This window comes from Dicentrarchus labrax, unplaced genomic scaffold (assembly GCF_905237075.1).
Source record: "Dicentrarchus labrax unplaced genomic scaffold, dlabrax2021, whole genome shotgun sequence".
Lineage (NCBI taxonomy): Eukaryota > Metazoa > Chordata > Actinopteri > Moronidae > Dicentrarchus > Dicentrarchus labrax.
This window is the reverse complement of record NW_026136704.1, coordinates 32,984,671-33,094,670: the sequence shown is the minus strand read 5'-3', so window position 1 is coordinate 33,094,670 and position 110,000 is coordinate 32,984,671. Positions and strand designations below refer to the sequence as shown.

Genomic DNA, 110,000 nt, shown 5'->3' with positions numbered 1-110,000 from the left:
AAACATCAACATTGTTTGTCAGAATACAGAAAGTAGCATCATGGATCACGTTAGCTGGAGAATCTAACGTTAGATATAACAACTTGTTATGATTTATTAAAATATTTAATGTCTCTGTTTCTGTTCATTCCTCCTCTGTGTTCAGGAAGAAGCACGTGTCGGCCATTCTGAACATCCGGGGGATGACTCGGCAGGCGGAGCGGCAAGAGATCCTCAACATCGTCAAAGACATCGAGAGCAGCGATGGCGTGGGCGGCGGCGGCGGGTTGGCCCGGCTGTCCCGGGACCGCGCCCTCTTCTCCGAGGTGCCGGTCACCTCCGAGGTCCACTGCCTGAACGTGGGCCTGAGCCGCATCGCCCTCACCGCCTCGTCCTGCTTCAGCACGCTGCGACCACGGCGACGCAAGACCCGAACGCCGGTGCAGGAAAACCCCGATGACGTTCTGTGAGCGGCGGAGGTCGACAGATCTGGAGATTAAAGACAGAAGATGGAGGGACGATGTGTGAAGACGAGAGACTCACATGAGATCAACTTTTAATCATTTTGACGTTTTGATTTCATGAAAAACTGAGTTCAACTTTTACTTTCTGGGATCCTGATGAAATAATCTGAAAGAGAGAAGTCCTGGTGGACGAAGACAAAACTGGACTGGAAGTCGATGGATTGGTGAACAGTTTGTGCCACATTGATCAAGAATTAATAATCAAATTTATCGAAAACAAGACAAGTTGATGTGAAATCAGAAAAACGCTGTTAGATAATAACAAATTATTAGATATAAAAATGCACTTTTCTCAACAACATTCATTTAAAATAAGATTATTGATGGTGAAATCCTGATCGCAGTGATTTCTGGTAGACTTTGGTTGTATTGAGATCATTTAATAACCATATAAAGGTTAAATATGGAAGTGGATGTCGCACTGAAACCGTCTTTAGTCTTTCCAACAATCACCAGATTAACCCTTTACAGCCACTGGGATCAGATTTAAACTCACATTTCAAACCTCACATTGTTGATTTTCTGCACCTGTGAGTTCAGATGAGGTGTGTTTGTTTTGTTTGCGGGTGCGTTCGGCACAGTTTGACATTTTCCTGCAGGATTTCTGGAGGATCAGTAAAAAGGAAACCAGTTCTCTGGACTGAAGTGCATTATGGGACGCAGACAGCATACAGGAGGACTGAACCACACGAAGATCCTTCTTATAAAAGAGGAGTTTTAGTTTATAATCCCAGAGGCTTTGTGGGAGTTGTAGTTTTATTGTTGCACATTATAGAAGACTGTTAATCAAAGGTACTAGACGATGCTCTGTGTATTTAAAGCAGTGATTATAACTCCAGCTCTTTGGTGTGATGATGTTAATAAACAGAAATATTATTTTTTGCTGATTTAAACTGTTTTTCGACGCAGAGAAATAAAAAGGGAGGGCTCACTCTGCTTATATTTGAGGGACAGAACTACAGATTTCAATTCCCTCAGTTCCACATTTAACGTTTTTATGTTTTTCTAAATTCCTGCTGATCATTTTTTCTGAAAACAATCTGAAACATACAGAAAATATAACGGTGTAGTTACACAATCTGCCCACCGGAGGGCAGCGTCCACACATCCTCAGACATTCTTCTTCTACTCAGTTTGCCGCTGTAAATGTGGACATATGAAATGAATCTTTCTGTACAGCGATCAATAAAACCGATATAAGTTCTCTGACTGTTCTTTGGTCGGTTCCAGAAATCAATAACTCCTGTGGTGGTGTTTAGTTCTGATAAACTTGAATATAATTACAGGTTACGACCTAATAAATAATAATTATAATATACAATAATCTTTTGTTGAGGTAATTTACTTGAACTTTGATCAGATTTTTACTCTCTGTATAAACTTTGAGCCTGAAGTGTTAGTTCAAGTTTAAAACATATTTGATTTGAATATAGAAGTAACTCAAGGTTTTATTGTTTTTATTTTATAAGGGTAAATTAAGTTAATTGTTAATAGGATTCAGTTGATTAAAGTCTCATATGCAGCATTTTTCCAAACGTATTTAAAAAGTGTGAATTTATCTGATTAAAGTCACTTAAATTCATCTTTACACAAATGTTACCACTTAAGTTTAAATTTTATTAAATACATATTATTAAATTATTACATTTTCTGTGAAAACAGCGGACGAACGTATTACGTGCCGTATTCATACTTTATTGATTATCAAAATGGCAGCCAATTAGTTATCTGTGGTTTTTATGTGATAAACATCAAATTTTTACACTTTGGGGGAATTATTTGGATGCAGATTTGGACAAATGATGGTTAATAAACTGAAATAAAAACAAACATTTTGAAATCCATAATAATGCTTATATTTTTAATGATATTTTAACATAAAGAAAATTAGTCAGTGAAACAAACTGGAATTATATCACCAATAATTTAAATACTGAACACATTTAAGTTCACTCAAAACAAGTGAGTTACTTCAACAATTTCTTTGTGAGTTGAGTTTAATTAATGTGGAGGGTTAATTTATGTAAACTAATTTATTTTATTAAGATGTTGTCAGGTTTTACACTGTAAAAATAACATAAGAGATAAGATAACATAAGTTCATTAAAGTAAAAAAACTGTTGAAACTAACAATAAATGTTAAAAAAAAACATTGATAAAGCAGCTTTAGTCATTAAGTGAAACTGACTTAATTGTGTAAAATATCCAGTAAAAAGTTATTAATGAGGATCTTTTCTGTAACAAAAGTTAGTGTCACTTAAAATGACTAATAAAAGCTGATTTATTAAGAATCTTTATTTAACCTACAAAATGTAGTTTGTGTTACTTAAAGTTTCGATGTGTAATAATTTAACTAACTTAACTTGTTTATAGTGTAATAATGTTCTTTAATGTATTAGTACGTTTATGTAAAAAAAGACATTTAAATTACTTTATTCAGATACATTTTGTTAACACATTTTTAATTTTACCTTCACAATAAATTAGTTGCTTCTACTCAAATCAAATAATTTTTCAGGAGTTAATAAATTTAAGAAGATCGTTTTCAGTTTGAGTTGAAATAATAAAAATAAATAATTATAATAAAAATAAAATAATAAAAACTCAGAGTGAAACTTTGATGCGATTTATTGAAGATTTGTCCATTCAGGGACTAAAATGTTTCAAGTGTTAGTGAGAAGTTTCCTCCTACAAAGATTAAAATATCACAGACAGATTTAAATACAATAAAAACACAATGATGACACAGTGACCCCCCCAGGTAATAACGAAGCCCCGCCTACTTTTGTACACCTGTTGTTCAGCCTCTTTTTGAATCAGATTAACTGCTGAGCTGAACACATTTTAACAAAACTAAAACTAAAGTTTGGTCTCCAGTATCAGACACAGGCCTCCTCTCAAAGCATCATGGGAGCTGTAGTTTATTTAAAATTGTTTTTATTTTGAAGAGAGGCATTAACATTGTTCAGAAACTTGTTTACCTGAACAGAAAACTGCAGAAACTGGTTTTCACATTTGACTAAATTATGATTGAAGAAACAAACCGTCAAACATTATCACCACTTATGACATCACAGTGTGTTGGTCGAGGGGGCGGGGCTTATTGATTTAACCTAAGAAGAACTATTTTTTTTCCGATAAATGTTTTAAATTTGGTGAAACTTAAAAAAATAAAAAATTAAACAAAGAGCCTACATCAGTAAAACATAAATGTGTTGACGTGAATTTTATTTTGTAGGAGGGATGAAAGGGGCGGGGCTTCACCGTGTCATCATTTACCAAAATAAATTTTTTTAAAAAAGAACAAATAAAACATCAAATAGCACCAACATTAATTTCAAGCTAAATAAATACTCTGATGACATTTACAGTAAAAATATAAAACGCTCGAGTTCAACCATATTTACAAATCACAGAGATAATACAGGACCAGGACCAGGACCAGGACCCGGACCAGAACTACAAACTCAACCTTAAAAGGAACAGAAACCGAACTGAAAGCGGACAAACAAACAAAAAAAGAACAGGTAGTAAGTTGTGTTAACTTTATTAAAACATCTGTTTCGTGACAGTTTTGATATTAAAACTTGAAACTATCAGACAGATAAATATTCAAATGAACTTTGTTTATAAGACAAAGAAAATAGCCACGACTCAAACACATCAGCTTCTGGTTCGGAGCATCCTGGTCCTGGTCCTGGTCCTGGGTCTGTACTGCAGCCCGACCTGTTTCGATGTTCGACTCAGAGTTACAGATTGTCACCACTCGTCAGTTTTTACATTAAAGGAACCGTTTCTGCGTTAAAGTCCGACTGCTGCTCTGAAACTTGGAATAAAGAACATTAAATCAGGCGAGCTGATGGGGAGGAGCTCCGAACACGTTTCAAAGTTTAATGTCAAAATATATTCACAGCTTCTCACGCAATCCTTTCCCTACTTATTAACAAAATACTGACCGACCAATGGCACGTGGCCACTGGCTCTCTGCTGACCAATCACAACGATGTTCAGCCGGCCAATCAGAATGGATCTTCAGTGCAGGCTAGAGGCGAGGCTAAAGTTCACTCAGGTGTTCGCCGTCGATCTCTCAGATGAGGACAGAATGTCACGTCAAACGCCGCCTGCAGGATGTGACGTCACAGGATGTGACATCAGCTCATATAAAATTGCTGTGGTGGGAAAACTTCGTAACGTCCGTTTTTAATGGTTTGTGACGTGAGCTGCGAGTTGTTTTTTCACAATAAAAGCACTGAAATGAATCCAGATAAAATCTGCGCTACAGATATAAAAGGTATATAAAGAGATACAAGGTAGAGATACAAGGAGATACAAGGTTTCCACCTGACAACAGTGATTAAACATAATAAATATGACTTTTAACAAATGTTCTTCTCGAGATGAAAATGCCACATCAGGTCAGTCAGGAAGACAATTTCCACCAATCGCGTAAGTCATAATAATCAAAAACTTTCTTAAAATAATGACGCAAAGTCATTATTTTAAGAAAATGTCCAATACTAAGTTAATATATTGAGACATTTTATCATTATTTTTTGGGATGCTGAGTCATTATTTTGAGAAAGTCTCTCATTATAAAAACTAACAGGAAGGTTTTTTTTATCACAGTGATGGAAACTGGCTTCCAAAGTTCAAACTGGGGCTGAACAATGTGTGCAATAAATGATTATTAGTCAGCGTTATGAATATAATAAGTTAATAATTAACTGGTTCGTTTGATGGTCTTTATATCTCTCACCACAAACACAGTTGAACTTACACACAGCTAATCGAACTTTTGAATTTATACGTTTGGACAAAATGATCACTAAACATGAATATTTCTGCCTGCGTCAGCGTTGTGGTTGTCTGCCAGAAGCTGTCATACACTGACTGTTTACCATCCACTGTTTAGATCTTGGTGCTTTTTAACTCTAGATTTGAACCGGATGAAGGATTTTAGTCATCGGACGTCTGGATCTTAAGTTATCAGAGAAACAAGCTGAGCTAACGTTAGCAGCAGCTCGGCAACTCCCATGATCCCACGCTGTTTCACCACCTCATCAAACCTCCTCTTTTCTTATAGTTTTGATGTGAGAGACCCCCTAGTGGCAGAACTACAGATTGTACATTTAACCCCAGTTCAAACATCTGTCTGCTGTGACATTTAGTGAAAAGACAAAAGAAAGCAGTTTGAGTGTTTGTGCTGCTCAGAGTCACTCCTGCTGATCTGATCATTGACTGATTGATGGATTGGCAGCATTATCTTTAACATGACAGTCTTTCCTCACAGAGACAAACAAACGATTCTGTCCGTCCCCTCGGACTCTGCAGGAGGAGGCAGTGGAGCGTCTCCGCGCTCCCTCGTGCAGGAGGAGGAGGAAGCGGTGCTCCTCCTTAATTCCTCATGCAGACGTTGCACCTCCCGATGTTCTTCCTCTGCTGCTGGCTCTCGGTCAGCGTGGTGGGGGAGCTGTTGAAGGTGGAGGTGCTAGTGTCCACTCGGGTCAGCCAGAAACTGTAGATGTTGGCGAAGTAGTGGCAGGTTCCTCGAGGCCCCTGGCACTCCACAAAGGGCTGGGCTCTGAAGTCAGTCAGGCAGCTGCCTGATGATGTCAGAGACTGACCGCCGCCCTCATCACCTGCACCTGTATGCTGCAATCACACAGGAAATGACATCATCACCAGGTGTTAGACTCCAACCCAGTAGTACTTTTAGGACTGCAATAACAATATTAGCAGTAGTATTATCAGTAGCACTTCATCAGTAGTAGTACCTCTACCACTGCACTACCCACCATGAGGAAGGAGTATCCGGTCCACAGGCTCCTCCAGGTGTGGGGGCATTCTGGCTTGGTGGAGGTCTGGCTGTGCAGTGCGACAGGTGAGGAGGGGGCTTCACACACCACGCAGCGGCTGATGTGGTCTGCGATGGCAGCTCCCGCCACCGGTAAACTGGGGACGGCTGCCGTCGTCGACAGCCAATAGGATTTATCGTTACGGCTGGCATAAGAGCAGGTTCCCATGTTACAGGAGGAGAACGGCATGGTGGAAAAGACCCGCATACACGACCCCGCCTGACCTGGAAATATTATTAGGACACATATTGATTAAAATATAGATTACATTTACATTATTCACAAACATTTTTAACAGCACACTTTGAAAAATCATTCTAAATGAATGTAACAGGGAGAACAGGTATTATATTGTTATTGTATAAATATTGCTGAAGTTTTGCTCTCCTATGAGCCAGAGCGCAGTCATCCATTATTATTAGCAGGGCACTCATTGCCCCCCAGCAACACCTTCCAGCTCCTCCTGGGGATCCCATGGCGTTCCTAGGCCATCCTTCTCAGATACCTGAACCACCTCAGCTGGTTTCTTTCAACACGAAGGAGCAGCAGTTCTACTCCGAGCTCCTTAACCTAATCTCTAAGGCTGAGACCAGACACCTTACGGAGGATCATTTTGGCCTTTTGTATCATGCCGTGCTCATGGACAGCTCCCTCTGATCCACAGTAGGCTGGTACAATGCCCACATCACTGCTGACCACACCAACCCCCCTGTCCATCTCAGGCTCCATTTTACTGTCACTCATGAACAAGATCCCAAGATACTCAAACTCTGGTCATATTGGGGACCACCTGGGTCGGGGAACCATGCAACGTGCTAAATCCAGTGTGAGCAGACACAGGCTGTTATCAAAACCAGAGTCTTAGGTTTTAGTTTAACAGTATGAAAACTTTAGTATGCGTGTGTTTATAAGTGTAATTTTACCCAGATCCTGAGTGTGAGCCTTCTCCTGACCCTCCAGGTACAGCAGACTGTATCCTTTCCACAGGGTATTCATGTCAGGTGGACAGGAGGGCGCCTTGTTTGTTTGGCTGTGCATCACCAACAGGAAGCCGGAGTTCAAGGTTTTGGTTGGTCCGGAGGGACCGCGGTCACCGACTGGACCAGGATCACCTGAGACACAAAGACCACAGGAGGGCACATCAACCAAGGCTCCAGACTAACTTTTTGCATTGGTTGCACTGGTGCGCCTAACTTTTTTTTTTAGGTGCACCAGCACAAAATTTAGGTGCACCCAAATTTTTCATTGCGTCGCCTTTAACGCCATAAGGTCACCTTTTTATCGCTCTCCATAACTTTCATATAATGTGAATGATTTTTAAACAAGAATAAGGTGTAGAGAAATGCTTGTCTTTATTTGAAGCACAATTATATATAAAAATAAAAATAAAGTGTTTAAAGTGCTTCATTGAGCTGAAATTGAACATTTCAAATTAAAACACTAAGCAAAATAAAACATTTCCAAATAAAAGAGGACCTGATTACTACTACCTGCCACTGAAATGCAGCTGGGAGGGGCCACTTTCTCTACACACTTGTCACGACATATCGTGTGTTTTTAAGACATGTTATGTTTTTTTAAAGTTTCGATATGAAACGTTGTTGACCTGCTCACGAATGCACTATTTCCGGCCATATTCTGACCACACTCCTGACAGTACACGCAGTGCATTGCGTTACGTCCTTTGTTGTACCTCAGCCAGGGAAATTGTTTCAGCCAGTCCTGTCTGAAGGAATATATTTTGGACTTTTTGATTTGGGTCTCGGAGCCGGGCTCTATCCCAGACTCGGTTATCTCCTCCACTGGTTCCGAGTCTGATGCTGTTGCCGAAGGACCGGGGCTTGGTATCTCACCAGGGACCGAGGGCTCCGTGTCTTGACGGGATGGACTCTCATTAGTGGGGATGGATGGGATTATAGTAGTAGGGCTGGTTGTAGGCTTGGTTTTCTTAATGAAAAAACTTTCAATATTTCTACCTCTCTTCATTTTCCCTCGTTTTGTCGCGTTTATTTTATTTTTCCGTTTCAGTTAGTCAGCTATTTTTAACACACACAACTTAGCGCGGTGAACAGGACCACAGCCAATCAGAGGGAAAGACCCGCCCGAGCTCTGTCTCTTATTGGTTTAGAACACGATATGATCCTACCATGAGTGTGTGAGTTCGGTCACAGGAGAACACAGAGAGATGACGCGCTTGCGAAATAAATTTATGTTTTCACCCGGGCAGTGTCAGGTGCACCAGTGCGACCTAAAAAAATTATTAGTTGCACTCTTAAAAATCATGTGCAACCAAATTGGTCGCACTCTGGAGCCCTGTCAACATCACAAAGATGTTTATGTGCATCTCAGCAGAAGCTTACAACAGAAAATACTGTTTATCAGTTGAAACTGACAGAAGACAGAAATGAGAGATAAGTAAGAGAAATAAACACAGACAGTCAGAGACACAGACGGACGTCTCACCTTTGTCTCCCACTACTCCTCTCTCACCCAGCAGGCCTGGCTTTCCTCGGTCTCCAGCTGGACCTGGTGGCCCTGTAGAGCCTATTTTACCCTGAAGCCCATTTCCCCCTTTCTCTCCTGAAACACATAATCAACCATCTTAATATTCAGCTGAGACCAACAATGCCTTCTCACAAGCCAAAATCAGATTGTTTCAGTTTCTTTATCAGAAGATTTTATTTTGAGACTGCTGTCCCTCTTTAAAGGTCCAGTGTGTAACATTGAGGAGGATCTAGATAGGGACATTTGCATTTTTCATATGTTTTGCGGCCACCATAGTTTAGAGGAGGGGGAAGCCAGGGAATTGCAATCTGCTACTACACCACTAGATGCCTCTAAATCTGACACATTGGACTTTTAAGTCAGGGGTTCCCAAACTTTTTCATGTCTAGGACCAGAAGAATAGATGAACATTAGACCCACTGAAAACCACTGGTTTAAGTGACTCAATTAACCTGAGCTGGTTCTGTGTTTTATTTTATTGGTGTGACTGTGGTGAAATCTGTTTTTCTAAGCAGAGGGAAATACCAAATAATTAGTATCTTCATATACCAGATACATGCATAGATTATCATCATGACCTGGTCCCCCTCCTAATTCTCACCTTTGGGTCCATTAGGGCCAAATTCTCCATCGAGGCCAGGATCTCCAGGCTTCCCGGGGGGGCCAGGTGGTCCTCGGAAGCCCTTATCTGGGGGAGGTAAAGTGGGACAAGGGGAGACTCGTCCCTTCTCCCCCTTTGGACCCATTGGTCCAAGTAATCCCTTTTGTCCTTGAGGCCCAGGGGGACCGGGACAACCTTTAGGACCTGGATCACCAGGTATTCCCATCAAACCTGGAGACCCCGGCATACCTAAACACACACACAGACATGACTATTTGACAGTTCGTGATAAACTGTTAATTAGCTAATTATTAAACCATTACAAAAGTCAACAACATTGGGCAGGAAGACACTTCTGAAGCACTCTGATGGAGTCATACTGTGAAGAACTGTCAACAGTAACATGTCGGGTATCTTTATATAAAGATATCTGAGATACTTTGAGAGAGTCTGACCGTTCGATCCTGGATTTCCCATAATGCCTGGCGGACCTCTTGGGCCTGTAGATCCCTTTGAGCCCTTTGGCCCCCGACACCCTGGGTCCCCATTGTCCCCATCATCCCCAGGTACCGGAGGGTTTGGACCTGGATCTCCCATGTCACCAGGACAACCTGAAACACCAAACAAACGTCAGAAGACATCCAGTGTAAATAAATAGGTCAGTTCCTTAAACCTGAAGATTAAATTCTGACCTGGATCTCCATCTTGTCCGGGAAGACCAGGATCTCCACAAGGCCCTGGGATTGGATTTTTACAGTCTGGTCCAGGTTTACCTGGAGCTCCACTACCACCTGGAGGACCTACAACAACACATACAGACACATTACTGACAGAGAGTCAAACTAAATGTCCGATCTTTAGACGGATCTGTACATCTGCAAGTCATATCTTGACCCTGATTGGAACCACACTGCTACAGACCTGCGGGTCCTGAGGGGCCTTTGGGTCCTGGGGGACCAGACTGGGATGGGCCTTTGGGTCCTGGAGGACCCGGAGGACCCTTATCTCCTGGTAGACCTTTACAACCCGAAGGACCTGGTAGACCCAAACCTAAAGGGACGGAATTTATCATTGTGACTCTACCAAACATTATTGACGACCCTGAGAACTTGACCCTGGCCCACTTGAAATCTGATCCTCCTTTAGCTAGTTGAAACTTTACATTTTCCTGTGATATTGGGCTACAGTGATAATAAGAGTAATTAGGGAGTGTTAGGTTTTAGTGTTAGTATGTGTTTGTGAGAGAGACTCGTACCTCTGGTCCCCATGTCCCCTTTCACTCCTTTCAGCCCGTCCAGTCCATGAAGTCCCAGTGGTCCAGGAGGACCTGATGCAACAAAATCATTTATAAGAACCAAAGATGACGATTTCTCCTCCGCAAAGGAACTACTCATCATGAGCTTTTATTTTGATAGGCAGCTTCAGACAGCAGGAAGAGGTGGAGTGAGGTAAAAATGTGGGGGTAAATAGTCTGGGGTCTAACCTTAACAGTAAATTCTACTTGACAATCTCTCTGTTACTAGCCATAATAATATAACATGGCTGACATGACAGCAGTTCTGAGTTTGAGTTCTGACCTTGGAGTCCCGGGCAGCCCGGTGGCCCTGGAGGACCATCAGCTCCCGCTATACCAGGAAGACCTGGACGACCCGGGCGACCTCTGGGACCTGAAGGACCTGCCACACCTGAAATAAACGAGACGAACAAACAGGGTTAGGGTTGGGGAAGGAGCCACACCCACTTTATAACTGAAATTACTAGTTCCACTAATAACAATATGCAGACTACATATGACATAACAAAGGTGTAAAGTCAAGTGAGCTTCTTTACCTGGGTCACCAGGGTCTCCCTTGTAACCTGGATCTCCTTTGCATCCTTTCGGTCCTGGACTCCCAATGAAACCGGGTCCACCAGGATACCCTGGCAGTCCAGTAGGTCCTGAGAGAGAAAAACAGTCGGTTCATCTAGAAACTCACCTGATGGTTTATACTTGATAACTTCATCACACTCAATAACAGAGATAAAAACTCCTGTCATGTCAGAACCGGAACCAGATGATCACCTGGGGGCCCAAAGTCTCCTGGAGGCCCCTTGTCTCCAGGTGGACCGGAACAACTGACAGAGTCTCCTTTATCACCTGAAATACAAACACACATGTTATGCAACAACCTGTGCAGTAAAAGATCAGAACCTTTGTATATACAGTAAATGGTCCAATAAATCTGCTGGGCCATGGTAGTGAGTTGGGTTAGGGGTTAGTTCCTACCTTTGGGACCAGTACATCCTCGGCCACCAGGTTGTCCAGATGGCCCTGGACATCCAGAGTCTCCCTGCAACCAAAAACAAGAACAGATCAATATTTTTGAACATTTTCTGAACAACAGACAAAGGTTCTTTGGTTCTAATATTTAGTCTTCTGTTACCCCTGTGTTTTTAATTTACATAATGTACACATACGGTTTGTTTTGTACTGACTCTTGTGTATTTGTTGAGTTTCATGTATTTAATGGCCCATTCAGGGACGGGAGTGGAAAATAAGCTTAGGCTATAAATGTTGTGGTGTGTGGCATTTGTTTATGTTACATACAATACAAATAAACAATAATATAAAATAGATGCGCTTGCTTGGGAAATGTTAGTTGACAAACAGCTAGCTAGCTAGCTAGCCAGCTAGTGTAACGTTTGTAACAATAGCTAACACTGGAGACGTTTATTGTGATGTATTGACGTGACTCTAGCTAATGGCAAAGGAAAGCGTTTTTTAGTAGGAAGCAACTCAGAACTGGCTCTAGGTTTGCGTTGGTGGAAAGGGGGTATGTTTGTGGTTTTGGAGACTCTTTTTGAGACCTCTTTAACAGCTCAAACATACTCAACGTAGTTTTACCAGCTTCACATGACAGGATTTTTCTTAGGATTGGGTTGAGAGGTTAGGGTTGTTGAGGGTCAAAACCTGATTTTGAACTGATGACATGTTTCCAAAATCACAACAGTACTTAAATACAGTGGAAGTTCCTCTGCTTTATATATGTGAATTATTGGTATGCCATTCATTGGCTGGTTAATGAGGAACAAGTCATTAAGAAAGTGGTCAATATGATCAACATGATTGACTGACAGATAATCATAAACTAATCATTACATAATCTTTTATTGAGTAATTTGTCTGTTCTTTAGTAACTCATCATTATCGATTACTACTAGTACTCTGTTACTAGTTACTAATTACTAACAGTACTCTGTTAGGAATTATTTGGGAAGTACTTATTAAAGATGATCAATTATCAGGTTGTTTCTGATTCGTTCTTCACGTGTTTCTAAATTAAATAATCATTAACTAAACATTAGCTACTCGATAAAATGTAATTAGTTATTCATTAACTAATTGTTCACTAGCTGGTAACTACTCATAATTTTGTGTCCCTTTTGTTGTGTAACAGCTTTTTCTGAACTACCGTCTTGTGTCCCACATATAGATCTCTCTCTCACCAAACTAGCATTCTCTTCTAATCACATGCTATCCCATACAAATCCCTGTCACAGGCAGCTGGAGTGACTGAACAGTACACCTGTACAGGTGTGACGAGCGACTCTGCGTCCTGTTGGACTTTCAGGTTAAGTTTCTGTTCTCACACTCTTTGATATCTGAATGAGTAATCTCTGATTATAAAATCAACTTCTATCTTACTGGATCTCCGGTCTCTCCGGGGAAGCCGATGAATCCACGGGATCCTGGAAATCCAGGTGGTCCTGGAGGTCCTGGTTTGTTGCAGGTCCCGGGCGGTCCTGGGAGACCTGGTAGGCCAGGGGGTCCATTGATGCCTGGATAACCCGGCTTACCAGAATCTCCTCGTACACCTTTATTTCCTGTAGGGACAGTGTTTCATGTTGAAAGGTTCACTGGATGATCAGACTGACAAAATCAAGCTTTTCATGTGGTTCGGGAAATAGCCACAGCCTTGCATTCTGACAAAAGGTGTCACCATCTCCCTCCTACTCAAATTTTGTATCTTACCAATCAAAGAACTGTACCTAGCGTAGCTTTGTGGGAGCTTAAACTGTGCAGGAGTACAAACGTCTAAACTAGACTCAAACAGACTTTGACTTCTTGTAGGCATATGTGTTGCCCCATCAGGTCAAGAAGAGTTGCATCCTATAGTTCCTTTCTAGTCTTCTGACCACTCAAAGTGCTTTTTCAATACATGCAACATTCCTACAGTGATGCACAGCATCGGAAGCAATTTGGTGTTTAGTATCTTGCTCAAGGACTTTGACATGCAGCAATAGAAGCCGGAGATCGAACCGTCAACCATAGTGATTAGTGAATGATCCACTCTACAGCCCTAGTCTAAGTACTGTCAAGTTTTCAGAATTTTGGCATCGTACATAATATTGTTGCCAGGTAAACAAGTATTAACCAATTATTTCCAAACTGTCTTGTTAAGAAAAAGTGCTGGAGTCACTGGTAAATCAATAACTGCACACCTTTATCTCCATGAATAACATTCCAACCCTGGTTCAACTGGGTACCACATGGGCCCTTCTAGTGGTCTAGTTCTCTCACACATGATGCTTTTGATACCATGGAAAGGGAACGAAGTCAAGACTTCAAATATGGTCAGAGATCAACAGCTCTGACCTCGTGGTCCAGGAAAGCCATTGAGGCCAACGGGTCCTGGTGGTCCTCTTTGTCCTTTGATGGGGATGCACGTGGTATCTCCTGGAGGCCCCGGGTGCCCTTTACAGCCTGCAGGGGACACAGATGGGAGAGAGAACTGATGTTACTGATATAGTTTTTATTCAGACTCTATGACACTCAGACTCCTTCATTGTATTTACACTGGCAGTTTATCACAGTACTGCAGTAGTATCACTCAGTGTTTACCTTTCTCACATCCTGGAGTATTACTGTAGTAGTGCTACATAAAGTAGTACTATGGTGGTTCTACAGCAGTACTGTAGTGCCGCTCAGTGTTTACCTTTCACTCCTTTCGGGCCTTCACATCCTGGTGTTCCATCTTGTCCGCTCAACCCTCTCTCGCCCCTCGTCCCAGAGGCTCCAGGGGCCCCAGTCTGTCCGGGGATCCCTGGCCTTCCGTACAGACCCTGGGGCCCCATCAGACCTGAGACACACCATGAGTATTTCTGTGAACCTCTGTTGTCAGGAATCATTTAAACACAGATGTGCTGGTGGGAGGAGCTCACCTTTCTGACCGATTGGCCCTGGCAGCCCTGAGTCTCCATTGAGGCCAGAGGGACCCTGTGGCCCCGGGTACCCTGGGAAACCTGGAGAGCCCGGTTTACCTTGAGGGCCTTGAGGGCCAAAGCCTGGAGAACCCTCCTCTCCAATCTCACCTTTCTCCCCCATAAAACCTGAACAGAATGAAGAAATGACATCACATTACTTAAAGTAAAAAAAAAAAGGAAAAGTAACATGGAGTAAAGAAAAAAGTTAAATTAAAAGTAAAGTGATATAAAAACAATGTACCTGGGGGTCCAATGGGTCCCAGAGGGCCATACAGGCCCCTGGGACCAGGTTTTCCTGAATCACAGAAGTCAGGTGTTGGCCCAGTGGGACCAGGTACACCTGGGGCCCCATCCTGTCCTCTCTGGCCCTTCGTTCCTGGGTCCCCAGACAGCCCTGAGACTCCTTCACAAACACAGAAAATAATTATGAATAAATGAAAGAATGATTTCACTGCTTCAGCACAGATCAACACATCCTGAATTCACTTCTCCTCCTTTTTTAGTTTGAATCATCATCTTATTGTTGTTGGAAAGTATCTTTTAATTCAAATTCTGAATTTTACAGTTTTTTAAGCTTATTACATTAAATATATTTATAACATTCACTAAAATGGATGGATCAATATATTGAGTCATTCACCTTGTAGTCCGTCAGTTCCAGGGGGGCCAGGGACTCCTTTAGGTCCCTGAGGGCCCACTGGCCCTGGGAAGCCAATGGGTCCTGAGGGCCCGACTTCCGAGTCTCCTGCTGGGCCCCTCAGTCCAGAAGAGCCCGGGAGCCCCGGAGAGCCTGGTAGACACACATATAGACACACTGTAAACCCAGCTGATAAAGAGGCTACAGGCTTCCATCCATCTGTGAGCTGATCACAGTTAAAGGACTGCAGGATTCAGTGCCACCTAGTGGTGAAGTTACAGATTGCAACCAACTAAATACTGCTTGTATTCCAAGTCATGATTATTCCAAAAGAACAAGGTGACTTTTTTCACTTTTACTCAGAGGAGGAAAATTCTTCTACCTTTTTACATTTTTGAAATTTTTTTATATAATTTTTTTATCATTTTACCTTTTCCTGAGACCAGCATGTGTTCGAGTTTAAGTGAGTTTTAAACATTTAATTGCCATGAAGTAATTGGATAATGGTAGCTATATGTTTGTTGTTGGATTTTGGACATTTAAGTGCATCAAGTGAGTGATGAGTGATATCCTGCTCCACTCACATCAAGTTCCCACCACAAAAACAAAAAGCTCCAAAGTTTGTTTGTACCCGTTGAAAATGTTATACCACGATTATTCAGGCCAAAACAATTGCAATATAATCCCAATAATCATCAAAGTCTCCTTACAAACTCTTAAAATAGCACTAAAACATATTTGAATATTTGCCTTAGAGTTTGTTAAGAAACAAATATTTTTATTGACCCCAACTGTGAACCAATTGTGACGTCACCCGTTGGTTTGTGGAGAACTGTTTTGAAGCCTCCAGTTTGGCATTATGGTCGATAACATGACAGTTTGTCACAGCCAGCAGAGGTGACCTACAGCGGGTTGAGCTGCTCTCATTGGCTGCTCTTGGTTTGGAAACAATGGCGGCTCGCCTGGTCACACAGGATCTGATATTCCAGATAAACAGTAAAATATGTTTGTAAACAGATTTGAGGAGAGAAATAGTCAACAACAGAATCTGGATCCATATCTGATCAGCACTGCCTAGTTTGGCAGTTGATTGAGCAAGCCGAGCCTTCAGCAATGGTGATGAATTTTGTAAAAAGTGGAAAGATGTGGTTCCCCCTTGTGGCAATTCAAAGTAAATCCCTAAATCCACATAGGACTTAGCAAGTTGGGCATCTTTTTCAGGTCAAGCTATGTGAGGATATTCAAGATTATTCCGATAAAAATTATTTTTAATCCCGATAACATCGTACATCATCCCATTCCTAGTGACCGGACCCAGATCACTTCTTCTACAGAGTCTAATTCAATACAATTCAATTCAATTTTATTTGTATAGCACCAATTCATAACAGAAGTTATCTCAGGACTCTTTTCAAATAGAGCAGGTCTAGACCGAACTCCTTAGTCTCTGTGCAGTTGATTTGATCCGATTGCTGTGATCAGATTCATCAAAAAACAAAAACAATCGTAGCAACAGGAAAATCGACCAAAGTCTGATTCAACCGGACTAAACAAGACTTAAAACGGGTCAAAATTGACCATTTTGGTGTCATCTGGAATGACGAAACTATTGAAATAAGATTTAAAGTAACCACTGTAAACAGATGATGACCGTCTGAATCACAGACCGACAAACAGGTGACTGTACCTGGATCTCCACCATAACTGAAGCCTTCAGGTCCTTCTTCTCCGACATCTCCAACAAAACCTGGGGGTCCTGCAGGAGGAGGTTAGGGTTACCGTAGGGCTACTGTATGTAAAGATAATGGTAGCAATAATGCTTTTTGCATATATGGATCGTGTGAAGGACAGGTGTGGTTCAGGTGTGACGGCTGTGCTCTGGTACCTTGCCGTCCAGGTAGTCCACGAGATCCAGAATATCCTTTGTCTCCTTTAGTTCCATCAGGTCCAGTGATGCCACGGAAACCTGGAGGACCTGGGAGTCCTGTGAAACCTGGAGAGATGGGCAGGTGAACCAAAAGGTGGGCAGGAGGTCAGGCAGACAGGTGAACATGAAGTCAGACAGACAGATGTTAAAGATGGTGTTTACCTGTATTTCCAGTGTCTCCCTTCGCTCCGGTGGCGCCAGGGTTTCTGGGTATGCAGGGAAGAGTGTCACCTACAGGAAGAGCCGGAATCAAACAGGAAGTGCGAAGAGTTACAGACAGTTTAAAGAAGGAGTCGGGGAAAGAATCATGGAATTTTGGGAAAAGTGACAAATATCTTAATTTAAAGTTGACTTCCATGTCTACCTCTAGCCCCCTTTGGCCCTGGAGGGCCAGGGAGTCCTGGTGATCCTGGGTTTCCAGGGGCTCCACGCTCTCCTACTGCTCCGACTACACTTGGCCCTGTGGGACCTGAAGGTCCCAGTAACCCCTTTGGCCCTGAGAGTCCTGGGAACCCTCGTTCCCCAGGAAAGCTGGAGAAACTGTCACCCTAAAAAGGTTTATTGATTAATTGATGAGAGGGAGTCAGAACAACAGCACCAGTGACCCCTAGAGGCTGCATTGCTCATTACACCCACAACAAACAAACTTGGGCTGCCTCCGAGTGAAGATGTTTTAAAGATATTTGACTAGCCGTTGCACGTTTAAGATATTAATTGTCAACCAAATTAATTAATGAATTCCCACAGCTTTGGCCTTTAGCTTAACATTGCCAGCAGCTAGTTCAATGCACATAGCTTCCAAGGTCGTGCCATTTCTCTGTGAGGCCTTCAGTTACTCAGCTGTTCTTTGTAAAAGTTAAGAAGAGAATTATCAGGTGTAAAGAGTACAAGTGTGTCTCTTAACGGGAGTTAAACACGTCTACTTCTCAGCCGCCATTTGACAAAAGTCCTTGTCACACCTATTGTGAATAATTTATAGGAAATTAAATGTGTTGGTAGCTATTCTTCAATAAAAACGAGTCTACATACTGCAGTGAGGAAGGTGGCTGTGTTTTTTTGTGCTTGAACCGCCATGAAAATAATGTTCGTCAAACCGAGTCTAACCAAGCCAGCACGTGTGTCTAGAAAAGTGTTACTGGAGAGTGCGACTGACCTGGGGGCCGGGGTTTCCAGGGGGCCCTGGAGGCCCATTGAGTCCTCTCCTCCCTGATAATCCTGGTCTGCCTGCAGGGCCCTGCTGGCCAATGTTTCCTTTTTCACCTGGAGACAAAAGTCCAATCAGACTCATTGATACACTGACATTATTAATTCAAAGGAATTAGTTTTCCTGACTTCTGCCTGAACACAATTACTGTTTTTTATTCAAATGTATTTAGAGAAAAATGTGGGCAATAAATAACATTTATTGAGCCAAAGTGGCTCAGATCCTCACACTGCTAACACATCAACTCTGAGGACCAAATGTTCAATGTCTGCCTGATATACCCCCCCACTGACAGGAGCCCTGAAAACCAGATAATCAGAGTTACTGACAGTGCTCACTGTGTTATGGCTGATAGGTGTAAGTACATAAACACATACAGTAAACATTCAACATTTACATTCAAGGGGAAAATATTTTTAATGTCATTTTAAATTAAATTAATTAATTAAATGACTGTACCGCAAATTGTTTATATATTGATTTGTAGGTGTTCGATGCTTCTCACCTTTAATATCCACCACAGTGAATTCTCCTTTCTGACCTTTGAACCCTTTGACACCTGGAAATCCACCCAGACCCTGCAAACAAATCAATCAACGAATCAAACAAAACAACAGTCTTTGTGCTTCATCTGGCTGCTGATGTGACCTCTGACCCTGTCGTCCGGTGACTCACCTGCTGTCCTCGCTCTCCTGTGTCTCCAGTTAAACCCTGATCTCCTCTCAGCCCCGGGGCCCCCGGGGATCCTGGGAATCCCGGAGACCCCGTTGAACCTGCAGGGCCCTGGATACCCTTTAGGACAATCGGGGGGCCACAAGCACAGTCACCACTACTACCTGAAACACAGGCAGATTAAAAAACAGTTATATAAATGTCAATAAGTTCCTCAGGGAAACATCCTGGAGCCGCTGTTCTTTTTATTATGGTCCATAAAGACATAATTCAATCAGTCAATCAAGATTTCAGTCACTATGTCCAGACACTGACCTTTCAACCCTTCGAAGCCCGGCGTACCCGGGGGCCCTGGTACACCTGCTTCCCCTGGCATTCCTGGGAACCCTGGAAGACAGTAACTACCTGAAAAGGAAACAAAAGGAAGTCAGCGGGACGACAACAGGAAGTAATTATGACATCACCAGGTGTGTCTGAAGGCACAGATGTAAGAGACTATGTTCTCATGTACCTGGAGCCCCCGGTTCTCCTTTAAGTCCTCTGGGTCCAGGTCGTCCTGGTTTTCCAGGTTCTCCAGGTGAGGGTTTGCCTTTAAACATCTGACCTGGATCTCCTGTTTCCCCTTTTAATCCTGGAACTCCCCTCAGTCCCACAACACCCGCCGGACCTGAAGAGGAACAACCGAGAATAATAATAATAATAATAATAATAATAATAATAATAATAATAACAACAAAAATAATAATAATAACACAATAAACATTTATTTGATAAAAGTTTGTTTTTTTCTCTACAGTGACTCACACTCACAGTAAACTTTTTCTGTCACTGCTGTACATTCATTCAAAATATCACTACATGTGATGCTGCCTTGCTCATTGGCTGCAGGGTACTGACCTGGTAAGGATCTGCCGGGGGCTCCTAGGGGCCCGTGCACTCCCATCAGCCCCAGGTCTCCTGGGGGGCCTCTCAGTCCAGAGGGCCCAGGGTTTCCAACTTCACCTGGAAGACACGGGGCAGGTAGCTGACATCATACAGGAGTGATGACATCATACAGGAGTGATGACATCATATCAGACTGATGACATCATACAGGATGGTGACATCACACCAATCCGACAGTATTTGAATATCAGTGTATTGATCCATACCTGTGTGTGTGATGTCTGCGTCCTGAGGGAGACCTTTAGGACCAGGATCTCCCATCGTGCCCTGGGAACAGACAGTGTTACAGGTGAGTTCCTTCATGCTGCAGCTGTTCTTCCTGGTTCCTGTATTTACCTGTATGTGCTAAAACAACTGACCTTAGGGCCTTCTCGTCCAATCAGACCTGGCAGACCTGGACTTCCTTGAATCCCCTGAAAAACACACACACACACACACACACACACACACACACACACACACACACACACACACACACAGACACACACACCATTAAATCCTGGTTTCATCTCAGTCAATAGTCGACTCTTTAGTATTCACGTTTGTTTCTTTCTTTCTTTTAACTCGAGGTTCATCTCCCAACAAACATTTCCAGAAACACACACACACTCATACACACTCCATATACTCGAACACAGCTGTACATTTATAAACTAACGCACACATTCTGCATTAATTCAATGTATGTTTCTCTTTCTGTGCTTATATTTAATTATTTTATCAGATGTAAGTTTGTGTTTTGTTGACCCACCTTGAATCCTGTCTCTCCGAGTGGCCCAGGGTTACCAGTAAATCCCTAAAACACATAAACGCTTTGAGTCAAAAAGTTAAAAATACTGTAAAATCTGTTGGTTGGTTAAAAAGCTAAAATAATGTTTATTGTTGTTTGTTGTTTACTTTATTCTTTATTGTTAACTCTCTGCAGTCTCCACCCACGTACCTGGGGAACTCGCGGCATATTTTCTCACTGCATCATTTTTCTGATTATTTCTCTACATTTTTCAGGTAAACAACACAAACACGTCCAGACCAACACTCGTTTGGAAACTCTCTCTCATAATGAGAAACTATTTCACCAAAATTCTGAAAACGAGGCGAGAAATAATCTGCAGAGTTGAATCCGTCTTCATTTTAGATTGACAATTAGTTGTTTGAAGAGGCGGCGAGCTACCAGACACTTCTGATTTTCATAAAGTAACCTCGACCTCAACGTTATGCAGATGAGAACCGACCAATGTGGCGCCCCCTCTCTCAAATGTACCATCGCTACCAGAATGCATTTCACATCTAAGAACATTTTAGTGGGACACTGCTAATACTGATCAATAATCAAGATGAAGTGAAGATGGAGGGTTACTCACCCTGGGTCCAGGAAATCCCACAATCCCTTTCTCTCCTTTGATCCCTGGCAGAGCGTCCAAACCCTTAGAGCAATAACAGATCCAGTGTTCTCAATAATCAATACGTGTTCTATAATCTGATCAGTTCATGACGAACCAACAGGTTGTGTCTAAATGTAGAACAAAGGTTATGAAGTAGAACCCCGGAGAACCCTGAACTCTGTGTTCCTTCAGGTTTGATCTGATATCTAAACTTACCGGCAGTCCTTGAACTCCACAGACACCTTTAACCCCTCCAAAACCCTGAAGAACCAACAGAACCCGACGTTAGAACCAATTGAACCAGAATTACAGCAGTACAACAGTATTAGAACAGTATAAAGCTGTGATGTGATTGGCTGTAGCAACCTGAAGCCACACCTACCTTCTCTCCTTTGATGTACAGGTCTTCTGGAGGGTCCACATACTCAAACGGCCCTGGAGGACCCTGGAGGCCCTGATCCCCCTGTTGACCAAACACAGCACTGTGATACTACTACTGTACAGAGCTGCACAGTACTAAACAGAACTACACAGAACTACAGGGATGTTGAAAACTTTTTTATTTGTACCTCGTCTCCTTTCTGTCCGGCCAGAGATCGACCTTTTTCTCCCTGAAACACAAAAACACATCAACGCTTGTGAGAAAGTCACCAGTTATTTCATATATTGATCTATAATCAATAGTGAGCAATCAGTAAAGATGGTTGTGTACTAGTACAGTCTACGTGTGTTTCACTGTAATTACTGTGGATTATATAAAGGTCTCCGAGCTTAAGTCTGTCAGTATTTAAAAAGAAATACGTTGTTTCTCAAGTAAACGTTGGTATTTGAAAGATGACCAATAAAAGCTGAATATCATCATTTATACAACAGACGGGGGGAAGTTAGAAATATAAAAGTACTTCCAACCAAGCAATCTCATTGGCCAACAAGACATTAAGAACGTGATGACATATAAATCTGAAGCTTGAACTGCAGAAATAATAAAAAAATCATACATACTATTATACTTTATATGTATACTTACAGGTGGACCCCTGGAACCAGGCAGACCAGGAAAACCCTGTAGAGACAGACAGATAAAATGAGAAAATAATAATCATTTATATTTTCCATACACAAAAAGTGCTTTAATCAAATAGTATACAGTATATAAAAAATAATTTAAACGGTGGAAAACATTTAAATTCGATAAAACAAATAATAATAATAATAATGTTATGTTCATGTTCACATTTACATATTGTGTGCGTGTGTGTGCTGTGATAATAATTTGTGAATTATCTCCAGAGGAACTCTTAACTAAAATTACATTATTAGTAGTAATATTAATAATGATATTAGTGATTATCAGGTGTGTTCCTGTGTTTGTTGTGACTCACATTGGTCCCGTCCAGTCCTGCAGAACCCGGAATTCCCATTGGACCAGGGAGACCCTGTTCTCCCTGCAGACAGACAATTAAAATGTAATTCACCCCTCAGACCCTGAACACCCCTCAACCCTCCTCTGGTCCTGAAACAGAAGTATTATTCCTTCTGCCAACATGTTGCTGCTTCTTTTTGGTTGTTATCTTCAGTCTTTATTTAGCTTATTATTCTTTTTCTTCTTTCATACTTTCTTGGACAGACATTCTTTGGATGCTAGTTATACGTTTTAAACCGTGTTCAGATCGTCATAACGATGCGTCCGCAGTGAAGATGTCTTACACCAGACGAACGATGTGTGATTTTTTTTTCAGAACAACAGCGCCACCATGTGGTTGTTTATGAAGTATTTTATGTTTTAGCTAATAACCCATGAACAGTTAGGAGTAGAGTGCTGTATATACAGGGCATAAGTCAGTGCTGTAGATGCAGGTCAGAGGTCTATACTGTCTATTTGATTGATATAATAGTTACAATAATGATATTATTAATATGAACTTTATTTATTTTATACGTTTTAGTGAAGTTCAATAATTTGACACTACAATCACACAATTATTCATCAGTCTTTATGTTGCTTATTACTCTTTTTCTTCTTCCGTTATCTTGAACACACTATTCAATTCCGACCGATTTTGGGAAATATCCTGAGATGTGAATCACAAACACTTCTTACTGGGACGGTGGCAGCAGCAGATGCAGCCGTCAAACGCATTTTCATCAGGAAATGCAAAAATTGTAGTTGTGTTTGTTCTCACCTTCAGACCAGAAAGTCCACTCAGCCCAATGTCTCCCTGTCACACACAAAGACCTCGATCAGTATTAGTGTATAGAGCTGCAACGATTAGGCAATAAATTGTGGTGTAACAGAACAGGTACCCTTATAGTACACGTGTACTTACAGGTATTCCGGGGTACTGTATAATGTTGACAGCTCGAGCTCCTCTAATTCCCTTCAGTCCTGGAAAACCCTGTAGAATAAACTGTTGTTACCATGGTGATTACATAATAGTACACTACATATTCTGCAGTACACTGTGTACTTTGTATTACTCATATATCGGTTACATCAGCTAAACAACTTTCACAGGTGTTAAATAGGTTTAAAGAGTTTTTGTTCCAAAATCAACAGAAACGTCTCGTCTGGAGTTTACAAACTCAACACTAATTTTAAGAATATAAATATTAACAGACATAGTAACAGACTCTTAGTTAAAGATACATTTCTCAGTATCCATTAATATTATGATCGATTGGTGACTCGGACCGGTTCTCCATCACGCCCGTATTCTCCAGGAAGTCCAGGATCTCCTCTATCTCCTTTGGTTCCGTTACATCCGTCCAGACCTGGAAAACCAGGACCTCCAGCAGGACCTGGGTGACCCTGAACACACAAACACATGCTCACAGGCTGACTTTTGACCTCATTACATCCAATCAGAACAGCTGAGAGGTTGAGGGGGAGGGGCTTCTTACCGGGATGCCTTCCAACCCTGGAAAACCTGGAACGCCGACACTTCCCTGAAACAACAAACAGTGAAGTTACACATTGAGACCACATGGGGACCGCCAAGACCTGTGATTGGTGTCGGCCATCTTGTCTCCAGAATAAGTTAACAACAGAACCATGGTTCTGACAACAGAGCCGTATTTATTCACCAAGTCTCCTTTCAGTCCTGCAGCTCCCGTCGGCCCCTCATATCCTCTCTGACCCTTCTCTCCTGGAGGCCCCTGAGGTCCTGGAAATCCTGGGGGCCCCTGAGGGCCCTGCCGCCCAAGAGGACCTGGAGGACCCTGCAGAGAACAAATAACACAATTAGAACCCGATACTGTAGAACCTGGTAGAATATGATAGAAACTAACAGAACTTAATGAAACCTGATGGACTCTGATACTCTAGAAGCTGGTAGAACCTGATGGATTCCTCATATGTGAAAACGTACATGGCAATAAACCTGATTCTGATAAACCTGATTCTGGTTCAATCTGTTACTCTAGAACCTGGTAGAATGTGATAAAACCTGTTCAAACCTGATAGAAACTAAAATAACTTATGACCTGATAGAACCTGACAGAATCTGATAGACACTAAGAGAACTCAATAAAACTGGAGAGAACTTGGTGGAACCTGTTCAAACCCGACAGAAACTCAAATAACTTGACAGACTCTGACATAATCTAACATAACTTAATAGAACCTGTTAGAAGCTGAAAGGAAACAATGACCAGCCACCTCCTCACGTCAGTTCTTCAGACTGATTTAGGTAAAACAGAAACCAAAAATAAAAGTAAATAAAGATAAAACATCAAACTGGAACAAACTGTGAGGTTCTCAGAGGAACCTCTCTCAACAGTTATAATGGAACACCCTTGCAGTAACTAGTTTTAACAAGTTTTAAGTTTAGTTTGTTTTAGCAGCTCAAATAACTCACTGCCATTGTTCTGCTGTTCTACTACTGGGGAACACAAATATTGATTATATGTATGAGATTATTTGATATGGACTGATTCATTAATAAATAAGTGGTCATATTTTCTGCCATATGACCCAGTGAATTAATGAACATGTGCGCTTTAGATAGACCAATCACAAACACTGCAGCTTCACCTTCTGCACCAACAGAACCGACAACGTTCTGTTTCCTCCATTGACTGCTGAGATGTTATCTGACCACAGGGGGGCAGTGTGACACCACAACAACAACAACAACATACACACACAGACACACAGACACACACACACACACACACACACACACACACACACACACACACACACACACACACACACACACACACACACAGTGTTTGAACAGCAGCTCAGACAGTCGGATGTTAAATCAGATGGAATTTTCCTTTAAATCAGCAGACATCAAATTAGACTGAAACACACACACACACACACACACACACACACACACACAGTATTATAGTAGTACAATCTGCTGCCGATAATCAATAATACATTGATGATTTTATGTAAAAAGTGATTTACTGATTGAAGTTTGGCTTTTAAAACAAGAATAGAACATTTTAGGCTTCATAATAAAGTCTGAAGAGGTGGACGATACTGAACAACACTTAAATGTTTAATAATCTGATCAGCTGATAATCAATATCTTTGTTAAATAATGGTGAGTCAGAAACCGTCAGATCTATGGAAGGCCTTTTAAGTCATATACATTTAAACTGTGAAATAAAGAATGAGGCGATAAATATAGAAATAAATAGTTAAATAAGTCAATATAGTTTATATATTGGATGTTTATCAAAGGACTAGTTTTATTAATTGTACCATGTCCACATGTTGCAGTACACCTGAATTTACAGGTGTGTTAGATTTTAAATTCAATTAAACTTTATTCATCCCTGTGTCCACATAGATCTGCACACAGCAGAGAGGAAAAGAAGGAAAAATATTCTTAATAACAAAATAAAAACATTCAGCGGCTGAATTGGTAATAAATACATTAACAAATAATCATAAACACGATCAATAACAGGACACACGAGCTAATGGAGCCGTCCTGTTTCTCCACAGCCTGTGTTACCTGAGCAGGTGAGGAGGTCAGAGGTCAGACACCTGTAATTGGACTATAATGTAAACAGATATAAGGGCCTTTGAGTCTCTGCTGTTGGAATGTGATGTAATGGCATCATAGATCATTAAGTATGATTGGCCATGTTGTAAATAAGAAACAAATAAAAAACAAACAAACAAACAAACAAAGTTACTGATTGGTTATTAATAAAGTGTTTTAAGTTGTTATCTGCATACAGCTGCATTTCAGTCTGTTTTAAACCTTTTATTACATGTTTATATACAATTATAAATCATAAAAATGGGACCAATCAATGGACAGATACACTGTCACTGACTGGTATTGATAACTCTGAGGTGAGATCAAATCGATATTGATCAATATTGACCTGCTGGTTTTCCTGCCTGTGTGTGTGTATTCAGTGTGTGTGTGTGTGTGTGTGTGTGTGTGTGTGTGTGTTTACTGAGTGTATGTGTGATGAGATGTGACAGCTGTGATCTCTGTTAGTCCTCTCTCTGTCCTTCTTTCTCTGAATCCACTGAACTGTGAAATCACTGAGACAGAAGCCTTCCCACAATCCTCTCTGCCTGTCTGCCGCCCCCAGCTGTACAAACACACACACTAACACACACACTAACACACACACAGATTGGAGGTCAGTGTTTGTCCGACAGTCTGCACAGATTACAGCAGAATGATGTTTGATTGAAACATTTGTTTATTAAATGGTGCCAAACATCTGGACCACACTGTGGACAGAAACATCTGGACCACACTGTGGACAGAAACATCTGGACCAAACTGACTGTGTACAAACATCTGGACCACACTGTGGACAGAAACATCTGGAACAAACTGACTGTGTACAAACATCTGGACCAAACTGACTGTGTACAAACATCTGGACCACACTGTGGACAGAAACATCTGGACCACACTGACTGTGTACAGAAACATCTGGACCACACTGTGGACAGAAACATCTGGACCACACTGACTGTGTACAGAAACATCTGGACCACACTGTGGACAGAAACATCTGGACCACACTGTGGACAGAAACATCTGGACCACACTGACTGTGTACAAACATCTGGACCACACTGTGGACAGAAACATCTGGACCAAACTGACTGTGTACAAACATCTGGACCACACTGTGGACAGAAACATCTGGACCAAACTGACTGTGTACAAACATCTGGACCAAACTGTGGACAGAAACATCTGGACCAAACTGACTGTGTACAAACATCTGGACCACACTGTGGACAGAAACATCTGGACCACACTGACTGTGTACAGAAACATCTGGACCACACTGTGGACAGAAACATCTGGACCACACTGTTGACAGAAACATCTGGACCAAACTGACTGTGTACAAACATCTGGACCACACTGTGGACAGAAACATCTGGACCAAACTGACTGTGTACAAACATCTGGACCAAACTGTGGACAGAAACATCTGGACCACACTGACTGTGTACAGAAACATCTGGACCACACTGTGGACAGAAACATCTGGACCACACTGTGGACAGAAACATCTGGACCACACTGTGAGGAGTAACAGTGTTACCATGACAACCTTCTGTGCGTCACAAGATGATTTTATCTGTAAACATCTAAAAGATGTTTCTGGAAACAGAAGCTCAGAGTTTATAGGAGAAACTGTGACATCACACTTGTGTGTGTGTGTGTGTGTGTGTGTGTGTGAGAGAGAGAGTGTGTGTGTGTGTGTGTGTGTGTGTGTGTGTGGAATCTGCTGACTCTTCAAGGTAAACAGCTGTTAATTTAACACCAACACATTCCTCCCTGACACTCCTCCATCCAGCAGCTCATTATTACACAGTGTGTGTGTGTGTGTGTGTGTGTATGTGTGTGTGTGTTTACGTCTGTGTGTCTGCGCTTTACGAGCCGACAGTGAAGGTGTCACAGGTCTGTTAACAGAGGAAAGTGTAAGCAGCTGTGATGATGTCATGAAGCAGCTGGGCTCTGATTGGCCGCTGTGTGTGCGTAGTCTCACCCTCGCTCCTTTGGCTGGGAAACACTGACAGGTGGAGCAGTCCCGACCAGCGCACGGCTCCGAATGGTCGCCCTGGAAACCAAGATAGAACACAAACATCACCATGACATTGGTATGACATCACACCATAACCATCATTACATTCCTATGATGTCATCGTCATAACAACAGCACTTTGTGACATCATCTCAGCTCTGATCAGCTCTTAATTGTCCCGTTAAAGTTCGTCACTCGACATACATCAAGTCGTCATTATGACATCAACATGACATCGGCGTGACCTCACCACTTTCTGATGGTAATGTTTACAGACCATAATGAGTAGAGCGGCAGTGTTAAGTCTCCAGACTGCCAGAATACGTTGAGAGCCTCCACCTTATTGTGGTAGAGAGGTTTGCCCCGACCCTGGGAACGATGTCCTCATCTCCAGGTTTGGTTCCCTGAATCAAACCGGTCCCAAGAGTCCGGCTAAAAGCAACTCCAGAACCTTTGTGCAGTTGCAACCTCAGAATTTAGTTACCTCGATCAGATTAGATGTTTCCATCTACACCCCCGAGGCTCAATCCAATTGGGAGGCATGCTGACCGCAGGCTCTGAAAGCTGGTTTTAGAGATATGGATCGACCTCTTTCTGGTGGGTAAGGAGTTGTAGAAACAATCTGCACATATTACTGGCTCTGGGAACAAACTCCTATGAAGCAGCTGGACTCTGGTTTTCAGGAATTGCCCAGGTAGCAGCAGGGTGGGAGGTGGGTGTGGAGACATTGACAAGCTCCCAGAGTGCTGCACATGCTGGTCTTCCGCCAGTGGACTTCATAGTTCTGATAGGAAACAATGGAGAAACCTGTGGGGGGGGGGGGGGCGGGAACCGTGAGCTGCCTCCCTGATCCGGGTCTGAGCTGTGCTTTGTTGTTAGACCTCTGTGCAGGTCATATATTGTCCAACAAGTCACTGATCATCCATAACAAGTCATATATTATCCATACAAGTCATGAACCCCCAATAACAAGTCATTGCTATGAAGAAGGCTGTCAAGTAGAAGCTGGATCTCTAAAGGTCCCTGAACAGTGGACCAGCTGTTTACTCTTGCTGTGGGTGGGGGACTCAATCAGATTCTGTTTGTGATTTTCATCAACAGATTCTAGAGGGCCAGTCATGGTGTGGAGAGTGTCAATGAGGTGATCTAAAGAGTGTATGTCTGGGAACACCTCGGGATCCTCCCGGAGCAACTGAAGGATGCTGCTAGGGAGAAGAATGTATGAGCTACCTTGCTTAACCTGCCATCATGAACTGGAGCAGCTAATGTGTGAATGGGTGAATGTTCAGACTGCAGCAGAGTGAGTTTTGTGTCTTCGGGTGTATTTTCTCCTGCAGTGTGTGTTTTGTTTTTTATGGTGTATTCTCTGTGTTCAGACAGTGAGGAATGTAAACACCGTGGAGAGACAGACAAGCATCTCTGGGATTCTTAGGAAGCAGACAGCTGACTGTGCGTGTGTGAGATCAGATAGTCAGTGACAATCTGAAAATTTCTGACCCACACAGTCTTTCTTTGAACAGTCTGAATGAGGACAGATGTGCAGCAGCCTCAGATATGGATCAAACCGACAGAGCTTCAATTAGTCCCATTATTTTTTCTCATTTTAATGCTCTTATCAACATGGAAAAGTGGATCGGCTTGCTTTGTGCAAATGTTGTTTTTATTGAAAACAACATTGGCATATAGTGTAGTGTTCAATTTCACACTAACATTCTCACTTGGAGCAAATAATCTCTCACACAATGTAACTAGTTGTTGCAACAGCATGTGAAAAAAACTACAAAGTGTGCTAGGTCAAAAAGAACGTTAATCTCGCGATTAAAAAATTGACGCCGTTAAAATGGGTTTGCATTTATTCCGTTAATAACGCGTTTAACTGACAGCACTAGTGTTAATTAAAGAATACTCCACTGTATGTTTTTGGTTCGTCTGTTCTGGGTTAGAAACAAAGCAGACGGTGAAAACGTCTTAATCTAAGGGAACAAAAACACAATTCTTATTTTCAGGTGATTATACACTAATGAAAACATACCTGTTAATATTATATTACATTTCTGACAATAGATCCTCCTCAATGTTACACACTGGACCTTTAATCCCAACAAGTAACCAGTATCATGAATCATCAATTTCTCACATTTAATGCACATTACATTGTTTACTAGCAGACGTCTCCAAAAGCAGCGACATCCATCAGTGACCAATGAGGTATGTTTTTGCTCCCACAGTCAAGATGAAAATAACAAAAACAAGAATTTATTAATCTCATATGGTGTGTTAACTTTACTAGATCATAACATATTTATTATGGAACTAATCTGAAGATGCTCCGGTTCCAAAGCAAACCAAACTCTTTTTTATGGATCAGTTTTGGGCCACGACCATACACAGTAAAGCTAATTGACAGACACAGACGTGTCTTAAACCTGAATTATGATCAGTCATTATAATTGGTCAAAAGCCAAAAGAGCTGCAATAAACGACCAATAGCATGCAGTCTTATAGAGAAATGGGCAGATGATTTATTATTTCAGTAACAGTTTCCTGGAGAATTTCTGGTCTCAGTCTCTAGTTTCAGTCTTTTTCCATACAGCATGATGTTCATTTAGTAACTGATGGTCCCATTTAGAGTAAAACAGACCATAAAGCAGGGTATGCTTTAGGGCGGGGCTACCTTGTGATTGACAGCTCATTCTCAGTGAGTCCGTCCAGCTCAACGCACCAAACTCAGATTAAACTGTCAAACTAGGCAGTGCTGATCAGATATGGATCCAGATTCTGTTACTGACTATTTCTCTCCTCAAGTCTGTTCACAAACACATTTTACTGTTTATCTGGAATACCAGATCCTGTGTGAGCAGGAGAGCCGCCGTTGTTTCCAAACCAAGAGCAGCCAATGAGCATAGAGCAACTCGCAGTACGTCACTAAGATCTACAATGGACTAGGTATAGCCTTGTTTTTATCCTAGACTCCTACCGGCTGTTTAAGCGGAGTGAGGAGTCAGCAGTCTGTAGAAAACAAGATGAAAAAACTGGGTCTTAGAGGCTTTTTCAACATTGTGAATCACTGCAACCACAAAAGGTCCTTGAGCATACAGTAATAAATGAGCATGAGGCTGATTGATGCAGCAGTGTGCGAGATTAGCTGGGGACAGATAAGTGCACGGACACATGGACACACGACCAAACTCATGGTGAATAAGTTTGTTGATGAACAGCTACTTGAGTTCATGTGATGGTTCTGAGGGAGAACATCAGGTAGGGAACCAGTGTTAAAAACCTGACGCTGACTGTCCCCCCTTCATACATCCCACACTGAGGGTCCCTGTTGATACACTGAGTGTGTTTTTTTTTTTCTCTGTGGGCCCCAGACGGTGAGTTTCCCAGCATGCAGCAGTGTTTGTGTAGCATCCACATTCCTACAGCGTTGTGTAAACCAGGTTATCAGTCAGGCGTGGCTATCTGCAGCAGGAATGTGGCTATCGCTCTATCTGCTGTCACGAGTTTGTCCTGAAAGTCTGCGCTCGCACCATCCTCCCTTCATCAGTCCTCCATTTATCCTGCAGCATCGCTCTGTCTGACTCTGTTCTGTACTCATCTGAACTTCCACCACCCTTCATCCAGCCTCCATCAACCCACAACTCCATCAGTCCTCCATTCTCCATCTGCAAACCCACTAACATCCATTAATCCTCCATCCATCCCTCAATCATCCCATCCTTTTGGGACACCATGCTGCCACCGATTGGCTGAACAGACAGGGGAGCAGCTGATTGGCCGACTGTTCACAGACAGTTTGAACCCAACGACCTCAACAGGATGAAGAGACTGAAGAGAAATGTTTCATCTGTTCATCCGGGATCATTTCACCATCATCCCTCCATCACAGCAAGATTCTTTACATCAATCTCTTGTGTTTCAATAGTTGAACCAATAAAAGTCAGAGGGCGTCCCACCTAAAGCAGGTGATTCAAAGACACTTTGAGAGTATTTTTCTCTTAAATGGTTCTTCAGAAGGCTCATAGAGCCATCAACAACTGAAGAACCTCTTTACTTACAGGATGGTTCTTCTACATACTTTATGTAGTTCTTTGAAGTAATAAAGTTTCATCATCCTTATTGGATCTATTTGGTGGTACATAAGATTAATTAAGACTACGACTAATGATCATAGATTAATCGGCAACTTATTTTCTCAATTAGACAGATTGTTTGGTCTATACAGGGAAAAAAAATATTTACAATTTGAAGTTGAAACCTAGAAATATGACCAACAGCCTAGGACCCAAAATATTAACTGTATTATATCAAGCCAGGGTCTTTCTCATGGTGGGAACTGTTGGGTCTAGACCTGCTCTATTTAAAAGTGTCCTGAGATAACATCTGTTATGAATTGGCGCTATACAAATAAAATTGAATTGAATTGAATAATGGAAGACCCAGAAATGCATTATACATTTTTGCTTTAAAATGCTGACACCTTAAAAAATATCTCTCAGCGACAGCTCAGACTCTAAGTTCTTCTGCTTCTGAAGCTGTATGAACTACCACCTGGTTCCTGAACAGGGAGGAGAGGTAAGCATTTTCACTGTAACTGTTCGTCCGTTGCTTGGTTTTGCAACATTCCTGAAATGGGCTCTGATCTTACAGCAGTTAACTATGTTATAGCATTGTGTGGTTGTTAATGTCTTATGTCGTGTTTGCAGAGGCAAAGTTAAGTTTTCTAGTAAGTTAAATTGCCATCTGTTGTCTGTGAGTTCAGTAAGTTAGTCACAGTAGACGTGCTAAAATAGCCGTAATCTAGCTTTAACAACAACAATGCGTCTCTGTGGCTTCTAAAATGTCAGTTAGCTACACCATGACGCATGCTTGCTGAAAAGTGCGATGCAAAGCAGGAGAGGACATTGTGTTTAGCTTTTCATGTACTACACAGGAGTATATTGCCCGTTTATGGACTATAATAATAATGTATTGATTAGCTACTGTATAATGAGCACTGTCTTCATGAAGACAAAATTGGACATTGGACTTTTTCTGACATTTAATAAATTAAACTAATTCAATAAAATAATTGATGGATAGCTTTTTTGTGCTTTTATTGACAGGACAGCTCAAGATAGACAGGAAAGGGCAGAGAAAGAGAGAGAACCACTCACAAGCTAGGCCATACACTCAACCCAGACTGATCATCTTCTGACCTGCAATATTGAAATAGTTGATGCTTGTCTGTAAGATCATAGCGATGTTTTATTTGATGCACCTTTCAAGGACAAAGTAAAGGACATTAGAATGAATTTTCTCCTCCCCACCCGTGACCTGGCTGTTTCACTGGTCTGTTCATCTAAATTGAGCTGCTTTCTTCCCGTCATGCTACCCTCTCTGACTAAAATTGTGTCCACCATGAAACCTGCAACCTGCCCAATTGATATTGTCCCCACTGCCCTCCTGAAGGATGTCTTTTACATAACCGGACCCAGCATCCTCTCTATTATCAACAGATCCCTGTCCACTGGTACCGTTCCCACCTGCTTTAAGTACGCAGCGGTCCAGCCCCTCATGAAAAGCCCAGTTTAGGCCCCACCCCGCTTGCAACTTCAGACCAATTTCTAAACTTCCATTGCTGTCAAAGGTTCTCGTAAAGGTTATTTTCAGTCAACTGCTTCCTGACCTAAATCACAATACAAACCTTGGGGCACTGACTGCAAATACTCTGTCCTCTTTAGTTTTCAGCCAGATAAAAGACCTCTGCCCGAGGATCTCAAGGTACGAGGTGGTGTGTACGGTATTAAACGGTCTGACATACAGCAGGGGGAGAGACCATGTAGAGCCTTAAAAAAGGCTCTGAAGACGTTCCGCTTCTGAAACGCTCACAGTGGGATCTGAAGACAAACGGATCTCAGAGCCAAACCGCGACGCAGACGTCACATCTGGTGACACCTGCTCATCATCAACAACACACCTGCCTGCCATAAAGCTCTCACCAACACCTTCAAGACCTCTGGACTCACAGCCAGTCCCTGCTGGATCATAGCTCCAGTCCATCTTGCCATCTCAAGCCCGTCATCCAGCTCCCATCCCTGGAATCCCCTCTCCCAAGCCTCCACTTGGATTCCCTCCCCCTTACCTCAGCCTCAACCTCCAGCCAGCCACCATCACACTGTTTCTCCTGGTATTTACAATAGAAGACTTGTGTTTTCATGTAATCTGCTTATCTGGCGTCTGCATCTGGGTGCAACCTCAAAAAGATGAGAGACACCACACCAAGGAACCAGTATTCAGTGGAAGTGCTGGAGAGAAAACTGCTTCAATGGAGATTAGGACCATCTCATTATTCAAGTTCTCGAGGTCTGTGAACATCTGTCAACGTCTGTAACGCACAAAGCCAGAGTTGCGTGTGTACAGTTTGTGTTTACAGTCTTTAAATTGTGCTCAATTTGACTGTTTAATCGACGGCAAAATTAGTTGCCAGGGACACCCTGAGCTGGGGGGCGACTCATCGCGACATAAGGACAACATAAGGAACATTGTACATGGATGCAGCAATCAAGTCATGCTCACACCTGTAAACAGTGTTCATAATACTGGGGGACATTCATGGCTTTGTTGTCCCCCTTGTACATGTCCATCTACCGACAAGTGTTCCAGTCTGTCTAAACCAAGTGTGAACCTATCATGACGTCACCCATTGGTTTGTGGAGAACCGTTCTGAAGCCTTGAGTCTGGCATTATGGTTTGTTGGAGCCAGTGATGTACTGCGAGTTGAGCTGCTCTAATTGGCTGCTCTTGGTTTGGAAACAATGGCGGCTCTCCTGCTCACACAGGATCTCATATTCCAGATAAACAGTCAAATGTGTTTGTGAACAGATTTGAGGAGAGAAATAGTCAACAACAGAATCTGGATCCATATCTGATCAGCACTGCTTAGTTTGACAGTTTGATTTGATATTGGTGCATTGAGCTGGACGGACTCACTGAGAATGAGCTGTCAATCACAAGGTAGCTAAAGCATACCCTGCTTTATGGTCTATTTTACTCTAAATGGGACCATCAGTTACTAAATGAACATCATTTAGTGCACCCTGAGGAACCACCCTGAGTTGCGGGACTTCCTGAAATATAACACGTACGTCCAGCCTGGTGTGTTCAACATAAACACTGAACAAAGGACCAACAACCATGATGAATATAATGGGGTTTTGCTCCATGATCTGTGCGTCTTCAAATCCCACTGAGAGTGTTATCAGAACACTCTCGCTGAAATGGTAAGATAGTGGGCGGAGGTCAGATGAATAGGTCAAAAACTGCAATCATGGCTCCAAACAGGAACTACTGAGAAAAGCAGCGTGAACCAGGAGGAACCCTTTTCCATCAGATTAGATCTGATTCTTGATCCAGTTCCATTCAGGATTCAACAGTAAATAATCACATTAGGAATAAACCTGTCTCCTGCGTGAGCTCGCAGTGAAATTTTGAGAAACAGTCAATTAAATAATTGTGAAATTTAAATGTTACCCATTTTTCTGAGGACTCACTGGATGGTTGAGAACCAATCCTTCAACATAGCTTCACAAAAGGTGAGTTTTAAATGAGAGAGAGGTGAACTCACCCCGAGAGCTGCTGGAGGAGCTGTTAGGATCATCAGGAGGCACCTGGAGGACGAAAAAGACAGGGGAGTAAGAGAACAGATTATTATTTTCAGTTTTGTATTTGTATTTTGTTTTTGTATCTATTAATCAGTGTGTGTGAGCAGTGAGTCAATGGGTTGTAGTGTAGCTTTGTTCCTCTGCTGTCTGTGGACTGATCTCTATGTGTCTCTATGTAGGATGAGGGTCAAAGGTTGTGACCTTTATGCTCCCGAGGGCCTTCTCTCTCCGCTTCCCTACAGTGCCAACAGTGGGCAACACTAGCTAACATTAGCTTATAAATGGAGTCTGCTAACGACTACAAACGACCAACACCCACCACAACACAGAGTCCAACACAGAGTCCAACACAGAGTCCAACACAGAGTCCACAACACAGAGTCCAACACAGAGTCCAACACAGAGTCCACAACACAGAGTCCAACACAGAGTCCAACACAGAGTCCACAACACAGAGTCCACACAGAGTCCAACACAGAGTCCAACACAGAGTCCACAACACAGAGTCCACAACACAGAGTCCAACACAGAGTCCAACACAGAGTCCACAACACAGAGTCCAACACAGAGTCCAACACAGAGTCCACAACACAGAGTCCAACACAGAGTCCAACACAGAGTCCAACACAGAGTCCACAACACAGAGTCCAACACAGAGTCCAACACAGAGTCCACAACACAGAGTCCACAACACAGAGTCCACAACACAGAGTCCAACACAGAGTCCACAACACAGAGTCCAACACAGAGTCCACAACACAGAGTCCAAAGTCAAAGCTAACATTACTGCAAAGCTTGTGGAACATATTGTCTGTTTGTGCTGTTAGCTGGATAACGTTAGCTTGCTTACTAACATCGACAAATTGCTAGCTAGCTTACATAGCAAAATACTGTCAGCTAGCTTCATCCAGACTTCTGGGGCTGATGTGGCTGGTTTGCTATTTGCAGGTGACTTTGTCGGGTGGCATTGCGCAGCTTGTTGTTTTTTATTTACCAGAGCCAGGTGTAGCTGCAGGGGGCGGAGCAGGAAGTCAGCAGCATATTGTCCTCTTCTCAGAGGAAGTCCCGCCCACTACACGGCCCCGTCACTCTGACTCCGCCTCCAGCTGGTTCTCAGCCAATGAGGACGCTCTGACACTCCGGCGCTGGTCGTCGTCCTGCAGGGACACAAAGACAAATTAAGACTGAAGACATTGATACTTTTGACACCTTGCAGGACTGGTTGGTGATGTGATTTAGACTCTTAATTTATCATATCTCATATATTCCTCCCTCTGCCTCTGAACCTTGGATTTGTGTTGTTGTTGTTGTGTTTTGTGTGTTCTATAAATATTGCACATGCTATTATCTCTAATAAAGTATGCTAAAAGTAAAAAGTGGCTCAAGTTCACTCAGAGTTCATTATAATCTCAACAAACAACAATGTACGACCCCGATCTGAGAACATCTGCAGGGCTCACGCGTCAATAATTGAGCTTGTTCATTGGTGCTACATTAATAACTACGTATTGCTTTGCCTCCTGTTACATACGTGATGTTAGTTAAATATGTTAGTTAATATAGTTAACATTGTGACACAGTTGCAGTTTGGTTAAGCAAAAACTACATGGGTAGGTTCAGGAAAAGATCATGGTTTGGGTTAAAACGGGTAAGGACGATAGAAAATATAGAGTGAAAAACTCCTGTGTGTGAAACCAATAGCCAATGTTTATTCCTCTGCGTTAACACATTTCTCCTGAGAAGACACAAATACAAATCTACCATCACAGTGTGATCTTAAAGTGTGAAACACGACCACAACCATAACTGATAAATCTGATTACATTCTTTGTTTTGCACCTGAAGCTGTTTAGTTCAGCAGGTTAGTGGTCATGCACACACCTATCTCAACATGTTGTTTTAGCCACGTATTATGTGACTAATTATTAAGCATTGGAGGTATTTTATTAATTTCTATGGAAGCTGCTCGGTGCCGCACAAAGCCAAAAAATCTCTGCATTGTTCTTCTGCATTGTGGGGCCCATAAAACAAGCGCACTAGAGACCTCTGCTGAGAACCGCTAACCTCTGCCTTAGCTTTCTGTAAATTTTAAAGGAGATAAAATTTCATTGTGGCTGTTCTAGACTTTCCAATGGAAAAAGTATTTTTGGGCCAGTGTTGCTGTAATTACACAGTTTGGCCACTATGTCAAATTGGCTTCAAAGCTTGGTGCTCTTCCATGGGGCATGACAAAAAAGCAGGCTTATCTTTATTTCTTTTTAAATGCAGGGTGAATGGATGGGGTTGCAATTTACACAGCGAGATGCCACAAAATCCTACACACTGGTCCTTTAATGTAAAAATGCCTTATTTCTCAGTATTAGCTACGGCAGCACTCATTGGCTAATGTTAGCTTAGTTATCTGACTATGGTCATATCATCGTACAGGCCGACCTCATCAGACGTCATAAAGAACTTGTTTTTTAAAAAGTCGGAATAACATTCTTAATCAAACACATTGTTTATTCCGGAGCTGATGATGGAAGGAGCTAAAGAGTGAGACATCTTGCTTCCTTCTAATGTCTGTTGAGTTACACATGGGTAACACAATCGGGCAACTATCTATTGATAACAACTATAAACTTACAACTATTGCTAACAACTAAACAGTCTAATGGACCTGTACCGATCACTTTGTAGCGAAGTGCTTTTACACTACATTACACAGACATTCACTCAGCGATAGCAAAGCCCATCGAACAGAAACCAACGCATTCATACACTCGCAATTCAGGGTTCAGTATCTTGCTCAATGATACTTCGACATGTGGCAGGAGGAGCCGGGGATGGAACCAACAACCTCCAACAACCTTTCGATTAGTGGACGACGCGCTCTGCCTCTGAGCCACAGCCCCACCAACTACAAGCTAACAACTAGACGTTGTTAAGAATTGGCAAACAATTATCCGAACGCTAACAACTATCTACTGCTAACAACTTTAAGTTAACAACTGACAACTATACATTATTAATATCTATAAATTGTTATCAACTATACATTCCTAACAACTACAAGCTAACAACTATCCAAAAGCTAAGCCTAGCGCATCTAAGTGCAAGAAAAGGAGGAAGTTGCCCGACGCTCTCTCAACTGTTATTGGAGCAAAAAGGGGCGGGGCTTATGAAGGGTCAATTATGAACGATTTCATGCTGATACAGATCATTCAGTATGTGTAGCAACAACTAATGATAACGTTTGCTTTAGCTGCAGAGAGACAGGTAGAGACAGACCGGTAGGGAGACAGACAGGTACAGGACATATACAGGTAGAGAGATGGACAGGTAGAGGACACAGACAGGTAGAGAGACAGACGGGTAGAGGACACAGACCATTTATGCTTAAAGAACATCACACAATCCATCCTGAATGTTTACATTTGAACGCATTCAGGAAGCATTAAATCAGATCAGCAGTCTCAGAGTGAATGAGGTCAGAACATTAATGTGAAAACAAACAGTCAAAGACTGAAGGGGAAAGTTAAAGCTGCACACTGAGTACTGGTACTGGTACTGGTACTAGTACTGGTACTGATACTGGTACTGGTACTAGTACTGATACTCATACTGATACTGGTACTAGTATTGGTACTAGTAGTGGAACTGATACTGGTACTGATACTGATACTGGTACTGATACTGATACTGGTACTGATACTGGTACTAGTACTGGTACTGGTACTGATACTGATACTGGTACTGGTAGTGGAACTGGAACTGGTACTGGTACTGATACTGGTACTGGTACTGATACTGGTACTGGTACTAGTAGTGGAACTGGTACTGGTACTGGTACTGGTAGTGGAACTGGAACTGGTACTGGTACTGACACTGGTACTGGTAGTGGAACTGGTACGGACACTGGTACAGGTACTGATACTGGTATTGATACTGGTACTGGTACTGACACTGGTACTAGTACTGGTACTGGTACTGACACTGGGACTGGTACTGGTATTGACACTAGTACTGGTACTGATACTGAGACTTGCACTGATCCAGATACTGGTACTGGTACTGACACTGGTACTAATACTGGTACTGGTACTGGTACAGGTACTAGTACTGATACTGGTACTGATACTGGTACTGATACTGATACTGGTACTGGTACAGATACTGGTGATGGTACTGGTGCTGATACTGGTACTAATACTGGTACTCGTACTGGTACTGACACTGGTACTAATACTGGTACTGGTACTGGTACAGATACTGGTGATGGTACTGGTACTGGTACTAATACTGGTACTGGTACTGATAATGGTACTGGTACTGATAATGGTTCTAACAACCAGTATATTGATAATAACTAGAAGTTACTCTGATACTTTTACTGGGTTTCAGAGGGGAAAATGTACTTGTAACCACTTTAACAGCTTTAGTTACTTTGCAGGTTAAGTTACAGTGAACTTGTTACAAGCTACTTACCTGAAACTTTTTAAAACGTAATAAAACTTAATGAATAAAGTACTTTTACTTGTAATGGATTACTTTCACACACACACACACACACACACACATCCTCCACTTTGCATGACCAGTTTCTCTCAGTGATCAATCACAGATATCTTTAACTGTTACACTGTATTGATCTGCAGCTCTGTGGTACTGAGTAAAAGTACTCCGTTACTTACTGTCCCTCCTCTTCACCTTCATCATCCGCGCTCATTAACGGTAATTAACCTGCTGACGTCAGCCGCTAATTAGAGCTTATTAAACAGCTGATTGCTGCAGCGGCTCACTCTTCCTCATCATCATCATCATCATCACCATCACCATCATCATCAGCAGGTAAACAAGCAGCTCAGGTGAGTCTCTTACCTGAAGCTCTCGCGCTCAGATCCGAAGCCTCACGCTCACAGATAAAGTCTTTTCTTAAATCCGGTACAAGAGTTACTGAGCGCGCGGCGCTCCGGTGCACACACACATCACACACCGGCGCTTCCGGTCCGCAGGCTTCAAAATAAAAGCCCGCGACAGGAAGGTTTCAGGGGCCACTCCTCCGAATGAGGTTGTTCTCCCTCTGATGGTCAGACACACACGCACACACACACTGTACAATACATTTATATTATTATTATATGTATTATATATATATATTATTATTAATATAATATTACAGTATGGATTCATTGTCTCTTCAGGAACTGGTATTAAACTGTTTTGCCTTAAACATTTGTTTAATTTAATATTGAACCTACAGTTTACAGTTAATTACTGGTTAATAACTGTTATTATTTTACAGTCTTAATATTACTGAACAAATACAGTATTTTAATAGTTCACAACGTCTGCCTGAAATATTCAAATAATTGCCCATCATGCATTTCAAACACTGCATTACAGTAGTTTATTGTGAAACCCCGGTGATTGTGAACAGTGTGAGGGATGAGCAAAATGTTTTCAATGTTTTCATTTTGTGTGATGAATACAAAGTATGATAAAGTACAGTAAGATTTTCAGTTGTACATGTTTCGTTATTTTACATGAGACATTCAGTTTGTGTAGAGAAATATTTCATATTCTTATTTTCTTCCAGTTAAATCCTGAATTTCTGCCAGTGAGTTTTTCAGGTTTCCATCAGGACTCTTTAACGTGTCTGTACGTAAGACGTTACAGACATAAATAAGAACAATATCTGGATGAGACTTTATACTGTGGTCAGTGTGAGTCAGGTATTAAATTAATACGTTCAGGTTCATCCAGTTAAATTCTGTATTCCTGGCTGTGAGCTGTGACTTTTTCTTCTTTATCATGTTCTCCATCAGGAGACTGGTGGCTGACTGGACTCAGAAACAAGCTGGTCTTCAGCAGATCGGTGTGTGCTTTTATTTTGAAAGCGTGAGTCAGCAGTGTTGCGGTGAATGTTGCGGGTTTGACTCTGTCTCTCTGCGGACTGTCTCTCTCTCTCCATCCCGCAGCAGGTTTCTGTGGCCCGACTAGATCAGCTGCACAGACCCCCTCTGGACTGAACCGAACCGAACTGAGCCGAACTGAGCCGAACCGACAGGAGGAGGCCCGTCCCGAGCGCAGAGAGTTCAGCCGGGAGTCAGTGCGATCAGCCGGGACTCTCTGCAGTGTGTGCCCGCCTGCATGGAGCCTCCGGGCGGCCCCAGGCGGAGGATCGTCCCGCTGCTGGTTCTGATGCTCTGCTGCTCCTCCGCCACTCTGGGACACGCCGAGAGGGTGAGTGAACACACACATTATTTATTAACTTATTATTATTATTATTATTATTATTATTATTATTATTATTATTATTATTATTACGTGAGAGACTCTTCACCAACATGAAGATACTCTTATTGTGAAATGTTGTGTAAAAATGGTATTTTATAAAATGTATTTATTGGTAAATGTATTTGAATGTCTGGATGAATCGTCACATCCTGTTATCAGCAGGTGATCAGTGACTCTGATTGGTTGGATTTGTCTGTTTTGATGTGTGTGTTACCATGGTAACAGACAGGCAGGTGTGTGTGAAGTTATTTTATTGTTGTGTGTTTTTAACAGCAGACTGAGACTGATACAGTATTATCATAGTACTGTAATAGTGCTGTATTAATACTGTATTAGTAACTGTAATAGTACTTTAATAGTACTGTAGTAGTAGTAGTACTTGAACATAAATCCAAGGCGTTAACTCAGCTCAGACTTTTTGAGGAAAATGTTGCCTCAAACAATTTAAGTTTATCAAATATTTGATCAGAGTACAAGTAAATTAAGTACGTAAAGTAAATTCTGTGAACATATTTTAAATAAGTTTGGAGAAATGTTGCGTTTGAGAATAACTTCCATTAACTAATGACATTTGTACAATTAACTTAATTTACCCAAGTTATCTTAACAATTATTAATTGAGTTAATCATTTAAATTGTTTAAAGCGATCGGTTCCCTCAAACAGTTTGAGTTGAACTCGTTAGATTTTAATCAATTATCAACAATATCTAATTGTTTCTGCTATAATGAAGTTGCCAACAAAAGCCTCCTTGTTTTCTATGAGACTAACATCAAATCTTTGGATATCATTAAAAATGCATCGTACTTAAACTTAAAACTAAAAACAAAACAATCCTGAGCATTGCAGCACAGTGGCGCTCACATTTCTTTGATCATATAAAGTCAACTTAAATAAAATGAATTAACTTAAAATACTGCACACATTTAAGTTCACTAAAACAACAGAGGATTAAGTTACGTTAACTTATTTCTCTTGTTATATAACGATGAAATTTGACTTTGTTGTGGTAGTTTTTGTCATGTGTGATGGGACGTTAGAGATTCAGTGAAGGCTGCGAAAAGAGCAAACAAACAAACAAACACAGCAAGCATCTGAGCAGGAAGCGTAGCTCAGAAACAAACCGTGACTGGAACATGATCCGGCAGAGACTGGTGCTGGTTCCTGAGTTCTTGAAGGCAGGTGTACCGTGAGAGCAGGGCCAGGATCCAGAGACCATGCCCACTCATCAACACAGGTCACATTCAGGTGTTCATCAAACTGAACCCTGTAATGTGATGCAAAGTTATTTTAACTCAAAACAATTGTTGAAACTGATTAAACTCAACATTTTATGTTTAAGTACTGACAAGTTCAAGTACAAATTCCTACAAGGTATTTTGTTTTCACAGTACAAATAAAAATTACAAAATTAAGACAAATGACAAAAGCTGCTTTATCAAGAAAAATATTTCAGTGTAATCAGTTCCAACAATTGTTTTAGTTTTACAGTGAAGGTTGACACGGTTGGTCAGGTGAGGGTTCGAATGTAGTGTTATTATGGCAAATTTTAGGTGAAACTAATTATATTTTGTAAGTTAAACATTTGGATAAAGCAGCTTTAGTCATTTTTTACAAAAATAAAAGTTAGAATTGAAGGAAGAAATGAAGAAACTATGAAACATTGCAGTGAAAAAAAAAACAGTTGAGAAACATTTAAAGAGTAACTAAAACCTCTGTATCTGGGTTTTTACTAGTGTTGTCTTAATCTGGATATTTTATTGCAAAGTATTTGAAATCTACATATTTAGCTATAAAAATGCTCAGCGACTGCCCTCTGCTGGTTGAAACCTGCTACTGCAGTTGGATTTTGCTATTGGCTGCTTACTTTTCTTCTTTAAAAACCTTTAAATCTTTGAGTTTTAGAAACAAAAAAATCTGCACACGAAAAATGTGAATGTAAATGATCTGGCTAGTTAGCTGCTTAGTTTTGGTGAGTTGGTGTTTTGGTAACATTAGCTATCAGACGCTGATTAAAGACTGGCTCAGTACTTATTAACTTCTTTCATTATCAGCTCCGGGAAAAAAAATAACACGTTTAATTCAAAATGTTATTAAGACTTTTTAAGTTTTAACTTGATGCAGCCTAACAAATGATGTGATATTACATCTCATCCATAAAAATAGACTTCAAATAACTTAGCTAACGTTGGCTTTCAGGTGATATGGGGCGTTCCATTAACCTCGGAAGTCACAAATGAGTTGACCGCGTTCCAGTAAGTTGGAAAAGTAAGCTCAAGCACCATTAGCCATTGTTAGCAATACCAGGTGATAAAAGTCCGTCTTTCTGACTTTGTACAGTTTTATGGGACAAGGTGTTTGATGATGTTACTGCAGGTCGTAGTGGTCCCTTTAGTGGAACAGCTGTCTGTGTTATCAGCAGGTTGATCTGAACACTTTCTACATTCATTTAATGCGGAAATAAAAGAATGTATAAAGAATGTCAGACAGGAAATAAAACCCGTCTGTCTCTCAGTCTGTCTCTCTGTCTGTCTGTTTGGTTCATTCGTTGGTTGTGCAGTCAGTCAGTCAGACAGACAGTCTGCTCTGTCTGTTGTTTTAGTTCGTCTGTTTTCTGTTTCAGCCTTTTGTCCTGATCTGCTGTTATTACTGACCCAAACACACACACACACACACACACACACACACACACACACACACACTGATCTGCTGAGCTGCAGTGAAACAAAAACCAACGTCTCTCCGACCCCAAAGCAGCTGAACATTTCATTTAAATTATGACTGCAAACGTCTGTCGACTGGGTTTACACATTAAACAGACGCCTCCTCATGGTTGTTGTGTTGACTTTAAACAAACTGACAAGAACTAAAGATATTTCCTTTATATTATTAGTTTATTTAAGTTAGTTTTGTAACTTCACAATATTGTTTAGTTTTTGTGTTATACTTATCTTATACTGTTTTAGTTTAGTTTTAGTGAACTAGAAACTAGGAATGGACAGTATGTTTTGGCCGATACAATAAATAATAATTACCTGCTTCTAATAGCTCTAATAGCTAATTGTGCAAACCTGATTTTTTTTGTAAATGACAATCGGCGGCTGTAGCTCCTTCAAACTTGGTAGATTTTTGTTTTAATCTGTATATTTTTCGGCTTTGTTGCTGAAAACATCACTAATGATGTCTGATTGGAGTAAAAAATGGTGTAAATGGACTGGATTCAGGAGGTTTTGGTTACGGCTGCACGTTCAGATGCTATGGTCGGTATGCTAGCTCCTTCAAACTTCTCTGTTTCTGTCTGTTGAAACACGTATTACCTATGACAGAAATAGCCTATAGGCAACAGAAAAGGAAGCGTGGGGTTTGGATTCAAGAGCAGCCACTGTGTCAGTTCTACTGGACTGGACCAGCTCCACCTTGGCGGTCCCAAGAGGAGAGGAAGAGAGCTGGACTAGCTGGCCAATGTCTGATCTGGACGAAACAACAGGAAATCAGAGACTGTCATGACCACATCTTTACAGAGACCTGCTCCAACAGCATCCAGAATCCTCCACGGGTGGACGGGGCGGACTCCGGACTCGATGATACTCGGGGCTCAAACGCAGTCAGACTGTACGGACACTTATTTTTACTTGAAGATGAAACCTGATTATCATCACCATCTTGTTGCTGCTGTTCTCATTCAACCAGACCAAAGATGACCTGCAGAACCATTCCCTGTATATATGGATATAAATATATCATTCCTTTAATAATATCTATGATTCCTTCAACTTATAAAACATGAAGTGAGTTGTGATGGATATTAAAGGTGTTTCAGTGATATTTGACTACTGAAGGTCTGTTTGAACACTGCAGAGCTTCTCTATCTTAGTTTGACACCAACTCTTTTAAAACAATGTTAAGTGGGGTTTGTACGGCAGGTTGTGAGGGTCAAACTGGTCGTCTGATGCTCAAATGAAAATAATCTGATCAATAATCTGATCTATAGTTTCACCGGAACCCTCAGTGTATATTGAATGTAAAACATTATCCACGAACATTACCTGCTGCAGGGCGTGTTGAGGCAATCGAGAATGGAGATAAGAGCAGCCTCTGTCTGGAAGAGCACTGTTACACCTGCAGGATACATGAAGGTGTTTGGGTTTAAACCCACTGAAAAATGTCTGAGAGATAACTGCATGAAGAAACATGCTTCACTACTGTAGTCTAAACCTGAGACTGACTTCAATCAGGACTCAACTTTACCACTGTTACCTGCAGGGTACAAAGCTAATCTAAATCTAAAAACACAAATTAAAGCCAAAATTGGATGAGTTGTTCTTCTTTCTGTGGGCAAAGCAATGGCCTTCCTGTGTTCCTAAGTGTGGTGGCTTTCATGTTTTATATTACAGTAAAACACTGAGCTGATTATTCTTGACTCTACTTTGAAAGGTTCGGAGCATCTCAGACCAAAACAATGGGTGCTATACGACCAACCAGACTCCACTGACAAAACCAGCAATTTTAGATAGTCATAAAACCCACTTCAAATTGGACAGAAACAAAGTAAAACTCACCAAAACCATTTGCTAGTCCAACAATCACCAACTCTGGTTTGGTTTAAATAAATCCTTAATTCACTGAGTTAGATTGGAAAATATTTGTGGAAAGGGCTGTGACATAAAATCCATCCGTCCACTAACAGTAGAAGTTGTTTGTTCTTCTAACAGCAGTTGTTGTTTGTTCCACTAACAGTAGTTATTGTTGTTTGTTCCACTAACACTAGTTGTTGTTGTTTGTTCCACTAACAGTAGTTGTTGTTTGTTCTTCTAACAGTAGTTGTTGTTTGTTCCACTGACAGTAGTTGTTGTTTGTTCCACTAACAGTAGCTGTTGTTTGTTCCACTAACAGTAGTTGTTGTTTGTTCCACTAACAGTAGTTGTTGTTTGTTCCACTAACAGTAGCTGTTGTTTGTTCCACTAACAGTAGCTGTTGTTTGTTCCACTAACAGTAGTTGTTGTTTGTTCCACTGACAGTAGTTGTTGTTTGTTCCACTGACAGTAGTTGTTGTTTGTTCCACTGACAGTAGTTGTTGTTTGTTCCACCAACAGTTGTTGTTGTTTGTTCCACTAACAGTAGTTGTTGTTTGTTCTTCTAACAGCAGTTGTTGTTTGTTCCACCAACAGTAGTTGTTGTTTGTTCCACTAACAGTTGTTTGTTCCACTAACAGTAGTTGTTGTTTGTTCCACTAACAGTAGTTGTTGTTTGTTCCACTGACAGACTCAGGTTGTTATTGTCAGTGTCTGACAGCATTATGGAAAGGATCCCTACAGAGATAGACCTTTAGTTTAACCACAAACAGCCGTAATATCACTATCACTCTCCACCAGACTCCAGAGACAGAAGCGGTAATTTTACCTTGTATCATTGTTACTTCATTCAAAGTGGACAGAAACAGAATAAAACTCATCAAAACCATCATTAGTCTTTCCAACGATCATCAACTCTGGTTTGGTGAAAAAAATCTTAAAGTTATATGTGAAAATGTTTGTGAAAAGGGCTGCAACGTAAGCTAATGTTAATTTTTGGGGCCCATCAAAATCCGTCCACTAAAAGTTGTTTCTGCATTGACTCAGTGTCTGACTCCATAGACAAAAACACTCATTTTAAGTCATGTTATTCATACACCTTTTGGTGATACCAGACTGGTGTTTTTACTTTTACCTTTTTACACCAAGCAGTTTAACCTAACGTACCTGGACTGACTCTGTTCCTGGTTTGAGTGGATCCATGAATTTATTAGATTAATTAAACAGAAATATTTAACATATTTTTTCGTTCTCTTTTTGCAGGTGTGTCACTGCACTGGGAAGTCTTTCTGTCACTGTGATGGGGTCAAAGGTCAAAAGGTGAGGGGATCTCAACCTGATCTATCTATCTATCTATCTATCTATCTATCTATCTATCTATCTATCTATCTATCTATCTATCTATCTATCTATGCAGTTGGGTTTTTTTGGGGAGCCCCAGTGACATCATCCTGAAGGTTTAGACTTCACTGATCCTGGATCAGTCTCTGTTTACAGTCTTCTGCCCTCCAGTGGGGACCTGCTGTCACTGCAGAATTCATTTGGTGATTGGACTATGGTCTGACGTGGGTCTACAACAGTTTTATGTGGGTCCATTTAGATCTAGTGTGGGTCAGTGACTGCTGTTTATGAGCTATATGTCAGGAGGTGTAAGTCAGTCTAATGTGGGTATAATTTTCTACATGTCATTTTTATTTTATTTTGTTTTTATGTTCTGCTCTTGAAAGATGAAATGTAAATAAATAGTTTGTTGTGGTGTTTTGAGGGTTTAATGGATGATTACTGAGACCTGACTGAATTTCGTCCTCATGTTTTATATTACTGGTATTGGCTCTGGTGAATAATAATAATATAATAATACTGTTAGTAGGGAATTCAAATTGACACAGCAGCACAGTAGAAGAATAAAGAAAATAGAATAAAACAGAATAAAATAGAATAAATACAATAAAAAGAATAATATAAGCACTATTTGCAGTAAATACATTATATTACAGCAATGTAATGTAATGTTTTTTTGTAATATTTACTTCTACAGAACATTTTGTGCAAAGCTGCTCCCCAGCATGCTTCACAAATAGGACTGAAGCAACATTAGGCCAAAAGCACAAATGAAGATGAACTTTACGCAATCTTCCAGCGGCTGGAGAGAAATCAATATCATCATTTATTCTAGTACAACTTACTAAATAATGCAATAATATGATAACATAATAACAATAATAATATAATTCATAAACAGGAATCAGTTCTATAAATACCAAAGATAAAAAGAAGGAGATTTGAGTTCAGCTGCAGTGGAAGTCTTTGTGTCTCTGTAGCTGAGACCACCCAGGAGTACACTCTGTGATCTCAGGTGTGTTCATCAGGAGAATAAAAGCTGGTTCCTCTCTGCTGAACATGAAACGTCCTTCTGTTCGCTCAGGAACCTCAATGCACCTGGACCACAGCCAGGAAACGTACACCTGACTTTACTATAGTTGTTGTGTGGGCAGCAGGAGAACTGTGCCAGGATCGGTTCTATATCTGACATCATTTGAGTTACCTGTTATTTCACCTCAATTTAATTCAATTCAATCAATTCAATTTTATTTTCATAGCGCCAATTCATCACAGAAGTTATCTCAGGACACTTGATAACTTCTGTTTACCTGCTACAGATTATCTTTGTCAATCGTTGAGCTGACCCGGGATCTGTTATACACCTCATGAGATCTACCTGTGTTTTCGACCTCCGCAGGGTGAATCGGGTTACCCCGGATACGACGGACTTCCTGGAGTGATTGGTTATCCTGGAGTCGAAGGCCACCAGGGCTCCTCTGGAGAAAAGGTATCATTACATTTTTATAATAATGTTAATAAGAGGTTATTATTATTGTTTAAACAGACGGTGGAGTTCCTTAGGGTTCAACCTCGGTCCTCTTTTTATTTTGAAAACACGTTACCAAAAGACTGAAGTTATGATATTTTGTCTGCTTGATTGATATCTCAATTTTAGATACAAACTCAATCATGTGACTTTACATTTATTTATTAAAAGTGTATTTTATTTCACTAAATCCAATTATGTCAATTTTATTTTTAAAGTTTCAAACATCGGTTGTTCTGCCGTCTTATTCAGAGAAAGGTTTTTATTTGTTTCCAGACACACAATGACTTTAGAGATGATTTACAGTATTTATTGATTATCTATCAGAGGTGTCTATAAATATTATCATCATAAAAGGTGTTAAAAGTGCTGTATATTTCAGATTAGATGTTTTTTGTTAGTGTTTCCACTGTTTCAACAATCACCAACTCTGGTTTCACAGAGTTAGATGAGAAATCATCATGATCCTCTAATAGTAGTTGTTTCTGCCACTGACAGACTCAGATTGTTATTCTCAGTGTCTCACAGCATTATGGGTAGGATCCCTACAGAGACAAACCTTTTTGTACCCTCTTCTTGTTGTTTTTTGTCCTCAGGGTAACCAGGGACCAGCAGGTGGTCCAGGACTGAAAGGCTCTCGGGTATGACGATGATGATGATGATGATGATGAAGAATCAATAATATCTGTGACTTGAGCATCATTTTAGTCACATTTATCTAATTAATCCTGACAAATTTGATATCTTTGTGAAGTGAATTCAGATTAAATGAGTGAAGGATCTGTCATATAAAGGTAAACATTAGTTTATCTCAATGTATTCTCCAGGGTCTTCCAGGAAAACCAGGTTTCCCAGGACCTCCAGGATTGCCGGTTAGAAACATTTTTTAACATTCAGAATCAGAATCAGAATCAGAAATACTTTCATAATCCCAGGGGGAAATTACTTAAGTAATTACTTACTGTGTGTTGTGTTCAATCATTTTCCGAAAACATTTTCTGCGTTTTCTCAGGGACTCCCCGGACACGAAGGACCTATAGGCCAACTAGGACTCCCAGGATGCAACGGGACAAAGGTAGAGATGATTACCTGCGCACGGCATCATCATATTTTAATGAAGGCAGTTTGTGGCAGTTTTTCTGGCAAGATGGAGACCCAGAATTGCGCCCTGAGGTACAGCAGTAGTGAGTTGTGCAGATGATGAAATGAAACTGCAAATTCTGTTTATTACAACGTGATTATTGAGGTAAGTAAAGACATCAGAGGTTGAAATACAACAACAGGACTATCAGGCAAAACGACATAACCAGGATTTCCATGGCTGTTTTTACCTTTGACCCAACATCACAGCATTACAGGGATTGATGTTCTGATTGGTGTCTTCCAGGGGGATGTTGGTCAACCAGGATACCCCGGGCCTCCAGGACCTGCCGGCTTTCCAGTAAGTCCTGCCTACTTCCTGTACAAAGCAGTGATGGGATGCCGTGAAGACTTCCTGTAGAACCTGTCAGTCATTTAGTGAAAAAAAAGTATTGGAAAGCTGGGAACCTTGAGATTTATCTAAGAGGCAGCTCAACTTTGTATGTTAACTGTTTCTAGTCAAAAATATGTTATACATTTTGAAGGTTTAGCGTGTATAACATTATAGTTGAGGTATATGATGGTCATCCCATGCTCAGTTATGTCTCATAAGTTGCTCCAGCCACCTTTGGGTTGATACCATTTTTTACACAGATTTGGGAGCAAAATGTAACAGTTTTTGACCACTCAAAAATGGATCCCTCCAAAATACCACATTAAGACACAAAAACCTGTGGAACACCATAAAAAAACTAATTCTGTAATTTGGTATCAAAAACTTTTGACATTTCGAGATTTCAAGTAAGTATTGGAATTTTTGCCGATTGGATGACAAACACTTCTGTTCAGGAAATTGACCCTTCCCAAGTCCCGCCCCCTTTTGCTCTGAGGTTGCTCAGAAACCCCTTTATTGTCAAAGCCATCCAAAAAAACAAGATTCTCACTGCAATGAAATGGCTAATATGGGGACGATCATCATCACACATGAATATCTTGAGGTCAGAGGTCAAAGGACCCTTTTGAAGACCATGCCAGTTTTTCCCTCGTCAAAATTTAGCTTCACTTTGGAGCGTAGTTTAGCCCCAAAAAACAAGCATGCTAACTAGATGCTACAGCTTCTGAAAGACATCAGTCAAGTTGGCCAAAGACGTTGCCGACTTCGTGAAGTTGAAGAGGTTAATCGCTGCAGGCTGAAGCTAAGCTAGGCTAATTAGCTCAGAGAACTAAAGCTAACTGTGTTCTGTGTTTCAGGGTGAACCAGGACTGCGAGGTGAAATGGTAAGACCTGAACACATTCACATACTGTCATAAAACCGTCTATCTCCAATTCTAGTTCTTTTCACTTATTTTTTATTTGGAAAATAAATTTAAAGAAATGTTGGTCTTACTTGAACCACGCATGGAGTTAATATCCGAGCTAACAGCTGAAACTGTACAGCTTCAAAATACAGCGTTAAAGTTACAGTACCTGTATTATTGAATATTAGTAAATATTTATAGCTGCAATTTATATCGTAGAACAAAATGTATACATTTTTGTCTTTATTGTGTGGGAGATAGTAGAGAGGTGACAAGAAATTTGGTGTAGTGAGGGATGACACTGCAACACGTCTGTTTCTGTTTCTTTAAAGGTAATACACCATCTCAGACCAAAACAATGGGCGCTAGGACCCACCAGACTCCACTGACAAAACCAGTAATTTTACCTCACACATAGGCTCACACACAAAACTGGACAGAAGCTGAATAAAACTCTGTTAGTGTTTTCACCAACTCTGGTTTGGTGGAAATAAATCTTTAATTCACCGACGTAGATGATAAAAACAGCAGTTTCAGTCGGAGCAGACCGGCTATGGAAACAAACCACAGAGAGGCTGCGATACAACACAGGCAGAGGGAGAGAGACACCATGTGACTCTGTGTCTGTATAACAGCTGTTTGCTGATTAATGTTTATAATCTCACACGTAACCTTTAAAGGCTTGTTGTTTCTAAGTGTCTGTTTCTGTTTTTTTCAGGGAGACACGTTCGTCTTTCCCGTCCCTCAGGAAATTATTGGAGTGACAGGACCACAAGGACTGGACGGAGAAAATGTCAGTAGTATCCCAGCATGCATTTCACATCAATCAGCAGTGATGGTGGAGAATACGATCCATACCTTTCCTCTAAAAGCTGTTATTGTGTCTCTAAATTTACTCCTGTGATTTACTGCCATATTTTTGGAGATGTGATTGAAAGAATTAACACTTGATCAGTCCATGGATGAACACAGACTGATTGTCTGTTTGTGTTGCAGGGCCTGACTGGAGATCCAGGTGAACCAGGCCTGCCGGGACCAACAGGATCCTTCGGACTTCCTGTATGCTTGAGATCTAAAACTTTATTTAAATGTTTTCATTGATCAGTGGTTCAATCAACAGTTCATCAGCTGTTTCTTTAATTCAGGGACGTCCAGGGTTGCCGGGGTTACCAGGAGAGAAGGTTAGTACGCTAACAGGCTGAACTGATCTGGGATTTTTACCCTTCATAAGTCCCGCCCCTTTTTGCTCTGTGCTCCAATAACAGTTGAGCTAGCCTCGGTCAACTTCCTCCTTTCCTGTACTTAGATATGCTACATGCTAGGCTAATCTATGTTGAAAAAACAACCACATTTTGAAGATAGTTAAAAGAGTCACATCTTCAGTTAGCTAATGTTAGCCAAACACCAGCTAACTACTTAAGTAATCTAATGCTAGGTATCTAGGTAGCTTTAAAACCACACACATACAACAAAACGTTGTGTTTTTGTTTCAGGGTCAAGAGGGTCCCAGTCCAGTGATCCCGGGTCCCCGAGGACAAAGGGTGAGCTAATAATAATGCTAATGCTAATGCTAATGCCAATTCACAGGTTATAAAATCAAATCACCTGTGATATAAGACAGACAACATCAACAAACATTTATACCTAATGAAACGCCATCGCTGTCTTCATCACCACCATCATCATCAACACCATCAGCTGTGTTTGGTTTTCAGGGTGATCGCGGCCCGCCGGGGATTCCTGGACAGAAAGGAATCAAACTGTATGCTACAGGACCCAAAGAACTGAAGGTCTGTCTGTCTGTCTGTCTGTCTGTCTGTCTGTCTGTCTGTCTCTCTGTGTGTCTGTGTGTCTGTCTCTCTGCACTGATGTTTCACTGATGTTTTTTCTTGTTATATTTCAGGGAGAACCAGGTGAAGTCGGACAGAAAGGTTGTCGTGGACTTCCTGTAAGTCAAAGCCGTCTCACAGACTGAGAACCTGTCTGTCTATCTGTCTGTCTATCTGTCTGTCTACAGCAACGAAAAACCCTGATATTTAATATATGAAATATTATTTGAAATGTTTGATTGTTGACTGTTGGTGTGCGTTTGTTTTGTCCTCCAGGGCGTGGCAGGGAAACTGGGGGTTAAAGGAGAGAAGGGCGGGCGAGGTGATCCTGGCTCAGAAGTAAGAGAGAGAGAGAGAGTGCTAATTTACAATAGCATGGATCAACAGAGAGTTACTGATCTGAATGTTGTTTTTATTGTTATTTATTTACCTGATCAGAAACCTGAACAGGTGTAAACCCGGTCTGACATGTTTGGTTTCTGTGTTTCAGGGTAAACCCGGGAAGGATGGACTCCCAGGAGAGCTGGGCCAACAGGTGACATGCTAAGCTAACACGAAAGCTAACATTGCTAATATAAACAATCTACTTTCTGGAAATAACTCCCGCTGTGTGTCTGCAGGGAAATCCGGGGGATCGTGGGTTCCTCGGTCCTCCAGGTATCGATGGAGCAAAGGTGAGTACTGTTTGAGTTACAGGAAGTATTACTGCTAGGGATGCTCGATATTGGCTTTTCTGCCGATATCCGATATTCCGATATTATCCAACTCTCAATTTCCGATACCGATATCACCCGATACCGATATATGCAGGCTTTTTACACCAAAACTGTAACAACATAACATATCTCCTATTGTGGAATTAACACATTATGCCTCATTTTATTGTGATGCCCCACTGGATGCATACATAAATGCAACATGGCTTTCCAAATGTAAACAGTGTGTGCAAAATAAGAGAACAACTTCAACTTTCATTGTATTACCGTATTGACCCGAATATAAGACGACCCTGAATATAAGACGACCCCTCTTTTTCAAGACCCATATTTGGAAAAATACTTTTTATTTGGACAAAATTTCATTTGCATAAAAAAAATTCATTGTTTTCCTTGTACATTTCAACATCTTTGGTGTTTATCATGCGGGGGAAAAAAATCCTAAAATCTTCTATAGCTCCGCAAATAGGCAAAGCGCAGAACGCACTTCACAGTTCTATGCCATAGAACAGTGCAATTAAACGAGCATAAGCCTACTGGCTTAACTTGTGCAATAAACGGCGCACATTGTCTTGACAGTGTCAGAACAGTCTGCAAAATGTGAGAACAATAACATCCAAAAACACCACAAACTGTTTTTTTTTCTTTCTTTCATTAAGCTGCATCCTCCGCATCACTGGGTTCCTCCTCCTCACTCGCACTTTCGTTGTCGCTCTCTGCCGCTGCCGCCGGCAGGCTAACACACCCACTCCAGCCGACTTGTTTACTGTACATGCTTGTTTACAGGATCACGTTAGGGTCACACTGCACTAAACGCTGACGGAGAGAAAAGCGCTCATATGGCGCTACCTATTGTTTTACATGGGTTACTCCTTAGACCCCGAATATGAGACGAGGCGTCATTTTCAGGCATTCTTCAAGGGAAAAAATATCGTCTTATATTCGGAGCAATACGGTAATACTGAAAAGAGCGCTAACGCTAATCGCTAGCTACGCACTAATCGCTAGCTAAGCGCTAAACGCTAGCTAGCTACTGCAGTAATAAAGGAAGTGTTACTGCGGTAGTAAAGGAAGTATCACTGCAGTAGCAAAGTAAGAGTTACTGCAGTAATAAAGGAAGTATTACTGCGTTAATAAAGGAAGTATTACTGTGGTAGTAAAGGAAGTGTTACTGCAGCAGTAAAGGAAGTATCACTGCAGTAGCAAATGAAGTGTTACTGCGGTAGTAAAGGAAGTGTTACTGTAGTAATAAAGGAAGTATTACTGCGGTAATAAAGAAAGTATCACTGCAGTAGTAAAGGAAGTATCACTGTAGTAGCAAATGAAGTGTTACTCCGGTAGTAAAGGAAGTGTTACTGCGGTAGTAAAGGAAGTGTTACTGCAGTAATAAAGGAAGTGTTACTGCAGTAGCAAATGAAGTGTTACTGCGGTAGTAAAGGAAGTGTTACTGCAGTAGTAAAGGAAGTGTTACTGCGGTAGTAAAGGAAGTGTTACTGCAGTAATAAAGGAAGTATTACTGCGGTAATAAAGGAAGTATTACTGCGGTAATAAAGGAAGTATTACTGCGGTAATAAAGAAAGTATCACTGCGGTAATAAAGGAAGTATCACTGCAGTAGTAAAGGAAGTATCACTGTAGTAGTAAGGGAAGTATTAGTAGTAGTAAAGGAAGTGTTACTGCAGTAGCAAAGGAAGTGTTACTGCGGTAGTAAAGGAAGTATCACTGCAGTAGCAAATGAAGTGTTACTGTGGTAGTAAAGGAAGTGTTACTGCAGTAATAAAGGAAGTATTACTGCGGTAATAAAGGAAGTGTTACTGCAGTAGTAAAGGAAGTTTCACTGTAGTAGTAAAGGAAGTATTACTGCGGTAATAAAGGAAGTATCACTGCGGTAATAAAGGAAGTATCACTGTAGTAGTAAGGGAAGTATTAGTAGTAATAAAGGAAGTATTACTGCAGTAGTAAAGGAAGTGTTACTGCAGTAGTTCACTCAGTACTGTGTGACAGTCTCTATGATGTGTGTGTTTTTAGGGGGAGAGAGGGGATCGTGGTTTTCCAGGTCTTCCAGGGGAGGTGAGTCTTGATTTTTTTTTTCACTGCAGGAAGGCCCATTCTACCAAAATAAGTGCTGAAATATTGTTTACATCTAAATTCGACGCCATGGATACACTATTAGACAAAACCTTACAACTTACATGCTTCACAATAAATCATTAACATCGTTTTTTTACTTTTCTGAGCAGGTTTGAGATGGACTAGTGAAAATATAGTTTTTAGCTGTAATTTGACATTAAATATTTTTGATGTATTATGTTTAAAGTTATTTACACTGTAAAAACAATGCAATGTGCTTTAAGTACAGGTGAACTCTGCTATAATACAAATAATAAGGCTTACATTTACAGCAAAGTGCTGTTATTATTTATTTTTTCTTATTTTAATCTGAATGTTAAAAGTTATAGAACTGTAATAAAAGTCAACTGTGAAATTTCAGTAATTATTGCTGTTTACACTGATAAAAACTGTATTTGGACAGTTTACCAATGCTTTTACACTGATAAACAACATTCATATGACTTCCATAATCATACAAGATCTGTCCGTTAACTAACTAATGTGACACATTTTTCATTTAGAAATGAATGAACAGTATTAAACTTGAATTGAACCATTTAATCTATTAAATAAACACTAATAGTATAATAAAATAATAAGCAGAAATTTTTATTGATCTTTTACAGTTACAGATTTTTCACGTTATTTTACATTAGATATGTAAATATGTAGATATTTATTTATACATATTTAAAAACTACAAAAAATCTGTCAAAAAATCCTGTAAACGTACAGATTTGTTTTACAGTGTACATGTTTGTGTGTTTTTATCAGACGGTCTGGAATCACAGATTCCTGAAGGGCCAGCGAGGTGTCCCCGGGTCCCCTGGATCCCGCGGACTCCCTGGAGAACAAGGTAGTCCAGAGATAAACATGAAGGATTAAAAAAACTTTAAAGGTTCAGATTTATTTCTTGTTAATGGTCGGATATTTTATTTGTGTGTACTTTTCATTGTTAGTGGTGGAGTCCGCCTTTACGCAGGATCATAACAGTTAAACTTTGTCATGCTGTAAATGTTTGTGACCACTTTATCCTCTACGCTGCAGAGATAGAATTAAGGATAAATTGTGTATGAAATGAAGTGTTTTTATTGACAGGCTGTTGAGGATCAGCGGGTTTAGCTAACGGATGGATGGACAGTAATATTCTTCTTCTCTGCTTCCTTTCAGGACTTATTGGTTTTCCAGGACTGCCGGGAGAACCAGGTATTATGTTGTTGACGGGTCAATGATGAAATAACAATCAATAATCAATAAGAATATTCAGATCACACAGTATTTAGGCAGATGAATCTGGGTGGATGTGTTTACTGTCAGATATTCTTGTGTTTATATATTCTGTTATATTCTTTATTGCTTATACTGTTTACCTCTACTGATGACAATGTGATAATTTGATTAATTAATAAACTTTAACAGTAATAATAATATACCTTTAACAGAGAAATCTTATTCAATAGATAAACATTTTAAATGTTTTGTTATGTTGACACTGTATGTGTAAAAATGATAATAACAGCAAAATGGCAGTACAGTGCCCCAGTGCAAAAATACTTAATATTTTGACCCAGGATCCATGAGTGGATTCATGTAATTCAAATGTCATTCAAATGTACAAAAACTAAAGAGAGAGTTAAAGTACAAAGCATATACATTTTAAGTTTTTTTTTTTTTTTTATTGAGTATTGTCTCCCTCCAGACGTCAGGACTCTAATGACTGTCTGTCTGTTCTTCTTCTTTCAAGGTGTAGTTTATGCTGGTCCACCAGGCCCTCCGGGGCCGCCTGGCTCAACTGGAGCCAAAGGAAATCCAGGAGTTCCAGGACCTATGATTGTTGGCCCTCAAGGACTGGATGGAGTCCCAGGAAGTCCTGGACCTTATGGAGAACCAGGAGAACCGGGAATACCAGGTAAAGTTCTGTCTCCTGTGTTTCTCTGTCCAGGTCTTGAGAAGGTTTTGTGGTTTTGGAAGTCTCTACAGATCTCTGATCTACAGTCAGTCACACTCTTGAGAAGATGTCTGTTTGGTTGTGATCATGTGGCTAGCATAGCTTTGCAGGGGGAATCTGCTAGCTTAGCAAAAACAAATTCACCTTCCAACAACAACAAGTCTGTCTCATTATATTTTGGTCTTCTGTCCGTCAGATTTCGTGCAGGGAGGCATTGGTCCTCCAGGAATTAAAGGTCCAAAAGGACAGATGGGATTTGCTGGAACCAGAGGGGAGGACGGACAGACGGGTGAGTGGGTGAGGTGAAGGGGGAGTCACCTAGCCTTAACTTTTCAAGTTTTGAAAGGGATTTTTAAGAAAGATATTAGCTCATTCTTTACAACAGGATCTATAACAACCAAGAAATGTTTTACCATATTTTAAAAAACACAGACATTAGACAGCTAATTTAAGGGATAGGAGTGTATTACATAACTGATAGTTATACTGATATAACTGATTGTTTGACAGGTGAAAAGGGGGACATTTGCTTGGTCTGTGAAATTGTTTTCGGCCCCTCCGGACCTCCAGGTAAACCAGGAGAGCCAGGTGAAGGCGGGGTGGCAGGTAAGAACCACATCTGACACCTGATATAAAGATCCATTACATACCAATGTAAAAGTAGTTTGTTTTTGTAGTTTTTAGTTATTTAATTTCCCACAAATTTTCTCAAATTGTCATAACTTTAGCTGTAAACGACTAAGTCCCATTATTACAGAATAATGAAACTTTAAACCCGTTCACAGTGACCAGACCAGTTGACAGCAGGATCTGATCAAGAGTCAGATTCACTGTTTAGTAGGTAAAACTTACCTGTTCGTCTACGATGTCATTCTGTTTACAGGTTCACCTGGTTTTCAAGGACCCAAAGGTTACAAAGGGGTCAAAGGGGTTGTAGGACCACCTGGTCCACAGGTGAGCTTGTTGATCACCTCCTTAAGCTCTCCTATCACAGGTTCTTGTGATGCTTCTCTTATCTCGCTGCAAATTTTCCATCAGCAAAGTGTGATTCGGTCAGCTGAATCCTTTTCCGTCTTCAAAAATGTCTTCTGAAACTTTTTGATCACCTAATATTCCTCTATCTCCGTCTAGAAAATCTAAAATAAGAAATGGCCATTTGTAAGGCTCTTACAGAAGAAGCACTTACTCTCAAATGCTTCTACTAGATCTACTGTGGTTTGAATTATACCTCATTTGTACGTCACTTTGGACAAAAGCATCTGCCAAATGTGTAATTGTAAATGATGCTGCACATGTTTAAATCTTTAAAAAAGCAAAATTACAAGGGATGTGCATCTCCTTCTAAGACGATCTTGTCTTATTGTTTGTTACAAGGCTGTCTCTATTCTGTCGTTAGGGACCCTTTGGTATCCCTGGCCTCACGGGGCCTCCAGGACTGATTGGAGACCCTGGGATCATGCAGAGGGTGGGGCAGAAGGGTGAGGATGGGGGACAAGGGGGGCCAGGACCACCAGGTTTTGAGGGGACAGATGGGCGTCAAGGCGTTAGGGGACCGAAAGGTGTTCTTGGACAGAAAGGAAACCCTGTGAGTATGAGATACAATTCAATTTTATTTGTATAGGTCCAAATCATAACAGACATCACCTCAGGAGACGGCAGTCCAGGCCGCCTCAGAGACTAGAGAGGATCTTTTCTGCCTGTAACATGTAGTTGGATATCTTGATATGCAGATGATGATGTGTTGTTTGTCTCTAACGCTACTCTCAGGGGCCTCTTGGGGAGAAAGGTGACCAGGGCCTGTTCGGGGAGACTGGTCCAAGAGGACCATTAGGACAGATGGGACCTTCAGGACCTCCTGGAATCGGGGCTCCAGGACCTCCAGGACCTAAAGGCAACTTGGGAGTCCAGGGACAGCTAGGAGATCCTGGAAAACCAGGTGAGAGACGTGCAGGAGGTCAAACACATCTTATCATTTATTTATTTTAGGTGTATCATAAATCCTTTGTCCTCCACAGAGTTTATGTTCTGGAATAATCTAAAATCCCATTGCCTTATTGTGGAACTCAGAACCAATGACTTCAACTGGATGTTAGCAGCATAATGACAGATATCACAACTTAGTTACAACCGAGTCGACATTATATGGGGTCTTTTATCAAGCAAATTATTTATTTATTAATTTGAAGTAAAGATGGGTTGTAATTATAGACTGATAAAAACTAATCTGTTTGTTCATTCAGGGGAGAAAGGTTCTCCGGGTGAAATCAAAACCTCTGTAGGAGATCCAGGAGATAAAGGGGCCAAAGGTTTATCAGGAAACCCCGGACCTGAAGGTGAGACCAATCCACCTACTGTATCTTCATTTTTGAAACAGGTGAACAAAACTACAAACTCAACTGATAAAATCATTTTTTTCCACGATGATGGATCTCCGACCTCCAACCTCTCTGTGTGTCAACTGCTTCATGTTCATTTATTTGAAATCATATCTGGCCTGCTTTATTATCTAATTTTGAGGCCTTGATAAATTTAAAGACCTTCGTTATTTCAGTGTTGTGCTTTCATGTTGCATATGAAATTACCTCTATCAGAGAGTAGGAGGAAGGGTTTATGAGGGCCAAGCTTATTCTTGCCGTCGGCAGGTGTAAAAACACATCATAGTATATGTGATTGTTGAACTCTGACACAGACAGCAGAGGACAAATTACAGTGTGGCAGAAAGCCAAACAGAAAATCTACACACATTTGGCAGGTGTTTGGGACCCTGCCTGAAGCTCTCTCTCTGTATGTTTACCTGTTGACTCACCTGTTGTCTCTGCTGGTCTCAGGTGTGGCAGGACCTCCGGGCGATTCAGGGCGTGTTGGTCCAAAGGGAGAAAGAGGAGATACAGGATTTTCAGTTCAAGGCCCTCCAGGCTTCCCAGGGGTCAAAGGTCAGCATTAAATAAAACAAACAGTCAGCTGATGGTTTCAATGAACTGAAGATGGTAATTAACAATAATGCACTGTTTTTGTCCGGTTCAGGACTCAAGGGTGTTCCAGGAGCTCCAGGTTTGCCAAGTTTTGGTATCAAAGGACGGGCAGGACCATCAGGGCCCCCAGGGATGCCAGGGACCAAGGTAACATTGACTCATAAAGACAGTCTTCAATGTAAAGAAGGTTCAGATTTGACACAGAGAAATTAGGTTCTGCTTGCCGTGTAAAGACGCTCATTATGCGTTAGATTACATCAGCTGTACTGTCATTAAACTGTTGTTGACAGTGACACCAGTGGCCGTTCAATGAACTGCAGTCAGCACCCTGTTGCCCGCGCTCTGTACACAGCTTGTCAGAATACATAAGTTGTTATTGTGAATCATGTTAGCTATTATAGCGGTAAGTATTTGAAGAGTTGTGTTCAAGAACAGGAATGTGGCGCTTCACAACATCTCATCTTTTCCTGTCTTGCTGTTGGTCTCTGTGATTACAGGGGGACAGGGGTATCGGTTTCCCTGGTCGACAGGGTCAATCAGGCCCTCAGGGAGAAGATGGCTCTGTGGGGCCCCAAGGAAACCCTGGACCCCAAGGACCAGATGGATCCCCGGGACCTCTAGGACAAGATGGACCACCAGGAGCCAAAGGTAGCTCATTTAAGACTACTTAAATTAATTGCTGATGTTAATTAACTATTAACATCAGTAGTCGGTCGGAGTCTTCCTCTTGGTTCAGTTTTTTACATCAGTAGTAGACTGAAAAAACTGGAAAACTGATTCAACTGGACAAATAACACAGGTTTGAAAACACACAAAGTGAACTGAAGTGTCTCTCAGGTGACAGTGGTCTGGATGGTGTACGTGGTCCTGTTGGTTCTGTTGGAGTGTGTGTACCTGGAGCTCCTGGACCTGCAGGAGAGCCAGGACAGATTGGCATTATTGGATTCACAGGTAACAGCTCCACAAACTTATAGAGAATCTAAAACAATGAAGATTCCCCAAAAAATCCCTAAATCCATTTCCCTACTTGTCATGCAGGGCCACGGGGCCCAAAGGGTGTGCAGGGTGACCCTGGGCTGCAGGGTGTGGGATCCATGGGGACTTTGGGTCCATATGGAGCCCCAGGGTTTGATGGACCTCCAGGACCAGTAGGAGAAGTTGGACTGAAGGGCCTAAGAGGGAACGATGGGGAGCCTGGGAGTCCAGGTAAAGAAGTGTGCCAACACCTGCTCCTCTTGATCAATATATGTCTAACATTTATGTTCAGAAACAAAGTGGGCATGTCATATCCTTCATATCGTACAAGTCCTGATTACAATGATTCCGCTGGGAATCATGGGAACTTTGGTTTGATAGTGACAAACTTCCCAGCATCCTGAAGGGAACCGGTTCAAGAACCAGAGCCATTTGGTGGAAAAACACACACTTTTAACCTCTTTGGTCCAGGTTCAGACATACATCCCCTCAGGATGAATTGTGATAACTTTGGCGATCCTTTGACTTTTCATGTAGCACCATCATCAGGTCCACATTTTAATGTGTCCAGTACTTTGGTTTTTGACGAAATACCCATCAGCCTCAGCTGGACTTTGTGTTTACTGCTAATTAGCTAATGTTAGCATGCTAACTGGCTAAACTAAGATGGAAAACAAGGTAAACTTTGTACCTGCTAAATGTCAGCATGTTAGCATAGTCATTGTGAGACCATAAAGCAAGACATGCTACCTTGTGATTGACAGCTCATTCTCAGTGAGTCCGTCCAGCTCAACACACCAAACTCAGATCAAACTGTCAGACTAGGCAGTGCTGATCAGATATGGATCCAGATTCTGTTATTGCATTGACTATTTTTGAAAAAGTATTTCAATGTACTCTTTCTGGAATAAGAGCACTGTGTCTGGAATAAGAGAACATGTGTGAAAAACCGCCATTGCGACGACTATAACGCGAACGCAATGGGTGACGTCACGATAGGTTGGTAAAAACCAACTTGCCAACCAACCAACTATACCAAAGTATAGTCCACATATCTGTGTGTTTTAGGTATCAGAGGTGACATGGGTCCTCCAGGACCTTTTGGGATTCCAGGGGATGATGGGAAACCAGGAGAGACTGGACCACCAGGGCCGACAGGTTTCACCTATCAATTAATCAATCAAACAATCAAACAATCAACCTGTTTTTGTCTGACTGTAACTGTCTACAACCGATCTGTCTTTCAGGTGAGACGGGTAAAGAAGGGGTCAGGGGCTCACAGGGGCCACAGGGACCACAGGGGGACAGAGGAGAAACCGGACCACAAGGAATCCAGACGAATGTGATGATGCACGGGGATCCTGGAGAAGCTGGAGAAGCTGGTACTCTATTCAGTTCTGTATGAACGTAGTAGTACTGTGAGAAACTGTATCAGGATCATTGATTAGTTTTTAGTCTCCACTGTGTTCCTCAGGGTTGTATTCTGGGTCCAATTTTATTGTTTACGTCTTTACTTCGACTGTTCCTTACATATAACGCTACAGCAAGCAGCTTAGCTTAGCATTAATTCTTATTCTGCCTGTCAATATGTCTGCTTCCACCCTCAGGGTCCACAGGTCTCACTGGTTCTAAAGGAGAGAGGGGCCCCCCAGGGCTTAAGGGCCTGGACGGCAACAACGGTAGACCAGGAAATCCTGGGCCACAAGGTGAACACGACTAACAGAAAATGTGTCAGAAATTTCAGGAAATTATTGGTTTAATAATTTTGTATGACTATCGAATTATAATTGATGAATGTGTGTGTCAGGACTTCCTGGAGACCCCGGAAGAGACGGAGAAAAAGGTCCTCCTGGTCCCAGAGGACTCAACGGTGATCAAGGAGAGATGGGGAAGCCAGGTTAATTATCACTGCAAACATTGGGCAAACATGACCTGCCTCATGACAAAACTGATGTATATCTGCAGGGACTGATTGGGTTGTTGATCACTTCTGTTGATACTGAGTTAATACCGATCCACCTGAATCTGAGTATCATTCATTCTTTTCATATATCAGTGTTTCCCAAACTTGTTTTTCTGGGGATCCACTTTCTCAAAACGAAAAACGCGGCCATATGGTTTACAGAAAGGTGAATTTTTGTACTTACAAATCAGACATTTTATCACTAAGTACAAAAAGTACAAAAAGTTTTTTTTTACAACACAAATAAAAATAAAAAAATTAAGTCACTTAAAACTATTAATGCTACTTGATCAAGAATGTTTTTTTTTTACTTACAAAATTGAGTTAGGGTTAGGTTTTACTTAAAATTGTCAATGTAATCAGTTTTTGGAGTTAAATTTACTAATCTGGTTTTACAGTGTAATGCAAACTTTAAAAATAACATATCATTTAGTTTTCTCCAAAGAAAATAATAAAATGTGGATATATAGACCAACTGCGTATATTTTAAAGTCTTCTACTACGCCTTAAAATCAAGCTTTCCTCACAACCCCCTATGAAGCTTTAGGGACCCCTAGTGGGGGTCACAACCCCCCAGCTGGGAACCCCTGATTTCCAAATCAGAAAATGAAAAACCTGTTTGTTATTTCATTACTCATTTATGAATCCGACAAAGAAACTGAAACTTCTTGGTCACAAATCAAATCAAATCAAATCTAGCTTGAAAACCTCAGTATGAAACTTTAAAAACATCAACATTAACTCTCTGCAAACAATATTTAGACTTAAAGAATACACACTTTCATTCTCTGATTTCAGTCTGTTTTTCTTCCAGGTTGTAAAGGGGAGAAAGGTTCGCAAGGGCCGTGTGGGCCACCTGGTTCAGATGGGAAACCAGGATCAGAAGGACCCAAAGGTCCTAAAGGAGAACCAAGTCCACCTGGACCAGGATTAAAGGGACCTCCAGGAGAGAAGGTATCACACATACAGAGAAACACAAACCTGACTAACAGTTTTTATCATTAGTGCATTAGTTACAGTTTAATTTAATTTAATTTAATTTAATATTAATGATCTATATGATATATTGTTTGGTACACACCCCAACAAATGTTACATCATCTTGATTATAATAGTTTTAACATGCTCAACCCGACTTTTAGTGGTCGGAGGATGCAATTACACAATTACAGGGTTCTTTTACCTGTACAGTATGGGACATTTTTTGATGGGAACTTGGATGAGAGGGTCTCTGCTATTACAGACTACATTAAGTTTTGCATTTCAACAACCATACGAGTGAAGGTTCTCTAGAGATATCCAAACTCTGGATCACCCATCAGCTTAATCACAGGTTTAGGGAAAGCCTGCCAGAAAGCCTTTCAATGGCAGGACTGGGTCTCACTCAAAACCACCAGCCGTCAAATAAAAAATAGCATCATCAAAGCCAAACTCAAATACAAACAGAGACTTCAACAGAAATTCTGCATCATGAACACCATACAAGCGTTTCAAAAAAATCCCACCTGCATCAATAATGAAGTTGTTGGGATGGGGGAATCCCTCAGATACCTTGGACTCACTCTAGACAATAAACTGAGCTTTGAACAACACACCACAGACATTCACAAACACTCCCAACAAAGACTCTATGCCATCCGCAAACTCAAAGCTCTTTCTGTCACCCCCCCACCTTCTGCTGCTGCTGCTTTATAAAAGTATTATACAACGTATTCTCCCCTACTGTTCCACCTATTTCTTTAACATGTTAACTGCCTCCAGTAGGAACAAACTCATGCACATTACAAACAGTGCCTCCAAAATTATTGGTCTCCCTAGCCCCAACCTCTCAGACCTCAACAGCAAAGCCATCACATGCAGAGCACACACCATAGCCCCCTCAATCAAGGTGGAGGAAGGTCCATTAAGTTAAAGTACTAATACCAACCCCACTGTGAACATACCGCAGTACAAATACTGCATTCTGAACCTTACTGAAGTAAAAGTTTAGCAAAAGTTTAGTATAGTTCAGTATAAACCACAAAAGATACAAAAAGTTTTTTAAAAGCTAAAAAGTTGAATTTATTTTACATATATTTATTACCTGTATGTTGTCCTCACTGCAGTGTAGCAACTGCAGCTATACAACTAGCTAAACTCTTCCTCTCAAATGAAGACTTGAGTCGTAGTATTATTTTATCACTAACTTATGAATATAACTATGAAATTATTCACTGACGACGTTGCCTCTGTGGCGTTTACAGTGTTGAATACATGCAGCTGAACACAGAAATGTAGCTGTGTAAATCCAGCTAGCCTCCTCAAACTACTGACCAAAATGACCTATGAACCAGGACCTTTCCAGCGAGACAAAAGCCCTTCAAAATAAGAGTCTCTTCAAAATAAAAGTTCATTCGAATTTATGCCTGAAAGACAACACAACCTGGATATATTCTGTTAGAGATATAAAACCATCTACTTTAAATTGAACAAACAATAACATATAATTTCTTCCCATGTCCTCATCTCAGGGGACTCAGGGATGTGCTGGACCTCCAGGGGAAAAGGGGAAACCAGGGGATGTAGGAAACTTTGGTCCTCCAGGAGACTGTGGTCCGTGTGGCCCCAAAGGGAATCCTGGACCCCCAGGATGCAGAGGTCTGATTTGTTTAAATGTCATATATCTGCCGTTTATGTTCAAGCACACTATAAAGCTTGGAAGCTCAGAATAAATTACTACTACCTCTGCAGACTACATTAATGCCTCTGTGGTTTGTCTATCTCAGGTCCTCCTGGGCCTGCTGGTGGAAAGGGTTGTGATGGTCCTCCAGGACAAAATGGCCCTCCAGGACCCACCGGCCTTACAGGTACATAAATCACACAAACCAATGTGCAGTGACAACACCGGTGCCTCATGAGCTCATGGTTTTGGGGTTGGGTGCCTTTCTCAAGGGCACATTGGCAGTGCACAGGAGATGAAACTGGCATCTCTCCATATTTTGTGGTCTGTGGGACTTGAACTGCCGACCTTCCGGCTCCCAAGCCAAGTCCCTACACACTGAGCTACTACCAAGGGCTGTAGGAGTGTCAAGATTCTGATTCAGATTGTAAAGAATCAGACATTGTTTTAACGTTATAGATACTACAACATCTATATCAACTACAACTCCTGGATGGATCTAAATGTACCATGAACTGGTCGATGGTCCACTTCTAAAGTAATTAATCTGTTGACTGAAAGCTTTGCTGCTAACAGCGTCTCCCCTCTTGTGAAGGGTAAAAGGTCAACGGCAGGGTTTTGCTGCACGAGGGAGTAATGTTAGCGCAGCATAGCTCGTATAGACATAGACAATGCCGACTCGATTTACAGTGCACCATCATATCTAAAATCTAAAGTTTGGAAGACATTTGGATTGTACAAGTTGGAAAAGAGGCCATTTATAAGATCTGTAAGAAAACAACGCTCACCTGGTGAGACAGCATGGTGACACATATGCAGGCGATACGATTTATTTAATTTCAACGCGATATGATATGCATAGGTGTCACTATGCCATCTCACCAGGTGAGGTAAGATCTGTCATGCTACCACTGGACTTAACTGCTGTCTGACACATCTTACAAACATACTTTTGTCAAACTTTACTTGCTTCTTATAAAATCCAAATGTCTTCAAAACTTTAGATTTTAGATTTGATGGCGCATTATGCGTTGTTGGTCAGCCACGCTGTGCTAACAGTACTCTCGTCGCACTTGCATTGATCTTTCAAGAGAGTGGAGACACTGTTAGCAGCAAAGCTTCAGCCAACAGATTCAAAACTTTAGAATCAGACCATTTACCGGGTCATGGTTCATTTAGATCCATCTAGGGGTCTGTGTACCGATGTAGTAGTAAGATTTGTATCAGATTGCATCACACAGAATTGTTCGATATTAAAATGCATTGTCCCTGAATCAAATCGTGGCCCATGTATCTGGATATGTATCAGATTGTCTTTGAGGGGAGAGATGCACAGTCCTTATCTCAATGTATTAAATATATTAAATTTATTTTCAGGTAACAAGGGGGCTCCTGGAGATCCTGGTCCAGCTGGTCCCAGAGGAAACCAAGGACAGGACGGGATACCTGGACCTCCTGGAGAGAAAGGAGCCATGGGAGGTAAGAGACAGTGTATAAAGGTGGTAAAGGTATGGATGTTTCTCTCCCTTCTGATTGGTTGGTTTTTTCTGTCCTCAGCTCCTGGAGTGGGACCTCAGGGCCCAGAGGGGAATAAAGGTGCACCAGGTGAGTACCTGTGTCTGACTATGACTTTATTTTTCTAAAGGAAAAGAAATAAAACACCCACTCTCCACCTCCTCTTGTATCATCAGGGCCTGCTGGGGAGAATGGTCCACCTGGTCCCTGTGGTCCTCCTGGACCTTTTGGTCCTGAAGGAAACCCAGGTTGTCCTGGTCCTCCTGGACCTCCTGGTCCTCCTGGTTGTCCCGGCACAGAGGGAGTCTGCACTGGAGGAGAAAAGGGAGAAAAAGGATTATTTGGAGAAAAAGGACCCAAAGGTGACAAGACACATAAAACAGTCTCACCACAAGGTCAATTAAGTAGCTGTTCTGGAGCTTTTGATCTTGATGCATGTATTTGCAGAGCATTCTTGCTGTTGCATCCTTGGGTTGGCAAACATCAGGACCGATCACAGGACCACATATGGCTCTAGATCAGAAGATCTGTAGGGTAGTGCTTCAAGGAAGAAAGTCAGGGTCTGGTCAGCCACATGAGTCGCCTGGGTGATGGTATCTGATGACATGAGCCTCAGCTGTACATTGACGTTAACATTTAGTTAAAGCACCACTGTGTCTGAGTACAGCCTTACAGAGCTATTAGCATGGCCATTAGTTCTATAATCACGATCAAACGAGTTTCAAATGACGTTTGAATGAATTTGTCAAACTTAACTATAAACACATGGCACAAATGTATGATATCACTCAGGAAAACACTCTTTTGGAAGATTTGAAGACATGCTATCATGGAGCCAAATCGTGTCGCAGACGCGACATCTTAAAACTGTGTTAAAATTTACAGAAGCACACTGCTTCTCAAATGCTTTGGTGTCGCAACTGTCTGCTCAGGACGGCTTTGCTTCCTAGTGTCCTCCATTTTAATAGTAAACAACATTACTTTCTTATGTCACTGATGGGTCAAGATAATATTGGCGCGCCCTCTGCTGGATGCCAAGCATCTACTACTACTACATCTACTACTTCAAATTAATCATGTCAATTTTCAAATTTCAAATAAAAAACGAGAACCCTAATGGCCATCGACACTGAGGTCTCTTTCACAACTCCAGTTTAGTTCAGTTGGCCTGGACCAAGGGTAAAAACTTCCATTGTTACCTTTTATTTCTGGTCTGCCCCCAGCCAACATAAATCAGATAAGACATGTAAAACTGATTTATTAACATATTGTAGCTCTAAATTAAGAAAGAACACAACCGTGAAATGTAACTATGGTGAGTCTGTCTTTCTGCAGGTCCACCAGGCTTTCGGGGTCCTCCTGGTCCTCCAGGTCCTGGTTTTAAAGGAGACAAGGGATTTAAAGGAACATCAGGTGACGCAGGACCATCTGGTTGCCCTGGTGACCCAGGTCCACCAGGCCTGCCGGTCAGTACATCTCACAGTTAAAATGTACTACAGAAATTCAACTGAATCTCTGTGTACTCAGTATCCAGTTGATATTAGACCTTAGATCAGGCGGATCTAATTTTGTAATTTAAACACTGGTGAATCCCAGAAATTGATGAATATGAACACAATTTTCTTTTTAAAACACATAAATATCATCACTAAAAACACATCTATGCATGCTGTGCATATTGTATACAGTATACTGTATATACTCTCATGTCCACCTACCTCATATACATGAAAATGTACATTGTAGTTTATAAGTTTAGTTGTCTTGTTTATTACTATTCTGTGTATGTATTTTTAATTTCCCTCATGGGGGATCAATAAAGGAACATCTTGTCTTATGTACATTGAGAGCAACGTAAAACAATGGAGTCAAATTGCTTGTACATGTACACATACCTGGCCAATAAAAGTGATTCTGATTCTGATTCTGACAAAAATAAGACATATGAGGCCGATTCTTTGAAGTGCTGAAGAGAATGTGTGTCTGATCAAATCATCATAGTACTAATACAGTTGTTGTTGTTGACAGGGTAAAAACGGACCAGGAGGCCCATGTGGACCCAAAGGCCAGATGGGAGAGACTGGTGTCAAGGGACCCGTCGGTAAGAACTCTGCTTAGATAATCGGTATATTGAACAGTATCACAACAAATGGTCTGGTCCTGGTCTCATCTCAGCAAGCTGGTTGGTATTTGCCTGCTAGCTCTTGCCTTTAAGGACGCACCTGAGTTTGAATCTCAAACTGAGTATTTTTTGGTTGTTTCCGGGTGTCTCAAAAGGAGTTTTATTATTATTAAGGAGCTGATTATGTAACACAGTGTGGGGATTAAGGAAGTTTGCTGTATTGTGTTCTTGCCTGTTGTATTGTTGTACTGTTGCAGTTTGAAACTTGAGACAGAACAATGTTTGAATATTTGTTTTCAGGGTCATCTTCAAACAAAGATACAAAGTAAATTTGGTTTTAGATACAAAGTAGGTTTTCAGGTAAACTTAGTGTAAACGTAGATTCCTCTGTGGACTCTTTGTGGGTGTTTCAGGTTTGAAGGGGGAGACTGGACCACCAGGTAACAAGGGCCCACGAGGACTTCAAGGACCACCTGGGAATAGAGGTAACCCAGTGACATCACACAGTGGACAGCAAACTGTTCACAATCAGATGGTTGAGTACTGATACTGCTGTCTGTAGTACTGATACTGCTGTCAGTAGTACTAATACTGCTGTCTGTAGTATTGATACTGCTGTCTGTAGTACTGATACTGCTGTCTGTAGTACTAATACTGCTGCTGTCTGTAGTACTAATACTGCTGTCTGTAGTACTAATACTGCTGCTGTCTGTAGTACTGATACTGCTGTCTGTAGTACTGATACTGCTGTCTGTAGTACTAATACTGCTGCTGTCTGTAGTACTGATACTGCTGTCTGTAGTACTAATACTGCTGCTGTCTGTAGTACTGATACTGCTGTCTGTAGTACTAATACTGCTGTCTGAGTTGTACTGCTGTCTGTAGTACTGATACTGCTGTCTGTAGTACTGATACTGCTGCTGTCAGTAGTACTAATACTGCTGCGGTATTGATACTGCTGTCTGTAGTACTGATACTGCTGTCTGTAGTACTAATACTGCTGCTGTCTGTAGTACTGATACTGCTGTCTGTAGTACTAATACTGCTGCTGTCTGTAGTTATGATACTGCTGTCAGTAGTACTAATACTGCTGCTGTCTGTAGTACTGATACTGCTGTCTGTAGTACTGATACTTGCTGTCTGTAGTACTGATACTGCTGTCTGTAGTACTAATACTGCTGCTGTCTGTAGTACTGATACTGCTGTCAGTAGTACTAATACTGCTGCTGTCTGTAGTACTGATACTGCTGTCTGTAGTACTAATACTGCTGCTGTCTGTAGTACTAATACTGCTGCTGTCTGTAGTACTAATACTGCTGCTGTCTGTAGTACTGATACTGCTGTCAGTAGTACTAATACTGCTGCTGTCTGTAGTACTAATACTGCTGTCTGTAGTACTAATACTGCTGCTGTCTGTAGTACTGATACTGCTGTCTGTAGTACTAAAAATACTAATACTAAATACTAAAAGTAATTTCCCCATGGGGATTATTAAAGTATTTCTGATTCTGATTAATACTGCTGTCTGTAGTACCGATACCACTGTCAGTAGTACTAATACTGCTGTCTGTAGTACTGATACTGCAGGGTACTGTCTCTGTACTGAATACTGTCCCCTGCAGGCCAGAGGGGGAAGGATGTAAGCATACCCGTGATTTTGGAGAAAGGACACATAGGCCCACCTGGAGACCCGGGATTCCCAGGACAAGTAGGAGCCCCAGGGTTAAGAGGTAGACCCGGAGGTCGAGGTGAGTACAAAGTAAATTCGGTTTTAGATATATACAATGTAACTTTAGTTTGAGACACAAATGGAGTGAACAGAGTTTTAGAAGCACTTCTGTGTTTTTGGATGCAGGTCCTAAGGGATACAAAGGGAAGGATGGTAAAAGAGGACTAGGTGGTCGTCCTGGATTGAAAGGGGAACTGGGAGATGAAGGATTACACGGACCAAAAGGTACGAAATCTGTTAGTTTTTAAACAGAACCACATAACTTACACTGGAATAAAGACTGTAAACTAAAGGAGTTAATGGACGATATGGAGACCAGAACCGGTTGCCTCAACAAAGTCCATTAGTTCTTGTTGGGCATTATTCCGCTCATACCACGGCCACTTGCCAAAGAAAAAAGAAAATAAGATAATTTATTTATATTTTGATGTGTTTATTCTGAAGTTTTTCAGAAGCCATGACTAAGTTACCGACTTGGCAACAGGAGATATTTCTAGTTCCCGCTGCTCAGAGAGCTAACGTCACGCTACGAGACAGTGAGCTAACGTTGTGCTATGTGCCAGAGAGCTAACATTATGCTACAAGACAGAGCTAACAATACGTTGACTCTGTGTTGACAGGTATCGCAGGTCCACGAGGTCCGGTTGGGGCTAAAGGTATTCAAGGTCCAACAGGAACCTGCCATGACACACCGAAAGAGGATGGCTTCCTGTTCACCAGACACAGCCAGGAACTTGCAGTCCCACAATGCCCTGCGGGATCCTCTGAGGTGTACAGTGGATACTCGCTGCTGTTCATCAACGGAAACAACCGAGCCCATGGACAGGACCTTGGTAACATAAGGAAATATTCCTGCTGCTGTATTTATACTTTTATGCTTTATTCATTAAAATGACCAGGTGGTAAAAGTTCACGCATTCGTTTCTCAAGTACAGTATACTCTCGGTTTCTCATTTCTCAATGTGTCTGTGCAAAATTAACTGAGGCTTCCCCGAATTTAGTTATTTGACTAAAATATATGCATTTTCACATAAGTTTTGACTATTATCATTACAATATTCATTAAAAAGAAAACAACATTTGGTAGTTTTTCATGTTATACTCAGACATTAATGAGAAAAAATAAAACTAAAGTAAGGAGCTTGTGTGGGAAGTAAAATTAAAAAGCTGTCAAAAAAATAAATACTACAGTAAAGTAGATAACTGAAAAACTAAAAAAGTACAGTTACGAAGTATTTGTACTTCACTTCCCACCTCTGTATAAAACAGCACTTTCAAGATTACTTAAAAGTACCAAAGTTTTTTGTTTTGAGGATAATTATATATTTAAAACATTGGACCTGCATTTTGGAATGAATAAAGCTCAGTGTCATTTGGGCGAAAGTTCCGACGTGAAACATCTGTTTGTCTTTTTCTCTCTCTCTTTCTCTCTCTTCAGGTACATTAGGTAGTTGTTTGCCTCGTTTTACCACCATGCCTTTTCTGTTCTGCAACACCGACAGCACCTGTCGCTACGCCTCACGCAATGACTACTCCTATTGGTTGTCCACCGATACAATACTGTCAAGCAGCATGCCGTTCATCTCCGGGGAGTCGTTGAAGAATTACATCAGCCGGTAACACAGGACCTTGTTCACTGTGGACAACCTGACCCAGCATGGGTTAATTGCACTTGCTAATTGTTTGGATTACATTAGCTAAGATGTGACTCTATATATATGTCGCTTTTATCTTTTAACCATCTTCAAAATGTTCCCATGTTTTAGGTGTACTATATGTGAGGCCAGAGCCAACGTCATCGCCGTCCACAGTCAGACCAGTTCAGTTCCAGACTGTCCTCAGAACTGGGACCCTCTCTGGTCCGGGTACTCCTTCGTGATGGTTAGCTAATACTGCTGGGTCGGATTGAGTCGGGCTGTTCAAAGTCTAAATAATGTCTTATTTCCTACAGTGCATTTGACCAAAGTATGGTCAAGTGGAAACTGATAGTCCCCATAGATTTGACCTTTGACCCTTGCTGTCAATGCTGTTGATCTCTAGGAAACGGGGGTGGGGGCAGAGGGGTCGGGTCAGCCTCTGGCCTCTCCTGGATCCTGTCTGGAAAGGTTCAGGAAGATCCCCTTCATTGAGTGTCACGGCAGAGGAACCTGCAACTACTACACCGACTCCTACAGCTACTGGCTGGCTGCTCTGAACCCCAACGACATGTTCAGGTACAGTACAGCTTTACGGATGCTCAAGAACTCAGTACCTTCGGGTATGCAACACTTTTATTAGCACGTTGACGTACGCTAAGCTGCCCTCCATAAATATGTATTCTCTAAGTAATGTTCATGACTTAAATAAATCCTGTCTTCCTCCTGACTAAATCTAATTTATTACATTAAATCTGTATTTCTGATTGTTTCATGTGTGTAAAGTTGAAATAGCTTTCAAATATTAAGATGGCTTGACACATTCATTTTAATTGTAAAGTTTGAAAGAAATTCACTGTCTAGCTTACTAGCACTAGCACAGTAATATGTGAACTATTATCACTATCTGCTCCAATGAGCTCAGCTAATAATCTACAGATGGAGTCAGTCAGAGTTCCCAGTGGAGAACATGAAGATTCCCTTTCTTCTAATTCCCACATTGTCCTAAAATTGTCCAGAATTCAGGATTTACTGACACTGAAGCTGCAGTAACTGCAGCTGAAGCTCAGAGACAGCGAGGGAGAGCGCAGTGACTGCACTTACTGCAGTTTGGTTTTTGGTTGGATTTTGTAGTTACTGCAGTTTACAATCGATAGAGCGAGACTGAACTAGAGCAGTATACAACAGCTCCATAACTAACTAAATCAGTTTGGATTGAGAGGACATGAGGGAGAGAAAAATACTAAACAAGTTTTATTTAATAAACTCACCTGATGATGATCTCTCTCTCTCGTCCTGCAGTAAGCCGAAGCCTCAGACCGATACCGGAGTGTTTCCCGGCAGTCTGATCAGCCGCTGTCGAGTCTGTATGAAGAAACTGTAAACACTGAATACTGATACTGCTGATAGTACTACTGTAAATACTACTGCTGCTAACACTACTGATATCCCTACTACTGATAATGGTGCTACTTCTGCTCCTGTGTACTTACACCAGCAGTGAAGGTTAAGAGAGATTATTTTATGCTAATGAGCAGTGATGTGTCGCAGTATCGACCAATACAAAGACCTATAAAAGGTCTCGTCACTTCAGCTCCTGTAAATTGTCTGAATTTACTTTAATGTTGAATTTTTGCTGATTACAAACACATTTCAACTTCATAATAAATATATTAGCAAAGAGAAAATCCTAATTTCTGACTAGCTGGCACCTCTGATCAACAGTTTGATCACTGATCAATAAGATACCTTTTATCTCTTCCTGTATTTCTTGCATCAGAAAGCTTAAGAGTTTTGTTGCAATCACTACTTCAACTATTACTACTATTACGTACTAATACTAATAAAGGTAACAACGCCTCAGTGTCAAAACTACTTTTACTGCTACCTATGTTAAAGTACCAAAAGTACTAGCAGTAAAATGTTACGAGTATCCAGTAGAAGTACACATTCTGCTGATGTGTTCCTATTAGAGAAAAAAGTACTTCATAAGAGATCAGATTAAACTGCAACCAGCGTCTGATATAATGAGTATGTTTATACTTTAAAGTACCTCAAAGTAACAAATACATGTACTGCAGTAAGAAGTAAAGTGGAAGTACTCATCTGACAAAACTGTACTTCTACTGATAACCATTAGTTTACTACTTACTAGCAGTGTTGGGCAAGTTACTTTTAAAAAGTAATTAGTTACAGTTACTAGTTACTTCTTCCAAAAAGTAACTAAATTAGTTACTCAGTTACAAATTCTAAAAGCAACTAGTTACTTCAGAAAGTAACTATTGCGTTACCTTCAAGTACATTTTTAAATGCTCAGATGTGACCCCACCTCCACCCCTCTTTAACGGATCTTAAAATACATGTGCATGTTCAATTATTTATGATAAATCTGAATAATATAATGAAATGGACACTTAATACAATCCATTATTAACAGAAACAATGTACACAAATTTAAACTATTTTAATGTAGCTGTGGGACAAAGTGAGACTAGCCTCCAATCAAATGCCATGTATGTAGATATTATGTTTATATAGTGGATCGATACAAATAACACAATAGATGTTTTGGAACTTTTGATATTTATTGCCCCTCAACAGGCCACAACTGGGCAAAATTAAATTATGCTTGTTAAGCACTATACCAAAAATAAATAACAAATACATACACTCTTTGTAGTGCAAATAAAACCAAAAAAAGCTTCAGACAATTGGTAGATATACTGTACAATGTACAATGTATACCAAAACTAAGGAATCCAAATATAAACAAGTAATACATAAGAAAGAAAAAATACATCTCCATAAAAATAAATCTCTTTCTCTGGCCATTGACAATCTCACTTCAGGAGGCATTTTTGGCAGTAACGGTAACGGCGTTATTAAAATGGGAAGAGTAATCAATTAGATTACTCGTTAGTGAAAAAAGTAACGCTGTAGTAACGCCGTTATTTATAATGCCGTTATTCCCATGACCGCTTACTAGTAGTACTCACTCCTACAGAAGCAGTGCAAGAAGCAGGATTACTATTAACACTAGTAAAATAGTAATTCTTAAACTTCTTTTTTAGGAGCAAAAAGACGTAAGTATCAATCTGAGTACTATAATAGTAACCGTAAAATGATTAACTCCAGTACTTTGTGCAAAACTACTACTACTACAGCACTGTGGTACTTGGTGAACAATACTTAATACGTGCAAGTGTTTTTCTCCAGTTGATATTTGACAACCTCTAAGTACTACTGCTACTTCTACTGCTGGTACCACCATTACTACTACTGCTTTTACTACTGTGAGTACTTCTGCTACCATTATATACAAATCTACTACTGCTCCCACTACTGTCACTAATATGACTAATACTACTACGACTACGACTGGAGCTGCAGTACCAGCCTCAACCTGAAGGGGGCGCAGCTGAAACACCATAGAAGAAGGAGCCGCAGTTCCTCAAACAGACACCATATGGAGTTCCAAAACTTGAAATGAATGAGAAAAAAACCTAAATATTTTATTTTCTGCACAGCAACAACCCCGATTGGAGGACTCTTGCAGCAATGCATTGTGGGAATTGTAGTTGTCTTCTGACACAGAACAAATGTCTTTATATTCTTATTAAACATTGATATTAAACAGTATAGATGTGTTTACAGTCTGACCACATTCTCTTTAAATCCTCTTGATGTTGTACATAATCTCATCCTGTAATTGTTAAAGCCGCTGATATATTGTGATAAATTGGGATAACATTTTGTTTTGTGAATATGATTATTATGAATTTAATAAAAGGTTGTTTTACATAAGTCCGTTCAAGTGGTATCTTGTTCTAAAACGTAAAAAAACGTTTAAATCTAGTACAGGTTGAACAGGTTGATTTAAACAACAAGGAGTTTTTAACTGACTTTGAAACAGTCTCTATGTGACCTACAGACACAAACAAGACCATCATTGAGAAGATGGGCTGTTGCTAGGGTTGGAAAGATTTACAGATACAAGTCAGAAATTGGTTTTAACTTTATAGATGTGACTACATCGGTTCTTGGACCCTGGATGGATCTAAATGTACCACAAACCGGTCAATAGTCCGAAGTTATGAATCTGTTGGCTGAAGCTTAACACTTACCTGGTGACACCAATGCAGGCGGCAAGGAGTCTGTGGATGCTAATACAGCTAGCAGAAGCAAGAACACTTTAACTTAGCTGATTATAAATTGGGGGCTCCACCAGGATACATTTATTTCTGAAATGATTACCCTTTCCTTCCAGGTTCCTCCCCCAGGTTTCTCCCCCTGTTTACACTAATAGCACTGTTAGCTCTCTTTATGCTAAATGCAATGTTTGCCAGCTGTGTAGTTGACTGCTTGTTTTTTCAGCACACTAACATGCTGTTTTCTTTGGAATTATATATTTCTATTGTTGTCTTAACTTAATTTTGAATTTATATGTTGCTGCATTTTGGCTTTGTAGGACAGAATACAAACAGAGAATAAAGAATCTAATAAGATTAATCTGTATTTGGCTGCAGGACATTCTGAGCTGTACTGTAATGATAATAATAATATGTTGTAATATTAGAAGAGTAATAAAGCTCTGTATAAATCCTCTGACTGATGTTCCCAAAATTAAATATTTAAAGTTCTTTCCATTTTCCAGTAACTGTTCAACTGTTTGTGACTCAGAGTGAAAACAAAAACTGTACGCATCACAGGGAGGAACTGTGACATCATCACTTTCCCATCATTCCTGTGTGTGTGTGTGTGTGTGTGTGCATGTGTGTTCATGCCCCAGGTTTCTTAGCAGCGAGCGCTCACCGTTAATGTGTTACCACGGCAACCAGACGCCACTAATGTGTTTATCAGCATCTGAAGAAAGCGATGAAGATGGAGATGAAGATGACGTCCCGTCCTTCCTGCTAGATGTTCAGATTAACCATTAAAAGTCTCGCTCACTGTCCTTCCTGTGCTACACTGTGTGCTTTCACAGAATATAGTTCACGTAATTGAATGAATATTAAAGACATATTTGGGTAGAGAAGATATGAGCCGACAGCTGACCTTAGTTATCCTGTCAGGTTCCTCTTGCAGAGGTCAGAGGGCGGAGGTCAGGTAGAGGGAACAATACAGAGTGCTGCAGTGTCTGAGGAGATAATCCATTACAGAGGCAGAGAGAGGGTGTTTGTGTGCTGATCTGTGGACGGACAGATGGACAGAGGCTTTTATTAGAGTATAAATAGAGATTGATAAATGTGCTGTTCAGACACCAGAGGGCGATGTTTCTCAGGCGGAGGTTGAATATCAGGTTTACACAGACTGAACTGTGATCACTTTTCATTTATTTAACACAATATGCATTAAATGACCTTGTTTTCAACATCCATGAACTGTTTTCTAGCTGAAACTCAACCACCAAACCTCTGTGTATTTATAGTTTATTTTACATGTTTATACACTGTTTACAACATTTATCTTATCATTATTATCTGTACCTTATTATCAAAACCAAACAAAATGACTGTAAATTATATACATTCTGTTATATTCATATCGGAAAAGTAATGTTCAAAATATCACCAACCAGAGCTCCTACATTACCAGGTAATGCTTGTAGATATAGTAGGCATATGTATGTACAGTGTTGGGCAGTAACTCATTGCTAGTAATAATATTACTTTCTCCAGTAACTAGTAGTGTAACTAAAGCTTGTTGCAGCTGTGAGGACTTAATGAGCAGTCAGTGACGTGTGGAAGATCTGGGTGTTCCTAAAAGTTCAACAAACCTGAAATATGAAAACGGGAAACAGTTTGTAGTTTTGGTGGATGGCATCATGGTTTGTGATGTTAAGTTAATAGACCAGTTTTGTTTGTTTTACTAACCTTTATATTCAGTTTTCTGTGTAAAATAAATGATCTTTAAGTTTGTAATTTTTACCTTATATTGTGTTTAAAAGGATCCAACCTGGTATCATTCCCAACTCGTCAAATACAGCCACTCAGTCGGTGTCTGCGCTCACACTAGGACACAGTAGTTATCCTCTGACATCATTTCTGTACGCGTCCATCTGCTGTAATGTTTGGATGTGCTGTCAGGTGACGTAGTATAAAAAGCAAATATGGAGGTGTCGGTGGGTGGCTCAAACAAACAGACTGTTTGTGTCTGTGTGAAACCAAATGTTGTTGACAACAGAAAGAGAATATCTGTCCTTGTTAATGCCTCTTCGTTTAATTTTTCATAACAATGTCAAAACATACTGATCTGACTCGTCTTTGGAGTCTGTAGGAGGGAATGTGTGACGCAAAACAACTATTCAAACAAACAGTTTTGGGTATTTTACTGGTTTCCAACAGAAATTAGTTAGTTAATTCAAAACCAGTCAATGAAGCAAATGTTTAGAATTAGTGAAGTTTGAAGATCCCACATGAGCTGCACAGTAAAAAAATATATTTTCAGACCGAATATGCAAAGAATTGAGTTGCTCATTAACCCTGCCAAGAACAAAGAGACACCAAACAGTCAAGTTAATTTTATTCAAGTTTGATCTGTGTCAGATACTGTAGCATCACTGTCACGCAGAGACATGTGACACAAATATGAAAACAATATGAATCCGAGCCGGAATATGAATCCGAGCTGGAATACGACGGCAGGTTGCAGCCGATCACCTCATCAGTGGTCGGTCTGGTCTTGTCCCCGGCGGTGATGGAGGAGGTGACTATCACTGACAACAACTCCTATGACCCCACGCTACTTCACAGCATCATCAAACTTCCTGTTTCGACATGTTTCTTGATTGAAGGTTTAGAAGATTATGGAGTCTGGTTCTAATCTAATATCCTTATTATTGAAGAGATAGCTGTTTATTTTTGATAGATCAATAAGTACACAACTCCATTGGAGTAAAAGTTAGAGACACCCACTCAAATATTAGTCCAAAACAAGTGAAATATAACTCCAGTCGATCTACTAGAGTACTCACCTTTAAAAATACATAAAAGTATATTCTTTTAGTTTTCTTTTCAAAAGCAAATGTTTTATACTTTAAACACTTGAGACACTGAATACATGTATTTTAAAAAAACTACAGGCGTAGGTTTCAAACTTGTAAATCTGTACATGGACACAAACAGAAAGAAAAACCTGACCACAGACTTCAGATATCTACATCCTGGTTCTGGGACTGGGGGGTGGATATTGATCCATCTGGAGATGCTGCAGCAGTAAAGTGTAAAAGCCATCAGGCATCAACACAGTCTTTGTTTTTACAACCTCCAAAACCAGTCCTGGACTTAAGCTACTTCACGCTTAAGTCCACAAACCCTGGAAAAGCGATCAACCATAGAAGAGAAAACCCGTCAGCTGAAGTCACGCAAAGCAGTTTTGGGGTCTATTACTGGTCTACTTTAGACCATTTCCCACAATGTCTGTGAGTTGGCTTCTTATTTTTCCCTTTTTGTCCATGTTGGGAGATCCAGCTGTCTCAAAAATTTAGTTTTCCAAGGTACCTGAGAGAAAGTGGGCCTCCGTTGTTGTGTCTGTATTTTCATTAATACCAGCTGCTATAGAGTCTCAGACTGTCCCACGCATGGTCTCACGAGTCTCAATACAAAACACAAAGAAAATAAAACGGTCAAAATGGATGACGCGGTTGGTTTCCCCCCCTTTTCTATATTGTTTTATTGTTGCCACAATACGACAACTAAAATCCAACAACCATTGCTCCAAAACTGCTTCTCAGGTTGGACGGAGAGTTTGTGAAGGCAGTAATGAAGTTTGTGTGCAGCAAACATTTAAAATTTAGAGTCATTTCAGAAGTCTCAAACGCTTTCTTTGTAAGATCCCCAATAGCTGTGCCCTGAAGCAAAGTCAGTCCTCCAGGGGTCCACATTTAAAAACGTACATTAAACATTACGATCAACACGACGCAAATTAGTAAAACTTAAACTATTTTTTTAAAGATTTTTCCTTATTCAAGAATAAAAACTACAAATTCCATATTCATAGCGTCCTACAAATATGACATTCCAAGGTGTTTGCTTTCTGAAATGTTGTGTTAATTTAATTTTTATTGCTCTATTGTGGATTAAATTGGACATTGATGTTTGCCTCAGGGAGCGAAAGCTGACCTTCTGTTGCCTGTCTGGTGGCAAATGTATGTGACTGTAAATAGCTTTTTAATTGACTGCACTGATATGATGAATATGATGATCCGTCAGTACCAGCACTCAGTTCAACGCAGCCACTCTTGTAACGAGTAACAGGAACCTTGTACTTCCTCCTACGTACTGTAGCAGAAAGTACAGACACTTAAAACACGTACTTCAGTTAATGTTCTTCCCTCAACCCTGAGGAGGTATTTTATCATCACTGAAGAGGCATTTGTTTGTCATTATTAGCACATATTTTTTATGTTTTTGGGAACTCGTTCAGGCTTATTCTCGATCTTTTTTAAATACACAATTGTCACATCAGAAACCTTTCAACATACTCAACAAATGAAACACATTTTTATTATTGGATTGTATTTTTAATTTTTACTCCACTCTTATCTTATCGTTTTTCAAGAAGCACTTTGAACTAAACTTTATGGAAGCTGCTCCCAAAATAAAGTTTGATCCACTGAGAATTCTACAACCACTGATCCCAAAACTGGCATTAAAATGAATTGAGTTTGGTGTAAACAAGTTTTACTGAAGATTCATAAAAACTTTCAGTATTTTGACATTGTGTTACTACAAGTGCTGGGGTATCCCTGATGTCGCATCCACTCTGTCTCTCCTTAGCAGAACATTTTAAACTAATAAAGTGTTTGCAGCATTGAAGTGAAGCAGTCGTGTTTGTTCTCTAAATGTTGAGTGGGCGACTCTCTGCTGCTGCCTCTTTGTTTAATGGAGATATCAGCAAGTGCTAATGAAGTCTGCTAATCCTCTGAATGCTCCGTTAATTCCTTTCCTCTCAGGCCGGACATTCTGCCGTTGTGTTTGTTGTAGATGAGCGCCGGCGGCTGCTGAACGCGTCTGCTGCTGATAGTTTTATTGTTTTATTGTTCAGACTCATTTAAAGTCAATAAGGACTAATGGACGTTTGTTTAACTTGAATGTCAGCGTTCCTTCATCACCGCGCAGCCCGCCAGCTGTCAATCAAACACACCGCGTCATGTGAGTCGCAGGAGGAGGGGCGTCGGGCTTTAAAAGGGCAGCATGCAGAGGACCAAGACCAGAGACAAGCCCCGAACCAGAACCAGGACGAGGACCAGCAGAAGATAACCAGACCAGCAGACAGTAAGGTCTTTATCTCTCTGTTTTCTCTGTTTGATTTCCATCCTCAGGTACCTCACTGTACACGCTCTTCTTCTCCAGGTATGCAGTGCGTTCGTTGTCCCGCCATTGTGGCCCTCGTGGCGTTGGTTCTGTGCGGTCCAGGTGTTTCCTCTCAACTTGACAGAGACCAGGAGCAGTATCAGAACCAGGACCTGGACCTGGAGCTGCGTCACCACCGACTGCTGCAACGAGCACGCAGCGCCGGACTCCTGTCACAGGTGAGGCAGCCGACAACCAATCAGAACGCTACTGAAGAAAGGACATTATAGCCAGATTTTGGAGTCTTTATCACGGTGCTACAAAACCCCAAAATATTCTCAGAAATTTCTGTTAATGTTTGAGTTCTGACTTTCAGTTAGTGTTGACTTGGAGGTGCTTTAAATTAAAGTTTTAATTGTAAATTAAAGTGCATGTCTGAGGTTTAAACCAAACTATTACTTTGAAGAAGCCTTGTTGGTTACATTTGACAATTAAAGGATAATGCTATATGCTAAAACGGTATCACAAGTAAAAGAAAGCTCATACAGTCAGGAAACTGACTGCTAATGTCAGTTACATAGAAAAATCTGTCAAAAGATTCTTAACACTAGCTAACATTAGCGAACTTTAGCCACCCTAAGCTAAAGGACGGCAGCTATCAGAACAAGTGAGGCTACAGGAGCATTCATTTGAAAAAGGGTCTTTTAAATTGTTTGAATTTTACTTTTCATTTGTAAGATTAAGAGTATGTTTTCTTCCTCAGGGTTCGATTCTGGGTCCCCTCAGTATAAACCTGTTATACAGTTGAGCTCTTATTTTGGTAGTTGTGTTTACACCGTAGGCCTGATGACAGAAAGTGTCCAAAGTTTTAATTGTCTTTAACGTGATCCGTAGCTGCTAGTTAGCTTAACTGTAAACAGTTAGTTTTCTTTTCCACATCAGTGGTTCAGATGACGATGATGATGTTTGTTAGACAGTAAAGTGCTTCTCTGTCTCTACTATAACACCATGGGAACACTACAACCTAAATAACAATTGTAAAATTACGGATCAGTGAAGTTTTAATGGACTCATATAGAGAGGAACCAGAATCACACCCTGAGGTACTCCATCACCAAACTGAGCTGAGAATGATTTGACTAATACATGATTGTTGTATTTATTTGGTCTTTAATATGAGTTTTTGCATCAAGTTTTTCTCCTGGCATTATGTGTGATTGGTGATTATTGTTTATAGCTGACTTTTATTCCAAAACTCTTCATATGACATACGACAAAAAAAAAAAAAAAAAAACAACATACAGACAAAACAAAAACAACAACAACAAAACCGTTAATATCAAGATTAATAAGCTTTCCTGTGTAATTAACATTCTACTGTTGTAGCTGCTTATCGAGGAGCTGACTTGAAATATTTTATATACTGTTCAGTATTTTCGGAGTATTTTCATTTACGCACAAAACATGACAAACTTGATGCATTCTTGTCATGTTTTTTTATACGTCAATCATTTGTTTGATTGGTAAAGCTGTCAGAGGAAGAGTGGTAATAAGGAGAATATTTCACCCTGATTGTAGTGCAGTAAAGTATAAATCTGCATGTGGAGGTTGAGGGAGCAGATTAGTGAGAATGACAGCTTGTTGTTTCAGCTTGATTTAGTGCTAAATGTTTCTATGGACGTCCTGCTGGGAGACACTGCAGGTCGTGGACATACATGACTGGAGGGTATATGTTCCTATAAAAAGAGAAAACTAATGTTCCACCAACACTGCAGATGTGTGAGGGTTTTGAACATGTTTAGTCTAGGACTAGATTAAAATAAGTCATAAAGCCAAAATATGTCTTTTGACAGACTCTCTGAGGTAAATCGGTCATCTGATGATCAACAAGATCATGTGATACAGTAAAGAGCTCCAGAACAGCCAGTTGAGACAGTCCATCAACCATCTTTTCTGACATTGCCTGAACTGTTTTTCTAAACTTTCCATGAGCCGATACACCAGACTTCACCATCCTGGGAAAAAAGATGGCGATTAATAAAATTATACATATTTCTGATAGTTAAAAAAAGTGTTGTTGTTTTCCAGGACTGGAGTAAACGTGCAGTGGAAGACCTGCTGGCTCAGATGTCTCTGCCAGAGGCCGAAGCCCAGCGGGAAGCTGAGGTTGTTTCCATGGCAACAGGAGGAAGGCTGAACCTGGAGCGGTCCGTCGAGGCCCCCAACAACCTGCCCCCCCGCGAACGCAAAGCCGGCTGCAAGAACTTCTACTGGAAGGGCTTCACTTCCTGCTAAAGCCCCACCCAGGTACCTGAAACTGTTTAAGCCCCGCCCAGGTACCTGAATCTGTTTAAGCCCCACCCAGATACCTGCAGTGTGTATCATCTGTGCCTTTTGTTTTCTTCCCAGCTGAGGCCACGCCTTCACCGGACCAACCGACCAATCCCACATAACCGGCTTTCACCTGAGCGACTGGACGGACCAATCAGCAGCTGCCTGGCTGCAATGTTCCAGAATAATTAATGTAATTATGAATTAAAGACAGAAATCAGTCAAATGTTTGACTCCGCCTCCCATCTGTCCAGAGCGTGAATCGCGCAACCAGGTATTGATCAGATTAGAGATTTTAGCATATATTTAACATATATCGATCATATACATGAATTAATCTATTAGTTGATCAGTTCAGCAGATCTTTTCTGTCCACATGAAAATAATTATAATATATAATTATATCAATTGTAAAACTATTAAACTAACTGTATCAAAAAAGGGGTTGGCCTGCAGTGCCTCCTGCTGTTGACATTGATAAAACATATATCAGAGGTTTATTGGTAAGGAGTAAATAAACAGCAGGCTGACCTCTGACCTCCTGGATCTCACCTGTACATCACTGCAGCAGGTGAGAAGTTGGACCACTGGAGGTCAGCAAAGATGTTAAATTACTGTTTAAAGGTTGTATATGATGTTCGCTGCCACTAGATGTCACACTGGAGCACCAACGTCTCAGACCGAAAACAATGGGCGCTACAGCTCACTGGACTCCATTCACAAAACCAGTAATTTTACATCGTAGATAATCATAAAACACACTCATCAAAACCGACATTGTTCGTCTTTCTAACCATCAGCAACTCCAGGTTGGAGTTTTTGCAACAAAAATAAAGAAATATTTTGATGCATGCTTCAAAACCCACCAGATGTGGAATCAAAAGTATCAGAAGTTAAATGAATGTGTTCAAATGAACAAAAATGACTCCTGCACTCACTGACACACACATTGTACAATGTGGTCTGTTGTGGAGCTGCCTGCCATTAGAGGGCGACCCTCATTATGTGAGAGGAGGTCCAGCTCCTCAGCAGGGACCCTCCTGTCTTCCTGTCCATTCCCGTTGGCTGCAGGCGATGTCACAGTGTGCCTTTATACACTGAAATCATCCTTCAGCAGAGTCTGTTTACCTCTTTTAATTCACTTTAAATGGTCTAAAACAAACTGACAATGAATGACAGCATCAGTTTCTGTTGTGTTTGCTACAGTTGGATACTGAGATATAATATTCTAATATATTATTATGACCATATATGACTCCATGATATAACACCACCTTTAAAATACAATAAAATCTAAATAAACTGAACTGAATATCCAGAAAGGAGCTGACGACAGACCAAAGCCTGCTGGACTGCGAGTACTGGGAGTGATCAGTGTGTCTGTGTGTGTGTGTGTGTGTGTGTGTGTGTGTGTGTGTGTGTGTGTGTGTGTGTGTGTGTGTTCAAACACTGAAACCTGCTGCTGTTTACACAGAGGAGAGAGAGAGAGAGAGAGAGAGAGAGAGAGAGAGAGAGAGAGAGAGACACAGTTGAGTCTAATTAACCTTTTAATGGAGATCAGAGAGAGAGAGCAAATGTTGACTCATTAAACACTGCTGAGTGTGTGAGTGTGTGTGTGTGTGTGTGTGTGTAACATTAGTTAGACCTGATTAAACTAATGTAAACTGTAGCCCCGCCCACTGCCGACATCTGAGCCACAGGATTGGCCGCTGCTGTCACTCCCAGGTTGATGAAGACTAATTGTGACTTGAAGGCCGGGACTAAAGCTGTCGTTGAGCGAGCTCAACTCCAGATTCTTATTTAGTATTTACGGTACAGCAGTAAGGTTTGTGGTCGCCTTTTATTTAGACGTAGAATAATATCAGAATCATTCAGACACTAAATGTTTTATTATCAGAATCAAGAATTATTGAAACTTCTCGTTGGTCGACGTTCCCACAGTGCTGCATGATGGGATATTACTTGAGTAACTTTTGTTTTTCAGGTACAGGAAGGAGGATACTGACTATATTGTCTGAATATTTCACATTATATTCATAATACATAATAATAACAGTAGAGAACATTTGATCTTAGCCAAACGGCAGAGAAGCGATGAGTCCCAGTGATTTGCTGGCACCTCCACCCATGGCTCCTCCCCCTTTACTAAGGGTCAAGGGTCATTAGTTAGCACTGTTGCCTTTTGCAGCAATAACTGCAGGAAGAGTAAAACCAGAGATTTGGATGAATTTTGATCAGATTATTTCCAGTGAATATTGATCAAAGATGAGTTTTCCTGATATCTTTTTTTTTTCTGTCTGTATTCTGTATTTTTTAAAATTATTTTTAACGATCATACAGCATTAATATTCTTATTTTTTTTACATCAGCTCTTTGGTGGTTTTCTGATGCAGGACAAGGCTGTTGATCAGAGACCGGAGCTCTGTGAATATAGTCTGCACTGTAAAGAATTTAGATGCAAATAGATTTTATGGTGGAAACCTGTTAAACTATGACAGAAAAAGACCATAAACTCTAAATAGGTTAAATACAGTTTCTGAAACAGGGACACCGTCATATCCCATGGCAAAGCCTTTATTTATACTAGTGCAGTGCCCGTAGGTATGGAGGACTGAAAGTGCCACAATTAAATAAATAAATACACCATTAAATAATTACTTAAATGTGTCATTAATTAATTAAAATTGGAATGAAATACATAAATGTGTTATTAAATGTGTCATTAATTAATTCAAATACCGATTCATTTAATGTAAAGTACATATATAATTATTTCACTATTTACATTTACATGTCATGGTCCTGCGTTGCAGTGCTTCATGAATTACTTAAAACTGTCAAACTCACCCATCAAAAGTTGGTAGGCGGAACCTAACGCCTGATTGGTTACCCTGCGCATCAAGCCAAGACAAATCAATTCCAGATAATGGATCGATGCAGAGCTAGTGAACACATTCCAATACACTGGGTGGCGCTATTGGACTACTTCTTCTAAATCTGCAGTCACTCTGTGGTCAATATCTCGGTCAGAAAGTGTGGAAATAACTCCAAGAACTTCAATAAGTGCCTCTGCTTTACTCGTTACATGCTCTGGGTCAGCAGCTCCTGCTTCCACATCCTCTGCTAAGTCTAACAAATAAAATAAAGTGTTTAACTTTGAAAAATAAAGTGTAGCAGCAGCTTGAGTTTCCCTTTTTCTTTGTTAACTGTTTCATATCTTGATTAACAGTCTCAACACATTTTATAAATGAATATCAACACATCTTTGAAATTGAACAGTTTCTCTTTCTTTCCCTTTTATATCTTTCTACACACTTTCTGTTGTTCAGTGAGAGAATTGAGCTCTAACCTCTCTCCCTCGTTGGGCAGTGAATGAATGGGTCAGGATCAGTGTTGGTCATCTTACTTTAAAAACGTAATTAGTTACAAATTACTTATCCCAAAAAGTAACTGAATTAGTAACTCAGTTACTCAGTTACCACATTGTAAAAGTAATTAGTTACTCAGCAAAGTAACTGTGATGTTATTTTTTATGGTCTATAATTACATTCTGTAACATCTTCTATAAGGTTAAAGATGTTTATAATCACTGAATAAAGAATAAAACACTATATACAGTATTTTAGAACATTTGGTATTTATTTGAACTCAATAGATTGCAGCCGGCCATATGCATAGAAATAAAAATATATACAAAATAAATATTGAAAATAAAATTCACACATGTTACATAAACATTCTTCCTTTAACTTCAGTAAGCGAGTAGTAGTGTCGGTACTTCCAGTTTGATATCGCTACCTTTGAATTTCCCTAGCTCGTCGCCATTGTCTCTGTCTTGGCATCCGCCCACCCAGCCAATCATCATCACCACGCTGCCCTCTGCTGGCAGCTGATGTGTGGCTGTCAGAAAGCCTGACACCGCTGCGCTTCATTCACCACATTGTAGGAACGCAAGTAACGCGCCACTTTACATTCTCAGTAACGGTAACGGCGTTACAACGATGGGAAAAGTACTTAATTAGATTACTCCGTTACTGAAAAAATAACGCCGTTAGTAACGCCGTTATACTTAAACACCATTACTCCCAACACTGGTCAGGATACTGGTTGACTGATCATATTGGGATCTGAGCCTGCTTATTTTCTGTGACCTTGTTCAGACTTGAGTGGGTATGTTTGATGAAAACTTTGTGTTTTGTCTCATAGTGGCGTTTCACACTGGCACTTTTAATCAGCGCCGCGGTCTCTGAACATGAGACACATTGGTTATGTGCTCCCAGTGGGAAGAATGAATGTGAATGAATCTGTCCATTAAAAGCTCGATTTTCTATCCACTTTTCTCTTCTTAGAGAGCGCCATAAATCTTCTGTTGTCTCTCGCTCCCTCATCTCTCCGTTTCCTCTCCATGTATCTGTGACTTCTCTTTCCGTCTGTCTCTCCTCTCTCATCGCTCTCATCTCTGTATTCAGTCGTGCTGTTTAAACAGATTTGATTGGCTGAGCAGCATCACGTGGGATGGCTTAACTAGCATGCGATTGGTCTGTGAGCTTCCTGATCTGCTAAACAAATACCGTAAAGACTAAAAAAGCTGTGCTGGTTAAAATAGAAGCTCCCCATCAAAATTTAGAATCCTCAATAATGAATTGATTATAGGTCTGGGTCCGCATAGGATGGTGTCTGGGTCCAGACTCGCCTGTTAGCGACCTCTGCCCTAGAAAGTTCATGAAGATCTTCCTGGCACTCTACTTCAGACCAAAGCAATGGATCAGGCTAGATTCGCGTTGGCCCCACCCTCTGAGTTTGATGGGTGAGTTTGACAGTTTTAAGTAATTCATGAAGCACTGCAACGCAGGACCATGAAATGTAAATGTAAATAGTGAAATAATTATATATGTATTTTACATAAAATGAATCAGTATTTTAATTAATTAATGACACATTTAAGTAATTATTTAATGGTGTATTTATTTATTTAATTGTGGCACTTTCAGTCCTCCATACATAGGAAGTATGTATTGCTATAGAAAAGTGTGAGGTTAAGTAGTTTTTTCATGGATGGCCAAATGAGGTTGTGTTTCAAGGTGGGACGTCAGGGACATTTAGGACATATTATTTAGTCCTGTAATATAGGCCAGCAGAGAGAGAGCGAGAGAGATTTGGGGATCCAGCGCCAATTCTCCTCACCCTCCTCTGTGTGAAAGACTCAGATGCGGCGAGGGGGGAAATGTCGCTCCGTCCCTTATCCTCCTCTGGAGGTAGTATCAGGGACGCATTATTTTTAACCGCCTACAGTGTGAACGGATAAGCTGACAGCACGGAGCGAGGGCGTGTCGGTCAGACAGTCTGATAACTGCACAGGTCTCTCACTCAACTTAATAAAGAGAAATGTCCCACAAAGCAACGTTACAGGACCGAACAACAGTAACGTAGTAACTGTAACTGTCTTTGGAAAAAAATACCACAGCTGTACGTGGAGAAGCGTCTGTCCTCCTGTCTGTCCTCCCGCCTGTCCTACCGACTCTTCGTCACATTTCTGCCCGAAAAAACAGCGTCTGTCACCGGCGAAAAACTTGCGGAGTGTTAAAACATTCTCCGTGTTGCGAAGTGAGGGAGTCAGTTTACTGCTGGTGATTATGTATAATTATGTAATTTAGAGTGAAAAACGTAACTTTGTCACTTTCCAGGATGTTTGGTGGGTCAGGAAATCAATCACTACACATTATAACAGCATCCATATGATTATAAGGTGTCCGCGGGTTTAGATTGACAGGGGGAGACAGCTGGGAAACACCTTCAACACACGCTCTGCAGTGATGGGCTCTGGTGCGCACATGGCTATGGTGGCTATCGTTGACAATGCTAGCGGAATTTGTGAATCATTTATGAAATAATTTATTAACGGTATATTTGTAGTCCAAACAAAGCTGACGGTGCACACCCTTAAACCACACAGCAGCCATGTTGAAACTCTCAGGTCAGTCTGACCCTGATCTGCAGAGATATTTGAGCCACACACACACACACACACACACACAGACAGACAGACAGACAGAGATTTCTTGTTTTATAGATAGATGTTATTTATATATAAATAAAGCCTTTATTACACAGAATAAAGTCGTTTTTTATATTACAGACTATAAATGGCACAGAAAGTCATATCTCACCGGCATTCATACGGTATTCTCATGGTAAAACTGTTTCTTTTGATGGTAAAACTCAAATATGGAATAAAACTCAAACTTTAAATGTAAAATCAACAATACTAATATCCTTTTACTGTTTAGTAGAATTCAATTCAATTCAATTCAATTCAATTTTATTTGTATAGCGCCAATTCATAACAGAAGTTATCTCAGGACACTTTTCAAATAGAGCAGGTCTAGACCGAACTCTTTAACATTAATTACAGAGACCCAACAGTACCACCATGAGCAAGACCTTGGAGACAAGAGCAAGGAAAAACTGCCTGTTAAAAGGCAGAAACCTAGGACAGATCCTTCGGCTCTAGGTGGGTGGTCGTCTGTCTCGACCAGTTGGGGTGAGAGAGAGAGAGAGAGAGAGAGAGAGAGAGAGAGAGAGAGAGAGAGAGAGCGAGAGACAGACAGACAGACAGGTGCACAGCAACAACAGTATTAGCAATGGCAATCTAGCAGGACCATGGCAGGAGGCTCCACCAGGATCGATGAGAACCTGCGAGTCGAGAAAGCACAAGAACTCCGGGGAAGAAGTGAAGTTAGTAACATGCATTAATGGAACATGAAAGAGTGCAGAAAGAGAGCGGAAGGGAGGAGCTCAGTGCACCATGGGAAATCACCTGATAGTCTAGGCCTATAGCAGCATAACTAAGGGATGGTTCAGGACTCACCTGATCCAGCCCTAACTATAAGCTTTATCAAAGAGGAACGTCTTAAGCCTACTCTTGAATGTGGTGAGGGTGTCTGCCTCCCGAACCACAACTGGAAGCTGGTTCCACAGGAGAGGAGCTTGGTAACTGAAGGCTCTGGCTCCTGTTCTACTTTTAGAGACTATAGGAACCACAAGTAGCCCAGCATTCAGAGAACGTAGTGTTCTAGAGGGGTAATAGGGTACTATGAGCTGAGTTCTACTGTAAATTTTATTACCATTAGTAAAGTTCTGGCAACCACAGCTGCCAGTTTTTTACTGTAAAAATACTTTTATTTTGTACAGTGTTGCTCTTAAAATCAACTCTTAAACTGACTACCTCCTGTTAGGTTTTGGCGACCCCTAGTGGTCGGGAACGATCAGCTCTTCTCTCATGTGATAAATGCTCTATAAGTAAAATGTATTGTTATTAAAAATAAAAATATTTTAATTGTGATGACACAACAAACACACAGACACCGAATGAACATATAGAATAACAGCTTAGAATAAACAATAAGACAGCTGTGGTTCCTCCTGCAGCTCAAACTGAAATAAATTGAAAATAATTGAAAACAGATTAAACTGTTATCAGGTGGAACAGAGTGTGTGTGTGTGTGTGTGTGTGTGTGTGTGTGTGTGTGTGTGTGTGTGTGTGTGTGCGTTATCTCCGTCTGTCAGCTGGTTGGTTACTGTCGCTTTCCGTTTCCATGGTGATGAATGAACCTGTCAGCAGATGGAGGTCTGAATCCTGCCGAGGTTCCCTTTAGCAAGGCCCCCTAAAACCACCTCAGCATCCACTCTCTGACATCGACCAATCAGAGCGCTCCGTGTGTCACCACCTCTGCTCACATTGGTCAAGAGTCCCACGCTCATTCGAGTCCCTGAACGTGTCAGGATGTGTTCAGGCTGATATCAGACAGTCTGATCTCAGAGGCAGACAGATTGGAACCAGTTTCACAGTCTGAGTTCAAGAATCAATTAAAAAGTTGAGTCTGACGGACTGATGATGTGATAGCAGTAAAACTCAAAATTGAGTAGTGGAGGAACTATTCAGATTCATTACTTAAAAGTTATATATAATATATGACATTGATTTGACTCTAGATGTTGCACTAGAGCACCACATCTCCGATCAAAACAACAGGCATCACATCCCACCAGACTCCATTGATGAAAGCAGCAATTTTAGCAGATAATCATAAAATATTCTTCAAAGTGGATGGAAACAGAGTAAAACTCATTAAAAATTCTGCTTTTAGTTTAAACCTTCCTGTATGCACATGGAAGGTTTCCACGTGGCACGTGGAGGACAAGGAGGTCCCATACAGCCACACCACCAAATATAACCCTCTGTTCGGGAAATATGTTTTTGTGGTTTATTTTAAAAGCATTTTAAAAAAAATTTTAGGGAATTTTTTAATAATCAGCCAAGTTACTTAACTAGTATCTGCATAATTATTGGCTTTATTACTGTTATTTATTTCTTACAAAATTTGCGTGCTGGCTCCTCTGTAGCCATGGAAGGGAGGTTGCCTGGTATGGTTCTTTGGGGGTCTCTGCTGCCGTCTTGTCTTAAAAATTGGGGCTTTGGGGGGGGGGGGCCTTCATGGCACGCGGGGACAGGAGGTCCCAGCGCCATACCGCCAAATTCTATATAAGATTTTGAACTATGAACTGTCTTTGTTAGTGTTTCTAACAATCAGCAACTCTGGTTTGGTGGAAATAAATCCTTAATTCAAAGTTAGATGAGAAAACATTTGTCAGAAGATCTGCAATCGCCGCAACGTAAGCTAATGTTAATCTTTATCGTCAAAGTGCGTCCACTAACAGTAGTTGTTGTTTGTTCCACTAACAGTAGTCGTTTGTTCCACTAACAGTAGTTGTTGTTTGTTCCACTAACAGTAGTTGTTGTTTGTTCCACTAACAGTAGTAGTTGTTGTTGTTTGTTCCACTGACAGTAGTTGTTTGTTCCACTAACAGTAGTTGTTGTTTGTTCCACTAACAGTAGTTGTTGTTTGTTCCACTAACAGTAGTTGTTGTTGTTGTTTGTTCCACTGACAGTAGTTGTTGTTTGTTCCACTAACAGTTGTTTGTTCCACTAACAGTTGTTTGTTCCACTAACAGTAGTTGTTGTTTGTTCCACTAACAGTAGTTGTTGTTGTTGTTTGTTCCACTGACAGTAGTTGTTGTTTGTTCCACTAACAGTTCTTTGTTCCACTAACAGTAGTTGTTGTTTGTTCCACTTACAGTAGTTGTTGTTTGTTCCACTGACAGTAGTTGTTGTTGTTTGTTCCACTGACAGTAGTTGTTGTTTGTTCCAATAACAGTAGTTGTTGTTTGTTCCACTGACAGTAGTTGTTGTTTGTTCCACTAACAGTAGTTGTTGTTTGTTCCACTGACAGTAGTTGTTGTTGTTTGTTCCACTGACAGTAGTTGTTTGTTCCACTAACAGTAGTTGTTGTTTGTTCCACTAACAGTAGTTGTTGTTTGTTCCACTGACAGTAGTTGTTTGTCCCGCTAACAGTAGTTGTTGTTTGTTCCACTAACAGTAGTTGTTGTTGTTGTTTGTTCCACTGACAGTAGTTGTTGTTTGTTCCACTGACAGTAGTTGTTGTTTGTTCCACTAACAGTAGTTGTTGTTTGTTCCACTACCAGTAGTCGTTGTTGTTTGTTCCACTAACAGTTGTTTGTTCCACTAACAGTAGTTGTTGTTTGTTCCACTGACAGTAGTTGTTGTTTGTTCCACTAACAGTAGTTGTTGTTTGTTCCACTAACAGTAGTAGTTGTTTGTTCCACTAACAGTAGTTGTTGTTTGTTCCACTACCAGTTTTTTAGTCGTTGTTGTTTGTTCCACTAACAGTTGTTTGTTCCACTAACAGTAGTTGTTGTTTGTTCCACTAACAGTAGTAGTTGTTTGTTCCACTAACAGTAGTAGTTGTTTGTTCCACTGACAGACTCAGGTTGTTATTGTCAGTGTCTGACAGCATTATGGAAAGGATCCCTACAGAGATAGACCTTTAGTTTAACCACAAACAGCCGTAATATCACTATCACTCTCCACCAGACTCCAGAGACACAAACACTCATTTTACCTTCAGATCATCGTAACTTCATTAAAGTGGACCGTTTGGGACTGTTTGGGAAGACGTTTATTGGAAGCAGCTGCAGGACTGACAGATGTGCGCTGATGTTGGTGACACACAGACAGACAGAAGGACAGATGTGCACTGTTTGTCTCTCTGTTCTCGGTCACTGTGTCCTCTCCCGGCTGAGATAATGAACATCACGTATGTGTGGGACGCTCCGTTAATGGGTTCAAAGGTCGAGTCAGGGGCGTGGTGGAGAGAGGCTCTGCGTCACGGCGACCCCCTGCAGAGGAGGCAACCAATAAAACGCCTTCGCTGTGGGCCGACCAATCAAACGCACGGCTGGAGGTGAATGTGTCTGTCAGTCCGGACTAATCAATGAGCAGGGACACAGCGGGCGTGTGTCCATCACACACACACACACACACACACACACACACACACACACACACACACACACACACACACACACACACACACACACACACACACACACACACATACACACACACAAACACACATGATTAGCAGGTCAGCACACACCATGTGACCCCCTGCCGGCGCCCAGTGGGATTCTGGGAAAGCTGTTTAGGCAGACGGACGGAGAGAAAATGTCCTTCTGACAGGAAGTTAAAGACTCAATCAGTGGGAGGACAGAGGAGACGAGACGAGGAGAGAGGAAGGAGGAAGGAATTTTAAAACATTATTTATTACAAAAAAAACAGGTATCATTAATAAACACTGTAAAAAATAGTAAAAATAATAATTTTGTGCATTTTAAGGTGAAAAACTGTCAAACCATGACAGTTCTGTAACAGTAAAACACTGTAATATCCTTTATTTATACAGCGTTTTAAAGGAATTTATATAGAATAAAGTTGTTTTTATAATACAGATACAGATATCATATGTTATTTTCATGTGGTAAAACTTGTTAAAACTTAAATGCATTAAATAGCAGTTTAACACTTTTAAAAGCCAAATAAAATCAAGTGAAATGTAATAAAAAATTAGATTTGTTTTTAATTTGATTAAATTAACTAAAATACAAATAAACCAAAACACTAATAAACCAGAAATAAAGTTACATTAACAACATGAACCAAATTCAGTCACAGCACATGATGAAGTGCAGAAGTCTTCGTCCTTCCGTCTGTCCATTGTCCTCTAACTGGAGTCAACAGGCTGAACCAATCAGCCGTCAGAAACAGACGGGCTGCTGTAATCAGACCGGTCACAGAGCTGTTTCCGTGGTAACAGGGTTGGACGGGTGTGAAACGCTCCCTGTCGTCTGCTGTTAGCGACTCGACAGCTGAAGTCCCGCCCCCCCTCGCGGACCTGATGGGTCGCTGTAGCCGGAAACGGACCTCCTTTGCGGTTGCTAGGTCACAGGAAGAAACAAGGAAACAAGGAAAGAGGAGAGAGGAGTTGACACAAGGTGAAAGAAGTGAACCTACAACTTACCTGGGACTATGAAGCAGATACACACTCACAGGCCTTTTCCACCAACCGACCGAGTATTTCAACCAAAAGTAAATTGGTTCGGAACCCAAAAACTTGGTTCCCAGCTGGCTGATCCACACATCCTTGATCAATGCTGATTGGGGAATCCTAAACACATGTCTTTATATAAACACAAAGCTAGCTTGATGCGAAGCCAACAGCCCTGAAATAAAGGCCATATAGCCACTGCTCGCTATGGTGAACCGACAACATACTACATCCCGTACTCTTGTTCAGCAATAACCACAGTAACCCATCCTCCCTTTTATACGAGGATGGAGATGAACTTATGGATTTTGAACGAGGAAGAGGGACTACGCAATCACCGATCAGGTTGGATGTCAGAGCCCTTGCCATGTGGCACCCTCTCCTTTAACAGTACCTCTTTCTGAAAGAAGTATCGTGCATCATCTGCTAGAACGTCCGACTGGAACAGCTCCTTCCGCTTGGTGTTTTATGGCAGTTTTAGGACGTTGCGGTTTGGCTCAGAGTCTATTACCTGCCTGACGTCGTTTACTTGCTTCTCTACTTCAAATCTCCTCTGACTGATTGTTTTCTGCCTGACTGGTCATAGCTTCCGTCAAAAGTAGACCAGCTGCGTATAATCCACAGAGCAAAGAGGAAGTGGAAGCATTGTCTAGAGCAGGTTTGATCTGATCGCGACTGTTCCCGGTAGGATCCCGGCATTGGGGACAGGATCCAGCGGCAGCCAACACAAATCTTGCAGGAATGGGGCAGTTTTGACTTTATGATTCATCTTGTACCCACCAGAAGGATGGAGGCACAGTCAACAAACATAGTTGAGAAGGAGATTAAAGCAGGTTTTTAAAGCAAAGCGAGGCAAGTCTGGCATTTGTAGACTAATCTCAGCTGTTACTGACACAGTAAAATAACATATTTTCACCTGCAGGACAGGAGAAGACACAAAATGACAGGAATTTGGGGTTTAGACAAGAACAATAGAAAAAATTCTGTGGCACAATCCCCTGATTTTAGCCTTGAGCACTTCTGGGACAACTACAGACACGTCCACCAGCTACAACATTTCCCAGAATCAGTGTGACACCAACAGGCAGAGCAGGGTGCAACCCCAACGTCACCTTCAAAACAAACAACCCCCAACACGGGTATAAATAAAAGAGCCTGCGTTAGTCTCCTCAGAAAAAGGTAGAGCAGACAGCAGGATAAATAGTTCCCATCTCTACCAACTACAGACGCAGGTTCTCTTGAAATGAGCAGTGGCTTAAATCAGGCGTCGACATGACAGGCGGTAATTCATTACTCAGGTTGTCAGCAACACTGGAAACTGCCACTTCACGTGCTCCGTTGGGCCTGTTCTGCAGCTTCAGTCTAATGCGATTTTTAGTCCATTGGTCTTTATTCTTAACGAAAAGCAAACCTTTACTGTAGATAATCTCTATTTGTATTGTTTTATATTGTATTTTATTGTTTCATCCTCCTGTGCTGCTCCGCCAAATTTTAATGACTTTATCTCATTTTAAATCTGTGCATTGACCTACGTGAGAATCCAGGTGAGCGGCTGACGACTTCATACAGGTGATTCACCCAGTCGCTAGACTGCAGCCCATGACTCGTTTGTTTCGACGTTGCGTCACACCTGAGTGAGTGTTACAGGTGTTGCGACACATACACATACGCAGACTCCATTTCCCACAATACAGTATTTAAGACAAAGATTTCCCAATGTATGAAAAACCTTTTGATCAGGTAGATTGATCCAGCCAATCACAGACATTTGGCCCACTCACAACAACAGTTGCTTCACTCACTGGCTCTGACATCCAACCTGTTACCCTTCAATATATGACGCTACCCCTCTCATGCAGAGGTTACCCACTAAGGGTTGCCAAATGGGGCGTCACAAGACCTTCTTGATTGAGGTTAGCGTAGCTGCTACTAGCATCAGTTCTGGGCAGTATTTCTTCATTGAAAGAGGATTAATTGATTCCCGACTGACTTCAGTAAGAGTCTGACTACGGTTCATTGATCTGATTGGTTGATCAACCAGATAAAATAAAATGGGGGTAATATGAACAATATGGTCAGTGATGAGTTTTAACATTAAGGGCTCTATCTTGCACTCAGCGCAATTGACTTTGTACACTGGCGCTTGTATAATTCCTATTTTGCACTCGATGCACATTGGAATTTTCCCTCCACCGATGCACATCCTTAAATTAGAGAATGAACTTGCGCTCCGGGGGGCGGTTCAGCGAAAAGAGGATGCGTGTTCCGGCGCAAATGTTCCCTGGTGCTATTTTGCTGTTTCAGAAAACAATTCCGCCACAGACCAGGAAAAACCTAGTCTGTGTCAGTGGCGCTTATTCAGATGCTATTTTAAGGGCGCAGACTTGAGGGGATGATGCGCCTGAGAGACAGCAGCAACATCGCCACCCAGTCAGGAACGGGTGGTCCTCCGGCGTATAGTGGGTCTGGATCCTCTGCACCTTGGTGTTTGCGCTCCTCCCTTCTCAGCTGGCCCTTGCGCACTGCTCCCGAGGCCAGGGTCTTCTTCCTGCGAAGCTGCGTTACATTGTTTTGATTTATTGTATGGCTGTGTTACATTTTTTTCATGTGGTGCTCACGTCCCCTCTTTAAACCCCACACTTTTAAAATCCAGCAATGCTCTGATGGATGGAGGAACACGACGCCCCGCGGCAGGAATATTCCTGTAAATGTTCTAGATAACGATGCATCCATGTGTGAAAGAGTTTGTTTCTGCAGAAATATTAATAAAATAAAAATAATAAACGGAGGGGAAAATACTCACTGATGGGTCTTCTGTGTGTTTTCATGCGCACAGAGCGGAGGTGTGATTAGTGTTTGCAGTGTAACAGTAGGACGCTGATTGTACAAACACTTTCACGGCTGTGATTGAAGCTTCATTACTGAGACTCCCACTGATTCAACATATTACTGAACATTACGACCTCAATCGGGGTGTTTCTATGAGTTAAAATAAAAAGACTTTAAAATGTCCCCAGTGGAACACAGAAACATTCAACAACCTACTAGTTTTAAAATTAGTCCTCTCTCCCATCTTCAGCTCATCTGAATTTAAAGAAGAATTCACAGAATTTTGACCCTGATAAATATGGATTGGTTGATATTCACTCAGTGGTCGACTGTTGACAGGCAGATTTTCTTGATGAAACCAAACTCCAGGAGTCTGTAACAGGAACTGGATGGAAGAACTGCAGCTCAAGTGTCTCAGGCCAAAACAATGGCTGTTACTGACTGACTTCCAGAAATAAAATAAATCTCACCAAAACCATCTTTGTTATTTTTTTTTTTTTTACCAACAATCACAAATGCTCGTTTGTTTATAATAAATCCTTAATTCACAGAGTTAATACTATAAATATTAATAAAAAGGGGCTGCACATTAATCCTCGGGGACAAATGCGACCGTCAAAATCTGAAACAGCCGTAATATCACTATCACTCTCCACCAGACTCCAGAGACAAAAACACTCATTTTACCTTCAGATCATCGTAACTTCATTAAAGTGAACAGAAACAGAATAAAACTGATTAAAACCGTCTTACTTTAACCACAAACAGCTTTAATATCACTGTCACTCTCTAAAAGAGACCTACAGTTGAGGAAGCACTAAACTAGAATTAAACTCTAGTGAGTCGCACCGGACTGAACCCAACTCCTCGAAAAGAAAGAACAAAAAGTATAATAGAACATTTAAAGTGAAAACACTGATTTGCAACAAGAAAGGCCGGACACTCAAACATCAAAACTAAACAACACATTTCCACAATTTAATAAATAAACCAGACTTATTTAAAGACTTCATGAGTAACTGAAGGCTGTTCCACAACATGGCGGCAGAGTAACAGAGCCTGAATATTATTAATGTAAACAAAAGAAGAAACAGAGGTCCCAGTTTTATACGATCTATTGACACTTAGCTGATCCTTCCTGTTGTTTGCTGTTGTTTCAGGTTCCTGCAGTTAAAGTGTGTTGAGAAAGAACTGAGGCAGGTTTTTGGTTATTAGCTCGTGATAAGAGAGAGAAAACACGTTTACCTGCTGTTAGAAATAAAATGTGTGTAATGTGCATTTCCAGCCCACAGCGACTGACAGCTGTGAGTCAGGTGACGTGATGAAGTTGAGGATATTTAACAGCAAACGTGAGGAGAGGAGGAATTCATTAAAGGAGAGACAATAAGCAGCTGTAGAGGCGTCTGTGATTAAAGATAAAAGCTTTAATAACCATTCAGCTGTGTGTGTGTGTGTGTGTGTGTGTGTGTGTGTGTGTGTGTGTGTGTGTGTGTGTGTGTGTGTGTGTGTGAGAGCGGGTTAGTGGTCTGCAGGCAGCAGGACGACACATCACTGATGACAACAACCTGGAGGAGGAAGAACAATAAAACCTGAGCTGAACGATTACTGAACACCCCTCGGGTCCCTCACTTATATGTGAGTGTTACTGTGCAGCCACGCTTCACTAATCCGAGTTCACGCCACGATGTATCCATGACGATCGAGAGACAAATAAAAGTTCATATTGTTGTTCAGAGGAAGCAGCGCCCCCTGTAGTTCACCTGCTGCACCACAAACACACACTGACACTAAATCATAAGGTTGGAATATCAGGTTACACAATTATTGATGATTTATTGATTTACTATTGATGAATTATTAATGAATTATTGATTAATTTATTGATTAATCTATTGATGGTTTATTGATGAATTATTGATACATTTATTGATGATTTAATGGGGAATTATTTATTAATTTATTGATTAATCTATTGATGATTTATTGATGAATTATTGATTCATTTATTGATGATTTAATGGGGAATTATTTATTAATTTATTGATTAATCTATTGATGATTTATTGATGAATTATTGCATAATTATTGATGAATTTATTGATGATTTAATGGTGAATTATTGATGAATTTGTTGATTAATCTGATGATGATTTATTGATGAATTATTGATTTATTTATTGATGATTTATTGGTGAATTATTTATTAATTTATTGATTAATCTATTGATGATTTATTGATGAATTATTGCATAATTATTGATGAATTTATTGATGATTTAATGGTGAATTATTGATGAATTTGTTGATTAATCTATTGATGATTTATTGATGAATTATTGATTTATTTATTGATGATTTATTGGTGAATTATTGATGAAGTATTGATGAAGGATGGTAAGAAAGAAGCTTCAGGTCTTTAACATTTGTAACAAAAACTCTCTTAGCAGGTTCAAGCGGAAATATCGATCAAATATCGATCAGTCACTGATGAGGGAACTTTGATGTGACCGCTCCTGCGTGCGCAGCGTCCCGCTGGGGGCCGCGGACCTCTGGCGGAGAAACTCTGTCAACGGAGCAGCAGGAAGCGAAGAACAAGTGTTTGAAAACGGATCATTTCACTAAAGCGGGAAGCGGTGGAAACATAATCATCATCATCATCATCATCATCATCACTCACCCCTCTCCCCCCCCCATTACAGTGACAGTGATCAGTGACGTCAGCGGGGCTGTATAAGAGCCGCTCTGACGGGACAGACCCAGAAGACTCGCAGACCCGCAGACCGCCAGAGCGACCGACAGACAGACAGACCGACAGACAGACAGGTGATGAAGATGGTCTCATCCCCGCGCCTCCGCTGCCTCCTCCTGCTCCTCCTCTCCCTCACCGCCTCCATCAGCTGCTCCTCCGCCGCCGCACAGAGAGACTCCAAACTCCGCCTGCTGCTGCACCGGACCCCGCTGCTGGGCTCCAAACAGGTCCGACACCCACAGACAGACACACAGACAGTGAGACAGACAGAGAGACAGACAGAGAGACACACAGACACACAGACAGTGAGACAGTCAGACAGAGAGACAGACAGACAGGACATTCCTCTAGTCAAACTTTAAACTTTTGCTGTATCAGTTTATAAATCAGCTCAGGATGAAGTTTCGTTTTCATTTTCACTTCAAACTGCTGCTGTGTATATATTTATATATGTATTTATATATATAATATGTATATATATATATATAAATATATATATATTAATAAAGACCAACAGAAACGTGTATTTCTATTCAGAAGTTTAACCTTTATTTTATAATAAAAATCTAATTCAGATGAAGAATCTCATTTTCCAGAAGGAACAACAACAAACAACAAACAACAACAAACCAGGAATAAAAATGAATAATGAATAAATGAGTATATAGTAATATATATTAGAGAAACAGACAGTGAAGGTTTCTGTGGGTTTTTAAGGTCACTGAACTCAGATGTAGTCTCTTTATGTTACTTTGAAAAACTACAAAATATAAATTAATAATTATTAACGTGTTAAAAATAAAATAAATTATTTATTTGTCTCAAAGAGATTCAATGTAAATATTTTAATGTTTAATATTTTCATTTTAAATGTTTAACATTTGTTTGTGTTATTCTCTTTAAATGAACAGTTTGTATTTGTCAGTGTTTGACTTTATATAGAAATATAAATGTTTAATACATCAAATGAAATGAACCCAGAGCGATGAACTGAAATCTTTCTGCTCGTCAGAGTTTTATTGTTTGAGATGTTTTTATCCACAAAAACTGAAAAGAATCAGAAAGACAGACAGGCAGACAGACAGGCAGGCAGACAGGCAGACAGGCAGGCAGTTCTGGGTGTGAGACGTTATTCTCACCCTCAGAATGAAGACAGACTCTTAAGATGACGAACATTTGGTTTTATTTTGAAATGTTTAAATGCTTCATGAATTGAATAATAATCAATACATGAACTGATCGGGTGATATTCTAATAATCTTTACAATCTTTACTCTGATAGTATTGAGTCTTATGGAGAAGCTGTTAAAGGCATTTAGATCCAGAATAAATCCTTTAGAACGATAAAGATCAAAGAAACAAGATCAAATAAATAATGTTTATCTTCAATATCTCAATTGTAGATTTTTAATAACTATTATTACTAATTTGTTGCCCTGGGTTACGCCTCTCATAGGCAGCGGCGGGTCCAGAGGAATATTAATGGGGTGTCAGAAATATCTGCTCATTTAATGACAAATAATCAAAATTTGCTCAGAAAAAGCTCTATGTCTAAACTGAACAGATCATTACATTCATTTGTCTCCTCGCTGTAAGAAAGGTCTGTAGAGTTTACAGTAAAAGACCGTAAATACAGTTTCTGTTTATTAATATCTGGTCACATCTCACCAGCATTCATACGCTATTTTCATTTGGTAAAACTGTTTCTTTTGATGGTAAAAACTTTATTTATACAGTAAGATATGGAATAAAACTATGAATAATATCCTTTTACCGTACTAGTAGAAAGGTTTTACCTGATTTAATACAGTTAATAAATAAATGAAGTTCTGGCGAGCACTGCTGCTGCTGCACCCTCTAAAGTCTGGATTAATGAAACAAGGATTCACATTTATACACTGGTATTTAAGGCCGGAATGTTTTTTAAAGATAAAATTTGTGTGAAATGAAGCTAAAAATCATCCTGGCCGCTCAAATTAATACAAAAACCATGAAAATAATGCGTTTAGCTTTCAGTAGGACGACTTTATACGGACAGACAACTGCAGACAAAACTCAGGGTTGAGAAATGATAATGATAATAAATAATAATGTTCAGTAATACTGCAACTTATTATTATTAGTATTTATATATTATATATATATATATTTATGTATATAGTTGTTTTTACAGTGTCTAACATTTGGTGGTGTTTTCAGGACATGTCTCGGTCCTCCCTGGCGGAGCTGCTCCTGTCGGACCTCCTGCAGGTGGAGAACGAGGCTCTGGAGGAGGAGAATTTCCCTCTGGCCGAAGGAGAACCTGAAGATATCCACATGGATCTGGAACGGGCCGCCGGCAGCGGGCCGCTGCTCGCCCCCCGAGAGAGGAAAGCCGGCTGCAAGAACTTCTTCTGGAAGACCTTCACCTCCTGCTGAGAGCCTCCTCATCCTCCCCTCCTCTTCATCACTCACTGTACAAACGGATCCTGAGTAGTTTGGACGAACTGTGTAGATTTTTCTGGGCTGATTCTTTCTGAATGTAAAACTTGATGAAACTATTTTTAATTGTCGGTTTGAATAAAATCTGTTTGAGACAAACGCTCCGTCCTTTCTGCGGCTGGAGGAGGAGAGGAGGAGGAGGAGGAGGAGGAGGAGGAGAGGAGGAGGAGGAGGAGAGGAGGAGGAGAGGAGTAGAAGAAATAAAAATCTTCATCAGGTTGAAGAGCTGCAGGCTTTTATTGGAGCTGATTAAATGAGAGCTGCACATTAACAGCTGAGAGGAGGCTGAGTAGTGAAACATCGGTTAATGAAGGTTAATGAACACACAGCGACGCCATAGCAACCAGATCAGATCAATACAATCTCACTTTATTGACGCCCAGAGGATAAAAGATATTTCATTTTTATATATAATACTGCAACTCACAGAGCATTTTAATCCTTTTATCTTTAATTTTTTAATTGTTTTCTAGATTTTTTTTATATTTCCGTCATATTTTCAGAGTAAAACACAAAATAGAAACAAAACAACTAAAAGAAGCTACAATACTAATAATTAGTTTAACTGAACTTATTAATATGTCAACTTCCTCCTCACATTGTGAGTTAGTTTATTTGCCCTGAGTATTGCCTGCAGGCGTAACTCAGGGCTTTCTGGTAATAAAAACTACAAACATTTTTTTTCTTCAGCCAATATTCTCCTAAAAGATCAGATATAATGTTTATATGACAGGAAATCAATTAAACTGTCATTTAAACAAGGCAAGTGCATTTTATCTCCTGTTTTTTAATGTTTATCAGGTCTAACTCAGTTTAGAAAATGTTTTTCAGAAGCATTTTCCTTCCTTTCTTTCACACTGTAAAACCTGACGAGTTAGTTCAACTCAACCTTAAACAGTTTAAATTGATTAACCCCAACAATTAAAGCATAAAAAAATATCAGATATGAGTAGAAGTAACTGATTTATTGTGAAGGTAAATTAAGTTAATTGTACTTAAAGGTATTTTACACACATGTGCAGCATTTCTCCAAACTGTATCTGAATAAAGTCACTTAGATCTTCTTTATATAAATGTTACTGCTTAAATTGAATTTACTCAGTTTTCTTCCACTAAAGCAAATTATTACTTATTATCACCTGTAGCTTAAAAATGGTTGCCTATTAATTTTGGGACTTAGATTTTTATAATGATATAAAGTTGACGTAAAAATGAGTCAATGGAACAAACTGGAATTATATCGTAAACCAATAATTAAAATACTACACAATTAAGTTCACTAAAAACAACTGAGTTATTACTTCAACAGTTTATTTTTGAGTTGGATTTAATTCATGTGAATGAGTGAGTCAAACGTTTGGGAGGATTATTATAATATGTTATATTAACTTTAGTGTGCACTGAGGATAAAGAGCAATTAAACAACTTAAAGTTAAATACTCAACAAAAGAATATGTGGCAGAAAACCAAATAAAATTACAAAATTTAACTGTTAGTTGATTCAGAAAAAGTTTAAATTGTGAAGAAAAGGACGTATTTCTATTGTATATTTACAGGAAAGGTTTTATATTTGATTTATTTTACCTTTATTTTACCAGGAAGTCTCTTTGAGAGAAACAGCAGCTGAACAAACATTAAAATACAAAATAAAATACCGAAAATCTACAATAAAACAGAACAACAAACAAAATGGCCGCTCAAGAAAAGCAACCACAGTATTTATGCACCAGTGTTAAATATAAATAATCTTAAAACAAGTGCTTCAGTCCAACATACAGGATGAGCTTCACCTAAAGAGCCAAACTCCTCGTATATTGATCGTATATTGATCGTATATTGATCGTATATTGATCCCTGCGATACGTTTAAATTCCTCACTCGATATAAATACGCAGATTATTCTGAAGGAAGAAAATGTCTGTCAGAGAAAAACACATAACTTATAGTAATAAATAACAACTTTATTTATATAGCACCTTTTAAAAACACTGTTAGTAATTCTGCTCATAACAATATAATTATATATGTTTATAATTATATATATATATACCTATAATTATAATTATATATATATAAATATATATATATATATAGACTTCAATCTACGTCATTAACCTCACTTATTATTTCATTATACACACCTGCTGCCAAATACCTTCTCTTAACTGGTCCTCAGCCTCTACACACACACACACACACACACACACACAGAGGATATGTATGTGTGTGTGTGTGTGTGTGTGTGTGTGTGTGTGTGTGTGTCTGCATGAGTGTTGGTTTTTGTGGATGAAGTGTGGACATTGTGTTTATTAGGTGTGTTAAGTGTTTCTAGAGAGCCTTTAGAGAAAGTCCTTCTAGTCCACAATTACCAGACGTTGTGTTTAATCTGTGTATCAACACAGCGCCCCCTGTAGTTTGATCTGTGGTACTGCACCGCCGCGTGAATAATTTGCTTGCTGGTAAATCTCACACAGTGTTGATGATTCAGGTTTTAAAGCCACAACTTTAACACAACTTTTACTGCAGATATTTTGTCTAACTAACCTCAGCTTTGGTGTAATTGTCTCACCGGTGTCTGTTCTCTGCAACAGGACTGAAAGTAGGCTTTTGTAGTGTGGGGATGGTTGTGGTCTGGGATCTGGTTTTAACGAACAACTTCAGTGGAGAGGAAAACCAGTGAGTTCAAACTGACTTCAGCAGGTTTTGTTATCTGGCTGAGCTTTGTGTTTTTGTGTGATTAAAGGAATCAGTAACCGGCAGTAAAGTTATCCTTCACTGACCTCCATCCCAAGTACTAGGAGCATCCACCATGTGGCGCCCAGGGACCGACTCCAGGATCTGAGCCCGTTGTACTCCAATCAGCAAGGTCCCTTCGCCGCACCCATGAGAAGGGAATCTGGGAAACTTTATATAATTATATTATATATTTAAGAACTTCAGGAGGCTCCTGTGAGCAGATGGATATGTGTTAGCACCATGTTTCACATAAAGCTAATAATGCTAATGCTCTACTCCCCAAAGTCCACACCTAAGCAGGGGCCGCTTAGTACAAAAACCTGTATGTGTGTGTGTGTGTGTGTGTGTGTGTGTGTGTATAGCAGCTGCTGCTGTCAGATTAGCAGCTCCTTTAATTCATTAGCTCTTTGTTAAGAAAAGCTTTCAGGAAGTGAACCTTAATGGGAGCTGGTGATTGACAGCTGACACACACACACACACACACTCTCAGGTCACATGACGGGCTCTACAGATGTGCAGGTCAAAGTTCAACAATCAGACGATCGACTGTTCAGACCAAACCTTTAAGGTCAGACTAAAGTTAAGTTGATGATTTATATTATTATCATTATTATTATTATATCAAATATATATCTGTCAACTGTAAATAATTAAAGACAGATTAATGAAAGATGAAGCTGTGAATGGGTTCCCAGTGTGAATCCACCTGCAGTCGTACCGATACTGTTCAAACTGATCAATACTTGGTGTTTGTATTGTGTGCGATAATGTTGGTCACTGGTATTAACTCTGATTAAAACTAAATGATCTCTCAGAGTTGCTTCCCTTTGTTATCTGGAGCCAGGTTTCTGCGTCTGACTCTTTTATTTGAATCGTGTAAGAAGGAGCAGTTTGAGATAACGGCTTTAAAGTATTAAAGTATTTAAAGGAGGCACAATTAGCTGTTAGCAGTGGCCTCGTGTACAGACACTAGATTACTTTGATGGACGTACAACGACCACAAAGACCCACAGTGATTCTGAAGATAATGTACAAACGTTGTTTTTTAATGATTTCTGAGCGGATTGACGGACGTTTGCTGGCGATGGCGAACAGAGATGATGTCGCACTGAATCTAAAAATATGACTCACAGTGCAGAGAACACACACAGAGTCCCACAGGAAGAACAGTTCACTCATCAGCACGAATACACAAATAGTTCAATGTTTCTGTGTGGACTCCTCGGTGACCTTTGACCCCGGTGTGTGTGTGTGTGTGTGTGTGTGTGTGTGCATCGTGAAGGTGAGTCTGCAGGTGTCTTCAATCTCTGACAGGAAGCCGCGATGACGTCACGCACCTCTCGGCTTGTTAAGAAGCGAGCGCTGTCTTTAATGAACGGGAAGCGGCAGCTGCAGCCGCACAAGGAGCCGCCGCCGCATTAACCCGTCAGCCAATCAGACGCCAGCGTTTCAAACACCTTCAATAAACTTTAATGAACTTTAATTACAGCTGAAAGCTTCACTGGAACACAACACACACTCTCAACTGTGTGTGTGTGTGTGTGTGTGTGTGTGTGTGAATAGCAGTGTGTTAAAGCGAGTGATTGACAAAGTGTGTGTGTAATCTGCAGTTGTGGTGTGTGAATAGCAGCTCATGACACACACAAAAACACGATTCATTCACAAACACAAACACACGAGTAATCAGCAGCAG

At 40.7% G+C, this 110,000-nt stretch overlaps 5 protein-coding genes across 7 annotated transcripts in view; 4 read left to right on the top strand and 1 right to left on the bottom strand.

Moving 5' to 3' along the window:
* The window catches only part of exoc3l2b (exocyst complex component 3-like 2b), a 40,764-nt gene extending 39,057 nt beyond the window's left edge, over positions 1-1,707 (top strand). For both annotated transcript variants that reach the window (XM_051399633.1, XM_051399631.1), the window contains exon 15: positions 146-1,707. In XM_051399633.1, the coding sequence (XP_051255593.1) occupies positions 146-449 (304 nt within the window). In that variant the 3' untranslated portion in view covers positions 450-1,707. The remainder of the gene's footprint in view (positions 1-145) is intronic.
* Positions 1,708-3,113: 1,406 nt separating this feature from the next.
* On the bottom strand, positions 3,114-41,098 carry col4a4 (collagen, type IV, alpha 4). The gene is made up of 47 exons (XM_051399586.1): positions 41,014-41,098; positions 37,148-37,310; positions 36,117-36,159; positions 28,475-28,546; positions 24,560-24,694; positions 24,377-24,421; positions 24,168-24,284; positions 23,803-23,871; positions 23,659-23,694; positions 22,858-22,920; positions 22,503-22,538; positions 22,045-22,086; positions 21,858-21,938; positions 21,692-21,736; positions 21,455-21,517; positions 20,845-20,889; positions 20,453-20,506; positions 20,300-20,360; positions 20,046-20,150; positions 19,660-19,815; positions 19,464-19,553; positions 19,152-19,312; positions 18,982-19,054; positions 18,426-18,532; positions 17,637-17,820; positions 17,435-17,503; positions 17,231-17,338; positions 17,033-17,101; positions 15,349-15,498; positions 14,950-15,111; positions 14,667-14,834; positions 14,441-14,584; positions 14,101-14,208; positions 13,150-13,328; positions 11,731-11,794; positions 11,527-11,601; positions 11,295-11,402; positions 11,042-11,149; positions 10,720-10,791; positions 10,386-10,514; positions 10,157-10,264; positions 9,920-10,075; positions 9,465-9,713; positions 8,822-8,938; positions 7,282-7,470; positions 6,299-6,582; positions 3,114-6,155 (listed from the first exon to the last, which is right to left on the bottom strand). The coding sequence occupies exons 2-47, from the start codon at positions 37,192-37,194 to the stop codon at positions 5,898-5,900; spliced, it is 5,004 nt and encodes a 1,667-aa protein (XP_051255546.1). The 5' UTR covers positions 37,195-37,310; positions 41,014-41,098; the 3' UTR covers positions 3,114-5,897.
* A 992-nt stretch (positions 41,099-42,090) lies between these two features.
* Positions 42,091-78,227, top strand: col4a3 (collagen, type IV, alpha 3). Its single transcript, XM_051399585.1, has 52 exons — positions 42,091-42,378; positions 48,266-48,322; positions 49,743-49,832; positions 50,468-50,512; positions 50,699-50,743; positions 50,884-50,946; positions 51,259-51,312; positions 52,203-52,229; positions 52,969-53,043; positions 53,247-53,309; positions 53,396-53,431; positions 53,744-53,791; positions 53,966-54,040; positions 54,154-54,198; positions 54,356-54,418; positions 54,570-54,614; positions 54,700-54,753; positions 56,823-56,864; positions 57,681-57,762; positions 58,077-58,112; positions 58,651-58,815; positions 59,051-59,143; positions 59,365-59,460; positions 59,738-59,808; positions 60,251-60,439; positions 60,622-60,790; positions 61,095-61,187; positions 61,683-61,787; positions 61,879-61,973; positions 62,324-62,474; positions 62,664-62,777; positions 62,865-63,032; positions 63,870-63,959; positions 64,049-64,183; positions 64,409-64,507; positions 64,609-64,698; positions 65,579-65,718; positions 67,275-67,401; positions 67,530-67,610; positions 68,801-68,902; positions 68,981-69,028; positions 69,115-69,300; positions 70,274-70,404; positions 70,967-71,039; positions 71,474-71,545; positions 72,683-72,808; positions 72,916-73,014; positions 73,410-73,622; positions 74,228-74,405; positions 74,556-74,670; positions 74,830-75,002; positions 75,726-78,227. The coding sequence occupies exons 1-52, from the start codon at positions 42,286-42,288 to the stop codon at positions 75,805-75,807; spliced, it is 5,007 nt and encodes a 1,668-aa protein (XP_051255545.1). The 5' UTR covers positions 42,091-42,285; the 3' UTR covers positions 75,808-78,227.
* A 5,407-nt stretch (positions 78,228-83,634) lies between these two features.
* On the top strand, positions 83,635-86,273 carry sst1.2 (somatostatin 1, tandem duplicate 2). 2 transcript variants are annotated; one of them, XM_051399738.1, is made up of 4 exons: positions 83,635-83,698; positions 83,777-83,955; positions 85,805-86,023; positions 86,126-86,273. In XM_051399738.1, the coding sequence occupies exons 2-3, from the start codon at positions 83,779-83,781 to the stop codon at positions 86,009-86,011; spliced, it is 384 nt and encodes a 127-aa protein (XP_051255698.1). In that variant the 5' UTR covers positions 83,635-83,698; positions 83,777-83,778; the 3' UTR covers positions 86,012-86,023; positions 86,126-86,273. The 2 variants fall into 2 exon arrangements, with proteins under 2 accessions (XP_051255698.1, XP_051255699.1); XM_051399739.1 differs by having other exon boundaries at positions 83,646-83,703.
* A 16,811-nt stretch (positions 86,274-103,084) lies between these two features.
* On the top strand, positions 103,085-105,670 carry sst1.1 (somatostatin 1, tandem duplicate 1). The gene is made up of 2 exons (XM_051399740.1): positions 103,085-103,317; positions 105,290-105,670. Exons 1-2 carry the CDS (start codon positions 103,168-103,170, stop codon positions 105,506-105,508), a joined length of 369 nt encoding a protein of 122 aa, XP_051255700.1. The 5' UTR covers positions 103,085-103,167; the 3' UTR covers positions 105,509-105,670.
* Positions 105,671-110,000: the final 4,330 nt, after the last annotated feature.

What these genes read in the sequence shown, in the direction of transcription:
- col4a4 (XM_051399586.1), bottom strand. Translation starts at nt 37,194, where the DNA reads ATGCTGCTGACTTCCTGCTCCGCCCCCTGCAGCTACACCTGGCTCTG. An exon ending in AGGGCCAAAGGGGGCTAGAG is followed by an intron (nt 17,504 to 17,636) that starts GTAGACATGGAA and finishes CTCTTCCTGTAG; the next exon opens with GTGACACTCTTCCCTGCATA. An exon ending in GGGACCCATTGGACCCCCAG is followed by an intron (nt 14,835 to 14,949) that starts GTACATTGTTTT and finishes CATTCTGTTCAG; the next exon opens with GTTTTATGGGGGAGAAAGGT.
- col4a3 (XM_051399585.1), top strand. Translation starts at nt 42,286, where the DNA reads ATGGAGCCTCCGGGCGGCCCCAGGCGGAGGATCGTCCCGCTGCTGGTT. An exon ending in AAGGACTGGACGGAGAAAAT is followed by an intron (nt 53,044 to 53,246) that starts GTCAGTAGTATC and finishes TTTGTGTTGCAG; the next exon opens with GGCCTGACTGGAGATCCAGG. An exon ending in CAGGATCCTTCGGACTTCCT is followed by an intron (nt 53,310 to 53,395) that starts GTATGCTTGAGA and finishes TCTTTAATTCAG; the next exon opens with GGACGTCCAGGGTTGCCGGG.
- sst1.2 (XM_051399738.1), top strand. Translation starts at nt 83,779, where the DNA reads ATGCAGTGCGTTCGTTGTCCCGCCATTGTGGCCCTCGTGGCGTTGGTT. An exon ending in GCGCCGGACTCCTGTCACAG is followed by an intron (nt 83,956 to 85,804) that starts GTGAGGCAGCCG and finishes GTTGTTTTCCAG; the next exon opens with GACTGGAGTAAACGTGCAGT.
- sst1.1 (XM_051399740.1), top strand. Translation starts at nt 103,168, where the DNA reads ATGAAGATGGTCTCATCCCCGCGCCTCCGCTGCCTCCTCCTGCTCCTC. An exon ending in CGCTGCTGGGCTCCAAACAG is followed by an intron (nt 103,318 to 105,289) that starts GTCCGACACCCA and finishes TGGTGTTTTCAG; the next exon opens with GACATGTCTCGGTCCTCCCT.